This window comes from Clarias gariepinus, chromosome 21, assembly GCF_024256425.1.
Source record: "Clarias gariepinus isolate MV-2021 ecotype Netherlands chromosome 21, CGAR_prim_01v2, whole genome shotgun sequence".
NCBI classification, from domain to species: Eukaryota; Metazoa; Chordata; class Actinopteri; order Siluriformes; family Clariidae; genus Clarias; species Clarias gariepinus.
The window spans coordinates 10,674,506-10,783,271 of NC_071120.1; the positions used below are offsets into that span (position 1 = coordinate 10,674,506).

General features: G+C 39.1%; 5 protein-coding genes and 1 long non-coding RNA gene across 10 annotated transcripts; 2 read left to right on the plus strand and 4 right to left on the minus strand.

Annotated features, from left to right (window-relative positions):
* Nucleotides 1-19,244: 19,244 nt before the first annotated feature.
* On the minus strand, nt 19,245-22,666 carry LOC128509349 (chemerin-like receptor 1). Its single transcript, XM_053481048.1, has 2 exons — nt 22,597-22,666; nt 19,245-21,506 (listed from the first exon to the last, which is right to left on the minus strand). The coding sequence occupies exon 2, from the start codon at nt 21,494-21,496 to the stop codon at nt 20,552-20,554; it is 945 nt and encodes a 314-aa protein (XP_053337023.1). The 5' UTR covers nt 21,497-21,506; nt 22,597-22,666; the 3' UTR covers nt 19,245-20,551.
* Nucleotides 22,667-36,193: 13,527 nt separating this feature from the next.
* Nucleotides 36,194-46,761, plus strand: ficd (FIC domain protein adenylyltransferase). Of its 4 annotated transcripts, XM_053481046.1 has the most exons (4): nt 36,215-36,307; nt 39,118-39,225; nt 44,674-44,986; nt 45,339-46,761. In XM_053481046.1, the coding sequence occupies exons 3-4, from the start codon at nt 44,716-44,718 to the stop codon at nt 46,415-46,417; spliced, it is 1,350 nt and encodes a 449-aa protein (XP_053337021.1). In that variant the 5' UTR covers nt 36,215-36,307; nt 39,118-39,225; nt 44,674-44,715; the 3' UTR covers nt 46,418-46,761. The 4 variants fall into 4 exon arrangements, with proteins under 4 accessions (XP_053337020.1, XP_053337021.1, XP_053337022.1 ...); XM_053481045.1 differs by lacking the exon at nt 39,118-39,225 and having other exon boundaries at nt 36,194-36,307; XM_053481047.1 differs by lacking the exons at nt 36,215-36,307; nt 39,118-39,225 and adding an exon at nt 36,673-36,750.
* Nucleotides 46,762-48,435: 1,674 nt separating this feature from the next.
* On the minus strand, nt 48,436-79,252 carry sart3 (spliceosome associated factor 3, U4/U6 recycling protein). Its single transcript, XM_053481043.1, has 19 exons — nt 78,984-79,252; nt 73,827-73,953; nt 72,389-72,496; nt 71,645-71,829; nt 71,388-71,493; nt 66,568-66,692; nt 66,300-66,455; nt 58,364-58,502; nt 57,973-58,080; nt 57,044-57,121; nt 56,790-56,848; nt 55,031-55,140; nt 54,732-54,844; nt 54,137-54,213; nt 53,363-53,531; nt 52,613-53,070; nt 52,340-52,492; nt 51,910-52,085; nt 48,436-50,318 (listed from the first exon to the last, which is right to left on the minus strand). Exons 1-19 carry the CDS (start codon nt 79,182-79,184, stop codon nt 50,123-50,125), a joined length of 2,844 nt encoding a protein of 947 aa, XP_053337018.1. The 5' UTR covers nt 79,185-79,252; the 3' UTR covers nt 48,436-50,122.
* Nucleotides 79,253-84,323: 5,071 nt separating this feature from the next.
* On the plus strand, nt 84,324-86,256 carry iscu (iron-sulfur cluster assembly enzyme). Its single transcript, XM_053481176.1, has 5 exons — nt 84,324-84,450; nt 84,886-84,999; nt 85,098-85,208; nt 85,294-85,372; nt 85,534-86,256. The coding sequence occupies exons 1-5, from the start codon at nt 84,349-84,351 to the stop codon at nt 85,620-85,622; spliced, it is 495 nt and encodes a 164-aa protein (XP_053337151.1). The 5' UTR covers nt 84,324-84,348; the 3' UTR covers nt 85,623-86,256.
* A 5,296-nt stretch (nt 86,257-91,552) lies between these two features.
* On the minus strand, nt 91,553-92,401 carry LOC128509870 (uncharacterized). The gene is made up of 3 exons (XR_008356080.1): nt 92,330-92,401; nt 91,950-92,023; nt 91,553-91,852 (listed from the first exon to the last, which is right to left on the minus strand). It is a non-coding gene; the product is annotated as an uncharacterized LOC128509870 (long non-coding RNA).
* Nucleotides 92,402-96,014: 3,613 nt separating this feature from the next.
* LOC128509447 (NXPE family member 3-like) lies at nt 96,015-108,039 on the minus strand. 2 transcript variants are annotated; one of them, XM_053481192.1, is made up of 6 exons: nt 107,968-108,039; nt 102,688-102,853; nt 100,057-100,823; nt 99,862-99,932; nt 96,903-97,100; nt 96,015-96,759 (listed from the first exon to the last, which is right to left on the minus strand). In XM_053481192.1, exons 2-6 carry the CDS (start codon nt 102,778-102,780, stop codon nt 96,206-96,208), a joined length of 1,683 nt encoding a protein of 560 aa, XP_053337167.1. In that variant the 5' UTR covers nt 102,781-102,853; nt 107,968-108,039; the 3' UTR covers nt 96,015-96,205. The 2 variants fall into 2 exon arrangements, with proteins under 2 accessions (XP_053337167.1, XP_053337168.1); XM_053481193.1 differs by having other exon boundaries at nt 102,688-102,725; nt 107,968-107,996.
* Nucleotides 108,040-108,766: the final 727 nt, after the last annotated feature.

The window sequence follows — 108,766 nt, forward strand, 5'->3', positions numbered from 1 at the left end:
CATTACAGAACTGGCAACAGAAACTTAGTATTTCAGAGGTTCTCACTCTTGCTGAGTGAGTTGAGTGTTTCCTTGATATATGTTATTTTAGGCTACCCCATGATTTAAATGAACAAAAACAATCTAGTTAAGGACATGGCAGAGGTTGCACACCGGGGATATGACGTAACCTATAATGTTTCAACAACTCGTCTTTAGTAGTAGTAGTAGTAGAACTTGTCTTACTCCATGTTTGTTCACGCTTACTTCAGAAGGCTGACCACATTTCAACTTGAACCCCTTGGTCCACGACACCAGGATACCAGGGGCCTCATGTATAAAACTTTGCGTAGATTTCATCCTTAAAGTGTGCGTACGCACATAAGGCAGAATTTGCGTACGCACAAAAGTTTTCAGATTTATAAAACCGTACGTACGCCAGAACCTGCGCAAGGGTCGCTTTATAAACCTGAATATTGTGCGCAGGTGCACGTGCTTATAGCTTACCCCGATCTCCTCCCGAAATACCCATATTTGGAGGTTAAGACTGCCTATTTTGAATATGTATGATCTCCCTGCATATTAATACGACCGATAATTGTCATTGATCTGTTTGGCTAAAAATGGAAGAACAGAAATGAAAAGCAAAAAAAAGAAAATTCACCGACTGCGAGATGGAGGTACTGCTGTCTGAGGTGAAAAAAAACAAGTTTTATTTGGTGGGCTTTCTGCGGGCATTTCAAATAAAAGAAAGATGGTAGAATGGGAGCAAGTAACAGAAGCAGTCAATGCTGTTACATCGGTGCCTCGCACAGTCCAAGAGACCAAAAAAAAATGGTCAGACTTAAAAGTTGTGGTAAAAAAAAGAATATGTGCACACAGGCGCAGTGTTGTAACAACTGGTGGTGGTCAAGGAATCACTGACCTCTCAGCCTTTGATGCAAGGGTGGGCGCGATTATAGGGGAAACAGGATTAAGTGGAGTTCTTCCAGAATTCCAAAGTGATACGGATGTGATTTGCGGTGACGATGGTAAGTAATTGATTTATCTACACATTATATAAGTTTTTGTCTGTGTAAAATTCTGCTTTTTTATTGTGGATAATTTAAATCAACCAATTCAAATTCCGCGAAAGTGGAAAGTCCTAAAATATCCAAGTGACAAATCTAGCAATATATGCAGCTGTATTTAAGATATACGTTTATTAAAACAGTCGGTTTTCCTGTTTATTCATATGCAAAAAAATTAACTTAAAAAGACAAAAGCAAGTCATTAAGTGCACATTTTATTTCACACATTTACAGATATGCAATACAACCTTTAATTAAACGTTTTTTTAATGATTAAAGGAAAAGTTAATCCTGGAATGCCTTCAAGCCCGGTGAGTGGTCCAAGTGGGGTAGACAAGGGATGTAGGCTTACATCCTACGTGCCACCGCCGCCGCCATCCTGTGTGCCTCCACCACCATCCTGTGTGCCTCCACCACCATCCTGTGTGCCTCCACCACCATCCTGTGTGCCACCACCATCCTGTGTGCCTCCACCAACGTCCAGTGTGCCGCCATCATCAAATTCAATTAAATTCAATTTTATTTGTATAGCGCTTTTAGCAATTTTCATTGCCGCAAAGCAGCTTTACACAGTCAAAAGAATTATTTAAGTTTGTATGAAATGTGAATTTGTATGAATCAAAAATGGTCAGTTTGTCCCTGGTGAGCAAGCCGAGGGCGACAGTGGCAAGGAAAAACTCCCTGAGATGGTAATAGGAAGAAACCTTGAAAGGAACCAGACTCAACAGGGAACCCATCCTCATTTGGGTGCAACAGAAAGCAGTAAATGATCTGCATTTATACAGTGTGTAGGGTGGGAGGCAGTTCAGCTATAATAGCTGATGTTAATTAATGTTAATATGGAGTCCAGGTAGTTATTGAAGACCCAGGTAGACTTTTAAGAAGTTCCAGTCATGAACTATCGAACTGTCAAGTCCCCAGAGAAACAGTTGCCAACACCAGTCAAGGCCAGAACCATCTTCTAGGTAGAGAGAACCATACCCAGACACCAGACGCATCCCAGAGAGACACACGGGGCATCCATGTGACGAGCCAGAAGCGGGGCACCAGGATGGGTCAGACAGGTCCGGAGGGCAGAGGGAGTCTGGATCACTGGCAGCTCAGGAACGACATGTGTAGCTCGACAGAGAGAGAGAAAGAGTGAAAGGGGGAGACAGGAGGAGAGAAGAAAGAGAAAGAGGGGGGGGGGAAGAAGAGGAGAGATGGCAGTTAGGTATGGTCACAGTCACACAATGTATAATGTGAATGTATATTAACTGTAGAGTGCAAGCAGAGACTCCGGCAGGACTAACTATGACAGCATAACTAAAAGAGAGAGCCAGAAGGAAACACAAACATGAGGGCTTCCTGACATGTAAAGCAAACAATCACCTCACCGTCAGCAAACCTGAGTGATCAATGAGAGTGAGGAAGACAGCATCCAAACATACCAGTTCACCATAATACTCTACGTCCATGAGTCCCCCAGATCTGCTCCTTTACCTATGGCAAATCTATTTATAAAAATGCTTGGCTAAATAAATAGGTTTTTAGCCTGGACTTAAACACTGAGACTGTGTCTGAGTCCCGAACACTATTTGGAAGACTATTCCATAATTTTGGGGCTTTGTAAGAAAAAGCTCTGCCCCCAGCTGTATTTTTCATAATACGCGGTACTGACAAGCAGCCTGCATCCTTTGATCGAAGTAGGCGTGGCGGATCGTAAGACACTAGCAGTTCGCTCAGGTACTGCGGCGCGAGACCATTTAATGCTTTATATGTCAAGAGTAGTATTTTAAAATCAATGCGAAATTTCACAGGGAGCCAATGGAGTGAAGATAAGATAGGGGTGATGTGCTCATATCTTCTGGTTCTAGTGAGGACTCTCGCTGCTGCATTCTGGACTAGCTGAAGCTTATTTATGCATCTAGCTGAACAACCAGACAGTAAGGCATTACAATAGTCCAACCTAGAGGTGATAAAAGCATGAACTAGTTTTTCTGCGTCGTTTAGCGACAATAAATTTCTTATTCTGGCAATATTTCTGAGGTGAAAGAATGCTATCCTGGTAATATTATCTACATGTGCTTCAAATGAAAGGCTGGAATCAATGATCACACCAAGGTCTTTCACTGTTGCATTTGATGGAACAGAAAGGCCATCTAAAGTTACGGTGTGATCTAAAATTTTACTCCTAGCTGTATGCGGTCCTATGACTAGAACTTCTGTCTTATCCGGATTTAGCAGAAGGAAGTTAATTAGCATCCAATTTCTTATGTCCTGCACACATTGCTCAATTTTAGTAAGCTGTTTTTTCTCATCAGGTTTTGCTGAGACATATAACTGAGTATCGTCAGCATAACAATGAAAACTAATACCATGCTTACGGATTATATTGCCCAGAGGAAGCATGTAAAGGGAAAAAAGCAGTGGACCTAAAACTGAACCCTGCGGAATGCCAAACTCCACTAGAGAACATGCAGAATAATCACCATTTAAGTCTACATACTGATAACGATGGGTCAGATAGGATCTGAGGCAGGAGAGGGCTGTACCCTTAATTCCTACTACATTTTCTAATCTGTGAAGAAGAATACTATGATCAACGATGTCAAAAGCTGCACTGAGGTCAAGTAATACAAGCATAGTTACACAACCCTGATCAGAGGCCAATAGAATGTCATTTACTACTTTAACGAGTGCTGTCTCTGTACTGTGATGAGGCCTAAATCCTGACTGATACAGTTCATGTATGCCATTTCTATGTAAATATGAGCATAGCTGCTCCACTACTATCTTTTCCAGAATCTTAGAGATAAAGGGGAGGTTTGATATTGGCCTGTAACTGAACAGCTGACAGGGGTCGAGGTCAGGTTTCTTAATTATTGGTTTAATGCTAATTTAAAAGATTTTGGAACATAACCAATGCTGAGTGAAGAATTAATTATTCTCAACAGGGGTTCTGTTATTGCTGGTACTATCTGTTTAAGAAAATGTGTCGGTACAGGATCTAATATACAGGTTGATGAATTTGAAGAAGAGATGAGTGAAATTAGTTCATTCTCTTCAAGGGGAGTAAAGTATTTTAGGTTCTGATCTGACATGGCTAGATTAACATCTGCATCAATTACATTGTTCGGTTTCAAAACCTCAATTTTATGCCTAATATTTACAATTTTATTATTAAAAAAGTTCATGAAGTCCTCACTATTGCATGATGTTGTTGTGGAGATTTCTGCAGTGGTCTTATTTCTGGTTAATTTGGCTACAGCATTAAATAAGAATCTAGGATTATTTTTGTTATTTTCTATAAGAGTGGAGAGATATGTTGATCTAGCTACACTAAGAGCTTTTCTATAGTTTAGGATGCTCTCCTTCCATGCTATTTGAAATACTAGTAATTTAGTTTGACGCCATTTACGTTCTAATTTCCGAGCGGTCTGTTTTAAAGTGCGCGTGTGATCGTTATACCAGGGAGCAAGTTTCTTATCCCTAATAATTTTTCTTTTAACTGGAGCTACATTATCTAAGGTATAGCAAAATGTTGACTCTAAATATTCAGTCGCCTGATCGAGTTCTGTGGGGTCAGACGGTGATCTAATCGAAGGTGGGAACTCTGGGAGATTACTGATAAAACTCTGTTTGGTAGTTGATGTGAATGTACGTTTCATACGGTAGCGTGGCGCCGTGCGTACATTATTACTGTGACACACTTGAATTGAGACAAGATAGTGATCCGAGATAACTTCAGATAGTGGAATTGTGAATAAATTTCTTATACTTAATCCGAATAATATTATTAAATCTAAAGTGTGACCTGCTTTATGAGTGGGTTTATTTTTAAATGCTATGAAACATGTTTTGTTTCCTGAAAATTTGCATTGATGTGAAATTTTGCATTCAAAATATTAAAATAAGTGTGGGGTTGTTTATCATTGGAGATTATAATTATACCTAAAAGAAAAAACATTTTAAAAGGTATGCTTTAAACACATTTGCATCATTACTCAATTACAATTACATGCGCATTCCTGCCGACTTACCAAGAAGCCATCCATCACGCACAGCTCCTGTTTGCAGTCTGTTCCCTACACTGCTGTTGGACAAAATGTAGGAATCATGAGTTGACCCAGGCCATCTCGCAACTACATTTGTCAGAGACATATGCGCATCACATATGATCTGCACGTTCAAAGAATGAAAATGTTTTCGGGTAACGAAAGCAAATTCATTCTCAGATGGTGCCTTTATTGCAACATGAGTGCAGTCAATAGTACCGATTACATTGGGAAAACCGGCGATTGCTGCAAATTGCATTTTGATGTTGGCCTGTTCAGCTTGCGTGTAAGGAAAACGGATGTATCGGGGTGCCATCCCCACTATGGCATCCCATACATATGGCATGACACGGCTCAGGGATGACTGCGACATACCCGATCGGTCTGCCAACTCTCGCTGGAAAGTACCAGTGGCCAAGTGGCCTATTGTGGTCAATACTTGTACTTGAACACACAGCGCGTTGTTTCTTCGCGAGGGTCTTTCCAATACTGGCCGTAATTCAGAACACAATTCCAAGAGGATGGCTCTTTGGGAATCGAAATCGGCTCATGAGCCAATCATCATCATGAGCAAGGAAATCTTCACGGTCTCTGAAAACACGCTCCCTCCATAAAGCGTCATTAGAAAGGTCTTCTAACAGCGCTAGAGCATCCATCATGATATGTTATATACGCACATACCTTTTTATAGCCCATTCATTAAAAAAAAAATAGTTAATTCAAAGTATTTGCACCTGGTTAAGAATGCTGATAATGATAATCTAGGTTGATGCAATTTGATTAATTGGGTTATGACTATTTTAAATAGTTATTGCTATTTGGGCCAGTTGGTGTCGCCAAAACACATACTCTTCTAAAAGAGTGCGTACGCACGGTCAAGAGCATCCTTACGGTGCGCACTTATTTACGCCAAGTTTATTTTTTATAAATCCCGATATGTGCGTGGAAAAATGCGGACGCAACGTTTATACATCAGGCCCCAGGAGAAGATGAAGGCTTGAGTTTTTTGTCCTTGCAAGGCACACAGCAAAAAAAAATTATCTTATTTTTAAATGTGAGCAGCATTAAAAGGCTTGCTTTAAGATTGGCCCCGTCATAAAAAACACACTTTGGTACTGGTGGGCCACCAGGCTTTACAAGTTTAAAATCATTTAACTTAATTTATTTCCCTACTTAGGTCTTAGACATTTAAAAATAAGATAAATTATAACATGAAAATTTCTTGGAAATTTTGAGGGTGACTGCACTTGCTCATGAAGGATGGATATCTTAGTGCAAACAAAAAAATTATTCATCATGAGTTCAACAACACAAATGAAATTACTTTTAAGAAGCATTTTTTTTTTACACTTTTTGAACAGTTTTTCAATCAGTATCTCTTTTTAGCACCCTTTTTAAATTGTAATATTGTAGCGTTTTTCACCGCTAAGAAGGAACTTGGAGAGACGAGTGAGCTTCCTTGCTGCCCAATGCAAATTGCTAGGAGTAATTTATTCAGCAACGGCACGAAAAAGCATAAACACCACATTTAACATTCACTAAAACACACATCTAACCCACACACACACAACCTGGCCGAAGCCACTAACCCAAACACCTTTCCCCAACAGGGTGAACACATAACAATCCCTCCCGCAAAGCATGATGGTTGCTAATTGAAACCCCGCCCACGCCACACTGCCCCTACCCGAGCTGTGACCGTCCCCGGTCACGCTGGCGAATCAGTCCTGGAAGAGTGACAGTGGTCGGTGCTGGCGTTGTGAACGCCAGAGTCTTTTTGCGGGGGAAGGAGGGCCGCAACCCTCTCCCTGAGGCAAACCAGTTCGAGTTTTCGCTGGTGGAGCACGACCACTCGCGATCGCCCCGTCAACCTCACCCGGTAGACTACATCGGAGAGCTGGGCAATAACCGTACAGGGGCCCAACCAGTGAGACATAAGCTTAGGCGAGAGCCCCCTTTTCCTTCCGGGGGGAATACACCCAAACCTGCTCCCCAGTAGCAAAATCTCACCCCTGGCTGTGAGTATCATACACGCGGCGCTGCTTAACACCGGCGTCCGCCAAGTGTCTACGCGCCAACTCGTGGACACGGAACAGTTTGTCTGTCAGGGGACAGTTAGTTTGTCCCCTCGTGGGTAAATCAGTTTGTGGAGGTGGCCCGAACACAAGGTCCACAGGCGTGTGCTCGCGGCCGAACATTAACGCAGCTGGCGTCAGCTGTGATGACTCCTGCACTGCTGTGCGATATGCCCAAAGCACAAGAGGCAAATGTTCGTCTCAATCCTTGTGCCGGTCGCTGGTAAGCACGGCGAGTTGGGTGGTGAGCGTCCGATTGAAACACTCCACGAGACCGTCACTTTGCAGATGAAGGGGCGTGGTGCGGGTCTATTTCACCCAGAGGCGCTCGGACACCGCCGCAAACACCTCCGCCTCGAAGTTACGCCCCTGATCGTTGTGTAACTGCTCCGGGGCGCCGAATCGGCTGAACACCTCATCCACCAGCACTCGAGCCGTGATGGAGGCGCTCTGGTCAGGCACAGCAAAAGCCTCCGGCCACTTGGTGAAGTAGTCCATGGCCACCAGCACATACCGGTTTTCGCGATCGGAAATGGGAAACGGCCCGAGATGTCCACGCCCATATGCTCCATAGTAAACCCTCCCGCAGCGCTAGTCGTTTAAACTGCGAGTGGAGAGCTTTTTCTTCTAGTCCCAGGTGAACAACTGTGGCATAATCCGGTCTCTGGCCCGCGTTAACCCAAACTAGTACCTGCTGCAGCGCCGGATTCTTCTCCTGCTCTGCAATTAGCTGATCACAGTCCAGCACAGGCGAAACGTGGCACAGGCGAAACGACTACAGGCAGTTGCTTAGACGACGCAGTAACTCGGCTGCACACCGGCTCGGACAGCTGATTACCGACGGGGGCTCCGGAGGACTGTGCAGGGAGAATGTTCTGCTTCACGGGGTTCGAAGAGTGTTCGATGTCGCAACCACCCACGCGCTCTTCAACCCGCTCGCAGTACCAGCAATTACAGGACAGCCCCCAGCCCTACAACGCTGGCGTCCATGTCGAGGATGAACATACGAGATGCATCAGGATATTTGAGAACAGGCAACGTGACCAGAGCTTCCCGTAACCGAGTGAAAGCACACGCGTGCACCCTGTCCCAACGAAACGGTTGGTTCTTTCTCATGAGCCTGTGCAACGGACTGGCGATCGTGGCAAAATCCTTCACAAACCGGCCATAGTAAGAGGCTAACCCGAGGAAGGTGGAGGACACATTTATCGGTTCAGCCCAATTCTGTACCACAGCAATTTTGGCTGGATCGGTGGCAATCCCTCGTGCACTGATTACGTGTCCTAGAAAACCGGTCTCTCGCCACAACAGCTGGTACTTTTTAGGATGAAGCTGCAAATTCGCCCGCCGGATAGCCAGAAATACCTCCCGTAGGTTAGCTAGCGTGACCTCAAACTCCTTGCCGTGCACCAGTAAATCGTCCAGGTAGACGACACAACGGTGGGGGTAATATCTGCCAACACTTTCTCCATCAACTGTTTAAATGTAGCGGGAGCGTTACATAGGCCGGACGGCATGAACGGAATTGCCATAGCCCTTGCCCGATCAAGAACGTGGTTTCGGTCATGCTTCCGGTACCCGCTATGCAGATCCAACGAGCTAAACCACGCCGAGCACGCAACGTGTTCCAGCGCATGATCTATTCGCGGTAACGGATAAGAATCTTTGCGCGTCTCATTATTTAACCGCCGGTAGTCAACAAAAAACTGCCACGGTTCGTCCTTTTTACGCACAAGCACAGCCGGTGAAGACCACGGTCCGGACGCTGGCTCTATGACGCCCGAGTCGGCCATCTCACGCAGCTTTTGTTTGGCGATAGCTTGTTTAGCTAATGAAAGTCGTCTCAGATGTAGCCAAACAGGAGCTGCGTTACCCGTATCGATCGTGTGCTGAACTAAATTGGTATGAGTGCACTCGCGCTCATCCACCACGAAAATGTCCGCGAACTTGTGTAAAAGGGACTTCACAGTGTCTGTCTGTGTCTGACTTAGCCCCACACTGCTACGCTGCATAAGCTCTTCCATTATTCTCGCTCGGTCTGCTACCGGATGTTTACATGGCGCGTCCACCGGAAGTTCCGCCCCCCTGGTGCATGCTACTAACCCGTCCGGCTGCGCTTTGGGCACTAGCAACCTGGCTAACCCGAAGTTACCACGCAGAGTTCCGTCAGCGAGATTCAGTACTGCGCCCCACCTTTCCAAAATGTCTAACCCTAAGATACAATCATCCTCGATGTCTGCCACAAAGAATGGATGAGAAAGACTGACTTGTATTTGCACTGTGCGACAGGCCCGTATCTCCAAATAGCTCCCCGACATGGTGCGAATGTTCAAGGCTGGGTCCGGCAGCATACAACCGCGCTCGCCTTGTTCCAATAATCCCCAGCGCAGCAGCGAAACTGTAGAGCCGGTGTCTACGAGCGCTCGTAGCGAAACGTTGTCCAGGCCACAGTTCACGTAGAGCCCCGCGCGATTTCCTACACGTCCTGACCGGAAGTTGAATCCGGCAGTTGGGGAAACAAAGACGGCTGTGGGAGGCGGCTTCCCCCTCGGCGCCCCCCGGAGCTAGTTTAACGGCTGCTGGGGTACGCTGTAATCAGGTCTGAGAACGTTGCAGCGGTAGTCCGGCGGTCCCTGGCCTCGACGTCGTCGCGAAATCTCGGAGGCTGGTTTGAGGCCTAGCCGCGACGGGTAGCCCTGTCCCCGACTAGGTTCACCTACCGAGCGGCCCCGAGCCACGGGAGATCGCTCAGCTCTTTCGTCCTGGTGTTCCGCCATGATGGGCTCAGCGCACTCTCCCCTGCGCAGCGCTTCAGACAGGGAAGCCGGTGCCGCTAACCGGATGTGCTCGCGAAGCGACGGCCAGAATCCCCGAAGGAACGCGCGACAAGCCGTGCTCGAATTCCAGGTAGCTAGCTCCTCGCACACGGCCTCCTTACGGCCGCCGAACCAAAAGTGAAGCGATTCCCGCAACTTCGCCCAGTCCTTCCGCTCATCAGCCCGGAGGTCTTCCAACGCCCGGAGCGCATCTCCCTCCAGTGAGAGGGCCACTCGGACAGCTGTTTCCGCCAGGGACCAGCCCGCAAAGTCGGCGGCTAGCTCCATTTGTGCGAGAAACTCGTGGGGCTTGACAGCGCCATTGAAGGAAGGCAGGCGCAGCTACAGGTCGCCTCGCTGGCTGACGGTGCACGGAGCTGTAGCTTGCTCCGGTGCCTGCGCTGCGTCACCGTAGGAATCCCCCCCGTGGTCCAGTGCCGTTATCTTAAACGTGCCGCTCTTTGCTCGCCCTGGCCCCGTCAGGGAGGGTTTTCCTCCTCCTTAACTGTTCTGCTACTTGGCAGCCTACTTGAATTCTCCGGATGTCCTCCAGGGTGCGCTCTAACCCGTTACTCTCCATCCCACTTCTGACACCAAATATAGCGTTTTCCCAAATAGCTGGGAGTAATTTATTTAGCAACGGCACAAAATAGCATAAACAGCACATTTAACAGTCACTAAAATACACATCTAACCCACATACACACAACCTGGCCGAAGCCACAAACACCTTTCCCCAACAGGGTGAACACATCCCTCCCGCAAAGCATGATGGTTGCTAATCGAAACCCCGCCCACGCCACAATATAGTTCTCTGTTAAACATACATGTAACATTCATCTTTTAATGTATTTCTCCTTCAAAGCATTTAAATGAACTGTTACTGCCGGGTGATGTGTATGCGTGCGCATGCAGTGCATGCAACATTTGTGTTTATGAAATGCTAAAATTGCGGATATTTTCAAGGACAGCGTTAGCTGGGAACGGTCATCCAAAACAGCATAGACATGAATACGTAGGCACGACATTGGGCGCTGGAAAGCATAACAGCCATAGAGATCATATATACATATATGTCTGGCATCTTTCAGGGCTCGGTCCGGGGTTAAACTTCACCCGGTAACGTTAGCAAGATGGTGGCACTGTTGACGTACATTGAGAAGCGAAAAGCGCCATCTAGCATTAGCATTACCTAACAGTTATTAACATACACAGGCTTCTATTTACAAAGAAATGTCACATTTCGATAATAAAACTTTTGCCATCACTGCTTCACTAACAGCAAACACTGCAGTGATATCAACTTTGCTTGTCTAGCTTCAATTTTAGAACTCACACACTACAAAAGGCCTGCGTTAGCATTATATGACAATTACAATGGTCTGTATAACAGTAACATTAGTGTTAAATGTTACAACAAGTGCCCAATGATTTCCACTATCGCTGAATTAGCGACTCCGTGTACGTTAAAACTGAACTGCAGTGCACACAAACGCGGGGGAAAGCTAACCGGTGAGATAGTATGTTACATCGTTCTTTTGAAGTAGGCTATCACTAACAGAATCCCAAGCTAATGCAAATATGTGTAATTAAGCATAAAATTAATTACCATTCAACAAGACCACAATGCTGGATGAGCCTTAAACATGTGTTGGACAGGTCCGCTTGAGCAGAAGAGGGAAACTGTGGGCTGTTTACACGTCATCAAGTTGTATTTTACATCAACAGAACTTAAAAGTAAGCTATTTTTTGATTAACGGATCATTTTAAACTCAGACAAGTCATGATTATATATTGAATCAAAAGGCATAATTTGTGTGTCACCTGAGCTCAATAAAATAAAAATTGAAAGTAAAAAGTCTAACAGTATTTATGAACTTGATTTTTCATTTTACAACAACATATATTTAAGTAATGACAAAAGGTCCCATTAATTACTTTTTATAGTGTATATATAAAATTACATTATAATAACATACTGTAAATTACAAATATTATATGTTTCTTATGTATTAATTATATAAATATTTTTTACCAGTTTTGTTGAGGTAGGACAAAAAGGTAGGACAGAAATGAACTGCATTACATTATGATACATTTGTGCTGCTTAGTCATCCCAAGAAAGCTAAAATTAACACACTTTTGAAAAAGATTTGACTCAAGTTTCCTGTTAGGAAACACTCAAGCACTATGGGAATCAATTCAAGCACGTTTCATTTCATCAAACCTTTTATCAAAATGTGAATAGACATGAGAGGAAGGAAAAAGGCAAGACATGACAAGAATGGATGTAACCTCATTAGGGTGTAACTTTAAATGAGTGCCTTAAGCAAAAGCACATGACAAATCAAAAGCCTGAGTGGCAGGATTTTATTACTTTCTATGTGTTAAGGGAGAGCAATCTCTAAAAGATTTCAGTTCAATAAGGAATCCTTGAAAAAAAGAACACATTATTAATACACTACAGTATATAAGCTAGTTATAGCCTATATAGCTGTAGATAAGGGAGCCCTTTAAGCTGCTATTTGGCCAGTGCTCCCCAGTGCCACCTGTACGTTCCTGGCCCGCTGAAAAGAACCCTTCATTGTGGGTCCAGTCAGTGGCGGACTGGGACAATAATTCAGGCCGGGAATTTGACTCCACTCCCAGGCCACCTCTGCTGCTGCAGTCACCACCACCCTATTCATGTAATCTACTGGACTGATAAACTTGTAGGCTAACCCTATTATTGTAACAGGTAGACTACCAGATGCAATATAAATGAATAAAAAAATAGCCCTTAACAACTCACTAGGAATACACCATTTATACTACCAAACCAATGACAAATAGAAAATTGGCTTTTTAAAAGAGATAATAAGAGACACATTCACATGTTGAAATATTTACATTTTATGTATTTTCAGTGCTCAACTCTAGTATATCAAATGCATCAGAAACACAAACACAATAAACTTAACAAAACCTATAACAGCGTAAGTAACAGATAACAATGTTTACTCAATTATGGCATTATGTGGAACAGACCAGTAAGAGTAAACAGTAAGTAATTAGCACTACTAGTACACCAGTAGGCGTTTGAATTGGGTGATACTTAAAAAAAAAAATCTTAATCCTTAGACTGTGGACAGGCAAAATAATCAAAAGAGATATCAAGGCTTTCACTGTCTCCTTAATCTTTCCCTGAATCCTTCTCTCTCTCACTCTGCACATGTAGTTGCTCTGCAATATGAAATAAGCGTGTTCAATAATCTGTATTTATAATTGTGCAGCCATCAGTTGTATGTCCCCAAAATCACAGTCCTACTACTGATCTTATAAATCATAAAAAAGCACATGTTGTTTAAAAAGTATAGCCTGCTGCCTGCATGTTTAGTTTTGCTTATCTTTAACTTTACCTGAAGGTCCCTGCTCTGACTCAAACGCTGAACTGTCCACCACCTCTAGCTCAACAGCAGGAGCATTTACAGCACTAGTGCTACTGCTGCTTCCTTCGTCACCTTTTCAGACGAAACGAGACTTGACACAGCACAGCAGCACTTACATATTGTTGCTCGTTTGTTGGTTTAGTTTTATCGATTGTGATGATCTACGTAAGTGATTTGGATGAAAGTGTTCGTCTGCCAAATTATTATAAATATAATGTAGATGTAATCTTGACCGACCTGTTCCCTTACTAGCGAACATGGCTGGGATTTTGCAGCAGCTTGCTGCGTCAGCGGCCAGGGCTTTTTTCCTTTTTTTTATACGCTGACTCTCTGCTCCTCCTTTGCGTTTACGCTCCATTTTTTGAACGATTTAGTCAGATATACCCTGTCTCCGGATATAGCCAGATATTAGGCAGTGCGTCGCTGACGTTGGGTCATGTGATGTGGGAGTGTAATTTTCCCTCCTGATCTTCTAATCTTCCCCTCCCTTTTCATTGCCTGATTCGTAGATTGAGAGATCCGTCAATTAATTCGTAGTTATACACCAGTCTATCACATGCCAGGCTGATCGTCTGCACAGCGGCAGCCGGCAGGCCAGAACGACCGTCAGGCCACCGGGAAATGTCCCGGTGCTCCCGATGGCCAGTCCGCCCCTGGGTCCAGTAAACTACAGACTGCTGCAGCCGGGCAAGCACAAAAGCACATTGATTTCTTAAAGAGGTTGATTGAATCGCTGTCACACATCTCAGCTCATGCTGAGCAGGGCCATGATCAGGTATAGCATAAAGAGGGGCTCATACCCACACAGAACCAAGAGCTAAGTGAGCTTCCGGAGCAGTTCAGCGATTCTCCACCGAACTTCCTGTCATAAACAACAGAATTAAAAATATGTTTTTTTGATATCATAGAGGAGTCAACTAGCCCATGGTCCAGCTTCAAAGTGACCTCGTCTAACCACAACGGGTTGATCCGCCTATGTAACAACTTCTGGCACCTCCATAAAATATCAAACCAAACATACCTTAGAGCTCTCTGAGTAGATGATCTTCTGGACCGGCTGGGCGAGTTGCAGTTCATTCCTACCTTACAGCTTACTAAGGGCTATTGGCAGGTGGCCCTTATACCCAAGGCTAAGAGGAAAATGGTGTTCAGCTAAGATCTGGACCATTGGCAATAACATGTCCTTGACTTTGGTCTACAAAGTGCCCCGACCACATTGCAGCAGCTAATGGACATCATCTTACGCCGCCACTGGAGGAGCTACAAAACCCTAACCCTAAGTGTCACTTGCAGCTGACCGAGGCACAGTAACCCGGGTACAATGTTGGACGTGGGCTACTGAAACCTTAAAAAAAGAAAAGGGAGGCTGTCCGATCGTACCCATGAACCACCACAAAATAAACAGGCACATGTCCATCATGATATTATGATAATAATATGTTACTATTATAAATATTATATTCATAAAACATGCATCATGCTATTTTTCTACTTTTCCTGAAGTGTGTATACATTTTTGGCTGACTTTGATATTATTATAATGAGTTAAAACATATTCAGTGCCATATTGTTAAACTGACATAAATTTTATGTGATGTGGTCTTTTGTGCACTAATAAGCAGACCAGTAGAATTTATTATGACATTACAGTGTGCTTGATGCAAATCCATGGGCAGATTCAACACCATCAAATTTGAATTTTGAGCACAGAAAGATATTTTGAATTGCAGAACTGCAACCCCAAGCTGTATACAGAAGCAGGAAATACTGTAGACAGCTCTCTCAGGGAATGTTGGATAAGATTACAGTCTCTGCAGAATTATATAAGTTAGACCCAGCTGTCACAATGTGTTACTGTCATGGTTGGGATAATGAGATCTTTGTTTAATAATTCTCTTTATTTCTGCTTCCATACTGTATTTAAAACTACATTATAATAATATAATATAAATGCTAAAAAGCACTTAATTAAATCTAAAAGTAAGTGCCCACAAATTGGAAAATATTTGACTCAAGTTACCTGTTAGGCAATTCATTAGCACAGAATAAATCAATTCAATCCTTTTGTTTTAAGCGATAATAAAACATGAATAGACATGAGAGAAAGGAAATGTATGTACAGTACAAAGAAAAAGCAAGATAGGACCAGATTAGAGGGAATTACATTAGGCGGTAAGTTATGTAAGTGAAATATGAGTGCCTTAAACACAAGCACATGAAAATACAAAGGCTTTGGTTTAAGGGGCTGTTATACTGGCTTTTAACAGTGAAGGACTGATTGTTTGTATGGCAGTAACAGGAGACACGGAAACAGGAACCATCATGGAATTATTAATGACTAGACTATATATTTGCAGATACAGTGGCAAGAATAGTATGCGAACCCTTTGGAATTTAAAGGTTTTCTGCCTTAGTTTGGTCATCAAAGAAATCTGATCTTTCATGACTTTATTGAACACACTCATCTAATATTTAAAATAATAATGAAAAAGGGATTGGCTTTCAACAATCTTCATAGTCACAAAGCAGCTTTACGTAATCAAAAGAAAGTTATGGGAATGTGTATGAAATGGGAGAAAATGTGTATAAATCAAAATGATCAGATTGTTCCTAATGAGCAAGCCGAGGGTAACGGTGGCAAGGACAAACTACCTGAGATGGCAGTAGGAAAAAAAACTCTCAAGGTTTTTTCCTACTGCTATTTCAGGGAGTTTTAAACAAGGAATCCAGCTTCACCGGGTGATAACGGATAGCAGGATGTTTACATTCATTCTGTGTGTTAGGCAGCTGGAGGTTCAATGGAACAAGTGATGCCACAGGTAATATGGAGTCCAGTTTTTTTATTGGAGGCTCAGGTAGAATGTAGAAAATTACGGTTCAAACTATGAAACGACTGCAGTCCCAAGTACTCAGAGAAAAGATTTCTGCATCAGCCAGTGCGTTAGGCATGCTGCAGGGAGGCATGAGGACTGCTGATGTGGCTAGGGCAATAAATTGCTGATCATCCTCGCAGTGGAAGACCACGTGTAACAACACCTTAAACCATCGCTTAAACTAAATTTAAGCAATGTCGTAAGGACATGTTGGCCAAAATTTCTGCTAAAAAATATGAGAGAGTAGTAAATATCTAAAAAGAACATTTTCGTCAAGTTCTTGTTGCGGAGGATGGTTCTATATGTCAATGAATTATATGGTTGTTTAAGTTTTGTTTTAAATTTCGGTAAATTTTATTACAGACAATGTTAGGTTTAAAAGAAGAAGAAGTGTGCCTAAGATTTTTGAGCTTAGAGAGGTATAAGAATAATAAGAGGTATTTCGTTTCTGCCGCACTTTGATAATTTCTCGGCCCAATCAACCGTGAGAGACAAACACACACACGCAGGCATGATGTCTGAAGATCTCTGTTTACTGTCGGCAAAGAGAGCACATTTAAACGCTGCATGCCGAACATCAAAAGAACCAGTCATTACCACGTCAGTCATAGAGAGACCCACTGTGTTACACTGCAGATGTGTAGAAAAGCATGGGAAACAGGATATAACTCAGATTTCTTTTCTGTAATGAATATCAAGAGGTGGATTTCTGACAATCTTTAAAGAAGGGTAAATGAAAGATGTGAATGTAGTGCAGTTAAAAAAATAAGAACATAACAGTTCACACATTGTTTAAAGACCGCTTAAAGTTAAGTGTCAGAACATGTTCAAAGGGTCTAATATCAGTGAAGTAGATCTGTTTATCCAATTTAATTCAATCTGGAGCAGTTAGTTGACTATTCTAAAGGTAAATAAGTACAGACATAAAAGAGACTTATATCTACAATAAGAAACAATATCTACAGGGCTGTCCACCACCTCCATGTATATATTCCTCGCATTTTGGCTACCTAGTACCTACTACAAAAAATTTTAAACATTACATTAAATAATTGCGTATGTATGTATGTATATAATGTATATATACAGTAAAACCTTGGATTGCAAGTAACGTGGTTTGCGAGTGTTCGGCAAGACGAGCGGAGATTTTTAATAAATTTTGACTTGGAAAACAAACAAGTCTTGGTTTACAAGTACAGAGTATCATGTATTACGCATACGCTTCTTGTTTTGACGTCAAACGTCACATTATCACAACTGAGCCAGCGGTTTTTCTCTCTCTTGCGCTGTGGAATTGTGGGTAATCGCCTCCCAGCTGGGTCTTAGTGCGCGTCTCTTACTGGTATAATCAACATCCGTGTACGCGTGGACTGGTTACTATAATACTGCGCCCACGTGTGTGTGAAAAACATATTTTGTTTTGTGTCTGCACGCGTCTGTCTGTACAGCGTGTGTATAAAGCAAAAGCTTATATATATAATATATATATATATATATATATATATATATATATATATATATATAATCCATTCCTGAAGTGTGCTCGTATATTAAAACACTTGTAAATTAAAGCGAATTCAATTACAAAATAATTTTATACTCAAATTATTAGTTCCACTACCCAAAAAATAAATACATAAAAAGTAATTAATAAAAATTATAAACTAAAAATAAAACAAATTAACATGCGACCTCAACTTAACCTTTTAAAAAAGTAAAAATAAATCCCTAACAGATAAGTGTTTCCATTAGTGTTAAATGATATGTTTGTTTGTTCACGCATGCGCTGTGTGTGTGTGTGTGTGTGTGTGTGTGTGTGTGTGTGTGTGTGTGTGTGTGTTCGCACATGCGCTGTATATGTGTGCGTATGTCTGGTTTATCGGGAAAATAAACAAGAAACCTGACACTCGAGTGTGCGCATAGTAACATAATCACTGCTGTAAAGTAAAGCTAAAACAAATTAACAGGAAAAATTGTGACTGTGCAAAATCAAAATGTTGAAATCAACGCCAGGAGACAAAACTTATAGATGCCTGACTCAGCAACATAAAGATAGCCTAATCAGAGATCAAGCTTTGTATATGTGCGTACAGCTTTGACACATCTGGCAGAGATTTAAAAATTTTAATTTTCCACTGTTTAAGGCTGTAAAATATACAGAACTCACTATATTGTATGGTCTACTTTGCATCTCTCTTTGTGTCATAAATAGTGACATCACAGGCTTTCCTATCTTAAAGTAAAAGGAGGGAGCTTCATAAATAACTTTTATATCCTACTCTAAAGTAGGACTATTTTTAGTCTTAAATTTGCTTTGAGCATGAATTCTAAGAATGATTCTGAAGACACATAACAAATATAGGCCCAAGACTACACTTTCTTTTTATTCAATAATATGTCTCTTTAAATGAATATAGACAACATGCTGAAAAAATGGTTTCTGTTTTATTTGGAGCTGTTTAACCACACTTTTCCCCAACTTAAGTTGGTGAATGCCAAAATCTACAGACAAATAGTTACTGGAAAAGGCAAACAGACAAGCATTAATCATAATGAGATTATTGCTATAAGCAGACAATTCTACCCAGCCTAACTGATACTATGAGGAAATATAAAAGTTTTAGAAGCATGTGGTCGATCTGCAAAGGAAGCAGAAATGCCATGCATTTGAAAAAAAGACCTACGAGGTTATGTTTCGGGTACTTTACATTTCTTTAAAAACTTTAAATCATGCACACTGTTACTATACTGTTAAAATGCATGTCTGTTATGTTTGTGACTTAAAGGGCATCATTTTTCAATACCTTAGAATAAGAGTTTTGGGGAATAATAATTACTAGTGATAGGAATCTGTAGCTATTCCATAATCGATCATCAGTTTAAGTAAACAATCAATGATCGATTGATAATAGAATTAGCTGCATATTATATTATATAAATATTATATACTCAAGTAAAAAAAAGTCCTCCATTTACATTTCTATTTGTGTACCTTTAAATGTACTTATGTTTCATGAGTACTAAGCTTTCTGCAAATCTCAACTTCAAACACTGTCTACAGTATATTGTCAAAATCTTATCAGATATGTACAAATATTTGTTAAGGGATGTAATGGAGTAAAAGTTAAAAGTAACCACTAATAAAACTACTTAAATACAGTATAAAAGTAAACGTACTTAGTCAACCCTTACCTCTGCTTAGGCATAGGCCTTAAAAATGGTTTATATAATGTGTAGGTATTTATTCTTTCATCTTTAATACCGCTTATACTGTTATGGGGGTCTGGAGCCTATCCCGGCAAACCCATCAACCCATCAATCCTGGAGGTGTGAGACCACAGTGCTAACCCCTAAGCTACCGTCCCATCATCTGTGTGTGTTCTCGTGTCAAAAATACAAAATGTTAAGATTCTCTGTTTATTACCAGTTAACTAATTTATTTGGTTCACATAGCAAGAACATTCACATAGAAACATGGATGCTCTATAAATGCCTTACTAAAAATGTACCTACTGTATATGAAAACGTAAAAAATGAAAACGTGCAAAATGATACATGATTATATTATGTTTTCTTTCATGTCTTACATGTTTATCATGCTAAATGTTGGTCACGCTAGACCAAAGTGGTAGTCATGATCAAGTTATGAATCGCAGTGCTGTACAACTGTACAAAATGCCATGTGCAATGCTGGCTTTAAATATAACGCAGTCAAAGATTTCTAATATATAATTTATAATAGCGTCACATACAACATTTAAAGACGGTAGGATTTGCTAAGCATCCTGAAGTATATGCCACAATTTACTGTTATGTTTGTTACACTTTCTTCTTTTACATTTTCATGTAAAACCCAGAAGACTTTTCCTCTCTTTCACTTTGTTGTTTTTTTTAATTATGTTTAGAAATATTAAATCGCTTTGTTCTCAATAATGCAGACATGATAAACATTAACAAAATTTGTTCCACTAAAAAAAAACATGGTGTCTCTGACTTTTGCACAGTACTGTAAATGTTAAACATACTGCATTATAATATTAATACTAATAGATCAAATAAGAGACTTACTGTATATATATATATGTATGAGGATTGTTGTACAATGCACGAATATTCAAAAATATAAAACAACAGATAACTGATGGCATATAGTGTCAAAGGACCTATTGATAGATAGATAGATAGATAGATAGATAGATAGATAGATAGATAGATAGATAGATAGATAGATTGATTGATTGATTATTGATCCCAAAGAAAATTCTGAGAGCCGTTAAATATAACCGTTGGTTGATTGGTCTGATTGTTGTGCTTGTTTCATCCACTGCATTTTCATGTCAGGATTCACCAAAATATAGATGACCGGATTAACACAGCAGTGAGCCGCAGCCAGCACAGTTGTTACAGGTAAACCATATGAGGAAGCATCAAAATTTTCTAGAACGACTTGTAGGAACGCAGTGATTAACAGAGGAGTCCAGCACACAATGTAAGCAACGTTTATCAAACACATGATTCGCTTCAAGTTTTTGTCCATGATATATCGCTGACAGGAACGGCTGATACCAATCAGAAATACAGGAACCAAAATCCCAAGAAGAAGTCTATAACAAACTACCATAGTTAGCTTTGTCTTGCCATATTGTGTTGTTTCCTCATCCATAAAATCATAATCATCGATGCACTGCTCCCCAAGGACTGTGTATCGAAGCTCTCTGGAGAACAAAGACGGGAAGCTTAGAACTGCTGCAAATGTCCAGGTACTCAAAATCATGATCAGGACTACTGATGAATGTTTAAATATAATGCAATGCCTTCCTTGGCATTTGTAAGTGAGTTTCCATACAGTCAGTATACCTGCTGTGGAGAACAGGCTGGCATAAAATACATAAGACGAGAGTTTGCACAGAGCTGTTCCATAGTGCCAGTTGAAGTGAAACCAGCTGTAGAGGATCTGAAATGGCAGGAATGCTGAACAGATCAAGTGAGTCACGGCTAATGCCAGGACGCATTTTGCAGTATCAGAGATGTGGTTGTTACAGATCCCTGCTATAATGACTAAAAGGTTGAGAACCAGACCAAGGGTGCAGATGATGATATATCCAGTGATGTATAGCATTCTGATTGTATTTAGATATGTCATCTCTTTGTTTAGTCTTGAGGATAGAGGAACGTTGTATGGAGTATTGCAGTCATAGTCTGTCATATTGTCGGACATCTTGGCATAACTAGTAAAGTAAAGTGAAAAGAAGAGGTATTAAAAATACTATCTAACTTGTATCTTATTTAATCTCATTTATACAATATCATACCATGTTGAATATTAAAACAGACTTACTTATTGAATCCCCTTTTAAATATTATATTTTTGCATAGCCCTTATAATCATACAGTACGCATTATATAAGTATGCATTAAAACACTAAAAAAACGAATATATACTGAACAAAAATATAAACGCAACACTTTTGTTTTTGCTCCCATTTTTTATGAGATAAACTCAAAGATCTGAAACATTTTCTACATACACAAAATAACCATATCTTTCAAATATTGTTCACAAATCTGTCAAAATCTGTGATAGTGAGCACTTCTCCTTTGCCGAGATAATCCATCCCACCTCACAGGTGTGCCACATCAAGATGCTGATTAGACAGCATGATTATTGCACAGGTGTACCTTATACTGGCCACCTGTAAAAGGCCACTTTGAAAGGTTCAGTTAAATCGCACAGCACAATGCCACAGATGTCGCAAGTTTTGAGGGAGCGTGCAATTGGCATGCTGACAGCAGGAATGTCCACCAGAGCTGTTGCTCGTGAATTGAATGTTCATTTCTCTACCATAAGACGTCTCCAAAAGTGTTTCAGAGAATATGGCAGTACATCCAACCAGCCTCACAACCGCAGACCACGTGTAACCACACCAGCCCAGGACCTCCACATCCAGCAGGTTCACCTTCATGATCGTCTGAGACCAGCCACTCGGACAGCTGCTGAAACAATCGGATTGCATAACCAAAGAATTTCTGCACAAACTGTCAGAAACAGTCTCAGGGAAGCTCAACTACATGCTCGTCGTCCTGATTGGGGTCTCGACTTGACTCCGGTTCTTCATCGTAACGGATTTTGACAGATTTGTGAACAATGTTTGAGAGATATGGTTATTTTGTTTATGTAGAAAATGGAAGCAAAAACAAAAGTGTTGCGTTTATATTTTTGTTCAGAATAGTTTTGCACATCTTATTGTAGCTTTAAAAAAAGCACTAATTTTCTAAAAGTTTTGTAATGCAATGCAAAGTAAATTTGGTCGTCCTTACCTTAGACAAATAGCAGGAATCGTAATTAGGCTGAGTCTCTAAAACAGACTGTTACAAGGTTGCACAGTTGTGGGAAGGGGAGTGAAGCTTTTTCACTCCCTCAAAGAAATTTGAACCAATAGATCTGGAAACCATTCTAAACAGTGTTTTGACTGAGCTAAACCACATTCTATGTACACTCACAGTGTAGAAAAACTAGAAAGGTCTGCATCACATAAAGTAAGATATGACATACAGTAAGAGAAACAGGTTTAAAACTGTGAGATATTTTGTTTATCTACATTTATTTTAGGTATATTTACTTCTTATTGTTTAATCTAGATCTTTGATTAAACAAACAAATGTTTTTTCACTCACAGTATGGCAAAGTTTCCACCATATGAAATTTAACTCCAAATTTAAATTCTAAAAACATTAGTATTAAACCTTTTAATGAGTCCAGACGGACCCTGGGTGCAATCAGGGTAAAAATGAAAGGCTTGGTTGCTTGTACAGTGGTGACTATCCACCTATACATACACTAGTGGTTCAAGCCTTTGCATGCAGACTTATGATCTGGTGTTGCTTCAGTTGGTCAACTCTAAGCTCAGCAACATTATGTGGCAATAAAATTAAGTAAACTGATTGTACTGAATGCCCACGTTATCACATCAGTAGAGTATTTCTTTCCTGATGGCACATGCATATTCCAGGACTGATTTTTGGGTCTGAGAGCATGAGAAATCATTTTCACACATGAAGTGGCCATGATTTTTTGTGCTGAAGATGATTGAATGAAATCTCAATGTGTGCCAGGCAGTGCACTTATTGGAAATTAGACTGAATATAAATATGGATTTTACTGCTTTTCATCTCTCTTCCTTTCTTATCTCTTGTTCCTACATGTATGCTGTGTTTTTAATTTTGATGCTTTCAATGTATTCCCATACCAACTGTTATAATTGTATTCTGAGGATTTTTTTGAGAGTGCTCTGAATTATGCAAGAAATTGGTTAGTTTCTGTGTAAATTCAAATGATTTAATGTTTAAAAAAAAAAACATGGACTTTATGTATTTGTATAGTGAAAACAAATAAACTGCCTTTGCCTAAAAGACAGAGGTTAAGCTATATTTTTTAAATAATAATACAACATTTTTCTAGCAATTTTACCCAAATGTAGCATACTGTATGGAATGCAGCATATAGGGATCATGTCACAACTTCCGCTCTTTGACATTTGCTTTCCCATGCTGTCATGCTCCTTTTGTCCCACGCCTTCCAAACCACCCATCCGCACATCTGAGACTCATTTATAGCAGATTTTTTTTCCAGCATTTTACGGAAGCTCAGCATGCATCTTGTTCCTGAATTATTCTTTGCGCTCTTGATAAAATTTTCTTGCATTCATCACAAACAGTTTTTTTGTTCTCAAGTTTGCTTTTGTTTCACATTTCCCTTTTCATCTTACAATTTGGATTTGGCATTACACAAACGGATTTCACGCAGACCGAATTCACGGCACTGATTGCATGTTTCTGCTTTCTCGCTTTCACTTTTCTGACCATAGCCTTGTCTCACGTCTTCTGGAAAAAGGCTCCCACTTGCATCTTATCTGTCTATATCCTCTCCAGTTTCACTCGCTCAATGGGAGCCATGCCTTTCTGCACCACCTACTGTACTTTCACATTTTTTTCAGGTGCTGCTCCTTCTCTCAGTGTTCTTTAATCTTTGAACTACAGGCCTGCACCTTCTCTTTACAATGCTGCAAGGTGGTGTATGTCATAACGCTTCTTAAGGAAGGGCTCAGGAGTAAAGCACCGGGGGATTTCTCCAGGATGATGAGGGGAGTTTCTGTTCACTTTTGGTTTTATTGGGACAAAGAAGCCAAGAGAGCCATCACTGACCTCAAGAGAAGATTTCTATCAGCCCCCATTCTCACCATCCCAATCCGTCCAGTTAATTCAGGAAAGAAGGAGACAGCGACCCGCCTGGTGTTTTACACACTTTTTAAATGTGACATGTGAATGTCCCATTAGGGCACCATGTAACTTTTACTTTAAAATCATCTTGATTTTACTGTATCTTGTCTTGGGGCATTGGTGGCTTAGTGATGTTTCTAGCCTGCAATGTGCAAAGCCTGGGCTCAATTCCCACCCCAACCTCTGGATGCAGTGCCGGCCTAAGACCAGATAAAATGGGTTGATTGCATCAGCAAGGACATCTAGTAAAACTAACTTCGTCATCTTCATTCCATTTTCTTTTAATTTTGTAAAGCTGCTTTGAGACAATGACCATTGTTAAAAGCGCTATATAAATGAAATTTAATTGAACCTAATTGAACTAACAACATCCTTTAAGATTGATTAGTTTAATCAGTTTAAACAGGAGTGGAGCACCGAAGGATTTCTCCAGGAAGATGAGGAGGGTTTTTGTTCACTCCTGTCATGACCGGAAGGTGGAGAAAAAACTACACAGTTGTAGGTTTAGCCTAAATAGTTGGCCTAGAGTTCTGGACACTGGCACTTTCGAGCAGTTAAAACAATCTAGCCTTGTCAGATGTTTAAATTTGAAGATTGTTTGAAGCAGCCAAAGATAAGCTAGTCTACCAGGAACTACCCACATCGCTCAACAAGCTCATACACCTGGCAGGTCTGGTGGACACATGCCTCGGTCTCTGAAGATTGATCAGAAACTAACTACCAATAAGAACTCATCGACTCCTCCTTCAAGACAGAATGAGCAGGAGGTACCAATCCAGTTGGACAGGACCAACATTTTGTCAGAGGAGAGAAGATGCTGCTGGCTTGAAGGGGTCTGTTTCTATTGCGATAATTTTGGTCACATTACATTTACAGTATATTTACATTTAAGCATTTGGCAGAAGCTCTTATCCAGAGCAACTTACAAAAAGTTCCTTACACTAGTTTAGTAGGTTACTAAGCCCCCTCAGTAAAACACTGACTGAGATTAATCCAAAAGGAAGACCCCAGCAGACTTGGGAGCACTAGAGGCAAGACGCCAGAAAGGCTCCCAGAGAAACACAGCCTACTTCCGTATTTCTTGTCTATAAATGGCAGACACACCTGGTCCAGGGTCTAATTTATTCAGACTTTTAAAATCACATTTCTACGTGTGGAGCTTACTCTTAAGCCTATCTATCCTATCGTCTATCACCCATCGAAACCCCTTCATTAGGCCTGAGAGATGCAGGCAATCACTCCATGGAGATTTCCTTCTTCAGCATGGTACAGTTTTGTAAGGATGAACAGGCTCCAATCAATCGATCACATTCCAGAACGCCTCTTCCAGCAGTTTGTTCACGTTTAAAGGTAACCAGCTTGCCCATGCTTTCGCTGCTCGTGCTTCGGCCCTTGCGTGCGCTATGCCTCCCCTGCTGGCGCCATCTAAAAGGGCCATTTTATTAATTAATGCCTCAAAAACAGGAGGCCATAAACAAGTATATTACTGAGTCCTTAGCAGCAGGAATCTTTTGTCTTTCCACACCTCAGACGGGGTGAGGTTCTTTTTGCCAAAAAAAGAGATTGATCTCTATGCTTTATATCAATTACCGAGGGCTAAATGAGTAACAATAAAGAACTGGTATCCCGTTCCTCTAATGGCCATGGTGTTTAAGCTTCTCCAGAGAGCCAGAATACTTGTAAGGTTGGACTCGTGCAATGCATGCCATCTTGTCTGAATTCAGGAAGGTGTTAAATGGAAAAACGCTTTCAACCGAACATTACTAGTGGCAGATTGGCTTCGTTTTACAAATGCTCCTTTATGTTCGTGGATCAGATAAGATTATTGGCATAGTGCCAATCAGGCTTGGTGAGGAACTCTGGAATTCTGGAATGTGATTGATTGATTGCTCTCATTTGGGATCTCTGTTCATCCCTACAATAGACAGATCCAACTATTAAAATGTTACATAATGTCTTACTGAGTTATTGCTGTTAGTGGAAATAATGTGTTCTTTGTTTTATGTACTGTGTTAAAGATTTCTTCCTCAGACATCATGCCCAGTGAGATGTTGTGGTAGGCTCTTAAGAAAGCTGTGTCTAAACTTATGCCTTCAAACTTCAATCAATTTAAACAATGTTGTAAAGAAGAGTTCTGATAAATGATATTGGAGACGGGTGTCCTTAATTTTTCCCACCTGGTTTCAGGATGTTCTTTTAAGTTGAAGAAAATGACTACATATTGAAATCTGTTGTGTTTTTATTGTTTTTTGTTTGTGTATAAAAAATGTTGTGGAATGAACAGTTGATATTTCTACCCTATATAAAATATAATTATATATATATATATATATATATATATATATATAAGTTATAAGGACTGTTTAATTTCTTTTTCACAGGGCTATATTTATTTATGCATTCATGAAGTTATAGAATGTGTCCTTTTTTTTTTTTTACAAACCCCTGGATGCCAGGACATCTGGAAAAGACTTTTTGGATATTTTTATCACATCACAAAACAGAGTAAAAGCCAAGGCAAGGACAGAGTAATTGAGTTGATGTGTCGTTCACAACAGTAACTTATTTGGATGTTGTTTTTGAACTAAGGCTTACAAGGTCTTTAGACAATTATATTTAATTGCATTATAGTTAATTGATTGGTCCACCTGCTGATGCAAGATTATACAAAGGGTTTTGTTATTGTCGTTGCTGTTGTTGTTGAGGTTGTGCAAGCTCAATTTTGATGATGGTGCCAAATAATCACATTACTGAGGTGGCTATAGATACATATTGCCCCAACAGATATAATACCAACTACTGGATTTACAATTATTATAATTCCTAAATATGCATGTTGTCAATATATTTAGGGTTAATGTTGTTTTTGTGTGACAATCCAAGTATGCTTATGGGTTGGATTAGGAATTTAACTTTAAATTGTTTGTGGTCTTGTATTTTCTATTTTAGCGTTATTTCAAACTTTTTACAACAATGTGTTACTCTCCAACCCCGGACAACAAACACTGATTAAATGCTTTGATACGTGAATTTTTGTAGCGGGGGATTACTTCGAGAAATAGAGGGAGTTTTTATTCCCATAGCTGTTTCTCACAATCAAAAGCCCTGGTTTGACTTGAAACACCCCTATATAATCCCTTAAATTGATGTCTGGTGAAGAAAAAAAAATGTTCACAGGATGGCAGTGTCTGATGTTAGATCAGACAAATATTCCTAATGTAAACCATTACACTTTGGCAGCATGGCATGGTAAACAAGTTCAGACTTCCCTTCAATAGTGAGAATTAGAAGGAGATGTGGATTTGAGAGTGTTTTGTCAAAAGTGAGAATGAATGCAGTAAATCTAGTTTAAAAGAAGGATTTAACAATTCTTGCTTTGTTTAAATCTCCTTGAAGTTTGGACTTAACAAGTAAGTTCAGTCATTAACACAAGTCACATTGTACTAATATTCAAAGGATTAATTGTTTATGTGAATCATGAAGTGGTTTATTTTAGTCATTTGAGAAGCAACAGAAGAAATAAAGCATGAAGCTATTGTACAATACAACAATTGTAAGAAATAGTAGGAGAGAATCTTCCCAGGCCCAGGAGATGTTCTAACACCAACACAGCAGCAGAAGAACTGAAATGACCTTATTTAGTCCAACTACTATATTATATTGGGGGTATAACATTGGGGACCCCATCCCCTGGCCCTCATACCCAGCCCTGCATATGAAATTTGCAGAACAAAGAAAGACTTTTATTAACATGAATGGGATTTTAAGCCGAAATTCACAAATCCACCAGACAGTGATGTCTTTTCTAAGTATGACATTTTAAACCAATATTCTCTAGTGGCAAAAAAGTGTGGTCAATACTTGATTAAATGAATAAACTTTCAATTTAGGTCACTTTTACTTTAGGGTTAAATTGAAATACTTATACAGATTTATTATTATGTTATTATAATTGTGTTAAACCCTTAACCCCTCAGTAACATACACGTCCATTACTCCTATTTAATCAGACCTACCTGACTTCTGAATAGAATCATTTAATGATGTTTTTGTTGTCTATTCAAATAATTTAGGGAAAGCTGGATGCAATTGTTCTACTGAGAGCTGGACAAACCCTGGACAAGTCAAAATGTCAAAGTGCATCCACAGGAGCAGAATGTAAAAATTGTTTGACTTGGCAAAGTTTATGAAATTTGATTACTTTAGGGACAGGACCTGCTGTAAATAGAAGGGGTGTGCGTGCATGCATGCGTGTGTGTGTGTGTGTGTGTGTGTGTGTGTGTGTGTGTGAGAGAGAGAGAGAGAGAGATTCATGAGCTATGTGACTGCTTATATAACAAATCATTCAGTGGCAGGCGCCTGAGGTCTGATTAAATAGAAACTGTTGCAGCAGGAAGTAAAAACCCCTGTGTCAAATCAGTGTGCATCAGATGATCTCCTGGGGCGGCCGTTAATGAAAGAAGAACAAGTTTTAGAACAATGAATAGTAGGTATGTACATAATTATTAACCAACTAAAAAAATTTAAAAATACAGCAAAAAAGCAAAAGAAATATCATGTCTATATTACTGTACAGTGGTGTGAAAAACTATTTGCCCCCTTCCTGATTTCTTATTCTTTTGCATGTTTGTCACACAAAATGTTTCTGATCATCAAACACATTTAACTATTAGTCAAAGATAACACAAGTAAACACAAAATGCAGTTTTTAAATGATGGTTTTTATTATTTAGGGAGAAAAAAATCCAAACCCACATGGCCCTGTGTGAAAAAGTAATTGCCCCCTGAAACTAATAACTGGTTGGGCCACCCTTAGCAGCAATAACTGCAATCAAGCGTTTGCGATAACTTGCAACGAGTCTTTTACAGCGCTCTGGAGGAATTTTGGCCCACTCATCTTTGCAGAATTGTTGTAATTCAGCATTATTTGAGGGTTTTCTAGCATGAACCGCCTTTTTAAGGTCATGCCACAACATCTCAATAGGATTCAGGTCAGGACTTTGACTAGGCCACTCCAAAGTCTTCATTTTGTTTTTCTTTAGCCATTCAGAGGTGGATTTGCTGGTGTGTTTTGGGTCATTGTCCTGCTGCAGCAGCCAAGATCGCTTCAGCTTGAGTTGACGAACAGATGGTCGGACATTCTCCTTCAGGATTTTTTGGTAGACAGTAGAATTCATGGTTCCATCTATCACAGCAAGCCTTCCAGGTCCTGAAGCAGCAAAACAACCCCAGACCATCACACTACCACCACCATATTTTACTGTTGGTATGATGTTCTTTTTCTGAAATGCTGTGTTACTTTTACGCCAGGTGTAACGGGACACGCACCTTCCAAAAAGTTCAACTTTTGTCTCGTCGGTCCACAAGGTATTTTCCCAAAAGTCTTGGCAATCATTGAGATGTTTTTTAGCAAAATTGAGACGAGCCTTAATGTTCTTTTTGCTTAAAAGTGGTTTGCGCCTTGGAAATCTGCCATGCAGGCCGTTTTTGCCCAGTCTCTTTCTTATGGTGGAGTCGTGAACACTGACCTAATTGAGGCAAGTGAGGCCTGCAGTTCTTTAGATGTTGTCCTGGGGTCTTTTGTGGCCTCTCGGATGAGTTGTCTCTGCGCTCTTGGGGTAATTTTGGTCGGCCGGCCACTCCTGGAAAGGTTCACCACTGTTCCATGTTTTTGCCATTTGTGGATAATGGCTCTCACTGTGGTTCGCTGGAGTCCCAAAGCTTTAGAAATGGCTTTATAACCTTTACCAGACTGATAGATCTCAATTACTTTTGTTCTCATTTGTTCCTGAATTTCTTTGGATCTTGGCATGATGTCTAGCTTTTGAGGTGCTTTTGGTCTACTTCTCTGTGTCAGGTAGCTCCTATTTAAGTGATTTCTTGATTGAAACAGGTGTGGCAGTAATCAGGCCTGGGGGTGACTACAGAAATTGAACTCAGGTGTGATAAACCACAGTTAAGGTTTTTTTTAACAAGGAGGGCAATCACTTTTTCACACAGGGCCATGTAGATTTGGAGTTTCTTTTCTCCCTTAATAACGTAAACCTTCATTTAAAAACTGCATTTTGTGTTCAATTATGTTATCTTTGACTAATAGTTAACGGTTTTTGATGATCAGAAACATTTAAGTGTGACAAACATGCAAAAGAATAAGACATCAGGAAGGGGCGAATAGTTTTTCACACCACTGTATATTACTTATGAATTCTTTAGTCAGTGATATTGTTCTCCTTGTGTGTATTTTGACGCCTTGGTTCAACACTATCATTAATAATAACATCCCTATACCCAAAATAGTGATGGGTGGATTAAAGTAATGAATTATTGCCACTGACTGCCTATTGTTTTGTCAAACACAATTTAAACCCCCTGCCATGTCCCAAACAGTTACACAGATACGCAGAACCAACAGAGAGATAGTGTGTGTGTGTGTGTGTGTGTGTGTGTGTGTGTGTGTGTGTCTCACACTGCACTTCCACACACCTGATTAACAACTGTACCTGTAACCTGTTTTTCCTGCTGTTTTCACTCTCTGCTGTTCTTTGCCTGGTCTTTGACACTTTTCCCATGTGGATTTCTAAGCATTTATCAGTTTGCTCTGGTGTTTTTATGCCCTATTTCTTTCTATAGTTTTGTCTCCAGATTTAGACTTTTTTTTCTCAACATCAAAATTTGTCCTTATAAAACTCTTGTTCATAAGACTTTGTTACACAACCTCCTTCTATCCCTAGTTCCCTCTAGAGCACCTCTCTGGCTTCCTTCCTATACGCAGCATCAACAGAGGTTGTTATTTTCACTTCTCAGTTTTCCCAGTTGCAGTTTGATACTCTTAGTGTGCAAATGAAATGTGGTGCGCTTTCTTTAGTATCATTAACAATAAAACTGTTGAGCAACTCCTCTGACATCATTACACAGAAGCATTCAATGCATTCCAGAGTTACAACAGTGACCAACAGTGCTGTAACAACAACTGCTATACCAAGAACTATCAGTGCAGGCCACTATCTATATCAACATTTGGAAAAAAAAAATAACAAATGGGATAAGATTTATCATAGTAGAAAATTGTTAGGTTTAAAAGCTGAGGGAAAATGGCTTGATGTGTCCCCCTATACTGCGATACACAGAATGTGTCAGAATGTTGTCTAGTTTATGAACAGCACAAAGAGGTTTTGACACAATTAAAATTACATTGAACTTAATTGTGGAGGCACGGTGGTGTAGTGGTTAGCACTGTCGCCTTGCACCTCCAGGGTCCGGGTTCGATTCCTGGCCAGGCTTGATTCCCGATCTCTGTGTGCATGGAGTTTGCGTGTTCTTCACATGCTTGTGGGTTTCCTCCAGGTACTCTGGTTTCCTCCCACAGTCCAAAGACATGTAGGTTAAGTTAATTGATGTTCCCAAATTGCCCGTAGTGTGTAAGTATGTGTGTGTGCCCTGCAATGGATTGGCACCCTGTCCAGGGTGTATTCTGCCTCATGCCCTAAGTCTCCTAGGATAGGCTCCCTGTGACCCTGAATACAGGATTAAGTGGTAATGACAATGAGTAAGTGAATGAAACCAATCGTAAAAAATCGTGGAATCGAGCGAATATAAAATCAAAACTATATATGTACAGTGGTGTGAAAAACTATTTGCCCCCTTCCTGATTTCTTATTCTTTTGCATGCTTGTCACACTTAAATTTTTCTGCTCATCAAAAACCGTTATCTATTAGTCAAAGATAACATAATTGAACACAAAATGCAGTTTTTAAATGATGGTTTTTATTATTTAGGGAGAAAAAAAAATCCAAACCTACATGGCCCTAGTACTACCCTAGCAAGTTTGTAGATGATTGTCCCAGATGGTCAAAGCTGTCTGCGTTGCCTTCTTCAAATGGCTGAGATGGAACCATTGTGATTTCAAGGCACAAGCATGCACACACTCATTACAGGTAGTCTGGAAATACCAACTAGCCTTATCTGTGAGAGGAACCCCACCAGGGGAACTTCACACACACAAATCAGGACTCGAACCCTTGACCCTGGAGGTGTGATGCCACACTCCTAACCAATATGCCAATAAGCTGCCAGTGTTACGTTATTTATTCCCAATTTTACATTCAACCATTCATTATGAAATATTCACTCTTGTTTCCTCCCACTAAAATAAACATAACTGTTTGTATATCTGTTTAAATTTTTCACATATGGCAGATTCACAGTCTGTTCATTGCATAAAGTTGAAATGCCCTCCGGACTAAGTTTTGTGTGAATATTGGCTCATTTATTTAGGTTAACGCAAGAGGGTGATAATAAACACAAATACAGTGGATTGCTTTCTCCATCACTACTTTTAAAGTGCCTTTGGAAACAGATTGAGCAAACATTGTTCCGATAAAACCAACAGCGGAACTCTAACCCCGTGATGAGGCCTCATGGCTTTAGGAATGCAAATACAATGCAAAAACCGTAGCAGGAGAAGCTACTAAAGCATAAATTTATTGTACAAGATAACAATTGTAGGAAAAGAAAGGTAGAATCTGTCCAGGCCCAGTAGATGACCCCACACCAACGCAGCAGCAGAAGAACTGGAATGAGTTTACAATATATACTGTAGATCGACTACTATATGATATTGGGGACCCCATCCCTCAAACAAAGAAAGACTTACATAACGTTGCTGAGCCTAGACCCAATTGGTACATCACTTCTTACTCTAGAATAGGATCAATCTGGACTTATCACACTAAATGAACTTTTGTTCATTGCTCTAAAGTCCAATCTTTATTCTCCCTAGTAAACTGAAAATGAAACAAAACATCACAGAGAGTATATAAAAAAAAATTCTTTTTCAAAGTGTGTGAAAATTAATTGCAGTGTGTGTGTGTGTGTGTGTGTGTGTGTGTGAGAGAGAGAGAGTTATGAGCTATGTTCCTGCTTATGTAACAAGCCGCTTAGTCTCTGAGGTCTGTTTAAATGGAAACTGTTGGATCAGGAAGGGGCATCTGGCAGAAAGAATTTAAACACTGTGCCAAATGAAACATCTGGATCCACTGTGATGACTCTAAAAGAAGAAATAAAAAAAAAGAATAAGTTTTAACAATTAATCGATCATGTTTTTTTTTTACACTTATTACTTACTTTTTTAGTAGCTATGTACATCATTATTTAAAAAATTATAGGAAAAAAATACAGCAAAGAGACAAAGTGAAAAGAAGAGTCATTATCTATACAATGCATGAACAATTTTAAATCCCAGTGCGATCGGACCAGATTGTTCTCCTTGTGTTTTTGTTGGCCTTTCAGAAGAACTTGTGCTTTGACACCATCATAACATTATTTCCATGGAAAACAGGGATGGGTGGATTGCCTGTTGTTTTGTCGAACCCTATGTAAGCCTTGAGCCATGTCCCAGAACCTCAGGCAGAAACTGTTCTTTGCCAGGTGTTTGCCTTTTTCCCATGTTCATTACTGAGCATTTCTTCCTACAGTTTTGTCTGCTGGTTTAGATTTTTTTTTTTAACATCAGATTCTTTTGCCCATAAAACCCCACTGTTGTTACACAACTCTTTCCCTTCTTGTCATCTGACTTATTCCTTACGTCATTTCTAGTTAGACAGTCTAGTAAAAAGAAAACAGAGTTATCCAGAATTGTAATGTGAATACTTGGCATTCCTTACCATTGCCTCAACAGGATCTGTTTTTTCACTTTTCAGTTTCCTAGTTGCAGCTAGATTCTTTTTAAGTACAGATGAAATGTGGCCCACTTTCTTTTGTGCCATCAGCAGTCTTTCCTGAAACAATTTAAGCAAATCTGAACCCATTGAGTTACACCAGACAAGAGCATTCAATGTAACCCAGATTTAAGACGGTGATTTAAATAGCCTTTTCACATCATTTAAACTGATCCGTCTGCTTTTCAATAGGCCTGTTTACTGCTCAAAATAAATAGTCTGCCTTCCCCTTTACCAAATTAGAAGTAAATTCGAGCCAAGTGTATTCATAGTATACTCCTTTAAACAGAAAGTAAGCAAGCATGCTTTCAGTTTAATTTTTGTTTTCTCATCAGAGGTATGCTTAACAAAAATTTACTTAAGAATTCATGTCATAAACTGACAAGTATACATAGAAAAGTTTAATTATACTTTGGTTTATACTTAATAAAAGTGTACTTGCCTTATAAATAAGTTCAAGTATACTTGCCTTGTAGTTTGGGGTGAAATAGAGTTTGCGGAGTTGACATCACACCACATTTCATTTCCATGTCAGCAGCATGGGCAGGGGAGGAAGTGTTCATTGTCTGTTAAAAGTTGTTGAATAGCCGATTTTGGTAAATTTCGTCACTATACCAGGATAAAATTGCTGCCTCCAGTGCAGGCCGCACTATTAATATCAGTATTTGAAAAGTTCTATCATTTATCTGAAGTGGAAAAGTGTTAGGTTTAAAATCTGAGGAAGAAACTACTTAATGTGTCCCCCATACATCGATACACTTACCGTCCTGCTCCAACACACTTCCCAACTTGGAAAAAAAGACCCCAATGGAGCCACAGTGGTTGTGAGTCATTGCTGGCACAAGCACACACATATACTGTACATGCACACACACACATTTCTGCTCACAGACTACCAGCAATTTGGAAACTGGTGACCGGAATAAAACTCCTGTAAATGTAAAGTATCATGTTTTTCTATAGACATTTAAACAACTGTTGCACTGTTGCAAGTAATTGTGAGTGACAGTATATAAAGACTGAAAGATCAAACTGAAGAAAATTGTTTAAGAGATGTTAAAACAATAAAATTATGAAATGTTTAAAAAGCCATTCACAAACATTTTAATCATATTTTATTCCTTGTTTTATCAAAATAAAAAAACATCTGTACAATGTATGCAATATATTTTTTATGTAACATTTTGTTTTTATTGCGTGAGAATCTGTGGGTTGTTGTAATCATTTTTGGAAAAGGAAGCTCACTTTAAAGACCCTTCCAGATTTTCTAAAAAAAAATAGACAGGCAACAAAGAACAGGATATCCCCCCTACGCCACTCCTTTTATCGTGGCAAGAATAAAACCAGATGATTATATTCCGCCAGGAAAGTTTACAGCTCATACTGAAAGACCAGGTCTAAACAATAATCCACCATCCACACAACATCTGGATGATGGTCTGGTGATCTGTTTTCTGTTGTTAAATGGGGCACGAGCTATAATAATTCTACACACACCCAATGTCCCCAAGAGTGAATAATAAACTTGTTGTTTGGTCCTAATACAACTGGTAAATGTTTTCCGACCTTTTTTTTTAACCATTAAATCATGGCTCCATCTAGTGGTCATGTGATGACCTACATTTACTTCAACTTTGTTTTTGTTTATTTTCATTAGTAAATAAACTATATATTTTTTTCCCGAGAGTTTATTATTATTATTATTATTATTGATGTGTTTTTATTTATTTTATCAGTAATTTAAGGAGGGCGTGTGTTTGAGCATGTCGTATCCAATAGCAAGCCTGGGTTGTTTTTATCCAATCAGAAGGCCCTACGATCGGGTAAACGTGTTGCTGTTTGGGATTACGTCAATCTGGGATTAGCCAATCACCGAGCACGTTCCACATCGACACGACGAATCGCGTTGACGTTCAACTACGTCACATTCCCGGAAGTGGACAGCAGCGCTACAGATAGAAATAAAACGAATAGGACAATTTACCACTTTTATTAAGTTTTCCACATTAAAACGGAGTGCTATCTGAATGAAAAGGTAAGCACGTGATTTCACGTAGAAATGAACTCTTTGTTGGTCAATTAGACCAGTGATTTGTTGGGTATGAACGGTTAAATTAGGTCTAACTTTGCCTCCTGTTGTATTGAGTAGTATAAAGGGGTAGTATAAAGGAGTAGTATGAGGGAGTAGTATAAAGGAGTAGTATAAAGGAGTAGTATGAGGGAGTAGTATAAAGGAGTAGTATAAAGGGGTAGTATAAAGGAGTAGTATGAGGGAGTAGTATAAAGGAGTAGTATAAAGGAGTAGTATGAGGGAGTAGTATGGTTCCACGTGTGGAGATGGGATTAGTGTGTACTGTTTAGTGCGCGAGTACGCAGTGGTTATGCGCATCAGTAGCAGCTGTAACTGGTAACGCGTCAGATTAAACGCTGGACGTGAATTAACAACTACAGGAAGATTAACATGACATCGGGAAATAGGTATTTACTCAATTTATATCTCGATAACCGAGTATATCGCAGTTATAATTCCTCTCTTTAATCTCCTTCTCCTCCTGCTGTTCTACACTATCTTGATTGTGTTGCATCAGACATCAGCAGCTCAACATTACTGCTCTTACAGTCATGTCTCTGCAGCTGGTTCACACTAAAGTCATGAAGGAAATAATTCAGTGCATATCTGTGCACTGTGTACATACAGTATCATGTAGAGTATATAATGATTACACTCTATACCAGGGATGGGAATCAGCAGCACCTCCCTATACGATATCATCACCAAACCTCTGTGCTGATTCCATTAATATCACGATTCTATAAGTATCGATTCTATAAATATCCCGAGTCGATATTACATTTTCCTCCCGATTTTGTTGCAATTTTTAAAAATGTAATGAATTAAATGTGGCCCATTCCTTAGCACAGTCCTTTTCTTACTTAAAAACCAAGGGCAGCATTTGTGTAAATAGCTCCGAGTGCACAGCCTGTAGAATTTATAAAGAAACAGCAATTTTTTTACAGCTTAGGTGTCTCCAAAGTCTCAAAACCCAACTTGACCGTGAGCTTGACTCGTGGTGGAGTGGCTGGTGATCTAATAGCTGATTTGTGCTCGCAGTGTTTTGAGAATGATATAAGCAAGTGGGTCGACACTATTTCCCCATAAACTTTAGAGAAAAAGTCAGATCAGAGGCTTTTCACATGCAAAATTTTTGATAATGTAACGTTTTTGTGGCGCCACCCAGAAGCTTCTGTGCTCGTTACAGAATCAGTTATACCTGAGGCTGATCGGCCGATATCCAGTCACAGATAATCAGATTGAAAACCAGCAAATTCTGGTCACTGGACGATCGACTGGTTCATCTCTATTATAAACGCGAATATAATTTTTTTTTATCAATTTTGGAGTCAGTGTGGCAATCGCGATTTATGCAACACAAGTTACAGTGCCATGAAAACTATTTGCCCCTTTTTTATGCAAAATAATGCAATTTCGCAATTTTTTTTGATACAGGACCAGGTGGGTTCGGTCCATGTTTTTCCCTTAATAATCATTTCATCATTGTGTTTTATCAAGTCTAAAGTCAACTAAGCTGACTTTAGATTTAACAAGCTTTTAGAGCACTCCATGCTTCTGTCTGGTGACGAGCTCTGTCTGCTGGAGTTGCCCTTTGGATTTCCTTCTCCAGCAAGATTTAGCACCCACTCAGAGTGTCAAGTACAGCATGGCACGGAGGCGATCAGCCTGTGGCACTGTTAAGGTGTTATTTGAAAACCAGGTTGATTTGATAGCAGCCTCAGGTCATCTGTATTTTTAGGTTGGGTGTTTCTCATCTTCATCTAGACAATAGCACATAGAGGACAAATTTGGGTGAGTTGGCTGACCCATCAAGCACAGTAATATCATGGTCAGCAAACCAGTTTGTGGTAGTTTTGACACTGCGAGCGGGTGCCAAGTCCTGCTGGAAAAGAAAATCCAAAGGGCAGCTTTATAAAGCATGTCAGCAGACATGGAGTGACATGAAATGCTCTAAAATCTCATGCAAGTCGGCTTTGTTCACTTTAGACTTGATAAAACACAGTGGATGAACACCGAGTCATTAGTCTTTCCCAAGGGTATATGAATACTATATGAATATTATTTTACTCTAACTCGAAATAAAATATTCCAGTTTTTTGGGGGATTCTTCTTATTTTCTTGAACTGCAAGCCATAGCCATTAAAATTAAAACAAAAAGGTGTGAAAAGTCAATTTACATGTAATAGAAGTAGAATATGCGTGTCACTTATTACATGTACATTATTATGAATCATGAAAAGAAAAAAAACTTTTGCACAATATTGACATTTTTTGAGATATGCACAGTATATTCATCGTCCAAATCATCTTTAAACATTCTGTTACCCTTCTGGCCCTTTTTTGTTTCCTCTTCAGCCCCAAGAGGTCTAAAAAAAAAGTCTAAAAATGTCTTACTTACCCAAACAGCTGGCTGTTTCAGCTAAATCGGTTACCTAATGCATGTGAAAATCTATCACAAGCTACAGCTGCGGATCTGCTACTGAAGCATCTTTATATATCTTTATATATTCACACGAGGACAAAATTGTTAGTACCCTTCTGTTAAAGAAAGAAAAAACCCTCAATGGTCACTGACAGAAACGTTAATAAGTAAAACATTAACTGATGAAACTCAGGCATTGCTTTTAAATTGTGGTTCAACAGAAGCATAAAAAAAATATATAATAATAATATTAATGAAGCAGGCCTGGACAAAAATGATGGTACCCATAGAAAAGTATTTGACCATAGAACATGTAAAACTAACATGTGTCCTATAATTAACATTCCAGGTGTCTTCAACCTAGTAATCAGTTGGTCTTGCGGTTTAAAGAGTGAAAGGTAGTCCCTGTTTGTACCACACTGAGCATGGACCACAGAACGCTTAGGAGAGAGCCAAGGTAAATGCTTGAACCACAATTTAAAAGTAATGTCTGATTATTTTAGCCTCTAGTTTATAACAGTGTCTAGTGTGAAAATGCTCTTATCTTCACTATTAAACATAGACATGCGTTCAACTGCTGTTTTTTTTTGTTTTGTTTTATGACTATGTTTAAGTGATCTCCCGTCCGTCTCATTCAGGACGTTTTTTCCAAGCACATTCATTCCTCGAAGATGATGGTTCAGCACTATCCTTCCAGGTTTTACTTATGTGCCTAGCATAGTTGAAATCCTTTTGAAACAGAGTAACATCTTTGCCGTGACCACAGGCTATTGTCTTCTGACACGGTTGTTTAAGAAATGAGAATTACCACATCAATTAGCGTTAAATAACTTGTTGCCAAATGAAACGATTTAATCACTGCAGTAATTATCTAGTGGAAAACTATTTGCTTAATTAAATCCAGGTGGTGACTTTTGTTCTTTGACCAGGCAGTGTATATATGGATATGTGTATCCCCCCCCCCCAAAAAAAAAGTACATTAATAAAAAATTATACAAATGTTTCCGAATAAACACCCAGTCCACTTTAATAGAAACACCTGTACACCAGCTTGTTCATGCAGCTCATTTCATTTATTCCATCAGCCAAAAGCAGCACAATGCAAATCCAGAGCTTCTCTATTAGAATAGGGAAAATGTTCTGCTCTCTGTGGCTTTAAAATTATTTGCATGGCTTTGGTTTCAGATTAACTGGTTCAAGGGTTTTTATATACATGTCTCTCACCAACTACAGCCATGTCTTCCAGCCATCAGTATTGTTTATGAACCTTACTTTATTCCCGTCACGTTATCGCACTTCTGATTAATTTCACGCACCAATACATGGATTGATGTTCGAGCGCTGTAGGTCGATCTAAATGAACCCACATGAGCTTGATAAAAGATTTTACCAGCTGTTAAGTTTAAAAATGAAATAAGGGGAGAATTATTGCTTGCACAATAATGACTTGCTTACATAACTGGCTTATCTGGATCTTGTTTTTTGCGAATTTAAATAAACCTTGGCTTACAGGGCCTTTCCACAACCATATTCAACGTGCAAGACAAAGTTGAGGTAAATGTTTATTGAAAAGTAAATAAGGTGATTATCTGACATTAACAAAACAAACTGAGCAGTGACCAAAGTAATTAGACCACCTTTTAGTCTCTCTTATCAAACGTGCCCCAGACCTTGAAGCCAAACATCTCCCTCCACACATGACAAGACGAGACAAGATAAAGGACGTCAAGTCTGACTAATATACTTGTGCTTAAGGTTTAGATACTCATGGTACCAAACCTAATTGAATACAATCAATCGTGCGTGCACAATTTTGTTATGAGAGTTTTCTAGCTAATATAACATTTCAGTATATGTTTACGTGGAAAGGTGTGAATAAGAAATGTAATCTTTTTGGAGGATGCCCTCTTAGTGCACAGACAAGAATTTAAAACACAAAAGGGCGAAGCTACTTTAACCTTAAAACATGAATTCAACATGAGTTTTTTTTTTCTAAGATGATAGTACTTATTGACGGAATTTCTTTTATTTAAGAGACACTTGTATACATATTTTTAATGGCTTAAAATAAAACACTATAAGAATGCGTTGCATGTTAAAATAGCCTGTGGTGCAAGATATTGTTGTTGGAAATTCTTTAAAAACTGCCAAAGTCGACATAAAACTACATTAGTAAAGTGTAAAGTGCTCGCCCTATCATCCGGAGATTACGAGTTTCCCTCTCGCCGCTGGAGGTCTAGAGAGAGCTGATTGGCCGAGCTCTCTCAGAGGGGAGGGATGAGAGGTACTTAGTGCTCCGACATTAATCGTATCTACAGCCAAGCGTCTGTGAGCTCATGCAAGCGGAAGGAGCAGATAACGCTGTCCTCCGAGTGTGTTACGCCGCCCCAACAGTGCATGAGCGATCCAATTCCTCCCTAGAGACGGGGAGGAATTGGATACAACTAAATTAGGGGCGGGGGGGGAAGCTACACAAAATATTTGGTCACAATTCAGTTCAGCGTTTTGTTACACAAGGTTTTTGGTTTCTAACGCTCCAACCACACACAACCTTGCACAATGTCAGCTGGCCAAAGTTAATCCCAGTAACACAGCACAACAACGTGATACCAACACCTATTTACCATGAGTGTCACTAAGGGCACTGAGCAAGGGAGCCCTCCAGTTACGACTGGCCAAACCCATAGCAAAATACACACTCGTTTATGTATTTACAGTCCCTGGAGATGACTGTCGGTGTAAAACTTGAATTTTAATCAGTTCCATGATTAGTTTCAATTTAAGGAGTTTATAGACCTTAACAGACAGCTATTGTTCCAGAGTGAACATTGCATAGCGACAAAACAATAAAGGCACGATTACTAGGTAAGACTAAAACCTACTAGAAGCAAAGAATCATTTATTGGTATAATGGTCGTCAACACAGAGCATTTTGTATGTTTACAAAGCCCACGCAGAAAGCTAAACAAAACAATTTACAAACAACCACTGCCCGTTATTTCATGCTCGTGTAATGATGAGATGGACAAACTGGCCGATGCATGTTTTTTTCTGCATTGTCTGGTTATAGTACAAACTTTCGGGTGGATCCTGCACTTAAATCCAACAAAAAAAAAAAAAACTACTGAAGAACAAAACTCAGGCTCTATATCCTAACTTGCATCTCGCATTCGCATTCATTTACACCAGACTGCATAACCCACAACGGTCATAAATCAGCGTCTCTCTCCCACAAGTACACACGCTGTACACACGCGCTTCCGAACACAAAATAAAATATGTTTGTATTAGGGCTGCAACTAACGATTATTTTGATAATCGATTAGTTGGGCGATTATGTTTTCGATTAATCGATTAATCGGATAAGACCTAACCGCTTCTTTAATTTGATATTTTGCTTATAACTATATATTTTTAAAAAAAAATCAGGGTATTATTTATGTATAAAAATAAACTTTAAAAAATGCAAAAGCCATATAAAGAGTTTAATAATCTTTAATTTTGACATTTTAAACCTTAAATTAAATGTAGTATATAATATATACAGTATAAATATATATACACACTCAACTAAAATATAAACGCAACACCTTTGTTTCTGCTCCAATTTTTTTTGAGATGGACTTAAAGATCTAAAATTCATTCCAGATACACAATATTACCATTTCTCTCAAACATTGTTAATAGCCACAAATATACTGTTATTTGCATTCGCTGAAAACCACAACAATCACTAAAAGTAATATTCTACTGTTATTCGCACCGTTTAAATTAATTAATCTAAAATAGCATCATTTAACTAATCACTATTGCTTATGCGGTGATTGTGCAATGTGATGCTAGCGAGTAGCACGTGAACAGATCTAGCGCGACTGTCCCGAAGTTAGCAAACAGTTTAAACTTAAAGCACTTCAACTTTTACACGATAGAGAGATACAGTTTTTACTGACCCTGCTGACGTTTCGCTATCCGTAACACCAACATGTTTTCTCTTTAAGTGTTCGTGCATGACATGCCATGAAAGCTCGGTCTTGCATAGCGTGCAGGTTACCGTCTTTTTAGAGGACGTTTAATGTAAATCACTCCCATACCTTGGAGGACTCGGGGCGCGCGCTTTTTTCTGTAACCTCCATTGCGCGAGCGGCTGTGTATCTGTGTGTATTTGTGCATCTTATGGTCGCGCGCCTCAGTGACGTGAGCAGCCCAACTAATCGATAACGGCATTCGTTGACAACGAATTTCATTATCGATAATTATCGATTTTATCGATTAGTTGTTGCAGCCCTAGTTTGTATGATTATACCAGTAAGAGACAAGCACTAAGACCCAGCAGGGGAGACAATTCCGCAGCGCAAGAGAGAGAAAAACTGTTGGCTGTTGTGATTACGTGACTCTCGGCATCAAAACAAGAAGCGCATGCGTGAAACATGATACTCGGTGCTCGTAAACCAAGACAATGCTCGTTTTTCCAGTCAAATTTTATTAAAAATCTTTGCTTGTCTTGCGGAACACTCGTAAACCGTGTTACCCGTAATCCGAGGTTCCACTGTAATGTCTATGTAGTACATCTTGTAAATTAGTTAAATAATGTATTTACGAGTTATACACATTTTTTTATGGTATCAGTTTTTGTTTAATTTAATATTTTATTTCAATAGTGTGAAATTTCCCTATTATGAGTAACAGGTGCTAACGTTCCCAGGGTAATGCACGAAGGAAGTGATGTCTGCGTTGATGACGCCACATGACGGGAACGTTGACAGAAGTTCCCCTAACGCCATTAGCTGCACTGTGGAATGAAACACAGCTATACAAAATGGTGGGATATTAGCCGATTTGTCAATGCAACGCAAGCCTCTGATTGTAACTGGTTTTAAATTCTTTACGTTATTGAATAAGAAATAAATAAATAAACACCGTTCCGACTGTGGGTTAGCACCTACGTCTAGGAACTACACTGGACGCGTGTTGATGACGTAGTTGGCGACAGGCGCCATCCTTATTTTTAGGTAGTTGCTAAGTAAAAAAAAAAAATTTTTTTTAAATCTATCGTGTGTTTACTTTGCACATTCAACACAACCGTTTTAATTTGAGAAAAGAAAATAACGAGGTATTGAAAAGGCGACGAGAGATGGGGGGGGGGGGTTTCCATTTTATGGACATTAACAGCTGAATTTTTCTTAAACGTGACAGAGCGGAAGTTATTTACATTAAAGAAGAAAATTAACATTAACAAGATGTATTTAACAAGTGTTTAAACAGTTTGTGCGTGTGTATCTAAACTAAGTTTTTTTTTGTTTGTTTTTTTTTTACAAAACAATTGCACATGAAACACTTTTCCCTCTGCGAGTGAAGATCAGACTGAACAACCACATGAAATAAGGGAAGAGTTATTGCCTGATGTGTCCGACACACCTTGATACGCCTATTGGCTAATGTTCTGAACCGTGAGAGAGGGACACACAAACACACACACACACATGATATGTGTGAAGTTCAAAGAGAGCATATGTAAGCTTTTGGCCAGGAAAGTCACAGAGAGACCCAGAGACAGGCAGACAGCCAATAGGAAACACATTAGCAGATTATATTTCCAGTTAAATGAAAGAGTTCACAAAATATTTCTAAGTATATTCCTCTGGAAATGAAAAGACAGAATTTTCCAGTCTTGATTCCGCATCAATTAGACTCGCGCAAGTAATTCCTCAAATCTGTTTTAGGGTATAGATTATATGTGGTATGTTTTCATCTGTCAGTACATTTTCAACAACAGATCTGACTCCAATTTTTCCCTTTTAAAAAATTAGGCTGACAATGTGTACTGTTTCTGTTGAAAAGATGTGAGAAATGTCAAGTGTTGATGTTGTTTTAATATAAGTTTAGTCCATCCTGCTTTCTTTTACAGAATGCTGAACACGAGGCTCGGAATAGCAGGACATCTAGACTGATGGCGGCGGTAACGGTGTTGCGTCACGTCAGTGCTAGTCCTCTGCTATGGGGCTGGGGGCCTGTTCTCTTCGTCCTGTTGAGCTCGGTGTTGGTGCTGCTACTTCCTCTGGTGGGTGTGGAGGAGAATTGCTGCACCCAACTGACGGGGTTCTCTCTGTTGCGCTGTCAGCTATGGGGAAACACACATCGTGCTGTGGGGCACTCGACCAGCCTTACTGTACCCTACACTGCACTCCAACTCCTACCTCAAAAGTCCAAGCCCAGTAAAGGTAGGATGGAGAAAGACGACTCCATGTTTTCCTTATAACTGTAATATTAAGCACAATATCTGAGCACGTACTTTAGATTTTATTCTGAGTTGTTCAAATTAAGCACAGAGGTTTTTGTATTTGTAAATTTTCCGAAATCAGTTAATTTTACATCTTGTTTCAATGGCAGACAAGCTAGAACCTCCTCGAGTCACTTAAATGGTTGTTATGGTGACAAAATGACACCGCCGCCCTACATCAGTCCGACAACAGATTTTGTTGTCCTAAGAACATTCCCTTTTGTGTTTGAAATGCCAAAAGAAAATTAGTTTTTTTTCTTCTTTAAAGTAATCTCATGAGTTTCTGTTCACAGAGTCACTGTTGGAGGCGAAGGTAGCTCTCCAGCAGGCCCTGGAGATGAAGAAACAGGGAAAAAGAGAGAAGGCGCACAAACTTCTTGTCCACGCGCTCAACATGAACCCAGACTTTGCGGATGCCCTCACCGAGCTAGGCATCATCCTTGAGGAGGAGAAGGACGTGGTTCAAGCTGAGCACCTGTACAGCAAAGCGCTCGCCATTTCACCCTGTCACCAGAGAGCACTGGTGAGCCGTGATCGCACACTCCCCCTTGTGGAGGAAATTGACCAGCGCCACTTCAGCGACATCGACGCCAAAGTGCAACGGCTTATGGCCATCCCAAAAAGCAACTCTGCCCTTCGTCGCATCCTAGAAGAGACATATTACCACCATATTTACCATACGGTGGCCATCGAGGGCAACACGCTGACTCTGTCCGAAATCCGGCACATAATCGAGACCCGCTATGCCGTGCCCGGGAAGAGCCTGCACGAGCAGAACGAAGCTATTGGTGTTGATGCTGCCATGAAGTACATCAACACCACTCTACTGTCACGTCCTGGTTCCATCACGGTCAGCGATATCCTGGAGATACATCGGCGCGTACTGGGATATACAGATCCAGTGGAAGGGGGGCGATTCAGGGCAAGCCAGGTGTTTGTAGGCCACCACATTCCACCGCATCCGAATGATGTGGGGCGGCACATGCAGGAGCTAGTGCAGTGGCTTAATTCGGACGAAGCTCTGCACCTTCATCCGGTGGAATTCGCTGCGTTGGCACACTACAAACTTGTCTATATTCACCCATTCATAGACGGGAATGGACGGACATCAAGACTCCTCATGAACCTAGTGCTGATGCAGGCAAATTACCCACCAATCACCATCAGGAAAGAGCAGCGGGCAGAGTATTACACCGCCTTAGACACGGCCAACGAGGGCGACGTTCGGCCATTCATTCGGTTCATTGCCAAGTGTACAGAGATTACGCTGGACACACTCCTCATAGCGACCACTGAACACGCAGTGGGTTTGCCTGATGCTAGCAATCAGGCTTGTCCCGACTGTAAACGGACTATACCGGTGCATAACTGAAGGGATCGGCGATTTATAGAATAGTCCTGACGTAATCAATGTCTGTGAGTTGTGGACCATCAGTGTGCGTCGTTATTATAATGATTTAATGAAACCTGTGGTTGGTCATTCCAAGTTCCAACAATTCAGCCACACAAAAACAAAAGATTCAGTCCATCTGCCATTTAAAACAACACTCTAAGCCCGAATCATGCTGCCATGTAATAATTTCATGATCATTTGGTACTCAAAAGCAGTCCTGAAGAATGCCTTATGTAAGTTTGAAGTTTATATACAGGTTAGTTATTTCCTTCTAATTTCAACATGACATTCATAAACACCTTTTTAGTTAAAGTTAGTTTTTATTGTCCCCCCTGAGATTTTCATAGCTCTCAGGATAAATTCGAATTAATTACTTTAATTCTGCCTGAAGCGTGAAAAAAAAAAACGTAGCTCAGCTATTTATCGCTTGTTCAATTTAAGCTCTTCCTTTGCAGTTTTGCCACTTTTGCATCAGTTCCTTTTTTAGTCAGAGCAGCTATTTATGATTTTTTTTTTAATCATTGTGGTGAATCAATCAAGAAATGCATAAGAATTGATTATTGTCAAAGTTTTCTGCCAAGGTCAATGCTAACATGCTGAACCGTTTAAACGTTTAGTCATTAACAGTGTTTATCTAAATTTTCCTTTGGTTTGTTTTTTTATTTTATATTAGCATTCAAGGAATTTTTCAACCCTCAAAAATTCGGAATTCGACAAAATATCTAGAGTCTGAGGTCATTATTTTAGCGTTTTATTTCCTACCAATAGTATTTTTATACACAAATGCCAATTGGCACCTCACACATTTTTTTCGGGATTTAGACTGAAACTAAAACTGAAAAAATCCTTATTGTAAAGGTGCCATTTGAATATTGTTTTTCAATTGTGTTTCAGTGTTATGTGGTGCTGTTTGTGTTTTCCCCATGTTTGTTTAATTCTATTGAAAATATTAACCACAGAATCACTTTGTGCCCCTTGTTGGAGGTCTGCACCAGGAAGCACTTTACATTTTAAGACTGATGTTATTACTTATTTATTTTACAGATTTGTTAAGTTCTTTTATCAGTGTGTGCGTGTGAAAGAACTATTAAATTATTGAGATCAGCACTCGTATTGCCCTTTCATTGTGTTTCGTCGGGATCTACAGTACAGGACTTGATGTAAAAAAGAATAAATAAGATTACAGAAGATTTTGCATGTCTGCAAAGAAAGCAATATATTACATAACGGACCAGTTTTCAGATTAAAAAAGTGCAGGCTTTGCATGGAAATAGAAAGTATGAGCAGAAAAAGTTACCAGAAGAACTTGTACCCCAGCACACTCAGTAAAACCTCCTGCTGTTTTGCTAAAACTGCGCAAATCTGTATGGAACCATACTGATTATTTTCAAGCAGGTTGTCACACCAAATAGTGATTATGATTATTTTATCGAGTTCTTCTGGTAACTTGGTCACCTCGCTTTTTCTATTTTTCATGGAAAACTCAGGAGCCTACATTCTCCTAGGTTTTTAAATTATGTTTGGAAATGGCGCATGATTTTGAATATAATGCAGGCATAATAAACACATTTGTAATAAAGATGATAGTGCCTAAGACTATTGCACAGTACTGTACATTCACAAATATTTACCACGGCTCTTGTGAAAGTTCTGTTTGTTCAAGACTTTTACATTTCAAGTTCTCAGAACTTATGTACATGGGACAGTTGGTCATTGCTGCATATAAAGTTTTTTTTAAACGCTTGCAATTAATGAAATGGTGAGAATATGGCTTTTTGGAGAGATACAGAAAAGAAAAACAGGTTCATCATAAAAAGTTGTGCTAAGAATTTGTTTTACACTGGGTTAAAAAAAATGCAAGTAAATAGTAGATATAAAGTGTTTGCAAACTGCTGTGGCATTTTTAAGAGAAATATAACTGACAAAGTTAATTTTTTTATATTACCATTATAATATTAAGTATAGCAACAGTGTTTAATTAAAATCACTGAGCACTGTTTTAATGACCACATACTTTTTAATTGTTCTTGATAAACAATTTAGGAAACAATAAAGGAAAAGACTTATGGAGAAAGAAAGAAAAAAGAAACAGTGATACAAATGTTTTTAACGATACAGAAAACGTATCAGGTAAACAAACTTGGACAAAAGATATATAATAAAGGACATGGGAGGGGTGTTAACAAGAGCAATACTTTTAAAGAAATCAGGATACAGACAAGTTGAACAAGACATTGCGACAGCACGGTTCTTTTCTCGTTACTATTTAGGCCACTGTGGTGATCAGAAGCAAATATTCAGAGCTACTATTCCTTCGGATCAAAATATACAAACGCTGTACAAAACGGTTACGGCCTACCGGCGAGGGAGGCGAACGCTCAACAAACACTCCGTAAAAAGGGACCGGTGGGGAAATCCTAAAAATAATATACACATCACACATAATAAATATTTCCATTAAAGGTTCGACCCTTCCATTTTCATCTTGACAAAATGACGTCTACTAAATGCTGTAGTGTGTATATACAGTATGGCGGAGGGAACGGGTTTTATTTAGGCAACCTAATATGGAAGGTTCTAGCGATGAACAGCTGCATAGATTCTTAATCATTTAAAACGTTCAGTTCCACACAGTCACGGAACGATCTAAGGCAATGTCACAGCCAGACTGGAAAAAACTCCAGACCTCACCCCGATGAGCTCAGACTCCAGAGCTCAATTTTAAATTCTACAGAGGCAAATTCCAGAAATTACACAGACATCATCTGAATCAGGTTCTAGTTCTGTGCAGTCTGGCTGTGGAACAGGAATTCTTGCCTCGCTTAAAACATTAGTCACGTTTCTCAACACTGTTCCAACAAAGGTAAGGCAGAACTACTGTGTCAGCCATCCGGAACTATATTTAAAAAAATATACGACACAAACTCAAATGTTTGTGCAAATAAAAAAGTTTAGCGAGTAAAAACACCAGGAGCTTAACAGAACACAACATTATTGGTTACGAATTTCAGAGAGAAAACAAAAAGGAAGAAAACGAAAAAAAAAAAACTACTGTTACATATCTATTTAAAAACATGTTAATAATAATAAAAAATAATAATAATAAAAAAAAAACTTCGAATCCAGAAAAGGAATCTTGTCCAGGAATTGTGTTCTAGATTCTTCGCTCTCGACACAATAAGCATCCCAGGGTTCTAGCGCTGCAAATAAATTACACTCAACAAATGCTGATCACATTTCTTAAAAGCTTTTTCTTGTTTTGTTTTGTTTTTTTTGTTTTTGTTTTTTCTTTCCTGACCAAAGCAGCGTATAGAAAAAAAAGAAAAGCAAATTAATGGCATATACATACACACTCTAATTTATAATACTTTCATAGTAAACATTACGGTCTTGCATATGCCTAATTTTAAAACAACAAGGGTCACATCAATTATCTGACCTCGTGTACAAAAAGGAAATAGCACATTTTCAATTCTTCCAAACCCAACCACGGCCAAAGAAACAAACGAATCACTCCTTTCAAGGACATACTGTTAAAATGTATTTTAATAGAATGTGGATGGGTTCATGTATTTACAGGAAAAATAATGTAAAGCACTGCTTTTCTTCCTCTCTTTCACATTAAGGACACAGAATGGCTTCTGACACAAGGCAGGGTAACAGGTTGTATTCTTTTTTTTTTCTTCACTTCTTCAGGAGCATCTTCGCAAAATCCTCGTTGGACAGGGGCTTCGTTACAGCGTTTTCGGCTTGCACTCCATCGCTCAGGCCATCTTCCTGCTGTTTAGTGGCAGTGCCGTTCTCGGTTTTCGTCTGCGGTGTGTTTTGACGGTGCAGAGAGCGAGGGAGTAAAGACACCTGTGTGCGTCCTTTTCCACGACTGAAATCACAGAATTAAGGATTCAGTTAACAAAAACTGTTAATTTTCTGTTCATTAGAAGGCTAGCCATCTTATGTGTTGATAATAAAGACAATAAAGATAATAAAGTTCTTTATTCTGATTGGCTAGGAGGTGACCTTAGGGCGGGGGCACGGCTTGGACACGGTGCCCCCCGCATACACACACTCTTTCGCTCTGTTCTACACAGAAACACTGCTCTGTCGAAATTCTTTTTAAATGTAAAGTGCAGGTTCATTAGTTTAATTTTTACTTTACAGCAGTGATTCCTTTAGTGTGTCGCTCATTCGAGTGTCATTAGAGAGATTTCTTGTTTATTTTTCTGATAAAACAGCATTTTTGTTGCGAGTGTGAAAAGAGTAAAGAAAGGGTAACTGTAAGACAAGAAGGGGGAGTGGGGAGGGGCTCCTTACTTTAGATATACACGCGCACAAACACTTAATTGTTGGGATTTTTTTTTAAAGGTAAAGTGCAGGTTAATTTTTTTTTTTTTACTTTATATTTTAGGTTTCAAGGTTTCACTGTACTTTGAATTTTTTTTAGGGTAATGTATTAAGCTAGGTTTGAGATAAAATTTAAAATGTTTTGGGAGCATATTTGTGGTTTATAAAAATTCATAGGAATTTATAGGTATTTTTTGTTGACCACATCCAAAATGTGCAGGTGCTTTGGGATTGTGACCTCTGCGAATTCCGGTGGTCGACTGTATCCTGATTCTCAGTATTAAAACAATTCTTTGGCAAAAGTCCATTCATTGTCTGAACATAAACTGATTTTTTTTCCCAATAAAAAGCCATGTTTCTGACTCTGTCTCCCCCATTTGATTAAACTTTATACACGCATATTTGATTCATTTGTTCAGAATACAGATTTGTTCCTTCCGGCTGTATACAGTACCAAAGGTACAGTTCTAGTCTACAGTAATAGCTTACAACACAGTGACTTTGTGTAGTTTTTGTGACATGTTTAACATTTTAAAGTTCCCAGGATCAGAGCTTTGGAAAATTAGTAACATCCAGGTGTATTTTCTTATCATTATTCAGGTGTATTCTGTTACCATTATTCAGGTGTATTCTGTTAATTAATCATGTTAGTCAGTGGCACTGTTTGAATTCACTGTTTCAGTCGATATTTTAAGGCCCGAGGTCAAACTTTCTGTCTGCTCAATCAGATTTCTGGGAGGGTTTAATAAACGTGTTTATAATCTATCAGGTTATGCATGCGCTTAAAATAACTTCCCTATTATATAGAAAAAAAATCAATTTTTTTCACTTGATTCAAATTTAGTAAAAAGGTTTTTAAGGATTTTTTAAAAAAGAATAAATTTAATGATTTTATTTGTCTTATCATTAAACCAGTAATTACAATACGTTACATCCAGATGTGTGACTATAAAGCAGATCAAAAAACATCTGCATGGTATAAGACAATAAATATAGTTTATTAAGGTTAGTACACTCTCCCCCGTTTTCACCCTTACTTTCGTCTTTTCTTTTTCGATCCTCATCAACACATCTAGTAGCAACAGGGACGAAATCCCTTTCCCTCCACTTAGAGGTGCTGTTGTACTTACGTGCCCTGAATCTGACGAGGCATCATGCCTCCCAGAGCTGGTGTGAATTCTGTCTTCCTGGCTGGTGGATTACTTATGGCCACAGAGAGCGTGTGGTTCCCCAGCTTCGTCCTGTCCATCTGTAACACAGCCTGAGATGCCTGCAACTCGTTCTCAAACTCCACATAGGCCAGGCCCTGCGAGAACACACACAACAACAGTTCTGCTTATAATGCTCCTTTATAACAACATATACGGGAATCTTTAGTCACTGCAGTCTTCTAATACAACACGAGCACCTCCGTCCTAAAATTCTTTTCCATGTTTGGTGATTCTGCTGCATGCAGATGTTTGCGAACAAATAAGGCAGTGGCAAATATTCGACACAATTTGTTTTAAACTCATAATTGTCACTTTTAATGTTAGCTATATTCGAACCATGCGCTCAAACCTTGGGTTTTCCGGATCGGTTGGTGACGAGGCGGACGGCTTTGACAGTGCCGTGATCCTTACACAACTCCTCCAGCTGCTCGGTAGTGCAGGTGAATGGCAGCCCAGAGATGAAGATCTTGTGCTTCTCCAATGATGTGTTGTACTTAAAAACCTAGCAAAAGCAGAGGAATAAATAACAATTAAATTCTCTCAGCTCAATACATAGTGGGATTTTTAAGCTTTTCAGGTGTGAAAAAAAATACAACACAATACACTTATCTCCTTTAAGTACCTTAAAGTCAGGGTTTTTACTCTTGTCTACGCAGGGAGACACAAACATGGGCCGTCCGTCCACCTCCTGTCGGTCCAGCTTGAGCGCCTCCCGGGCAGCTAGCTCGTCCTCAAACTGCACATAGCAGTATCCTCTAAAGGCGCCTTTGGGGGTATACACCGGTCGCACCTGCACGACGGTGCCGCAGCTCCCAAACGCAGCCTTCATTTTGCCCTCGGGGTCACCCAGAGTGAAAGCTAGATTACTGACGAACACACAGCTCAGGTCGTTTTGTTCGTCTGGCATTCTGGCCGTTGTATTTTTTACTTCAGTCACCACCTGCTGGTTTTTCCGGGCAGCTGAAGTCTCTGGTTTGTGGTGCGGAGGAGGAGGAGGAGGAGCACGCCGCCCGAACAACCCACTTTCTGTCTCCATCTGCTCCTCTGAGGCGTCCTCGTCACCTTTGTGCCTCTTGCGCTCTGCGAAAACATTGTATATAAGTATTAATGATTTGCACTGAACGTTTGTTATCATTTAATTCTTCTTTAATTAATCACAGTTAAAATGTGCTGGGCTGAGTGTGAAAATCCACTGAATTTCTATTTGCTCAAGCTGACAACAAAAAAGTACTGCACTTGTCACTAAGTTATAAGTACGTATTGGCGACCAGTCACTAAAATAACATAAAATAGTTTTTTTTTTTTTAACTGATTTTACACATAAAATATTATTGTTGGCGAGAGCCAACATGCATTCCTTTACCACCCTTACCAGTCTCCTCTCCCCATTCGTCCTCGCCCACATCATCTGCCTTCCTCTTGTCTCCTGTTCTGTTTGTTTTCTGGGTCTTTTTCTGTGCTTTCTTTTCCGCCTTGGCTTTGCGGCGCTGTTCGACTCGCTCTTCTTCCTGCCGGACATGCAGCGCCTCTTTCTCTGCTGCCTGTACAGAAACGCAGAGCAGATGTGAAAAGAAATTAATAAATAAAATTTTTCTTTTTTACAAAATCACACGGCTTTCATCTGACACTTCTGGCAGGAAGATGCTCACAGCACAAAATGTGTTTTCAGAGATTAAATGGCTCACATATTAAACCAATTAGATATTTTCTTCGAATGCAACCGAGGAAAACAGAAATAATTCACAGATTAACACATTCCTATCAAAGGTTTAGCATCCCCAAGTTATCACTTTTCACTGAAAGATGATCTTATTTGTGTTCTTCTCTTGACTGTAACTGGCAGATCAGTAACATGGATAGAGCTATGCACCCGTTTTAGTAAATACAGTAAACAGAGACAGATCTGGCCACGTCTCCACTCAGCACAGGACAAACAACGGTCCATTACTGTATTATTTACCTTCTCTTATTTCAATCAGTCTAATTATGCGGCCTGATACACATGAGCAGGGGAAACTACTTTATGATAAACGACCATGGAATGTGATTACACAGTGCCATGCAATATGAATTATTCTCTGAACTCTAAAGGGGCCACATGACAGGATGTGTTTTCACAAAGGGACACGTGATCCGAAGATCTTGCCTTGGCTCTCTGCTCGTTAACTCGATTCAGTCTAGACTCCGTCTTCTGGACAGCAGCATCCCAGTCCTCCAACGAACCTGCAGATGGATAGAGGAAGCCATTAGAGAGGACGAAAGACAAAACCATAGGTTAGATATTTATCAATACAATAAATAGATTAACCTTAGATGTGACAGAAGGAAGAAAATGGGAGGAAAAGAGTTAAAGAAAAGAGTCAAAGGTAGAAGTTAAGGATATTTTAGGAACAGACATGGATGGATGGATGGATAGATAGATAGATAGATAGATAGATAGATAGATAGATAGATAGATAGATAGATAGATAGATAGATAGATAGATAGATAGATAGATAGATAGATAGACAAAAAAGCATACATGAGAAGAGACAGAAGGAGAGAAGAAAAACATTTACACAATTTCCCTTTGGGATTAATAAAGTACTCTATTTATAAAAAGAGAAAGCATTGTATGAGATAATAACCAAAGGAGGAGAAGAGAGGAGAGTGATATTTAAATGAATATTTCTTCCAACACAATAGAATTCGAGTCTAGACATTGCATCCAATCCATGTCTGACCATGCTGTAGCACTTACCCTCAACCCTCTCAAACGTGAGGAGAACCTCACACACATGCTCTGGGTAATCTGATGTGCACTGCACGGCTCGGTGAAGAGCTTTCCTACAATGTGCAGCATCTCCGTATGACCTAAAAACAAAAAAACACTTTAATAACAAAAAGACATCAAAAGAGAATAAATGATGGTCATGACAGAGCTGTGCACCTTCGCCTTTACGGTCTGCTGCTGACACGAGGGGGACTGATACGCTCAGAGCAGGTGCATCATTTCTCATTTGTTAATTATAACATTATAAATCATTGCATGACACTGACCTCTCCAGGTTGTAGTACTCGAGCCACATGTTGGCGAATTTGGCATTCCCTTTCGTCATGATGCTATCCCACAGTTCTCGTGCTTTCTGCATGTTCTTACAGTGCAGAGCCTGTTGAAGAGATCAAATTAATGGTAAATTTTGGGGGGGAAAAATGGCTTGAGGTAAAGAATTTTAGATTGAAATCTAATGATAAAGTATATTTATCCCTTATTAAAATAGTTATTACACACATTAATAAAGCCCAAATACTTTAAACAAACAGAAGTAAAAAAAAAAAAATATATATATATATATATATATATATTTATTTTTTTTTTTTTTACTTCTGTAAAAAAAATAGGGCTTAAATCAAACTTCACTCACGCACACACATATGAAACACTTGCATACACATATATGAAACACTCACACATACATATATACTACTAACTGCTCAAACAACTACATATGAAATGCGCGCGCACATACATACATACTTTCCGCGCACATACATACATACTTTTCCGCGCACATACATACAAACTTTCCGCGCACATACATACAAACTCTTCTCGCACATTCACCTATGAGATTCTCAGTGTAACCGGAAGGCATTTCAGTGTAACCGGAAGGCATTTCAGTGTAGACGGACTTGTCGCTTCATTCTCCCTGAATGGTAGTACTGGTTTGTATCATCACTGCTCAATCACATGGCGTATTCAGAACTATCCACATAATGTCTGAATATTTCAGCGGCAGAAAACGCAGGTGATGATTTGCAAAAAGAAAATTGAAGCACGGAATCTGTGGCTAATATGTCGGATCCTACAACAGAAAGATATACTGTTTTGTGAAATGTGTTTCCTCGCCTTCGCTAATATGAACAATAACTCATCGGAATCCCACAGGACAAACATTGTTCCGACCCCCCATATCACCCACCCACTTTTGTGGTGATAAGTAAATCACTCGTTGTCTTCTAAACTGTCTATTAACGGTCTATTTAAGAAACGCTACTACTAATCAGGGAGAATGAAGTTCATATACATTGAAATGACTACTCCCTACACCCTACTCCCTGCGCAGGAAATGTCTGAAAAGGGAACTTCACTCTACAAAATTCCACCATTCATAACACCATGCAACGTCACTTCCTCCTTGCGTTACCATGGTAACCCAAACACCTCAGGTACCTGTGCACAGAAAGTATGTATGTGTGTGTGTGCGTGCGTGTGCGCGGAAAGTATGTATGTATGTATGTGCACGGAAAGTATGTATGTATGTATGTGCGCGGAAAGTATGTATGTATGTATGTGCGCGGAAAGTATGTATGTATGTGCGCGCATTTCATATGTAGTTGTTTGAGCAGTTAGTAGTATATATGTATGTGTGAGTGTTTCATATATGTGTATGCAATTGTTTCATATGTAGTTGTTTGAGCAGTTAGTAGTATATATGTATGTGTGAGTGTTTCATATATGTGTATGCAAGTGTTTCATATGTGTGTGCATGAGTAAAGTTTGATTTAAGCCCTATACGGCGCCTCATACACATTATTAAGTATCATCTTTATTTATTCAAATACCTCGCTGCTAAAAATTCACATTGCGCAAGATAAGAAGTATTTGAGCTACAAGGAGAAATATTGTGCGAAACAAACATAGTTGGTTAACAAATTATTTAGCTGGTTACCTTCTTTAAGGCAAATCATTAGCATTGTTAGATTAAGGTTTAGTCTTAAGATGATATTGGAATGGTAAAGTGTCATTTAAGCTTACCTCTATCCTGGCCCAGATTTGCATTATTGTACAAGACAGATCCCCACTCTCAGTAAAACCTGTAATCATATAGCCATAGTTGCAGCAAAAAATATATCATGAGCTTTACTATTAATGCATCAGCATTATATATAACAACCTTTTTTTTGGCTAGTCCGTTAAAGCTACATTGTTTGTAACAAATACACATTTTCCACTTGCTCTGAAAAAAGACACTGAATCAATACTGCATGAACACACAGTATGCCACTTACGTTCCTCCACGTCTTGTTTCAGGTAGTCGAGAGCGCGTGTGAAAGCTGCCCGCAGCTCCTCCAGCTCTCTGCTTCCCTCTGTAATTAATTATGAATCAATACATTAATGAGATGAACTGCACAATTTATCTTTAATAAATGAAGCTTTATACAATGAATGAGGCCAAATCAACCAGGACAGGTTTGGCGATTCTTCTCTATCTCATAACGTGCAGTAGATAAAGTGTTTAAATGAAGGCAAACTCTTTTACCCAAAATGTTTCCTGTAAATACTTGACAAAGTTTAATATGCATCATCTGGCAGTATAAAATAGTGATAAAAATAGAGATGGTACATATAGTATGCATAAAATAAAAATGCATTCAAAGTGGAAACAGAAGTGCATCTGTAACAAATGTTAGATTTCATCTGGCCAAACTCTAATAATTTAAAGAAAAATCCATTTGTGATTCTGCAAATCAGCCAAGCACTGTTACTGCCCTCCAGCAACAGCAACCCCACCCCCCCCAATGCTCATTAGAGTTGAGCTTTTTTTAGTTTTAAATGGAAAACTGATAAACTTTTTATTACACTAAATTTTCTACATGTACAATTTTATAAATATTTATGAAGAAAGTAAGGGATTTTTATACTCAGCACAAGGAACCAGTACAATAGCAAACTGACTTCTAATGTAAAGATGTACAGATCATATTCTTATAGATTAAATCTTAAAGAAAAACAGTGAGTCTAGACGACAACACTAAATGAAGAAGTACAGCAAAAGATTCTGGATGTTAAAGACTTCCTGTACTCGACTGCTATATTACTCTATATTACACCTCTACAAAGACTGAACAGGTATTACGGTAAAATTAATTAATTTTAAATTAATTTTACATTATATTAAGATAAAATTAATAAAAGCACTGCAAAGTCGTCTTCTCACCTTTGCTAAAATCGACACGTCTCCTCAGGTAATCCAGGTACGACTGCCAGATCTCCACATAATCGGTGGCCTGTATGAAGCCAGCATTCAAGGCCTTTTCAAACACATCTACAGAGAAAAATAAAAAATAAAAATATAAACAAAGACATGTGATTCTTAATATTTCACTATTTCACATTAAATTATTGTATTAAAGTTTCCATGGTCTTGTTCATAAAACATTTGATCACCAAATAAAGCACTTTATGAGAATGGGGTTCATCTCTAAAGTACTGTTACAAGGACATATAGAATTTAAATGCTTGGCTACCACCAGGGCCCAGTGGCCTCCCTTTACTCTGATGGACATTTGTACATTATATTATTGTTTACTGTCTTCTGTATCCAGTACCAGAGATTATGTGATGTTCTGCACAGTGTCTTTCCAGAGCCAACAGGTAGCTCTTCCACAAGCCCATGGTCCAGGGGCAGTTCCGGACCGCCCTCTCATGACAGGACAACACCAGCTCTTTGATCTTCAACTGCCGATCCTAGAGGAATGATATTAAAGTAACACATTACTAATTAACAAATCATTTTTACAGACAGCAGGAACGGACTCACATGGAAATTAGAGCTTACAAAAAGATTTTTTATCGCTCTATTGGTCTTATGAAAATTCTATTTTGGCCAACATTTTTTTAGCTTGCACTTAGAGAGTACTTAATGTTAACACAAGGCTGCTCATGTGGCAGAGGATTTGATGAACAAAACATCTATAACAATCTTGACAGCATCTCGTGACTGTTATATGTGTACTAAATAAAGTTTGGTGTTCCACAAGGTTCTGTTTCGGGTCCCCTGCTGGTTTCTCTCTATAAGCTTCCTCTGGGTAACAATCTGTAAAAATTTTATTAGTTTCGACTGTTATGCTGATAACGTGCAGTTTTATGTCTTAGCAAAGCCAGATGAGAAACTCCAGCTTAATAAAGTTGAGGAACGTGTGAAGGACATACTGTGAAACACTGGATGCTTATTAACTTTCTCCTACACACTTCAGACAAGAAAAACGTACTTTGATTGCTCAAGCGATGTGAAAGGCCTTTGTTTCATCATGTATAGCTGTAAAAGAACTTGGTGTGATTATTGATTTCAGTCTTTTTTATTTGCGCAGAGGGCAGAACTTTTTCTTTTTCTTCTTTTAAAGCCCTAAAGTAATGGAATAGTCTTCTAATTAATGTCCAGGACTCAGACATAGTCTCAGTGTTCAAGTCTAGGCTGAAAACCTATTTATTTAACCAAGCATTTTGGTATGTTTAGATGATGTCCTCTCCACTCTTATTGGTGTTGACGATGGAGTGACTGGTGACTTTACATCCCAAAGAGACCTCATGTCTGTGTTTCTTTCTGGCTCCCCCTTTTAGTTAAGCTGTCACAGTTCGCCCTACCTGAGTCCCCACTTGTACTCTGCACTATATATACACATTTACCTTATACGTTAAGTGACTGCTAGCAGACCCAGTTCTCTCTCTCTGTCACTACACATGGCACTACTGAGTTGCCAGTGACCCAGACCCTTTCTGCCCTCCGGACTTGTCTGACACATGTTCGGGTCCTCTTGAATGAAGGTCCCTGGCTACTGAGGAAGATGGTCTTTCGTCCTGTTCTTAATTATGTTCTAATTTATTTGCATAATTTTTTTATTCTGTAAAGCCACTTTGCAACAATTGTTAAGTGCACTTTACAAATAAAACTAAATTTAATCTCTTTAAAAAGCATTCATATACTGTATTTTATTCATAGTCTGCCCTTTAAACCACTTTCCATTGTTTCAATCTGCTATGACCAGCATTCAGTCTTTATATTTCCATCAAATAATTTAGTTTTCTTACCAACAGGGGGAGCCAGCTTTCTGCTAAAAATTTAATAAATAAAATAAAAACCCTGGGAACCAGGCCCTGACATCTTGCGACATGAAGCTGTTTGTCTCAAAATGAAATCCAGTTCTCCGAAATTGAGAATTCAAATTTCCAAAAACATTTTACAGTTTTGGAGAAATTGACTGCGCCACGCTGTTCTCCACAAACCACATGATGGATTTTTTTGTTGCTCATTCTACTGAATAAATCTTACATTCATAAGTATTTATTCATAACCCAGTTAAAATTATTCCTGAAAATACACTTCAGAGGCACAGTCACTACAGAGTCTGCACACCGCCATGCAAATTTGTTTATCTGCTGAACTTAAGGGAAATTAAATGCATTTGATTTCATGCAATATATATTTTTTACCTGCATTTCACATATAACTGAAAAAAAACAGTCTAACCTGTATGTTTTCTTTTTTAAATGAAAGTGCTCTTTCTCAGGCACCAAGCAGTAAATATCTAATGAAACCTTTAAGGAAAAAAGTAATAGAATGTGTAAAGTCAAAAAGCGCGTATAATTTCTGTTATGCACAGCTGGCATCATTTTAATCAGCTTAAAAGTACAACCATGCAACAGTGGATTTAATTACACATTTGCTTTTAATGCAGTGCGTCAGCCACTAGAGAACATTCCTGGATTGATGCCATTGAACGCCACTGTGTAATGGCTTGGATCTGCGTCTTCGATGAAGCAGTCAACGTCAGTCCCTGCTCAGAAATGTCTCCTCATCTGGAAGGTGTTTTCTCTCTCTTTTAAAGGAGCTTTCCCTCCATTTATCCAGGGAAGTATTTTCTCCTGCTCGGTTTCACCTGAAGCTCTGACTCTCCATCATCTCTCCCCCTTCTCCTCTCCTCTCTCCATCTTTGCTAAAGCCCCTAATGAGCCGTTGTGCATTTGCAACTAGTGCATCTCATTAGCATGTCATTAAAATGCTCGTGAAAAATTGAGCGAAATGCAGCAGGTGGCATGCACACACAGATGACTGGGAGGAAAAAAACTAAAAGAAGATGATGTTGCCTGGCATACTGACTGGATGTACCTGGACACTGTACCCAAGCACATCAACATTCCATTAGGATAAAAATAGCTACTATGACCTTTAACAGCAATACTTTATGGATCTGATTAAGTTTACATTGTTTCGGTATGTATAACACTTTTTATCCGGCAGTTATTGGATGTAGGTTTTTTTTTATTGTGGCTGGATCTTAAAAAACTGTTATATTGTGTTTTAAAATGATCCATTAACAAAAAATTTTAAGTAATTGTCTTACAGGAGGATCTAAAGGAATTCTTTAAAGCAAAAAGAATCCTTTTTACCTGGATCACAAAGCTAGCTAAAGATATCAGTGTCACGAAAGTGTTTCTGTAAACAAACAGAAATTAAATATGAAGGTTATAACTTTTAAATGTAAATACTGTGTGCGTGAAGTGTTATCGATATTTTTTTCTCTGCATCAGCTCATAATCGTAGGATCATTATTTTAAATGCATATACACACACACACACACACACACACACACATACATATGGGTGATTCCATCTCAAATCAACCAGTGGGTTCCACCACATGATCACAGATTTTGCTGATTTTTTCACCAATTGTTGGTATTGGCATGAAAATAAAAACCCTAAATTTTTTTTGTCCCAACTCCCATTCGTTAAAAAATGGCAGCCATCTTAATTTTTGGCCTCGACGCGCTTCGAAACGTGCCACGCCCCTTTTTGAAATCCTCTTTTTCTAGAAAACTCACTTGCTGTATGTCATATGGAGATGAAACTGGGTATATTTATGTAATTTTTTATGTAGATTCAGATTCTGCAATCTGCTATCTCTCGTGGTTATGGAGATATTTCTGAAAAACCATTTTTTGGGGGTACCCCTTTTCGACCCCCCAGAACCCAAGGTCTGCATGTATATATGTCACTCAAAAAAATAGGGGTTACTTCACATCACCTTATCTTGAAAATAAATAAAAACCAGAGTTGTGTTATGCCTTGTTTTATAGAAATCTTTAAAAATGAATTGTCCAGGTTTTGCAACATTTTATGATTTGACATACAGAAATGTACTGCAATATCTGTAGAATACTTAATGCATACTCATAAAATCTGCTCCTTTCAAAGTAAAAGTAACCTTAAATTCTTCTGTAATGCATATCTAGTCAAAGACTGTTTCTCTTGGAGTTCTTTTAAATAAACAGCTTGGGCCTTGGCTGTATAGTGATGAGCTGTGCAGGAGTCACATTTTACACAAAGTCTCATAATAAAATCAGACACAAAGACATGTCAGAAATTTTGCCATGGCTTTCATGATTCCACTGCTTGAACTGAACAGTGTCATCTGGGTCCAAATCAGCATTTTCAAATATACCATCAAGATTAGGGCTGGGCCATATTATACCTTTCACGGTAATACCAGTACAATGTTAGGCAATAATAAGAAAATGAAATATCGCGATTAAATAGGGGTAAAACGCGCATGCGCAGTACCTATGTTTTCATACATTTTTATGGGGGAAAAAGCATGGCGGCGGCGGAGAATGAGAAGGGCGAAAGCGGATCGTTGATGAACCAGAATTGGTTTGTAAAAATAGTGCAACTTCAGTAGTGTGGAACTGGTTTGGTTTTCGCCCGTCAGATACCCAACAAAGCACAATTTTTTGTAGAACATAACAAGCAAGCGGGTCGTCGTGGCATTTACAGAATGTCTGGGTTAAAAAAGAGGGATCTCATTAATTTCAACGCATCTGTAGCTTGAAGAAACAGCGTTTATTTTTATTTTTTTTTTTATAAAAAATTAAATTAAAATAATTGAGGACATTTCTGTACCTAATTGAGGTGTACCTTTTGGGGGTCTCAGATCTGATTATTTTGGTACCAGTTTGGGGTCACCAGGTCATATGACCTAGAAGCTATAGAAGAAATAGCTCTTTTTAAAATAGAAAATAAAATAAAAATGAATGAAGACATATCTTGGGATAAAATCAGGTGTACCTTGTGTGGGGCTCTAATGAGATTATATTGGTACTAGTTTGGGGTCACCAGGTGACATGACCAAAGCTATTGAAGAAATAGTGATTTATTTAATAAAAATATATAATATTTGCAAATTAATTCACAATACTCAATTAATATTATCTATTAATCAGATGAACCAGAAATGGTTTGTAAAAATGGTGCAACTTCAGTAGTGTGGAACTGGTTTGGTTTTCGCCCGTCAGATACCCAACAAAGCACAATTTTTTGTAGAACATAACATGCAAGCGGGTCGTCGTGGCGAAGGGAGGAAACACCACAAACCTTTTTTATAATTTAAAGCAGAAGCACTTGTTTGAGTACAACAAAGCTGTTAAAGTATGTGAAAAACTTCCATGAGCCGTAGCATAATTTATCCATGTTTTTCGTTTGCTTGTTTTGTTTTTACTCAAGAGTTTTGAGTTTTATTATTTGACCTATTTATTTACCACACTGCAGTTTTATGTTGCAAAGCAACTCTTTTTAAGTTTTGTGTATATTATACATGGTTATGCTCAGGATATGTCAGCCCATTTCCACTGGAAATGCCTTTTGGTTAAATTGTCAGCAAGGAATTTGCATTTGCACTGTTAAAATTTTATATAGCTTTAATGCACATACAAACAGCTGCTAGTTAATAGAAAATAAGTTGATGGGGTTTTTTTTGCACTAATAAAGTTTTGGAATTGTAAAGTATTTTGTCTCGTGTCTATCATATCATCAATTATACCGTTATCGCAATATATATTAAATATTTTTGGCCATATTGCCCTTCCCTAATTAAGATAATCAGATAGTTTTGATTGGGGGCCACTGCTTACGCCTGTGCAAAATATAGTCACGAGAATCCAAAGAACAGACAAGTTTTGCCATTAAGTCTTTGTAATCAGATTGTGATTAAGACAACAAACTACATTGGAAAGATTCAGTAAAAGAATTGACATAAATGAAACACACTCAATTAGTACGAAGAAAAAGATGATGCAATCAAGTTCCTTGAGTGCAAGGTCACTCATGGAGTTGGTTGGAGATGATTCAACTTTCTGATCAGTATGAACCTGAATAGTTCAGTTACAGGATACTGTTTGACAGTGATACATGTATCTTACATGGACCACCATAAAATAACACATTTACTGGTAGATAAGGCCTATTGTGTAGATCCATGTACATTCTCTGTATATAAAATGTGTATCAAATCGTAAAACATTTGCAAAACCTGGACAATTCATTTTTGATGATTTCTTTAAAACAGGGCATAACACACCTCTGGTTTTTATTTATTTTCAAGATAAGGTGATGTGAAGTAACCCCTATTTTTTTGAGTAACATATATACATGCAGACCTTGGGTTCTGGGGGGTCGAAAAGGGGTACCCCCAAAAAATGTTTTTTCAGAAATATCTTAATAACCACAGGAGATAGCCAAATTCTGATTACGGAATCTGAATCTACATAAAAAATTACATAAATATACCCAGTTTCATCTCCATATGACATACAGCAAGTGAGTTATCTAGGAAAAGAGGATTTCAAAAAGGGGCGTGGCATGTCTTAAAGCACTTTGAGGCCAAAAATTAAGATGGCTGCCATTTTTTAACGAGTGGGAGTTGGGACAAAAAAATTGGGGGTTTTTATTTTCATGGCAATATCAACAATTGGTGAAAAAATCAGCAAAATCTGAGAGGTATGGTGAGAGGTAATGGTGGAAAATTTCTCTTCCACTGGTTCATTTGAGATGGAATCACCCATATACACATACACACTCACCTAAAGGATTATTAGGAACACCATACTAATACAATGTTTGACCCCCTTTTGCCTTCAGAACTGCCTTAAATCTACGTGGCATTGATTCAAAAAGGTGCTGAAAGCATTCTTTAAAAATGTTGGCCCATATTGATAGGATAGCATCTTGCAGTTGATGGAGATTTGTGGGATGCACATCCAGGGCACAAAGCTCCCGTTCCACCACATCCCAAAGATGCTCTATTGGGTTGAGATCTGGTGACTGTGGGGGCCATTTTAGTACAGTGAACTCATTGTCATGTTCAAGAAACCAATTTGAAATGATTCAAGCTTTGTGACATGGTGCATTATCCTGCTGGAAGTAGCCATCAGAGGATGGGTACATGGTGGTCATAAAGGGATGGACATGGTCAGAAACAATGCTCAGGTAGCCCGTGCCTAAAGTGTGCCAAGAAAACATCCCCCACACCATTACACCACCACCATCAGCCTGCACAGTGGTAACAAGGCATGATGGATCCATGTTCTCATTCTGTTTACGCCAAATTCTGACTCTACCATTTGAATGTCTCAACAGAAATCGAGACTCATCAGACCAGGCAACATTTTTCCAGTCTTCAACTGTCCAATTTCAGTGAGTTCGTGCAAATTGTAGCTTATTTTTCCTATTTGTAGTGGAGATGAGTGGTACCCGTGGGGTCTTCTGCTGTTGTAGCCCATCCGGCTCAAGGTTGTGCGTGTTGTGGCTTCACAAAGGATTTGCTGCATACCTCGGTTGTAACGAGTGGTTATTTCAGTCAAAGTTGCTCTTCTATCAGCTTGAATCAGTCGGTCCATTCTCCTCTGACCTCTAACATCAACAAGGCATTTCCGCCCACAGGACTGCCGCATACTGGATGTTTTTCCCTTTTCACACCATTCTTTGTAATTGCTCAAAATTGCTTAAATCACCTTTCTTTCCCATTCTGACATTCAGTTTGGAGTTCAGGAGATCGTCTTGACCAGGACCACACCCCTAAATGCATTGAAGCAACTACCATGTGATTGGTTGATTAGATAATTGCATTAATGAGAAATTGAACAGGTGTTCCTAATAATCCTTAAGGTGAGTGTATGACGTTCAGGTCAGACAAGGACTTTGTGAAATTTCTCAAGGAAAGGGGGGTGTAAAACCGACATAAAATCAGACTAGCCGCAGTAAACAATTTAAATGGCGCAAACGTTTTAAAAAAGGCTGAACGTCCATAAATGATGCTCCCGGCCGACGTGGTTCAGGACTGATTGCAGTCTATCAAAATGTGAAAATTTAACAGATAACTTGTCACCAGCTTGCAGAAAAGACGTGTCTGTCTGTAGGAACTGTACAGACAATCATTCACCAACACCACTTGAACAGTACAGGAACTCATCTGGGAGTTATTGCCACATACCCTGTACAGTCTAGACTATTGTTTGTTTTTTTTTAGCTAAAGGAGTTCCTGGGAAGCCAGCGATTCAGATGTGATTCAGGCAGTCCAATCATGGCTCTGGCGTAATGAGAAAACCTTCTACAGTAAATTGTGAACGTTAATTTTTACTCCCATAACTGTCCTGTGCAATCAATAGTGTGTGTGTGTGTCTGTGTATTAACTCTACGGTTCCAAAACTCACCAGATAGGTAGTGTATTTGGCCCAAAGATCTGGAACTAAGCAGTTTTCCCCCAGCGCCCTTTCGAATATGATCTGAACTCGAGCAGGGTCTCCATCCTTTATCTCAAACTCAATGTAGCTCTGATACTCCGCCAGCTTTGGAGGCTCGGACACCAGCTGCAGCACAGGGGGAAGCACAGAGCCACGTGAACTTAAACATTTTGCTGTGTTTTCTTTTTTAGTGTGTGCTTTTTTAAATTTTTTTTTAGAAAAGTGACGTGCGTTATACCAGGGCTTCCTCATAAGGCCTGCGACTCTCCAGCTGCTGCAAAGCTCGCTTGTAGTGCTGCGTGACCGTCTCCGGCACACCCTCGTCTGTCCAATCAGAGTACTCAGTGTACGTACTCTCCATATCTGCAGATCAAAAAGTGCTTATTAACATACAAAAAAAAGAAAAAGTGAGCAGTTTCTCTTCAATAGACATGTTTACGTTAATCACACTGAATTATCCTCACTAATCACCATTAGCGTGTATGTGTTCCAACCCACACTGATCTAGTGACGTACATCTCTATTCCTATCCCACTTCATAATCCGTTGACTATTTTACAGCTCATATAAAACAGAAACTGAACCTAGAGCAGCACTGCTTCAGTTTAGTCAAAGGTGAGTCCTATGGAACAAGCGAACACGATTTTCTTCTCTCATCAAACTAAAAGTTCTTTTTATACATGACAAGTCGCATTTTTGTGTAAGGGAGCATTATAATGCTGGGAGAGTACCACACTGGAATCTACCCGTCAGCCAAGAACAGGAACCTGAGGCACCCATGCGCACAAGTTCATCATAACTGGACAGTTAAAGATTGTTAAAGTCTGTACTTATAACAGCCTGAGATTCTTGTTACTGGCTAAAAAAAGTTTTTATTTAAAATACTGTAGACTTCCTGTCAACTCAGACACTACTCAGTCTTGCCATTCACTTCTAGTTTCTCTCATTAAGATGTTCCAGTATGCAGACTCTCTGCCTCAGATTGTTTTTAATTTTTCCCCCACCACTCTGTAAATTCTAAAGACAACAACAACAACAACAACAACAAACACTGTAGAAGATGAACACACAAGCTCTTTTGGAACCAATAACCAGGCCAGAGATCACACCCTCACAATCTGTACCTGCACGATTTTATGCATTACGTCACTGCCACCTAATAAGCAGGTGTGACTTTAAAAAAATAAAAAATGTAAAAAAAGCACAGCTTGTGTTTAAATAAACACACAAACACTTCTTCTGCCTTATGCATGCAATTCATGTTCTCATTTCAAGGTCATAGAAAACAAAGCAGCACCAAACTAATTTACTGCAGCCGCATTAAAATGGATTTCCTAGAAAAAGAGCATAACAGCCAGGAAAACACGTGCCAAGCAGCTCATGGCTGTAATATGTGATTTGGCTTTGTCCAGGACGACAAGAAGCCGTTCTGGCCTTCTCCTTTTTTTATCATCAACACACACACACACACACACACACACACACACACACAGACCATCTGGCTAGGCGCAGGTGGAGTGGGTGGCCAGCTCCTGGCTGCTTATAAAACATGCGCAGGTTTGCATGGAAAAGCTGAAACCACAAGCTTACAATGCAGTGTGTTTTCACACTAAAATAAACCGCTTGGCCAAAAAGAAAAAAAAAAAGCTGCACACGAAGATCTCATTCAGTCATCTTTAGCTCTGATTAAAAGCACACAATGTGGTGTCCAGCTCATCTGTAAAAATTATTCCACATGCTCCCAGAAACATTCCTGGAAAACCCATGTGCCATGAGGAAAGGAAAACTCCACAGATGTGATAACCAGGTCATTCAGTACATTCAGCTCGTAATCTGACTTCATTGTATTGCCAAATAACGTTACTGAGTCTAGACCTGAGCAACTGAAGTAACCCCAGATCACAACACTGCCACCCGGTGCTTGTACAGTGGCCATTATGCATGATTAGTGCATCACTTTATGTGCTTCCCTTCTTACCCTGACAGACACGTTCCTCTGGAACAGGGTCATCATGATCTTTTTCCATTGCTCCGAAATCCAATCTTTATGTTCCCTAGCAAAATCAAACCGTTTTTCTGATGGAACCTACTAACAAGTACAGGGTGTCGCAAAAAATTTACATAATTTCGTAGTCTAACAACATTCTAACCCAATTACAGTGCGTGCGGAACGTATTCACAGCGCATCACTTTTTTTACATTTTGTTATGTCACAGCCTTATTCTAAAATAGATTAAATGTATTTTTTTCCTCAGAATTCTACACACAACACCCCGTAATGACAACATGAAAAAGGTTTTAAATTTTGCAAATTTATTACAAATAAAAAAATTGAGAAAGTCCATGTACATAAGTATTCACAGCCTTTGCCATGAACTTTAAAATTGAGCTCAGGCGCATCCTAATCATCTTTGAGATGTTTCTGTAGCTTAATTGGAGTTCACCTGTGGTAAATTCAGTTGATGGGACATGATTTGGAAAGGCACACACCTGTCTATATAAGGTCAGGAGATGACCAAGAATCCGATGGTCAGGGTTCAGAGGTCCTCTGTGGAGAGAGGAGAACCTTCCAGAAGGACAACCATCTCCAGAGAGTCTCATCAGACCTGAGAATTTTGTTTCTCATGGTCTGAGAGTTCAAACTCCAGGCATCTGCCTTGTGCCTTTTACTAAGGAGTGGCTTCCAACTGGCCACTCTACCATATAGGCCTGATTGGTGGATTTCTGCAGAGATGGTTGTCTTTCTGGATGGTTCTCCTCTCTCCACAGAGGACCTCTGGAGCTCTAACAGAGTGACCATCAGGTTCTTAGTCACCACCCATACTCAGTAACCTTCCCCAGATTTGTGCCTTGAGACAATCCTGTCTCAGAGGTTTACAAACAATCCTTTCAACTTCATGCTTGGTTTGTGCTCTGACATGAACTGTCAACTGTGGGACCTTATATGGACAGGTGTACGCCTTTCCAAATCATGTCTAATCAACTGAATTTACCACAGGTGGACTCCAATTAAGCTCAAGAAACATCTCAAGGATGATCAGGGGAAACTCAATTTTGAGCTTCATGGCAAAGGCTGTGAATACCTATGTACCTGTACTTTCTCCAAAAAAAAAAAAAAATTTTTACTGGGTTCAGCAACCTGAAGAGCGCGTGGCTCTTTCATCCCTCTGCTGCGGCTCGGGAAAATAAATAATGAGTATTCAATTTAAATTTGGTTCGTTAATTGTTTAAATGTAATTCTAAATATAAGATTATTGTGAAAAGTTTTTTTGGGTTTTTTTTTTTGGTCCCTCAAAATACAGTGGGGAAAAAAGGATTTTAGTATTTAATTGTGCACCAACTGTGTGTGTGTGACGCAGTGGGTTACTGATGGTACCCTTTGTTACTTTGGTCCCAACTCTCTGCTGGTCCTTCACTAGATCCCCCCGTGTGGTTCTAGGATTTTTGCTCACAGTTCTTGTGATCATTTTGACCCCACCAGGTGAGATCTTGCGTGGAGCCCCAAATCGAGGGAGATCATCAGTTGTCTTGTATGGCTTACATTTTCTAATAATCACTCCCACAGTTGATTTCTTTATACCAAGCTGCTTACCTATTGCACATTCAGTCTTTCCAGCCTGGTGCAGGTCTACAATTTTGTTTCTGGTGCCCTTTGACAGCTCTTTGGTTTTGGCCATAGTGGAGTTTGGAGTGTGACTGGTTGAGATTGTGGACAGGTGTCTTTTATACTGATAACTGAGTTGAAACAAATGCCATTAATACAGGTAATGAGTGGAGGACAGAGGAGCCTCTTTAAGAAGTTGTTACAGGTCTGTCTGAGGTATATCTATGATGAAAATTACTGGCCTCTCTCATCTTTTTAAGTTGGAGAACTTGCACAATTGGTGACTGACTAAATACTTCTTTGCCCCACTGTATGCGTCCAGCGGCACGTGATTTATTAAGCTTCTCGAGCCCGAATTTCATTCAGGTCGACAGCTGACTGCTCAAGATAAAAGGATGATGTTGCAGAGAAGCAGACATCTTCAGATTATTGAAGTTTGGCTTTTTATTTCATAAATATGAGGAGGACCCAAATGGACATGGACTATTTTATTTGAAAGTAACCTTTAACCAAGCATCTTTTTTTACGGAGTTCAAAATGTTTTTTATTGCCTGCAGAAGATTGTTTTTTTACCTCTGTAGCAGTTCACTGATTTTATAAAGGCAATACACTATGGTTCCTTTACACATAGCATAAAGATAAAAACGATATATGCAATGTTATCTTCATTTTAGATGTCAGAAGGGTTTCGTGGCTCCCAGTGTTTTCTTCTCTGTGGGAAACGGCTCCAAATGGCTCTATGCGTGTTTAAGGTTTGCCGACCCCTGACCTAGGACATGCAGTTACTCAGATATTCATATTCCCAATTGTCAAATTTTTTGAGGCACCCTGTAGATTTCTTATAGACACACAGCTGTTTAGTCCTAATCCGTGTGTGTGTGTGTGTGTGTGTGTGTGTGTGTGTGTGTGTGTGTGTGTGTGTGTGGAAATGCTCTTACTTCCACTATTAGACATGGTTCTTACTGTTGTTTTTTGTTTCCCATGCAACTTCACCAAAAGTTGAGTGATCTCCATCTTATGATGTTTTCTGACCGCATTTCTTCCACCAAGTCAACGCGGTTGTTCCAGGTTTTGATCATGTGTTATAGGGTTTCTAACACTTAGTTGTTTTCTTTGGCAGTGCATATTACAGAATAAATTCTACTGTGGGTTTGTTTTTTCTCCCCAGGTATCACTTGTGTTGTGTCCAGACCCCAGTTCAGCCTTGGACTGATTTAGATGGTTAAACTGGGAAGCTGGTGCATTATATTTATCAGGTGAGTAACTATAGCTATATTTGGGTGTCTAGCCTGTTCCATGATTTGATTATTCTCTCAGACAGAAGCAGATAACCTTACACTAAATATGTGAAAGACCGAGACATACAGGTAAATAGGGACGTTTGTGTGTAAGATGACGCAGGCAATGAAAAGAATTAGGAAGTGAACTAATCCGCCCGTATGTAGGATCTTTACCCATTAGAGGGATGGCAAGCTGGCGTCTGAAGAGCGTGTGGATTCTTTCGAGCTGCACATTCAGCTGCTCCTGTTGCTCAGGATTTGAGATACTGCCAGGAGGAGGCTGTAACAGATAGCAGAGCTTGTTAATGTTTAATCCCTTTTGGCAGAGAAAGGCATTTGAATAATCAGCTGTTTTCCCACCCAATTGTTAACAAGAAACAAAAACTTTCAAGCTATTTCCTCCACTACGAAAACGAGCAAATTTTGAAGACCTGTAGGGTCGAAAGAATGGCGATCTCAAACTCCCGGAAGGCCTCCCATAGCGCGGCTCCTTTGGTCATGTGTAAACCCACGGCGGTCAGGGCCCTCTCGAAAATGCCACGCACCCGATCGATGCCTCCTGCGGCCCCCATGCCACCGATAGAGTACTGCGCGTACTCCAACCAGATATCAGGACCTGTGTGTGAGAAACTGAGTAAAAAAAAACAGGCCTATAGAAATACTCTGAACCGAACGAAGAGCCGCACCACTTTCAGAAGAAATGCCTTTAAAACGTATCTAATATTCTGTTTTTATTTTCTTTGTCTGCTGTCTAGGAAACAGCAGCTTCTCCTTGGAAATAGACTGCACTTTTAACCACAGGCAAGCCTTCCAGGTTTTTTTTCCCCGCTTTAAAAAACCTACCAATAACATCTGCTGTTCTACAGGCAACATTGATTTATGGATATTTTTTAGGACGGCGTTTCTCTTGCCATTACCGCAGACGGCTTTTTCCAGATTAGAAACTCGAAAATATAGAGCAAAGTTCATGATCATAAATCCACAGACAATGGATTAAATATGCAATGTGACAGCTGTTTTCTTTGACTGCCAGGTGGGGGGTTAAGAGAGAGCACAAGAATGTAAAAACTGAAAGAGCTTTCCAAAACGCTGCCAACAAGCGAGCCAGCCAGATTACTGTTCATTCAGATGTTTTGTTAAAAAAAATAAAAAATTCAAAAAAAGCCCACGCTTACAGATGTAGTCTTTTGCAGCTTTCTCAAAGAGTTCGTAGATCTTCTCACGCTCGGCCTCGTCGCCTTCCATCAGCCCAATCTCGTCCTTCAGCCAGTCCAGCCAGATCTCTGCGTAAGCCAATGAGAACACAGCATCAGCCAAGGAACGCACAATGTATTTTCTAAAACATACATAAACACATTATATATTTGTTGACATTACTGTGTGCTGCTACACGACACATGGTTCAGTTATATTATGATTTAATTCTGAGTTTTATCTGTAGCTGTTTTTTTTCTTTATTCCAGTGACTCCTGCACAACGTTACCTGCGCATAATGAGCTCGATTCAACCAGCGAAGTTCAAGAGTAATTATTTCATGAGTGAGTGACTCAGAGTAACACGAGCGCATTAAGGGAATGCAGCCCGAGCAACAATAACTTAAGACTGCACTGAGCATTAACATAGCAGATGGACAGGAACAAAAACTGCTACCACCCACAGAGACACAAAAAAGTGCAGCAGACATTCATTCATTTGTACGTGTTACATAGAAACCTCAAGTCTTTTACCATTCATGGCAATTCACTGAAAAATTGTTCTCATATCAAGAACAGTTTGTCCTTGTAAAAAAAATAATTAAAAAAACAATCATTTTAGTAACAAAGGACCTGTCGTGACACAGGATTTCGGAGGCAGCTGCATCAATAAAATGAAAAAGAGAGAGAGAGAGAGACACACCACACTTTAAACAAATGAACAGTTACATAACTTAAGCATCTTACAAAATTTAGATTTAATTATGTTATAATCTGGATTAGAATAAGATGAGAGAACAAGGCATTTCACGAACAAGCGATATTTAAAATACACAATATATAAGAGCAAATCACCTTCAAGGTGAATCGAAAACTCATTCACACACTTGGAGTAAATACAATGGTACAGTGAAACCTCGGATTGCGAGTAACGTGGTTTGTGAGTGTTCCGCAAGACAAGCAAAGTTTTTTTTTTATATTAATTTTGACTTGGAAAACAAACAAGTCTTGGTTTACAAATATCCTGTATCACGAATGCGCTGCTTGTTTTGACACCGAGCGTCACGTGATCACAACTGAGCCAACGTTTTTTACTCCCTCTTCCACTGCGGAATTGTGGCTAATCATCTTCCCTGCTGGGTCTTAGTGCGCGTCTCTCACTGGTAAAATCAACATCAGTGCACGCGTGTACTGTTTACTATAAGACTGTGACCATGTGTGTGCGCATAAAACATATTTTATTTTGTGTCTGTATGCGTGTGTACAGCGTATGCGTGTGTGTGTGTGTGTGTGTGTGTGTGTGTGTGTACAGCGCGCGCCTGTTCTGGAACGAATTGTGCTCGTAATCAAAGGTTCCACTGTACTTTAAAAAAAAATTTAAAAAGGTAAAAAAAAATAAAAAAAAACATTTCTCTCAGACCTTCAGTAAGAGGGAAGAGTTCGCTCATCTTCTGCCTGGCCTTGCGCAGTCTGTACAGCTTCCCTTCCTGCCTCAGCAGCTTGATCAGGTCCACGTGGCAATTATAATCAAACGCATTGATCGACAGCTGCAAGGTCACAACAAAGAGGGCAGAAATTAGGGGAAAACAGTGTAACCAAACACATTGATGTTTGACTGCTGTCATACAGCAGGAATGCTAGAGAAAATGCTTCTGTAAACTTTAGTAAATACACTTTTAGTTTTTTGAGGTTTTTTTATAATTCAAACTAGAAAGGCCATAATATTCATAATTAATCAGACTCTTTTACGATTTAAAAAGAAATTTAATTACATAATTACGTAAATATTCCAGGAACACTGGCCGAGAACATGAAAATACCCACAGATATTAACCGGCGCTCAGGATCTGACGCCACCTGCTGTGCCATCGAGCCACTTGAGAAATAGCTCATTTGGAAAGTGGCATAGTAACAAGCTTCAACCTGAATTTAATTATTTACTAATTACTGGTGCGGTTAGCAGGCTTCATTTATAAACATTTATATACATTTATAAACACAGAAGTGAAGAATCACAGTAATAGTTACGCTGCATTTAAGGTCTCATGCATATCTACGTCTTTAAGAAGTTAAAACGGTTCTCAGAGATCCACAAAAGTTTGATAATGCTTCACCTGAAATACATATAAATAAAGCATTTTATTTTAGGCAAAATAGAAAAATCCACCACCAGATATAGAAGAAAGAGCTCGCTGGGACAGCCTGTACAGTTAGACAGCCAGTCAACATCAAAAACAAATATACTCAGTTTAGTGTTTCCCACAGGTGTGTGAAATACACATGCGGTGGTAGCCAACAGAGCGGCGTTACCTGCCAGCACAAACGTGCTCTACTACATACAGTTTATTTGAGGTCTCTAATAATTTCACATTTTAGAGATCTAACCGACTAACCCTTCCCCCATCTAACCGTATTTACAGAGTTAAGAGAAGTAAAAAGTATATAAAGATTACAATATTTGTTAGACCAAGCAGGCCTTAAAATCCTGAGCCTTTTAGGCATTGGCATTACTTTGGACATTGTTTTGATAAGTATATAGGAGTCAGGATTGGGCAACAAAGTTATCCCTAAACATTTTTTAGCACAACCTAGGCAATATGATGAACTAAATTTGAATTCATTTTAATCAGCTATACACACATGACTGAACAAAAAAAATAAATAGCACAGATAAGATCACTCATTCTTGTAGTTGTTTTAGGTTGTTTGTGTGTCCAAATAATAATAATAATAATAAGGGAATTTTGAGAGTATTACATTTTTGCGATGTCAGTCCCACATTCTGGTATAAGTAAAATTTATGCTTTTTAAAGTAAGAATAACTTTTGCCTTTACATGACATATCAGAAAAAGCAAATCCACAGTGTGATGTCTGAAACCTCCTCCGTCTACACAAAGGTTAATTTTTTTTTTTTTATCAATCATTGACCAGTGCTGCGTAGCAGAGCACAAGTAAATGTTTTAATCAATTAAACGATGAAAGACATGTGCTGCTCAGAATGGGAGCCAAGCCTAATCAATTCAGATCTGAATCCGTGAGCAGCTGTCAAAATGTCCATGATACTCCTGTGCTGCAGTTGAAAAGAAGTCTTAAATTGCAATTTTCTCCATTTCTACCCTTTCTTTCATTTTATAACTTTACTTGTGGTTGATAAACATACAAAAGAGAAACATGTTTCAGTTCAGAATATCCTAAATATATGAATTATATATTATAAGGATTTTCTAAGCCACCCCACATATCCCGTCTTTCTTCTAAAAACGTAACACGTGTACAGACGTGTGTGTATACAGCTACAGTGCACCCCTCTGTGTGTATACAGCTACAGTGCACCCCTCTGATTCACTCTCAGGTCAGAGAGACAGAACCTAGAGCTGAGAAAGCCTTAGAGGTCTGACTCAGTGTACCGGTAACATAAAACTGCACATGATGTGACTTTCTCTAAGTTAAGTTAAGCCTTTATTTGTCACATATACATTACAGCACAGTGAAATTCATTCTTCGCATATCCCAGCGTAACTGGGGTCAGAGCGCAGGGTCAACCATTATACAGCGCCCCTGGAGCAGATAGGGTTAAGGGCCTTTTTCAAGGGTCCAACAGTGGCAACCTGGTGAAGCTGGGGATTGAACCGCCGATCTTCCGGTCGGTAACTCAGTGCCTTAGCCCTCTGAGCCACCACTGTCTGATTGGTTGGGAGGGGCTGACTATATTCTGCTACATCACTCCCTTGTACTAATATGTTATTGTGTCAGTAACAGCAGCTTATTCATAGAGATTTGAGATTCAAAAAATAAAGTTTTTTAAAAAAGATTCAGAAAAACATTGTGTGTTTATACAGGTTTATTTAACATTTACAGTCAGTAGGTTTTACGCTTTGGTGGCAGGAGTGACTGAGGGGACTTTGGGTTTTCTTTATAAATCTCATCATCTCCATATGGCGATCGTGCTGCATTTAAATTCTTACAAGCAAAAACAAGGACACACTTTGCTGGTATAATCCTGCAAAGCCAGAATCTAGTAACACAGCAGAGATACGAAGGAGATTTCAACTAGTGTTGATGTAGATACATCACTGCTAAATTTGTTGACTTTTTATGGGCCTTTTGTGGTTTTAACTTTTAAAAGAGCCCATAAAGAAATCTAGTGACTTTTTAAGCAGATGTTAATGACTGTCAAATGGCTCTCCAGCTCAGCCCTTATAACCAAACCAGGACAGCAGACTCACTTCTCTCACTGTCAGTGTGTAATGCTTGATTTTCACAGGTCACCACTGTTTGTTTCAAGATGCACAAATTCCTTCTTATTTTTTTTCCCCAAAAAAACTGTTCTCGAAGATAAATTGCTTCTTTCATGGTAATCAAGTAAGATAAGTCATGTTTTTAAAGATTAGGCTTCTAATGGGTTAATATTTAGCTGGGTTTGATATTTAAATAGACCATAGTTGTTTCTTTATTCCTTACATGCAAAATATGCTGCCCATAACAAAAAAAAATAATCAATGGAATAATCTGTGTCCTTAGCAAACATGTCAACTGAATAAAACAATTGTCACTGAGAGGTGCAAAGATTGATATGTGATCCAAAAGACTTGTTTGTGTTTGGATATGCCTCCAATTAGTCATTTTATTTGCAGCTTATCCATATCATATGGGTGGGGCTTCATAAACATGGGCGGAGCTTCATAAACATGTGCAGGAGCTATTGACATGTCAAGCCCACCTAAATTAACAGAGGCTTAGACTAAACCAGACATGATACTGAGCCCACATCTCATTCCCACTCATCTTCCTGAAGCTCCACCCCTGGGACATACGATGGCCCATCAAGAGTCTATAAAAAGGCTGACACTTTGCAAAACATCCATTCTAAACCATAATGGGTTTCCTCAGCCAATTATGGGTGCTTTCATTCCACACTACAGGTCCAAGCACAGATTCTGGGTTTTACACTTGAGTTTGGTTTGCATAAAACAGGTGGTCTCTGGTAGAGCTCGAATCCATTATGTAAGCCAACCGTACCTGAACACGAATGTAGAACACTGTTTAGAATGACCCGTTTAAGATATCATAAATCCCACTACAATTCTGCATTCTCAATGTCTTTGAGCCACATCGGCCCGGTTTGGTGGCCATCGTATAAACTCTCTTGGAGGAGTATATTAAAATCCATCTGGTGCGTTTTGGCAAACACCACAAAATAACTGACTTCCTGTTGAGTTGAGCCCATGACATGAAAAGCCCATGAAAGTTGTTCGGCTCAATGAGCTCTAAATGTGTAGCAAGTTCCGTGTGCATGCCTATGTGCAAAAGTGGATGAACTACGCGACTCTCAGGCATTAGGATTAATGACAGCAGATTCCTGCCAATAATTCCAACCTGCCTGCCAATTTTCATGAGGTTTTGAGCATGTTCAGACCCCCAAAATGGTAGTGGGAGAGGGGGCGGGGGTCAATCCTTAGGAAAGGAATAACATATGTGAACGATGGCCATTGGGGGAGCAACCAGGCATGGAACAAATCAGAAATTATTTTTTCGCAAATCCCAGCTTTGTTAGTGGGCTGCCATTATACGGCACCCGTGGAGAAAGGGAGGGTTAAGGGCTTGATCAAGAGCCCAACAGGGGCAACATAGAGGAGCAGGGGCTCGAACTGCTGACCTTCTGATCAGCCTAAACATACTGAGCGACCACTGCCCCTATATATTTGTTTTCGCCTTCGCTCACTTTCTAAACACCCTATTGATATAATGTGGGTGGGGCTTCATACAAGAGGGTGGGAGCTACTCACACGTCAAACCCACCTGATTAGACCGTACAGTACTTTTCTAAACATGTAGAAGTTTAACCAAAATGCCTACTTGTAAATAAATGACGAGCTAAGATCCTCCATCCTCCTTCATCTGTTCGCCTGCGTCTGTAGTCTGATTAGGGTGACTTTAACCCGTGACGTCATCCCGCGCAACACTGATTTCCACAGCACGCAAACCAAATATAAATAAATAAATTAACACGGAACCGACACTCGTAACGATCTCATCGCACAGGCTGTCGCGGGTTAACGTGCCGCCGCTGTCTCACCGCGCGTGGAGTCCCGACACACCTGTCTGCGTGAACACACTGATTAAAGCCGCTGTTTGTTTTCCGCACGCGCACGGAATGGCGCGCAGTTTAACTCCACGCGCCTGTAAGCTCAGGAAGCCGTTCCCTCGTCTCCACATCAAAAACCCGGGTGTTTAACTTTACCTTCACCACTTGACAGGAGGTTAATACACGTTTCCACGCGAACATGTTGTCTACCGCGTGCGTTGTAAACGACAAAACACTAAAGTTAAGACGCGGAGAGTGGGCTGGAGGTGATGCTAACCAGCTAGCTAAAGCCTTCTATAAACCTAATGCACGGTAACCGAAAATATATCCATCGTTGCAAATAACACTGTTTACACCAACAGAATGTGACAAGCAATGATACTTTTTCACTATTTGTTCAACTGCGTACCACGGCTAACTAGCATTGCTAGCATCGCCATTCATTCTCACAGGTGAAGCCTAGCTTAGCCTAGCCTAGCCTGTTAGCTCACCTGCTCCTCCAAGCGCTGGATTTCTGCTTCATTTTCTCGCTCGTCCTCCGAAGTGTCGTCGTCATCTTCGTCTTCGGAATTCTCGACACCCATCGCTTCTTCCTCTCCCGACTCCATCTCCCTCTCCATCTCCTCGGCTTCCTCCTCTTCCTCCTTGATATCGGCTAACAGCGTCTCCGCTTCGTTCCCAGTCGCCGCCATGTTTGCGAGGATCTGCCTGGTAACAGGATGCGCGTGCCCGAGCTACAGCCTGATCCAATGAGCTTCGTGTAAAAAAAAAAAAAAAAAAAAAAAACCCGCACAGAACTGCGTTTGTTTTCCTTCTGATCCTCCGGTGTTATAACCCGTTGAGTTTATAAACAGGAAAATAGTGTATGGCGTTAATTTATTAATAGCATCATCCTGCCTAATAAAGTATAAACACCGATGTGATAAACTCAACTCGGTGAAATGAACAGCGCTGGGAGTCGAACGCACGCGGAGTCGACTCTCCGAGTTCGGAGTCGATTCTTTACTGCGAAACTGATTCACTTCACTCAGAGCGAAAGAAAGTTATTACAGTTCAGTGTACTGTACATTCGTTATTAGGTATGGGAATCAGCAGTCAAACTAAGCAAATAGTTTACTCCTACCGCACGGGATGAAAATTTGTAAATAGTTTATGTGCCACTTGTAGGATTATAAAGAAACTGAAACGTTTTACAGCATCAAATATCTCCAAAGTCTCGGAACTCAATTTGACAGTGAGCGCGCAGGTTGAGTGGCTCCGAGCACGTGCGTGCGTGTGGCTTCTAATGCACGCGATTTTCTACTTATTATCGCTTACAGTGTTTTGACACTAGTGGTGTAAATGTGTGTAAAGAGTGGGTGTTGCGACTAACCCACAGAGTTTGGAGGAAAAGCCAGATTGGAGGATTTTATTGCATGCAATTTTTTTTGATAGGGTCGTAAAATGTGTTTCCGTTGCACCAATTGGAAGGTTCTGAGCTCAGTACAGAATTGGTTATGTCTGAGGCTGATCAGCTGATCACCGGTCAATGCCAATCAAACTGAAAACCAGTTAATTCTGGTCACTGGCCGATCTATTGTTTCATCTCTATTATAAATCTAAAAATTGTTTTTAAAAAATCGACTTCGGAGTCAGGGTAAATCGAATGGAAAAGGATCCATTCGATAATAACTGATTAAAACTTTCTTCACCTGTGTTAGTTATGATGCTGGAATTGTTTGTTTACAGTGTGTATATACTGTATATGCCCAGCTGCACCCAGCCTGTGGAATGCTCTCCCAAACTATCTGATGATGCCACAGACTGTTGAAGCTTTTAAATCTGGTTTTAAAACGTATCTTTTTATTAAAGCTTTTGCGTCAAAATAAATTGTAACAGTTTAAGATTTTTTCATATATGCAAGTGCATTATAAATAAAATGTTTTTAAAATGTATTATTATATGACACTACCATTTACTCTGCTTAGTGACAGAAAAATCTATTTGTGATTAAGCCAAGAATTAGCTAAAAGTTAACCAATTCAATCAACGGATAGATTTTTAATACAAAAAATCAGATTTTCTATCAAATGGATAATCTGTTTAGTCTTTTAATAATACTTTTTTCTCTTAAATGCAAGATGTTTATAATGATAGATGTAATAATTAGATAATTTTTTTCATGGCAACAAGACATTGATTCATCTTCTATACCATTTATCCTGTACAGATTTGTGGGGGCATGGAGTTTATATCATAATTCAATGCAGAGCACACACATTCACACACTACAGGCAATTTAGGTAAATTCGGTTAGCCAAATCTGCATGTCTTCAGACTGTGGGACGAATTGGACCACCCAGAGAAAACCCACCAAGCACAGAGTGAACATGAAAACTAATACCTGCACACAGACCCTGAGTTGGGAATCGAACCCTAGCACGTGCAAGGCCACAGTGCTAACCATTGCACCACCATACCACTGTTGCACCTCCCTGTTCAGGATAAGTGGTATAGAGAATAAAGGATTAGTTATTATTTTTTATTTTAATTTGGTTTGCCTAATAATAACAAAATATTTGTTTCATAACTTTTTTTTTCTTATAATAATGAGATGTTTATCTCATATGTTCATTTCATAATGAATGATGAGATGTGTCCGTGTTTAGTTATAACTAAAAATATTCAAGATTCATTCAAGATTCAAAGAACTTTTTTAATCGCAGAGGGAAATGCTCTTGGTTATACAGTTGCTTACACCCTAAAAAATGCTGGGTTAAAAACAACCCAAACTGGGTTGTTTTTAACCCAGCTGCTGGGTAACTATTGGACTAACTAAATGCTGGGTTAATTTAACCCAGCAAAATGGGTTATTTTTTTAACCCAGCAAAATGGGTTAAATATTCAACCCAAATGCTGGGTCATATTTAACTATAATGCTGGGTTAATTCTACCACATAAATTGGTTAAATGTTCCACCCATATATTGGTTCATTTTAACTGGAATGTTGAGTTAATTTTACCTCACAAATAGGTTATTATTTTCATGTTTTACAGTGAATCTGTAAAAAAAAAAAAAACTACCCACGTCTATTAAACAGTTAAATTACCTTGATATACTGGTTTATTACAACAACAAAAAAACTTAAAAGTTTTGCAAACCATACATATATGCAATAAACAACATCCTATTAAATGCTTATAGAAAAAACATTTATTTTTCAAAAGCACAAGAACAGATAATCAACAGCGACATCATTACTATACTATTACTCACAAGGGCAGAATGGAGTAAAAACACAAATAGGCTGAGGCAGCTTCTACAGAGCATGATCTCTTTGTGACATTAGATATCTTTTCTGTAGAACAAAACTATCCAGCCCTGGTCCCGTTTTAACATACAAACACTGTCTATGACTTTTCAAGTAGGCCTTGCTATTTCATAGCAACATTACAAAAAGCCCTATACAGGAGCACACTACTTTAAATAGTTAATGTCAAAAATATCAAATGCCTTGAAGCACACATCAACCGCCCCGAGTAGTGTGTATTGCTCCAGAGCCTGTCCCACCAGAATGACGAATGCCTGAGAGCAGCGCTGGTCATCATCTCCCGCGTCAGGATGTACAGTGGGGGGACGGCCTTGACACTTCAGCCTGCTGGAGGTATTCCACCATGTTGGTGCCAACCTTAGAAAGAAATTAAAGAAAGTTAAAAATTTGTTGAATAACAAAGATTAAACTGAATAAGACAATCAATTTAATGTGTAATAGGATTTATACTAAATAAAAATGACAAAGCTAGTGTATAGATAACATGAAACAAAAACATGGAGACAGCTACTACCAAAAATAAAATAAGCAAAATAAGCATTGGCTTTAAAGCTCATATATATATATATATATATATATATATATATATATATTTTTTTTTTTTTTTTTTTTTTGTCAGACTACTTGATCTTGTGGTCTGTGTTGATTTTAAGCTAATTACCGAGAAGATACATTGTCATAGCTGGTGTCATACTGGCACATTACAATCACCCAAATATTAATACTTCCATCTAGTAGTTATCTGTACAGCTGACTGATAGTTCATTTAGTCTGAGTCACAAGCAACTTTGGTTAAAGAGGGCGACCTGGTTAGCTTACATGCAGCAGTCATATTTGCATACTACTTGCCAAAGGTGTAAAGGTGTAAAATATTGTTATAATTCGGGAGAAACGCGGCGACTTTTGACCGCGGAGTAAATTACTAACTAGTGAAAAACGGGAGGGTTAGCAGGTGTGTATATTTGTGAGAGGGTCAGTGTTTTGTAACACTGTCTCAGTGAGATTAATAAAGTTCTAATGTTAACTAAATGCTAGCTTCATGCTAATACTACAGTTAACAGTTTCGTCACCCTGCAAACATTCTACAGAGAAAGATAAAAAGCTCAGACATCTTATCCGTTTCCTTCACACACACACATGTGGGGTTCTGTGGCTAACTATAGCAGCTATTGTCAGCTAAATTATCTTACCTCAGACCAGCCTGAAAGTTTAAGTGTAACCTTAACACGGTAACAGTAATAAATCTCACATATAGTAATATTTTTTCAGTCATATGTGACTTAGGTGAGTGAACATGTGTATACAGACCTTGTATTTAACGTCATTTTCCCTTAAATAAACCGTCATCAGCGGTGTGGGAGCTCAAGAGAGACACAAAGCTCTGACTGACAGCCGCTGAATCCACCGGTGAACTTTGGGGGAGGAGCCAATCAAACTTCAACCCAGCAGCTGGGTTACACAAAAACTACCCAACTCTCTGTAAATAACCCAGAAAAATGACCCAACAGAGGCAACCCAGCGCTTGGGTAGAAAAAACAACCCAGTGTTTTTTAGAGTGTAGTTTAATTGGGGTCAGGGGTAGCTGAGTGGTTAAGGCATTGGACTACGGCATTACTAGTGGTTAAGGTATTGGACTTCTGAAGATTCCAGGTTCAAACCCCACAACCACCAAGTTGCCACTGTTGGGCCCTTGAGCAAGGCACTTAACCCTCAACTGCTCAGATGTGTAATGAGAAAAAAGTGTAAGTCGCTCTGGATAAGAGCGTCTGCCAAATGCCTAAATGTAATTCACCGGGAAGCAAGGAAAGTTAGATTAGGAAAAAATATATATTAGATATATTAGACAGGAAAATAAAATTAAAGAAATAGAAATGTAAAAAGTAAAGGAAAAAAACAATAAATAAAAGTAAAATTGAATAGAATAGAGTTAGCTCTGGCATATATATGATGAGTTAATGATAAGCTTGTGTCCGTGTTTAATTAACTAAAAAAAAATTTTATGAGATGTTTGTTGTTTTTTTCTGTATATCGTGATGATTGTCTCATTACAAGATGTTTATCTGTGTAAACAGATGCTTTTTTAGGAGCTGAATCTGACATTTCACTCACTCACTCATCCTCTGTACCACTTTATACAGGGCTACTGGGGCCTGGAGCCTGGAGCCTGGAGTACAGGGTGCACACACACACACACACTCATACCCCGGTAACCGGAGGAAACCCACCATGCACAGTGAGAACATACAAACTCCATACTGCATACAGTCGTGAGGCAAGAATCGAACCCAGGCCCTGGAGGTGCAAGGCCACCACTACACCACCGATCTGATGTTTCATTTTAGGAGAATGTTCATGCAGCTGATCCTGAAGTATCGACTCATTCGATTCTTAAAACATATCGACTCGGACTCGGAGTCGCCTCTTTAAAAAAATAAATAAAATAAATAAAAACTCGCCGCAGCGCCATCTGCTGTCTGCTACGGGGATCGTTTGTTTATCGGCGAAGCCTACGCACGCGCTTCTTCGTTGTGACGTCAGTGCGAACATGGCGCTCGCTTCGGTCAGGAGTTGCTTCGCGTCCTTCGCGTTTCTCAGCAGACGTGTGGCGTCGCCGCAGATTCAAGCGGTTTGCTGCTACGACAAGAAAGTGAGTGATTTTTTTCCACAGCGTTTTAACTCTCACTGGCTTTCTGTAAACCTGAGCAAACTTTTATGCACGAGCGGCAAGGCTGAGGTGAAGTGTCAGAGTTAGCTTCAGTTAGCATGAACAGACAGTTAGCTAACGGGCGAAACGCAGCTGCTGTAAAATATATGCGTGTGATTTATTTAAAAATATAAATATTTTTTATCTTCTTAACCTTTTTCTAGATAATTAATCTCGAACTGATTTCCAAAACATCCTCTGTAACACTGTAAAGCGTGGTGTAATAATACAATAACTAGATCTAGTGCACTTCACCACCAGCATGGAGGCTTTTGGGACTCCGCCCTAAACTGTCGGCCGCCTGGCTCCCCCTCCTGTTAGTTGTGTTAATTATTTAATAAGTTATAAAACCTGCTGTTCCTTGGTGACATTTCGCAGGTGGTGGATCACTACGAGAACCCAAGAAACGTCGGAACGTTGGATAAGACTGCCAAGAATGTGGGGACCGGTTTAGTGGGAGCACCTGCCTGCGGCGATGTCATGAGACTGCAGGTGACCTGTCCCTCTGGCTGCTGGTCTTGTCTGTCTGTGTGTGAGCATGTGACCAGGAGTGTTTTGTGATTCTTTTTTTAAAAAAATCTTTTAAACAGATCAAGGTTGACGAGAAAGGAAAGATAGTGGACGCCAGGTTCAAAACGTTCGGCTGCGGATCAGCCATCGCTTCGAGTTCCCTGGCCACGGAATGGGTCAAAGGCAAATCTGTATGTCCTGTTATAAGTATGGATGACGAAAAAGGCAGTTAAATGTTTTATGTTTACCTGCACTTTGTGGTCTATTTTCCTCTAGATTGATGAAGCCCTCGACATCAAGAACACTGATATCGCCAAGGAGCTGTGTCTCCCACCGGTGAAGCTTCACTGCTCTAGTAAGATTTAGCAAAGTCTCGGTCAACACACAGTGTTAAACACGACTGTTTATCCATAATTGATTAGTCTTGTCATTGTTTACTACTTAATATCATCGTAAATGGAGTGTTGGTGTAAACGACCCTGAGTTTTGATGGTGGTGTTCATTTTTCTTTCCAAGTGCTCGCAGAGGACGCCATCAAGGCCGCTCTGGCCGACTACAAACTCAAACAGAAAGACGAGGAGAAAGTGGCCGAGGCCAGAAATTAAACCATACTCTTTTAATCTTTCTCAAAGCAGGCTTGATGTCTTCACGTAATTTACACACACACTGTGCTGCCTGGAAAAAAACATGCTTGTGGCATGACATCATCATCCTGATCTACTGCTGAATATGTAGACGCTCTGCTAAGAGTTTTCAAATAAGGTTACGTGTGCCTTATGATATCTGTGAGCTGACGAGAGGAGGCTTTTTAAATTAATAATTATGTTATTAGTATTTCAGAGCTGTGTGAAAGGGTGGGTGGGTTTCTCGTAATGTCTTTCTGAATCACGCACAAAGATGAAAGCCTTTGGTCTGGTCATGTTTTTTTTTTTTTTTTTTATGCAGACAGACAAAGATTAATCCATGGAGCAATCAAGTATCCAGGGAGTCATTAAAAAACTAGAAATATAAACAATTTGACTCCCACAGATTCCGAATATATTGTATTTTTTTTTATATCTCTAATACAAGGAATCAGGCTGGAAGTGACTTGTTAAAAATGTATATTTGTTTATATTAAATGTCCTGTAAAAATGGCAGTTATCGATATGCAATTATACACGCACAAACTAATCCAAACAATCCAATGACATGTTGTACTGTTTAAGCTTAATAAAGTTGTAAATAATTGACAGGAAACCTATAATATTCAGGACTTTTCATTCTACTATTCTTTTATGATTCTCCACAAATAATGAACTTTAGCCATTCTATGTGGCCCTTATTAATTTTAGATCCTCACGATTTCCTTTTACGAGCAGCTGTATAATGAGACAATCAATGTTATTCACTTTACCTCTCAGTGCTGTTAATGTCACGGCTGATCGGAGTAAGTATCAATAACAAAACTTGAAGGTAATGGGTTTTTAATTGATAAGGCAAATAATCAGTATATGCATTACCCAATATTAATAGATCAACAAATAAATAGATTTTACCACAAGTAATATGAACGTGTGTTGGCAAAATTCAGAATGCGGCTGAAGCAAATTTTTATATTTCCGGCAAAGAAACAAGACTAAAGAGCAGTAAATTATCAACAGTAAGAAGCTTCCTGTGAATTAGTCTTTGATGTAACAAGTGTTTTTTATTAATGATAAACAAATTAATTGACCTTAAATTATATATTATTATGCCCGGTGTCCTGTAGTTTTCCCTTGTGACACTGGGCAGCTCTGGTCTCTTGAGACAAGGCCTCTGGGAGTGTGCTGTGCTGTTGTTGGCAGCGGGTCCTTTGGGTCCTGTGGATTGTGGGGTGGGGCCTCTGTGGATCAAACTTGTTTATCCGGCACATGTACAGGCACTCAATCTGGGGAGCTTGGATCTTGGCAGGAAGACAGCCTCCATAATATCCTACCCATATAGTCCAGTAGAAGTGTTCTTCTGTCCCTACTGCAAAGTCTTGCCTTTAAACATAAATAATCCAAGTTTGATTAGCCTAAAAGAAAAGACACCTAGAACATGAGTTCTCAATGTTTTCTTCCTTTCAAAATCCCAATGATTCTTTACATAGTAGTGTGGTGTGCATCAATAGCCAAGAACTTTAAGAGTTCCTTTGACTACTTACTGAGGGCTGAATAGGAGCAACTCTCTGGTTTCTCCACAGAAGGCTCCTCAGTACCAGAAGTACAGTAAGAAAAAGTAATCCTGTCAACACGCACAGAACAGAGAGTAATGACACAAGTGCTGGGTCACTTGACTGGGTCAAAGTTCGAGAAGTGGCCTCAGCCTGCACTCCTGCCTCATTGGTGGAGTATGTAGAAGCTGTAGTGCTCAATAATTCATTCTGGATGTTGATTGTGGTGTTCATACAGCCAGGACCCTCACCTTGTGTCGGGCTATGAGGTGTTTGGGTTGTCTGAGGGACAAGGTAAGTGGAGTTTAGTAACAGACACTGTTCATAGCTTAACCCCTCCAAAGAGGATTGGTTTGACCCCTGATGAGACCTAGATGCTCTGTGGTTGACTGCTGAGGGGGGCTTATTATTCAGGTTCCTCAGAGAGCTCCTACAGAAGGTTCTCACAGTCCCAATTACATCAGAAGTAGCGTTTCTCGATTCTTTTGAAGAACTCTCCAGCATCACCTTGGAAACATTCTCTGACAGTGATCTCTCACTAGTCTTCAGGATTCTCGGACAGATAGCCACAACAGAAAGTGTCAGGAGCAGCTTGTGTGCCAGGTGTAATGGCGCTGCACATACCAGATCTGTTGCCATGCGTAACCTGTCCATCAGCAGCCACCGATACAAGTACATGATGTCACATTCACAAACCCAAAGGTTATTAGCCAGCTCCACTGAGCGGAGACGTGGTAAACCATCAAAAGCATGCTCAGGCACTGAGCGCAAACAATTACTGTTGATCTTTAGGACCTGAAGGTTGACCAAAACAGCAAGCGAAGGTAAATCCAAAGTGGAAATGCAGTTGGCAGACACATCCAGGTGTGTCAAAGAACCTGGAAGGTGTGATGGCAGACTTGACAACTGGTTCCCCTTCAGTGACAGCATCCTTAGCCGTGCCAGGCTCAGCAGTGCCCCAGGTTGGATGGCCCGGATGCGGTTGTCTTCAAGGTCCAACCGTGTCAGATTTCCAAGGTTCCTTAGATCCCCTGCTGTGATAAGTGTAATACGGTTCTCCTGGAGCTGTAGACTTTCCAGGCTCGGCGGAAGACGACGAGGAAAATGATCCAACCGGTTGTAGCCAAGGCTCAACTCCTGCAGGCTGGAATACCGCCACAGAACGTTGTCCACATTGCACAAGTGGTTTCGTGCCACAGACAAAGCTGACGTAGTGAGGGGGACAGACCGAGGGAAGACATGGAGGCCCAGGGACTCACACAGGATCAAAACACCAGGGCGAGGACAGCAGCACCCTGGAGGGCATGAGAATAGAAGTGGGAGGGAGGCATGAGGATACCCGAACAAGAGCAAAAGAACAAAGGGGAGGCAAAAGAGCATGGCTCACTGGTAGAAAAGAAGAAAAAACAGAAGATAAAATAGCAAGTGTTAATTGCATCTGTAAACAGTATATAATTGGTTAAATCAATTACTTGTTGAATTTTATGAAGAAGAGATATTGATTGAAAAAAGTTTAGAAACTGCAGGACTTAAACTAAACTTGAGCATCTTGCCAATTCCCTATTAAATACAGATGCTCAACACAGCCATGACAAGTGTGACAAGTTTACAACTCACCACTCACTCACCATCCTCATGCTCCCCGGGTTCCTGTTTCTGAAACAGGCTTAGACACAATGTCCGCTAACAGAAACATTCATCTCTCAGTCATCACTCTCCCTCTTTAGCCAGTTTCCAGAAACTGCGCTGCTCTGTATTCAGACAATTCCAGGCAACGGCCCATCAAACTTTAATGGCAGTCTTAAGGTGTTGCCTTACCTGTTTTGTGTCTTCAACACCATGTGAGATCTGTGTCATCCTGCTGAAAAAGCACTGCCACTGTGAAAGTCCAGTACGTACAGGATTTAAAATTCAGCATGACACCTTTATCCAAAGCAAACTGTTATGACCTGCTTTGAGGACAACCAGTAGTCTGGGTTTTTAGGTCAATCAGGCACTTTTGAGGCACTCTTAAAAGTAAGTCTATATGTAAGGTATAAAGTGATTCTAGCTATATGATCAAATAATTGAACAAGATCCTTGCTAAGCTTTTGAGGAAGGGGTGGGTGCAAAAGCATGGCAGATTCTTGAAATAATTCAGCACCAAAGGCACAAAAGAAGGGCAACTTGAGCTGGAGGCTGAGGCTGTTTTAGGTGCTCCGGTTGCAGCAACTCTTTGCCTGGTTTATTCTAGGAGTCGCCAACATGTGGCCTTGTGCCACTGCAATGGGGACTTTGTTTTCACTTATAAACCTCATTTGCATTTTTGTCTGATACTGATCTACAGAGAGCGTAGTCGTGTCAAATGTAAACGGAATTAATTATTCAGTGATTACTAATGTATTTCCTTTATGCAGTACTTTATATGAGTGCAGTGTTACATATAAAAGGTGATTGAATAGATTTTGCATTTAAAATGAAAACAGCGCTGAGTTGTGTTTGTAAAGAAGAAATACCCCCTATGACAGCATAGCCATAGGTATAGCCATTGTTCACTTGAGAGAATATGCACATTAACTTCTTGCTCATCAGTTACAACATTTAGAAAACAGACTGAGAGACTGTGAGAGCCAAACCAAGTCAGTATTCTTTCTAGTTTAAGGCCAAACACAGAAAAACCTACAGTGGTTTTAGAACAACACGGAACATAAGCTCTCATAATAGCCTTCTGAAATATTGATCGAATTTTGTATAGCAGGCTGTGTGTGACAATAGGGCCCTTTTTGTGGCACTGCTTTGGCCAGAAGAGTTTGAACAGTGCTGAGAAACTTATCAGTGCCAAGACTTTCCTAATGCACATCTACCACTGGGCGACATCAAAAGTCAGTTTGTTGGTTATTGTATAGAAACAATATGCACAAAGTTTAACATGTTCATACTGGCATTATAAAGGTTTTATTAGATTTTAAGCTAAAACGAAAGATCTGTCAAAAGGTTTAAGTGATTCATAAGCTCTCGCTGTTGTATTGATGTGGGCAAGCTATTGCAACCTCACGCACACTTTGACAGATAGATAGCAGCATTCATGGTTTCTTTTTTTTTGAGGGGAGGGGGTTGCTGATTTTTCTCCAATTCCTCTCCGTCACTACGGGATTCCCACATTAAGATTACTCCTGCCACTCAGTCCACTCCAGCCAACCGCATCTTTTCTAAGTGCTTACTCACACATCTTTAGGGGTGGCGCAACACCCTTTGAGGACAGCGCTATCCGCTCCTTCCGCTTGCGTGAGCTCAGAGACGCCCCTGATTGGCTGTAGAGTCGCGATTAATGTGTGAACACGAAGTACCTCTCATCCCGCCCCTCTGAGAGAGCTCGGCCAATCAGCTCTCTCTAGACCACCGCCTGCGAGAGGTTACAGCATCACCTGCGAATCGAACTCGGGCGAGCACTTTACCACTGCCCCACTCGGAGGCCCAGCAGTTATTGTTTCCAGTATTAAGTTTCAAATTTATAATGTTTTGATGGTTTTCATATTTTCTCCAAATACCAAAAAAACATACAGCTCTGTTGTCTTTTTATGTAATTTGTACTTTGTCTAGACTATTTGTGCTTAGATGTCTCTACTTGTCATTTTGGATAAAGATATTTACCCATATTTTATTCATTGTTGGATGACATGTCACAGACGTTTCAGCAAAGTGGGCTGAAAAATCTCAGCCTTAGTTGAGATTAAATTTTGGAGCTGTTAGTTTTTGTGTAATCACATGACACTCAATTTTTTTGGTGAAACATTTTTACCCTTAAAAATACATTCAAAAGTTGCGAAATCGAGTAAGATAAGCTTTATGAATTGAGTACAAGTCAGTAAAAAAAATTAAGTAGACCTGAATAACTATATTTAGTACAATGATGTACAAAATTGAGTAAATGTAATGAAAAATCTGAAGTTAATGCAACAGTTACCCTAAGTGAAAATGAGTAGAATAGTTGGAGATATAATTGAAATGCAAGGTAAAAGAAGCTGAAAATTAGACTTTTATCACTTATTTAATAAACAAATGTGCTACATTTACTACATATTTTAACTGAATTTAATTCTTACTGCTCTATCACAGAATTAACAGTTACACTTAATTTTTAAACTATATTTACCCTTTAATCAAGTGGTATTTTAATTCAGGTCAATGTCTCTAATGACACCAAATTATAAACAAAGAAACAATACACAATTACCATTTTAATTAAACATTTATTTGCCAAATTTGACAAGACGAAGTCTAAACTCAACCTGGTTTACATTGCAAATGACATGTAACAAGATCATAATCAATGAGCTGAATTGATCTTATTAGTAAACAGTCTCACAAACAATACATCTGCAACAAGTATTATACAGTTAATATGTGGAAAGGAGACTTTTGTATTAGAATCTAATTAGACACATTTTACATCTGAAATATTGTACAGCATCACACTTCAGTTTCCTGCAAACTTTGGGATCCATACAAATGTGTGTGCAGACCTTCTCAGGTCTTAAAGAAGCAATGAAAGTCTAAATTAAGACAAGACACTGAATATTCATCACCAACAGTACCATGCTCCACTCGATAATGATCTAAATTCCTTTTGATGATGCAACAAGTGTGCAGAGCTTACACTGCCATCCCATAAGCTGTCACCTAAAAAAGGAATAATAGGATACAAGTAAATACAAGTGTGACTGGTACTGTAAAGTCAACCAGACTGATAAAATAGTACTTCTGTTCAAATACATACATTTTGGACTAATATACATCACACTGATCTACGACTGGTGTTCAAGTCAAAGCAGGACTTGTAATGAAAATTCTCTAAAACGAAGACGTAAAACTGATTTAAATTTACAAAGCCCATTGGTAAAATTCAGGTGAACATTCCAGTGTAACGCTTTTACAAAAAACTGACTGCTTTGATCACCAAAGGCATTTTGCTCTTGCAGAACAATGCACAACCTCACATACAGAAAGAAAAAGTTATAGAGAGAAATAAAAGGGAGGTTTTACTCTCATAAGTGTGTTCTGTTATTCTGCACAAATCAAAGGTCCCACTTTTTCCTATCTTTGATTTAATGGTTACACATTTAATACTTCTGAAACATTTAAAAAGTTGACATTTACCTCCTGTTTTATCTCCATTTTAACTTCTCTTCTTTAGTGGTGTTGGTGCTGTGAAAGAGATATTAACAATATGTTTCTCTCACACACAAAAATTGAAAATCAGTTTGAGTTTCTTTTACTTACACATCACAACATACATATTTTACTTTAATATTTTAATATTACTTTCTTCCAATTATAATTCTGAGAGAAACGTTGTACTTTTACTAAATCTTTATATTTCATAGCTTTAGTTACTAGTACAGTGCTAAGCACATTTATTTCATCAACATTAAATTCAATAATGTTTAAGTACACTGTTATGTTTGTGAAGTACTTGTAGTACTTTTGCACTTCAAATACATTTGAAGTTTAGAACGTAGTTGTACTTATGACTTTAACTTGAGTAAAATGTTTGAAGTTCTATTGTTTTAAACAAAGATATACAGCATTATACTGCCAATCAAACTGCCTGCCTTTAGTGCTGTAAAACATGACTGGAGCTGTGCTGGACTCGGAGCTGTTGCTCTCTGCCACTGCTGCTGGACGCACAGCTGATGCATTTACGTTTTTTCAAAAAACATTTACAATGAACCCCAGGACTGGCTGGCTTGTTGCTAGCTATCGTTAGCTCTGGAGCTCGGCTGTGACAGGATTCAGAACAGTAACTCACACCCTATAAAGTTGTGTGTGCAGGCAGACAGAGTCATTATTAAAGTAACTTGTGTTAGCTCTTTACTCACCAGGATTTATGAGGAATGTTCCAGAATGTTCCAGGTGCTTCATGTCCATCCTCACAGCCTTCTTGTCTCTGATGTTACACCAGACTTCCCATGAGCACTTGCACAGGGCAATTTACTCAATTATTTAAGTTTTTGTTGTTAAACATAAAGAATATTGAGTTGGAATAATTTATAATTGTAGTTCTTGAAACTAATCAGTATGAATTACTCCATTATCATAATATTTAGATTTAAATGTATCAAAAATATTAAGAACATAATTCAGTTAATCAAATGCTGAATCATGTATGTGATTTTTAGAGATTTTATTAAGGTAACATTAAGTTTACTGTGAAACTTACAAGGCCACAGAATCATTTTTTACACTCGCTCACTCATTGTTTGCTTATTATGTACAGGGTCACCTTAAACTGAAATCTTTGCATTTATGTGTCACTTCAAGCTGTGAAATTTCTTGATTTCAATGTACAAGTAATTTAATATTTAAAAATTCAGATAGAAAAATCACATGCTTCATATTCAGAAAGAATATTCAATGTTTCCTGTTTCATGAAGCTCATTTCAGATCGAGAAACTAAACTTGAGTCAAAATTTAAGCTTGAAAAAAAACTAAACATCCGCGACACAGAGGAAAAGCAGTCGAACCTGAACAGAATCTATCCGGCCTCTGACCAGTCAGGTAACCAAACGCGACCCAGGAAAGTTGATGTCTTCGATACCGGCTCCAATTGACATCTAACTATAAGACAGAACACACCTGCAGGAATTTAGCTAGAATGAGATTGAGAATGATGTTTGTTATACACACACACACACACGAGAGTAAGGGAAAGAGATATACACAGCGGTGGCCAAAAGTATTAGGACAACAGATTAGGGATGTGCACTAGTCTCGATTAATCGAATACTCGAACCCATCAGCGACCATCGAGCATGAAAATGACAATCGATTGGGCCTAAAAATGCATTTTTTTTAAATTAAACGACTTTCATTCTTTCTGATTGGTTATGATTCTATTTGGGCGGTAGTCTGATATTTAATTGGTTACGGTTGTGAGAAGTTGCGGTCTAGAGACAAGACCGGAGCACAGAGCGAAAAATTGGCTTCTAAAACACGCAGCGATGTCTGGCAACACTATGAAAAACTTGATGAAAAAACAGTCAAGTGTAAGATGACAACTCCACAACGAGTTCGATGCGTTATCATCTTGCACATAAACATAAAAAAAGCAGATGATGCCGATGCCACTCCCAGCAGTCAGACGAGCATAAGAGATTTCACCATCAGACAATACCATCGATTTGCAAAGCTAAGCTCCTTGCCCAGTGGTACCTGGCTGTTCCTGCAATTTCTGTGCCTTTTTTGATCCACAGCTGTTGTGATGCTGCTGAAATAAAAAACTACACTTGAAAATTAAAATTAAAAATAACACTTGAATAAAATAACTGAAAAGCAGAGTATCATGTGTGTTTTATTTGTTTTATAAACATAGAAAAAGGTAATTGATCAGAGAGAGTGGGTCTGTTGGGGGGGGGAGGTTGCGGGTCTTTAGTTGTCTTTGTTTTAATGTAACGGGAGAACGCATCCACTACTTTATGATTGGCACAGTGTTCAAGCTCACATGCATTTTGTGTAGATAAATACGATTTGTAATATAACATTTACATATTTATGTATCTAGGCTATGTGATTATTTTTATATACAATGCGTCATGTAGAAAAAGCGCTTCAACTTTTCCTCATGCTGTTATTTCATTTAAATGTTTACTGTATACTGTAATGCAAACGCCCCGTCCCTTGCTTAAACTCCACCCCCAATTAATCGAGTACTCGTTTCTCAAACCTGTGGATTACTCGAAATAAAATATGAACAAAAATGCCCATCCCAACAACATACGCCATGTGTTAGTTCTCCCTGTGCACAAAATAAGGTGACGTCACTAATTTGTTCAAGTCTCACTGAAGAGTTGTGTTAATTAAAATCAGCTGCTTTAGTTAATTGATGGAACAAATAAGTGGCAGGACTTTTACTTTCTGAAGCCGGGGCGTCCACCTCTGCACAAAATGCCTAAACTCTGGAATTCTTCTGTGGCAAATTTGTGTACATTATCTTCAGGTTCCTAAAGGTTAGCACATGATTCTGCCAAATCTTCACTGCCTTTTAATTCCTGGAATAGTAATGGAAACAGCAGCTGAAAAGGGTCATAAATGTACTTGTAATGTGAATTGTTAGGAACAATTAGGGATTTCAAATGTTGTCCAGCACATACCACATGGTCACTTATTTGCAATCTTGCACCCATTTAAATATGATGGATTGAACCAAATGTATGTTTTGTTAAAAAGAATATGTAATCCTTTTAAGTAATCAATGCATACCTGACAGTACTTGTGCAGGAGCATAATAAGGACAAAGAGCACAATGCAGCAGTGATCGACTCCTTTGCCATGACAGCAATATGGGATCACAAATTACCCAGAATCCATGTATTTAATGCAAACAATTTTTTTATTTTTACTCCTTTCTTTTTTTTAGATGGATCCAATGTCATGTGATGGGGTTGTAGGGATTATGTCGCATCAATAAGAGTTCTGAGCATAAGAATATCCTTTGTGAATTAAACATTATCATTTGAAAAAGTATCAGAGTAGATTAAACAAAATATTCTTTGTATATTCTGATTACTAGACAAATACAGTACAGTGATTTTTTTTGCACCTACATGCTAGTATTCGTTAACCCATTGTATTGTAGGAAGATGGGAAAAACACACTTCAGACAGCTAACATGTTCTGTAGCATGTTTATGACTGCATTTATGATTGACAAGTTTATATTTAAATTTCAAACATACATAGGTTCTGTATCCCCATGAGAAGTGATGCCTGAGAAGTGATAGAGAAAAAAACGCCAGGAAATGTATTTCTTTGCGTTTACAGATTTTTACATTACTTTTACACACATCTGTACACATCTGCCTCTTCTATGACTTGGCCTGAAAAAGGTACCTTCTGAGGTAGAAGGTTTTATTTAACTTAAATCTCTAAGGAAGTTTTCCAGCACCCATTTGAATCTACGCTACAAAGTCAAAGGTGTACTCAATGAAGTGGCTGGTGAGTGCACATGGCAGAATCTGTTCCACAAGAAACCCTTCTATGTTTTTTCAACTCCACAGATACAGGAGAGGATCAGATCAATCATATTTTCGATGATGGCGGGGGGAGGATGTATGTCATGGGGTAGGTGGTGGGCCAATGTCATCTCCCAAGCATCCAGGATCTGTATGTTAAGTCCTTGAAACATAGCACGCAGTACAGCATTCTGCTGCACAGAGAACCAGTCACTGTTTGACAAGCTGTTCCCAGGGTTCAGTTTCCTCATGTTGATAGTGCGGATCATCACTAAAGTAGCTGGCTCACGATTCAGCAGCCGCACCAAGGCCCTGCGGATGTACCGGAGTCGCCGTATATATACCTCAACTGGAAAGGAGTTAAAGTGGGGCCCCACACTCACAAGTACCACGATGTTTGGCCCACCCTCGATCCGGTCCAGCTCATTAGAAACATAGCGCAGGTCCGAAGTGAAGACTGTATTATAATTAAGGGGTGGCCCATGGGAGCGGTAGCTGACCATAATGTTGTTCTTACTGTCCACAGCCAGAAATGGCCCCTTGTTTTTTGAACTGTAGAGATCAAACCTTTCCAGGTCTGTGGACGACAGAAAGTAGTGAGAAAATCACAGAAGAAAATTAATGAAAAATGAACGAGCTGTCTCGTGAATAGGATGAATATAATGAATAGCAAAGTATGCTAAAAAAGTCATCATTATTAGTTTAAGAACTTTTTCTTACTAGGAACAAATGCAGTGAGGTACTCGAACCACTGCCGCACAGTTGAATCTCCAAGCATATGTACAATCTTCCCTTTAAGACAACGAGTTATGGCTGCTGAGTCCTTAAAGTGGTGCATATCCATGGCGTTCAAAGGCCTCCAGGAGTTATTATAATAATATCCAAAAGCAGCGTGATGGTTTTTCACTGGTGTTTGTTCTTTCAGGGAGATATACAGGATATATATATATATTATATACTGTATATGGGTCAATGACGTGACGCCCCCTTTTTCTGTCCGGGTTAATTTTATTTTGCAGAAAAAACTAAAAAATACATAAAAATTTCTCATCTACTTGTTATACCTTCTTTACCTACTAAACCACTCTAACTTCTCCAAATTTTTAAGTTTTTCATCATTTTTCTGCTATCCGAAGTGCCAAAACACCATATGGGGCGACCGTCCGGCCTTGACTTTAGTTAGGACAACTGGTTTAAAAACACTTTAAATCAACTTAAATATATCCCTTTTCCTAGTTGGCATAATTTTAAACATGTTTTACATCCATTGACAAAACTATAAAGCATTTGCTCATATATTTCTATCATGATATACAAACGAATGTTGTCCGAATTATGTTGATTCTATCCATTTCATCCGGGGCGACCATCAACAAACCACAATTTTGGGACCTTTATTTTAAAAAACTTCTTAAGGATGGGATACAGCATCAACCAGACACAAGTGAAGACCCCCTGAAAACAACTGTATAGTGAATCAGTCTCTCTTATATAGTAAGAAAAAGCTGTTTTTTAACGGCTGTGATGTCGTAGTCACTTTTGGTTATCATGTGGGGCAACCACCTCAAAACTGTGAATTATAATTTTTTTCCACAAATCTATATTTTGATGATAAATTTGATAGTGCTTTGTCACTAGAAGAAGCTAGTTTGGTTTCTGAGGCTAACCGTTAGCCTGTTATACCTGAGTAAACTTAAAAACATCATATGGGGCGACCGAGTATCATGTGGGGCGACCACTGCTAAATGTTTTAAACGATAGATATCTGTCCTATATTTGTAGTTTTCATATTCTATACATCAATTATATACATAGAGTTAATTGTTTAAGTATAATTATTTGTATATTTTATCTTTTTTCCATTCCTTTTATAGGGATAAACATTTATTTTAAATGGATAATGAAGGAGACTCTGATATTATAGAATAAACTTGTAAAATAATAATTTTCATAAAATGAAAGGGCACTAAAGTTTATCTTTCTTCATCAGTTTATCTACTTACTGATATGAGTTCAACTAGTCTTAATGATACATAAAAATGTGAATTCTGAGATATATTACGGTCGCCCCAGATGACTTTTTTAAGGCTATGTTTTATTAACACTAAAATTACAATTTTTTTTACTTTTCTTTATAAAGGCATGTGTACACTACATTCCAAATGTTTAGAAAATGTCCAAACATATTCATATTTTTGGTATTTTAAAATTGGCCTATTAAAAAGTCTTATCCGTCAATGTGACATATATATAGCTTTATTACACAAGACATCCGTCTCCTTAACAAAAAGGGACTGGACTAATTAACACACACACACAAACACACTCTAATCAGATAAACTGTATCACCTCAATGATATTGGGACTGAACTGATAAACATGCGCACAAACACACTGATCAACAACCATCTAACAATTCTTACATACCAACCTAAAATTGCTCTTTTGCACAATATTTGTTATTTGCACAAAAAACTATTTTCTATCTTTGCTGCTATCTACAAGGAAATGTTTACTGCTTCTTATTTCACTAACTCAACTAATTATCACAGTGTTGAAACGTATTATGTTGTGTTGTCGCTCTTGTTTGCACATTTGCACTTTGTTGTCTTTTTCTGTATAGGACTTAGATAGTTTTTGTTAATTTATAATGTTAATCTGTTTTGTCTCAGCAAGTCAGCTAATTAGGTTTCTTAGTTAGTTAGATATTTAGTTTTTGTTAATTTATGTTATATGTAGCACCTTGGTCCTGGAGGAGTCAGTTTTATCATGTACTGAACTGTATAAGGTTGAAATGACAATAATAGCCTACGTGACTTGACAGAAGTGCCCAAAATATATAACAGTTGTTGACAGAATATAGATAGATACTCTTGCTCTAGATAATATATATATGGATAGATATTATATAGAGAGAGATAAAGAAGAACCCAAAGATCACTGTGGCTGAACTCCAGAGATTCAGTCGGGAGAAAGTTGTAAAAAGTCACCCATCACTGCAGCTTTATGGCAGAGTGGCCTGACGGAAGCCTCTCCTCAGTGCAAGAAACATGAAAGCCCGCATGGAGTTTGCTAAAAAACACATGAAGGACTCCAAGATGGTGAGAAATAAGATTTTCTGGTCTGATGAGACCAAGATAGAACTTTTTGGCCTTAATTCTAAGCGGTATGTGTGGAGGAAACCAGACACCTGTCCAGTACAGTCCCAACAGTGAAGCATGGTGGTGGCAGCATCATGCTGTGGGGGTGTTTTTTAGCTGCAGGGACAGAGTGACTGGTTGCAATTGGGGGAAAGGTGAATGGGGCCAAGTATATAGTACAGGGATATCCTGGATAAAAACCTTCTCCGAAATGCTCAGGACCTCAGACTGAAAGTATTCAGACCCCCTAAAATTTTTCAGTGTGTGTGTGTGTGTCTGTGTGTGTGTGTGTGTGTGTGTCTGTGTGTGTGTTTGTGTGAAAGTAAGAGAGAGAGAATACATGGGGGACAGGTGCTCCAAAAACATCATGACCCACCATTACACAATGAGCATTTAAAATAATTTGAGCTCTTACATGTACAGCTCTGCCAGAACTTGTCCAAAATAATAATAAAGTGAATGTTATTATTATGTTATTATCATTATTGTTACTTTTTAAATACTGTAGGAATTAAGTACAAAATAAAAGCAATATTTACCTTCTCCTGCAGGTAATACAGTGACACTGCGCCTTTCTGATGCATGTATAGGACATTTGAGGTTTATACCACTAAAACAAAGTATTTGTAATTTTCATATAAAGAAGACAATACTGATTCATTATTTTCAAATTTGAAAATGTAACCATATAACCATAAAACTAATTTATATACTGTACAAAAATGCTGTCTCACCCCTGGAAGAACTGTTCTTCATATTCTGTTATGAGTTTTTGCTTTATGTCCTCTTTATAATGTGTAACTCGTGTGTCACAGCCGAGCCTCTTTGGTTTGTAGCAGTACCATGGCTCTCCAGTTTCAAGATCAGTGTAGTTGCAGAGTGGTTGGTTCAGTGGCAGGCACAGATTGCAAAATGTTGTCTCTGAGATGGCACCAGAGCGAAACAGACTTTTAAAAAATACTCTATATGGATCCTCCTCCTGTAACCTTTTAAGTACCACCACTGCCTCACTCGGGTGTACCATGGTGATTTCCACCCATACTTTTCCAGCCCACAACAGTGGAAACAGCACCGTATAGTTCCCATCTTGATGATCATACACCTTCCCTGAAACTCCAGCTCCCAGCTCAGGTGAATGCAACCGGGCTATCAGGAAATCTCCACCATGCTTCTTAGGCAGGTCCAAGAAGTTCTGCACATGGACATCAACCACAAGCTGACCACCTATGTGTTGCTCTTCTGGTCCCTGAATCACAAAATAGCTATTGGCAGGGTCACTGCTGAACTCCACAGGCAGGCCTTGCACCAGGGGACCTGGCCATGCAATAGAACTGAGCAGATTTTGCTCTTCTTTGGCCTCTTCTGCTGTGGGCTTCTGGCCAAACTCTGCACAATATTTGTGGTTTACAGTCAGGGGCTGCAGGATTTGAGAGGACTTAAAGGCTAAGTGGATGGTGCTCTGTATGTTGTAGAAGGTGGACATTAATGGACCACTTAATTCCTGTAAGTGGTGAAAAAAAGTGCATTTACCTTGGAGTACATCCAATGCTCAAACATAGCTTTATCTACAAATCTAAATAGGTTTCCAAGAAACAATAGAAGTACAATTATTTTTCAAATGTGTTATTAAGCCCCAATATATTTTGAAAAAGTTTCTTTTTCTTTTAGTTGCGTCATTAGGCACACTCTTCAATGGAATTCTACTTATTCTTGTCAGACCTACAGTAATAGAGTAATATGTTGAATGTAAATCCTGATATATGAGATGATATATCGCATGAAAATTAAACAATGCCCTGACACTTATTTTTGCAGTGCTCCACTGATATGTGGTTATATTCACAGTTGGCAACTTTACAAGGGAATCAATATTTAGGCATGGAAACTTATTCAGGGGTTTAGGCTACAGATGTGGACTCCACAGCAAGATTGCTCAAATTACCTGCTTGTAAATCATGTCAGTTTGTCCTTTCTTTATTTTTATAAAAGTAAGTCAGAATAGCTTTCTTTTTTCAATATTAGTTGTGCTCACGACCAATGTACTATATATATATATGACATTTTAAGCAAAATCATAAAATTTTAATGTTTTTGTAACTTATTTTACCTGGTCTAACTAATACAGAACACACATGTTTTGTGTGAAAGATATGCTGACCTAGCATTATGGGCAGTGGTGGCTCAGTGTGTTAAGGCTCTGAGTTACTGATCGCAAAGTCGGCAGTTTGAGCCCCACCTCAGCCAGGTTGTCGTTGTTGGTTCCTTGAGCAAGTCCCTTAACCCTATCTGCTCCAGGGGTGCTGTATCATGGCTGACCCTGTGCTCTGACCCCAGTTACGTTGGGATATACGAAGAAATTCACTGTGCAGTAATGTATATGTGACAAATAAAAAATCTCTATCTTAACATTTGTCTGCTTTAAATAACTGTTGTTCATACATTTATCTATACAATTAAAATAAGCAATAATTCAATTAAGATGATGTCTGTGAATTTTTTTTCTTGTAATTGGAATTTTCATAAATTAATGTATTAATATTGCCATGTTTATAGTATATTTACAATCACCAAAACACAAAATTCAACATAACATGTTGGAGTTGAAACTGGTAATTACAGTCTTTGCCCAAAAAATGGGCTTAAATCCGAGCTCAGAATTTCATTTAACTGAGACACATTTCTGTTTTAGGCTGACATAATTGTTTACGCAAACTCTATATGCATAACTCTTGCATAAATTGTAAATACAGCTTACATCTGTGATTATGTCTGAGGTCTAAAAACCAACCTGTGCAATTTCTATATTAAATCCTCACTGTGGTCACTTAACTCCTTACTTAAATAGTTTATAAGAATATAAAAGCTCAGGCTGCAAATTTTTAGGGGAAATTTGGGCCACATAAAGAATCCTCAATTGGAGAAAATCTGTTAGTGTAAATAAAGTTTATTACTATTAAATACATTTGGAATAAAGCACATTCAATTCAATTCAATTTTATTTGTATAGCGCTTTTAGCAATTTTCATTGCCGCAAAGCAGCTTTACATAGTTAAAAGAATTATTTAGGTTTGTATGAAATGTGAATTTGTATGAATCAAAATGGTCAGTTTGTCCCTGGTGAGCAAGCCGAGGGCGACAGTGGCAAGGAAAAACTCCCTGAGATGGTAATAGGAAGAAACCTTGAGAGGAACCAGACTCAACAGGGAACCCATCCTCATTTGGGTGAAACAGAAAGCAGTAAATGATCTGCATTTATACAGTGTGTAGGGTGGGAGGCAGTTCAGCTATAATAGCTGATGTTAATTGAATCACAACACATCAGCTGCTTGTGTTGACATATTTGGATGTAAATGATCTTTACTTACCTCCAGAGATTTGATGTTTCTAATGAGTAGTATAAATCCTGAAAGGGCCAATAAAATAAAGATAAGTGACAATCTGGGTATGTGTCCATCCATGATTGGGTGCGACAATCACAACACACAGAGTTAATAAGCCTTCCAGTAATCTCACTAAGGAACTCTGGACAACCTGACAGAGAAAATGACATAAAACACGCAGGAACATTGAGTTGTAGGCATAATTTAATTAGGAATTTAGCAGGGAAATGCAGTATGTAATATTTACATTTGTTTCAGTATTAGTTCCTAAATAATATAATGATGGTGATGATTCAAAACCTTCTGGACCACCAGTGGTTTCAGTCAAGCAAGTTTTACAAGTTTTAAATTGTTATTTTTATCACTGTTGGGTAGAGGGCTGACTTGTTAGATTTGAAGGCTGATCTTCTTGTTTTCTCAACAAACTCATGCTAAAGAACCAGATTGACATGTTTTAGAACTCATCTGTATGCTGCTAGTAGTATAGTAGGGATGTGGTTTAAGGAGCTGAGGTAGAATAATGAATGGTGGTGCAAACAAGGTCTAAAGTAACTAATAAGTCAACTAGCCCTTGTATTGCTGGTTAGAATGACATCAATCATTTATAAATCAAATTTTGTTCCCATCATGATAAATTTATGCTGGACCAGTTATTTCACATTTACTTTATCTTGTGTGAGCAGGCAAATCATATGCTAGAAATGAGCAAAAGAAAAGAACCAAACAAGCTTTTGAAAATAGAAAGCGGCCTGTTATACAAAGTGAAAATTCTGCCAAAAGCAACAGTAGCACTTAACCTGGCATTTGAAAAGCATACATTATGATGATTAGAGGTTTTGGGGTTTTTTTGGTTGTGTTGATAAAAAAAAAACCTGAATCACTCTCTTTCTCTTTCAACTCCGAGTTGCTGTATGTGGATGCTCTACACCTAGAAATTAAAGGTATCAGTTACCTTGGACAATCAGCTGTACCCCTCAAATTGTTAACCTTACTTGCTCTTGTCGAGTTCTTCTTCATAACGATGAAAGAATTAATCCATTTCTCTGCACACTGGCCATCCCTTGTTATTTCAAATCTAGACTACTGCAACTGGCAGGTCTGCCTCTGTGCCCCATTCATCTTCTGCAGCTGATCCAGAATGTGATGGCATGACTTGTTCTCCCACACTACCACTTCTTCCACTCCTTCCATCGGCTTCCTGTAGCCATCGTATTCACACACTTACCTGAATGACCTTTCTCTAGGTTTTTAAAACAGCAGAGTCACGGACAATATTTATATAGTGGTGTGAAAAACTATTTGCCCCCTTCCTGATTTCTTATTCTTTTGCATGTTTGTCACATAAAATGTTTCTGATCGTCAAACACATTTAACTATTAGTCAAAGATAACACAAGTAAACACAAAATGCTGTTTTTAAATGATGGTTTTTATTATTTAGGGAGAAAAAATCCAAACCTACATGGCCCTGTGTGAAAAAGTAATTGCCCCCTGAACCTAATAACTGGTTGGGCCACCCTTAGCAGCAATAACTGCAATCAAGCGTTTGCGATAACTTGCAACAAGTCTTTTACAGCGCTCTGGAGGACTTTTGGCCCACTCATCTTTGCAGAATTGTTGTAATTCAGCATTATTTGAGGGTTTTCTAGCATGAACCGCCTTTTTAAGGTCATGCCACAACATCTCAATAGGATTCAGGTCAGGACTTTGACTAGGCCACTCCAAAGCCTTCATTTTGTTTTTCTTCAGCCATTCAGAGGTGGATTTGCTGGTGTGTTTTGGGTCATTGTCCTGCTGCAGCACCCAAGATCGCTTCAGCTTGGGTTGACGAACAGATGGCCGGACATTCTTCTTCAAGATTTTTTGGTAGACAGTAGAATTCATGGTTCCATTTATTGCAGCCTTCCAGGTCCTGAAGCAGCAAAACAACCCCAGACCATCACACTACCACCACCATATTTTACTGTTGGTATGATGTTCTTTTTCTGAAATGCTGTGTTACTTTTACGCCAGGTGTAACGGGACACGCACCTTCCAAAAAGTTCAACTTTTGTCTCGTCGGTCCACAAGGTATTTTCCCAAAAGTCTTGGCAATCATTGAGATGTTTTTTAGCAAAATTGAGAAGAGCCTTAATGTTCTTTTTGCTTAAAAGTGGTTTGCGCCTTGGAAATCTGCCATGCAGGCCGTTTTTGCCCAGTCTCTTTTACTTATGGTGGAGTCGTGAACACTGACCTTAATTGAGGCAAGTGAGGCCTGCAGTTCTTTAGATGTTGTCCTGGGGTCTTTTGTGGCCTCTCAGATGAGTTGTCTTTGCGCTCTTGGGGTAATTTTGGTCGGCCGGCCACTCCTGGGAAGGTTCACCACTGTTCCATGTTTTTGCCATTTGTGGATAATGGCTCTCACTGTGGTTCGCTGGAGTCCCAAAGCTTTAGAAATGGCTTTATAACCTTTACCAGACTGATAGATCTTAATTACTTTTGTTCTCATTTGTTCCTGAATTTCTTTGGATCTTGGCATGATGTCTAGCTTTTGAGGTGCTTTTGGTCTACTTCTCTGTGTCAGGTAGCTCCTATTTAAGTGATTTCTTGATTGAAACAGGTGTGGCAGTAATCAGGCCTGGGGGTGACTACAGAAATTGAACTGAGGTGTGATAAACCACAGTTAAGTTATTTTTTAACAAGGGGGGCAATCACTTTTTCACACAGGGCCATGTAGGTTTGGATTTTTTTTCTCCCTAAATAATAAAACCCACCTTTTAAAAACTGCATTTTGTGTTCAATTATGTTATCTTTGACTAATAGTTAAATGTGTTTGATGATCAGAAACATTTTGTGTGACAAACGTGCAAAAGAATAAGAAATCAGGAAGGGGGCAAATAGTTTTTCACACCACTGTAACTAAAGACCTATGGTACCTGTTTCTCAGGTATTTGGGTTAACTTCACCCCCTTTAAAAAAAAACACCTCTTACCCAAGAGTGTTTGACTGATGGTACTTCTAATTAGTAAACTAGTGGAACCAATGTAGAAGTTATTGGGAGAAGTAGCTGGAAAAGCTCTTATACAGAGCAACATGAAAGAGTCACTCTGGATAAGAGCTTCTGCCAAATGCCTGTAAATTTAAATGTAGGAAAGAAATACAGGCAGCTCTTGTGGATACCTTGAGACCCCCAATATATTACACTTGAAGGACCACTTTGCTCTGGAGCTAACTGTGCACCTTCCAGATATTTTTGACAATTTGCAAAACAATGTGACAAATAAAGTCTAATAATATGAACTACTGTAAATGCTAATATTTAGAATAATACATTTTCTTCTTTCGGCTGTTCCTGTTAGGGGTCGCTATTTCTCTCCATCTATGTCAATCTACCACATTTTTCCTTTGTCTGATTGCTGGTTTTACTTCCATCTTGTAAACTTTACATTTAACTCTTGCTGATACCTTTCTGTTATAGATCACTCCTGCTACTCTTCTCAACTCATTCTACACTGCCTGGATGCTCTTCTTTCCTTCTGTACCACACTCCCCATTGCTTTGGACAGGCTTCCCTAAATATTTACCTAAAACTCCTCTACTTCATGCACCTTTCCCTTACCCTCTTTCTCATTTACACACATGTACTCTTTCTTGCTCCTAATGATCTTACATGCCTTTTCTCTCCAGTGCATCCCTCCACCCCTCTAGTCTCATCTCAACCTGCTCTTGTTGCTGTTCACAATATCATCTAAAAACATCATAGCCCATGAGTCCTCTTGTCTAACCTTAAGACAATTAACCTGTCCATCACCACTGCAAACAGGAAGGGGATCCCTGGTGCAATGCCACCTCCACCTTAAACCAGACCTACTGTACAGATATAGGCACACATCACCGCTGTGTTACTGTCCTTGTATATATCTTGAACCACCTTCACATACTTCTCTGCCATCCCTGACTTCCTCATGCAATACCACAATTTATCACTGGGCACCCTGTCATATGCATTTTCTGGATCGACAAACATACAATACAGGTCTTTCTGAACTTCTCTCTACTTCTCTATCAGGATTTCCATAGCAAACATGGCATCTGTGGCATAAAGCCATATATTGTGACCTCTCTTCTTAATCGAGCTTCCACCACTCTTTCGCATTACTTCACAGTGTGCCTCATCACATTTATGCCTTTGTTTTTGAGGCAGCTGGGACACAGTCGGGAAGGGGATTTAATTTTTAATTTTCATTTTTTTTTATTTAAAAAATGTTTTTTGGTGGTTGATTTCTTCACTAAAATATATCCTTGCACATACATTTGACCTTTTTAGCACTAAGGTCATAATGACCTGCGCAGACCCTTAGAGAGAGCTGAGATTGGTTCCCTGGTTAGTAATTGAACCTGGACCATGACATCTCAGGGAGTTTTTCCTTGCCACTGTCGCCCTCAGCTTGGGACAAACTGACCATTTTGATTCATACACATTCACATTTCATACAAACTTAAATAATTCTTTTGATTGTGTAAAGCTGCTTTGCGGCAATGAAAATTGCTAAAAGCGCTATACAAATAAAATTGAATTGAATGGAATAGAACAATGAAGGTGCTGAATGCTAGCCACAGATTTACCAGAAAAGGTACCTGCTGATCTTAGTAAATAAACTGATTTATAAATTGCTTTATTGAACAACTAGTGTCACAAAATCACTCCTTCAAGTCAAAAATACAATCTGCCCTCGAGTCACACAGGAGAAAGGTTCCATGATGTAATATTTAAGTCTATAATGTGAAATGGTCAGTGTCTGCATTTAATCATTGTTACATTTACCAATTGAAATGATATTCACAGTAAATGGTTGTTATACTGTATGGGTAAATGTTAAATGAACTAATATTGGATGGTTAGACTTCTGACAGTGGAATTTGTTGAGACAAGAGATAACAGTGTTCTTAAAAACACAATGTTATCTGTTGTCTCAACTAATTCCACTGACTAAATGAACTAAAAAAAAATCTAGTTGAGCCAGATAGATATATTGAATCTAATCAGTTTCATAGTATAACATTCTATTATGTCAAAAATAAAGTTATTATTCTTATTTTTGGACAAACGATACTTTATAAGTTGTTCTACTGGCAGATAATTTGAGAAATCATTAAATGATGAATTGAGAGACCATTATAAAGACAAAAACCTTAAAAGGTTATTGCTCTTAAATTAATTAGCAACAACGCACATCATCAGCCTGTGTGGTCATAAGGAATTTGGCTCTAAATGAGCTGTACTCACCTCCAAAGATGCAATGTGGCTAATAAACAGTATAAATCCTCTATTGGTCTTGTACACGTGGTAAGAGAGCGTTATGCACCTGATACGGATCATCAACTGTAGTGTAAAAGGGTGTTGTGAGAACAGCCAGGTGTGGTGCTAATTATGTGTGTATGACTTAATATGTTTGTATTCGCTATTTGATCTGTTGAAGGACTGGCTGCCAGATAGATGTGGTCTGCATTGACATGTATTTTCTTGGCCTGCCTCTCTAGGGTTAAGCCCCCAGCTCCACTCTTTTTTTCTTTCTTTTGTTTGTTTTCTTTGCCTGGGCTAATTTAGTGATTTTGTTTTAAACTGTCGCATTGATAGTGTCTGATTCTGAAACATTGTTTTATGAATAAAGATTTGTATATTTGTTTCTGGTATCCATGTCCCTGTGTCCTTGCTGAGAGACTCGAACCTGTGTGTCTTAATCTTTTCCCAGGTAACCAATCCTGGGTGGCGTAATCGGTTTTTATCAATCTTTTAAGGGGAATTTTATTTCCCAACATAGAGAAAAAAACAAACCCCGCCACATATAGTTCAATGAACGTAGAGCTGTGTAAAGTCTTTAAGTTGAGTCATGTCAAATGGACTTCTTTGTTGTTAGATAAAAACGTTTACTACTCATCCAAGTAGCTTCTTCAGTCTGAGGGACTGTTAAAATGTTTAAACTAGGGCTGGACGATATGGCAAAAGTTTATATCATGATATATTTCTTAATTTTGGTCGATACGATATAATTCCGATATCGATATGGACAATATTAAAAAGCCTC

Coding starts and splice junctions, on each gene's coding strand:
- LOC128509349 (XM_053481048.1), bottom strand. CDS start 21,496: ATGTCCGACAATATGACAGACTATGACTGCAATACTCCATACAACGTT.
- ficd (XM_053481044.1), top strand. Junction 44,987..45,338: donor AAAGTCCAAGCCCAGTAAAG/GTAGGATGGAGA, acceptor TTCTGTTCACAG/AGTCACTGTTGGAGGCGAAG.
- sart3 (XM_053481043.1), bottom strand. CDS start 79,184: ATGGCGGCGACTGGGAACGAAGCGGAGACGCTGTTAGCCGATATCAAG. Junction 71,494..71,644: donor CCATTCTTTCGACCCTACAG/GTCTTCAAAATT, acceptor TATCTGTTACAG/CCTCCTCCTGGCAGTATCTC. Junction 54,214..54,731: donor CACGTTTGAGAGGGTTGAGG/GTAAGTGCTACA, acceptor ATCCATCTGCAG/GTTCGTTGGAGGACTGGGAT.
- iscu (XM_053481176.1), top strand. CDS start 84,349: ATGGCGCTCGCTTCGGTCAGGAGTTGCTTCGCGTCCTTCGCGTTTCTC. Junction 85,000..85,097: donor GCGATGTCATGAGACTGCAG/GTGACCTGTCCC, acceptor TCTTTTAAACAG/ATCAAGGTTGACGAGAAAGG. Junction 85,209..85,293: donor AATGGGTCAAAGGCAAATCT/GTATGTCCTGTT, acceptor ATTTTCCTCTAG/ATTGATGAAGCCCTCGACAT.
- LOC128509447 (XM_053481192.1), bottom strand. CDS start 102,780: ATGGATGGACACATACCCAGATTGTCACTTATCTTTATTTTATTGGCC. Junction 100,824..102,687: donor GAAACATCAAATCTCTGGAG/GTAAGTAAAGAT, acceptor CACCACTTACAG/GAATTAAGTGGTCCATTAAT. Junction 99,933..100,056: donor GAAGAACAGTTCTTCCAGGG/GTGAGACAGCAT, acceptor ACTTTGTTTTAG/TGGTATAAACCTCAAATGTC.